The sequence below is a fragment of the Lynx canadensis genome, chromosome E1 (genome assembly GCF_007474595.2).
Source record: "Lynx canadensis isolate LIC74 chromosome E1, mLynCan4.pri.v2, whole genome shotgun sequence".
NCBI classification, from domain to species: Eukaryota; Metazoa; Chordata; class Mammalia; order Carnivora; family Felidae; genus Lynx; species Lynx canadensis.
In genome coordinates this window covers 23,676,219-23,820,397 of record NC_044316.2, presented here as the reverse complement: position 1 = coordinate 23,820,397, position 144,179 = coordinate 23,676,219, and the positions used below count along the sequence as shown (strand labels likewise).

Genomic DNA, 144,179 nt, shown 5'->3' with positions numbered 1-144,179 from the left:
ACGTGGTAGCCCCGAGTAGATCTATAATGAATTTACAAGTGCAGTAATAAAATATATACAAAATGATATGGGAACAGAGAAGGCATGATTCATCCTACCAGGGAAGGAAATTCAGGAAAGCTGCCCAGAGGAGGTAGCATTTGGGCAGGACCTTGAAGGATATGTAAAAGAACAGAGAGCAAAAGGGAATAATTTCTATATTCGTCCCACACACATTTACTGAGCACCTCCAGGTTGCCAGAAGAGATAAGTAATTCACAGCCCAGTAGTGGGGGACAGACAAATCACCAATCAATTGCCATCGAGTATAAGCACAACAATGGAGATATGCTTATGGTACAAAAGTGAAGATAACTTATTCTGGAATAAAGTCGGGGTGTTGCGGCAGGGCGGGGACTGCAGCATCTGGGAAGGCTCCCAGAGACACAAGAACTGAAATTGTGGGAAGGGAAATAGAAAATTTGCAGGCTGATGATAAGAGAGTTGGGAGAGAGGGAAAGGTGTTCCCAGCAAAGGGAAGGGCATGGGCAAAGTTACTGAGTCTTGAAGGATCATCCTGGCTTCAGATACCCAAGGCAGATCTGAAAGGCTTCAGTGTAAAATGCTGGGGTGGTGGGCAGCCAGGCGGGAGGTAGGATTGACACACAGGCTTTTAGGCAGGACCTAGCAGGTTTCCAGATGAATGGGGTGTTGGTGTGCACTAGGATTTAGCAGGCTTAGCGACCTCCTTTCAAAGCCATGCCCCAGATTGAGAGCTGGAAGAGAAAAGTGTGAGCCATAAATCCCCAGCTCCTCCTGCTGTGCCCAGCGCTGCAGAGCGGGGAGTCTCCACGGCTCTCCAGTCCCACTGCTGCGACCCCGGCTAATCCAGCCTCCTGGCCCATCTGACACACACTTCCACTTAACATTTTGTTAGCGACTCTATAAACGAGCTCTCCCTGACCTTCAATCCCTGGCTAATTGCTGGTTTCATGTACAAGACTAGCTTAATTTTACGTGATAATTACCTGAGAGTGGCAATACATATGGCATTGCATGTTCGAAATGTCAGGCCTGGAAAACTACCAAGTGGCCGTAGTCGGGGGCAAAAGAAGGAGGCAGCTGGGTGGCGGGGGACTGGGAGAGGCAGACAGGGAATGAGGCCACGAGGAGAGAGGGAAGATGCCTGGTGCAGACAGAGCTCTGGAGAACCGGGGCCCCGGCCTGCAACGAGGCCCAGAACCCCCTGCTTGCCCAGCGCACCCAGGGGCACAGGCCACAGGAGCAGCACACGCATTGCTAAGTCACACACACACACGCAGTGGAGAAATACAGACCAGATCAGAGGTGCCACTCATACGTGCTCAGTCACCCGTTCACAAAATGCTCCCAGAACACCTACCATGTGCCAGGCAGTGTGTGGGCACTTGTCTTGGTCTCAAACCCCCACTCCATTTGAGAAGGTTGGAAACATGTAAAGGGCACATTTGGGTTATCACAATTACTTGGAGACATGCTCCCGGTACTAAATAAGCAAGCCAGGAATGCTAAAAGGCTTGCAATTCCCAGTAGAGTCCCATCCAATGAAGAATCGCCCACCCCAAACCCAGTAAGAAACCCCCACAGCAAAACCACAGCCACAGCCATGAAGAAGCCAAGTGGCTCCCACCTTCTTGGATTTTACAGTCAGGGAAGCACGACCATGGACCACGGCAAGGGGTTCCAGTGTGTGAGATCCGAGTCAGGAAAGAGGACCCCAGAGGGGCATTTAGCAGGTGAACTCATAAAGTCCAGGGTTCAGAAGAGACCTCCCTTAAAAGGTGCTGTCTATGCCCCCAGTGTGTTTCCAATTCATGCCTAGAAAAGTGCTTGCCACAAAGACGAATACCAAATGGTGTCTGTGTGTGTGTCTATATCACAGGCCATACACCTGGGTGCACACACACTCTATAGACAGATGGCTTGGGTTCACTTTTTTCTCATCATCCCACGGTACGGGACGAAGCAGGTGGAGTCCAGGGCCCTGGGTGGTGGGACAGGGGAGTATAGGCTAAGAAGGAGAAAGGGTGCCCCTGGCCAGCTGGAGGGCCCTTCCACAGGAGGTGCATGTCGTGCACACCCACTCACATGCGCACCCAGTCGCATGCACGCGCGCGCACACACACACACACACAGGCCACGGGACAAAGTAAGACACACAATCCCCAGATGAAGGCGAGTTCTAAAAACCCCTTTAGCCTCTTCACCCGTAGAATTGTGGACTCCTGAGCTATGTTGGAGTAAATTACTTGCTTAATGAGATTTCAATTAACAAAAACAAATCAAAATCACTTTGGTAATTAAGCTGCTGTGAACCTTGCCAGCAGCTCTCCCTCAGACCTCAGATTTTCATGGGGGAGGGGGCCAGGAATGTGGGTGTCCACTTGGCAATGCTGCTGAGGCCTAAGCGGGGCCAGGAGCTCCCGGCCTCGGGGACAGTTACCCCAGGAGCCACAGCTTCCTGGAGCCATTCTGCAGGCACCAAAAAATGTGGGCAGGAGAAAGGGGCAGCACATAGCAGCCAAATTTTGGTTCAAACTGTAGCTCTGCCATTTGGCTGTGTGCAAGGACACATAATTGACCTCTCTGAGCCTCAGTTTCCTTATCTGTGAAATGGGGATAATAATAGTGCCTGCATCATTGGGTTGGGGGAGGATTAAGTGTAAAACAGAAGAGGGCTTGTCTCAAAGCAGAGGCTTTTAATCCACTTTCCCCTCTGTGGGGCCATGCCCCTCACAGGGCAATCTTTCCAACATTGAATCCCAAATCCCTTCAGGGCAGCCCTATTTCCTCGAGTTAGGTGAATAAGGAACTACCACAGAGGTCCCGTTGGAGGAGAGGTTTCTGCCGGGTTCTGCCCCACTCAGGCCCCTACCTCTTTCCATCAGAGCCAGTAACTCGGATCTAGGAGCTAGAAAAGCTTTTCTTCTCAAGTGGCCTGGAAAATACTCCTTTCCTTGGGTTACAAAATCACCCACACTTCCCACATGAGAGACCTGGAGAGTTAGTGTAAGTATCTGTAGCCACATTACACAGATGAGAAAATTGGCTGCAGAATTTACCCAGTGGTTGAAAGAGGGAAGAACAATTCTCAATTCTCAATTTAGTCTTGTGAATTTCTAATAGCAAACTTTTAGTTTTAATGGTTGAGTCACTGTTTGCTACCTTCATTCAGAGGGACTGAAATAGAAATTTGAAATTAAAACATTATTATTCAAAATTCGCAAAATTAAAGAAGTGGACGACAGATCTGAATAATTAAAGTTCTAAATGATTTCTTTGGTTTTTAAAGTTTGGAACACTGATGCTTGTAAAGTTGTTAGAGCAGGGGCACCTGGGTGGCTCAGTCGGTTAAGCGTCTGACTTCAGCTCAGGTCATGATCTCACAGTTCACAAGTTTGAGCTCCACATCAGACTCCGTGCTGCCAGCTGGGAGCCTTGGAGCCTACTTCGGATTCTGTGTCTCTCTCTCTGTCCCTCCCCCACTCACGCTCTGTCTCTCTCTCTCTCTCAAAAATAAATAAAACATTAAAAAAAATTAAAGTTGTTGGAGCAAAAACTGCATTAAGCTTTTTGGGAAAGGTATTCATGTTATGTGTATGGGTTTGATATATAAAACATATTTTATTTATATATAAAATGTAAATATACACACACCACACAAACGTTGTTTTCTCTGCAGTGGTTGAAATTAACAATGGCTTTGTGTTATGTGTTCATTCATTTGTTCAACAAATCTGTTTTCATCCCACATATTATTTTTTAAAATTTTTTAATGTCTATTTTTGAGAGAGACAGAATACAAGTGGGGGAAAGGCAGAGACAGAGGGAGACACAGAATCTGAAGCAGGCTCTGGGCTCTGAGCTGTCAGCACAGAGCCTGATGCGGGGCTCGAACTCACAAACCAGGAGATCATGACCTGAGCCTAAGTTGGACGCTTAACTGACCGAGCCACCCAGGCACCCCCATCCCACATATTATTTAACTCACTAACAGCTTTTTTAGTGCCCATGAAGTGCCACAGTGAACAAGCCAGATTCAAACCCTGCTTTTAGAGAACTTGTAGCTTGTTGATGAAGACGGACATTGGACATGATGCAGTAAAGTCAATGTTGCAGAAAAGGAAAGGCAGGGCCTTGGAAGCCTATTACAGGAAGGGTGATCTTGGACGGGGGGCTGGGGGGATGTCTGCAGTAAATATTTGTTTTTTTGTAATTGGACTAAAAACTATTTATATATATTTTAATGAACCCAAGAGTCTCATAGCTAGTTGGTAACAGAAGTGAAAGTAAACCTAAAAGCTTTCTGGTTCCCAGGCAAGTGATTTTTTTTTTTTTAAATCCGACACCAATACCCTGGATAATTTGATCATCCCAATCTTGAGTGAAAAACATCCTAAAATGGACAAAGGAGATGCCTGACAGAGATGGCCCCACCATCTCTGTGTCTGTCAGACCAAGGAGGTGTCCCCATTCACACATCAGTGTCAGATAGAGGAGGTCAACATCCACACACCTTTGTCGGACAGAGGAGGAGTATGTGTGTGTCCGTTTGTCTGTGTGTCTGTGTGCATGCGCCACACAGGACTTGAGCTGATGGGTGTCTCACCCTCCACCATCTTTGAAGGAGGAGTCTAAACACTGGTCTCAGCAGCCTCACCCTCCCTGCCAGGCTGACCTCTAGCGTGCCCTTTCAACCCACACTGGGAGCCAGGCCCAGGAGAGAACCTCCCAACAGTCAGACTCTCCCACTCCCTGAGAAGTGTTAACCTTGCAGCCCTTACCCCTGCAGACCCCCCTGCCCTGGGGAGGGAGAGGGCAGGGTGCCATCCTCCAAGCATCCAGCTTGGGTGAGCACTGCCCCCGACATGGAGATGTCTCCAGAAGGGTAGTCCGTCCCTGCCCAGACCTCACATATTGTATTTTGTGCTGACTTCAGGCAACCAAGAGAGGAGGACACAGAGTTAGTTGTACTTTCCAAGTAGCTGGAAACCCTTAATCAATGTTAATTGGATCTAATTAGCATATGTTAATTAATGATATTTACTACAAATTAAAGGTATGAGTGTTCCCAGAGGGCTTCCTGTTCATCCAATTAGTGCCAATTAGTTGCAATTAACACGTGTAAATGAGATTCCATTGAACCCAAAACAAACAGCATAGAATCTTTCAGATTCCCTCTTGCACCTTTTCAGCAGGCCTGGGAGCTGGGGGTGGAGGGTGAGAAGTGAGGCTGGCAGTGGGGAGAAAGACCCACCTGCGGCAAGATGCTGACTCTGCCCACCAGGGAGGAGAGAAGGAAGAGTCAAGCAAGCTGCTGGACCAGCCCGGCTGCCCCGAGGGCAGCCTCCTGATGCCTTGACCATGCTCTTGACCATGCCTTGGGCATCTCTGTACCTGCCAGGAGCTAACCCAACGCATAGGCATATAGTAGGTGCTCAGCAAAAATTGGCGGAATGAAAGGTTGGTGCCTTTGCATCAAGGGCCCATATCTTTAGAAATTAAGTTGAAGGATGAATTAATTAGGAAAACATGCAGTGTCGTCTTCTCCATAAGGTCTCCCCAGGGGCTCTACCAAGGAGCAAGATAGTATTTGCCTTGGGGCCCCTGCGTGGCTCAGTTGGTTTCGGCTAAGGTCATGGTCTCATGGGTTCATGAGATTGAGCCCTGCATTGGGCTCTGTGCTAACAGTGCAGAGCCTGCTTGGGATTCTCTATCTCCCTCTCTCTCTGCCCCTTCCTCCCCCCTCTTTCTCTCTCCCTCAAAGTAAATAAAGATTTTTTTTTTAAAGATAGTATTTGCCTCTGTAACATCATTTGAATATAATCTTCATAGATCTGCAAAGATATTATGCTACCGCCAGTGTTGCCGTTTCCTCATTTTATTTCCTTTTTGCTTAACCACTATCTGAGGCCCAAACCTCTGGCACAGTGGTAACTGGAAATAAAAACAGCCAAAAAGGGCTCCCATGGACAATGAAATACTACCCCAAATTCTCTACCACGCAGAACCATCTATGAGACTGTGATGTGAGATAAAGCTCCCAGTAAGTTGTTTATTGCTAACTCACTTTTGCTATACCAAACCTTCCCTTAAAGTTGACCTTTATCATTTAAAAATATTTATTAGTCACTGTGTACCAGGGACAATTCGAGGGGCTGGGAATACAACAGTGAACAAATCATCTGTAAACCCCGGCCCCTGTGGAGCCCATATTCCACTGTGTATGTAATCCCTGCCACTTGGGATTTTGATGGATCCAGAGTCAGAAAGATGGGTTCATATCCCAGTTCTGCCTCTCACCAGCTGGGGTGAGGGGAGGGCCGGAGAGTTAATCTATGTGTGCCTCAGTTTATTTATCTGTATCATGGGTATAATAATACCTGTCTCTTTTACAGTCATGTTATTGGATAATTAAGCTTCCTCTCTTGTCCCATCTTGGTGGGGTGAAGGCAGAATTTGGAATTAAGCCACAAGGAAGGTAAGAGAGGGAAGCAAAATTCAATCTGAGCCCACAAATCAAAGTCTGATTAAATTATCTCTACATCTGGAGATCTGCATCCAGGCTGGCCACAAAAGTCCCTCCCACCTGTGTAGCACATCCTTACAAAGCTATTGCACAGCCAGCCTCTCACTCGGCACTCTGGGCAGGGAGGAAACAGGCTCAGAGAGAAGTACTTCCTCGGTCATATGCAGTTGCTGAGGCTGGAGCCCAGACTCTTGGCTCCTTTTGGCACAATGTCCTTTATCCATGGCCTTTCTGAGTGATGAAAGGCACGAATGGGGTCCAGAAAGGGTCACTGCGGCTGGCCAGGGGCAGGGACTGACCCACCCCTGCTGGGACAAGACTCCAGGACTCCAGCAGGCCTCCCCTGGGCCAGAGACCACAGTACCTGTAGCTTTTGTGTCCCTCCCTCACCATCTCGACTCTGCACTCCCATGGACTCTCAGGCAGGGTGTTTGACCATTTCAAATTGCTTCAGGGTCCCCTCTATAAAGCCAGAGAGTCTGCCTAGATAGTCTCTAAAACCCTTTCAGACCTGCTGTTCTAGGATTCTGGATATCCTCTGAAGAATACAGGTCTCACCTTTGCAGTACAAGCCTCAACTTTCACAGCTGATGGACAACCAAAGCAAGCTGTGATATACCTCTTCCTTCGGGGAGCCCTCTCACCAGTAACAGCCTCGGTCCCCCAATCCCCAGGGCTTTGCCATCACTCTACTTCATCCTCCACCTCCACCCCAACTTTCTTCTGTAGAGTGATGAACCACCAGAGATGGTCCCCCAAGACACCAGGCCTCGGAAAAAGTTCTCCCTCAATCTGATCAAATCCAAAGTCTATTTGGAGGCCCGTGGGAGGAATGGAACTGATTTAGTTTAATAAAAAAAAAAAAAAAGGGCGTGGGGAGCTTGGGTGTCTCAGTTGGTTGAATGTCCAACTTCAGCTCAGGTCATGATCTTGTAGTTCATGAGTTCGAGCCCTGAGTCAGGCTCTGTGCTGACAGCTTAGAGCCTGGAACCTGCTTCAGATTCTGTGTCTCCCTCTCTTCCTGACTGCTTGCTCGCTGTCTCTCACTCTCTCTCTCTCTCCCTCCTTCTCAAAAATAAACATTTTAAAAAAAATTTTAATTAAAAAAAAAAAAAAGAGCTCAGCTGGGTTATCTTCCAGAAGCGATGTGTGATTGTGGAACAGAAGTCTGCACCAAAGCATCTTAGGGCTCAGTATTTCTTTCCTACCACTGTACCCCACCCCAGGGCCAGTAGGATATGTTGCGGGCGGGGGGGGGGGTCTGGAAACAAGTGGAAAAGACTTTTTTCTGATTGCTCTTCCTTCCAGCAAAAAATAAAAGCAGCACTATTGGATGCCCACCATGTGCCAGGCATAGAGCTAGGACTTCACTCACATTATTTCCACTTAGAGAGGAGGGCATTTGCTGAGTTCATCTCCAGGTGCCCTGGCATCTTGGGCTAGGTCTGGAGAGCTTTGGGACCAATAATCAGCCAAAGTTGGCCATGAAAGCAGAGCAGGAAGGTTGCAGTGAAAGGTGAGGGAGGTGGCTGTGTCCCCACGCTGGCTGTGTGGGGACACAGCCAGCGTGTGCAAGCGCACACAGGCGCAAAAGCACACATGCCCTTCCTCTCTCTTGGCCGGATGGATGCGGGCTTCACTAGTCGACAGAGGATATAGATCTAGGGGAAGAGGCTGCCACTAGAAGTTTGAACGTAAGAAGCCCGAGATGCAGTGAGGTGAATTTTTAGCTTTCAAGGACAAGAATGTTGCCTCTAGACCAGGAGTTCTGGGAGCCCTGGAAACTCTGGCATGAGGAAAAGGGACACAGGCAAAGTGTCTGCTTTTTATCCCACTAATGCCTCTTGAGAAATGATATCTCTCGAAAGCCAAAGTTCCTCCGATGAGGCTTAACATGGCCACTTTGGAAAAAAACCCTCTGCTCCAGGAATGTAACAACAGAAAATAATTAAGGTCTAATAAGGTCAGTGTTCCACCTTAACACCTTTTCAGTTCCAGTTAAAACCTCTACTAATTTGCCAAGAAAAACCAGCCTCACTGGGGTCTTATTATTTGAATCACGTCCTGTCTCTTAATTTAAACGAGAGACTCACATAAGGATTTTTTTTATTTTAAATTACAATGCCGACTTTCTTCCAGTTGATTACGGTATATGACTCTCTGTTGGAAGGCCATTATTTTTTGCTATGATTTACAAAGCATTTAAAGAGAAATCAATGTAATAAATATTGAAGTATTGTAATAGATAATTCCATATATTTAACCAGAGACACAGCGCAGCCCTGGTCTGGGCATCCGGGAGAGGAGCAGGGGAAAAAATGGAGAGGGAGAGTGACCTGGTATTAACAGGGAGAGCGACATCTCCGCCTTTCTCCTGGATTCATTTGCTGGGATTCACCGAGTGCTCTTCTGTACACTGGATGTGGGACCATCGGAATTGTGGGGTGCCCAAGTCATGTCCTCTGGGTGCCACACACTCTGGAGAAATTTCCCTGCAATGGAGAGGACGAAGTGGAGGCCGCCAGAGCCTGTGCAGGGAGCTCTGTGATGGGAAGGGGGTTTGGCAGAGGGAAGAGGCCTCTGGGGAAGGGAGCTGGGACAGACAAGTCAGGAAAGGCCTTCCCTAGCTTCTTCCCTTCCTCCGCTCCCCTCCTCAGCATTTCTTCCCTCTCCTTCCTCTTCCTCCTCCCTCTCTGGGCTGAGTGGTCTCTAGACCTCTGGCTGCAGCCAGTGTCTGCCAGCCTCTGAGCTGGCCAAGCTCAGCTCCATGCAAACAACCCGGCATTCACAGCCCAGGAAGCTCACCATGGGGGGAGAGCTGCGAAGGGGAAGATGGCGCCTCAGTCTCCACCGGTCCTCTCGTGCTCACCTCCTGGTACAGACCCTACAGCAAGGAGATGTCCACGCTCCAGGCTCTCTACACGTAGGGAGTCAGGTTTTGCAGCTTATTGCATCTCTCCGGGGCGCCAGGCTGGAGCACCGCATCCACAGTGCAGGCCAAGATGACTTCCCTGTCCGGGGCCTACTCTCCCCAGGGACAGGAGCTTTGGTGTCTCTTAAGGGCAAACTTTTTTTTTAACGCCTATTTATTGAGAAAGAGAGAGACAGAGTGCGAGTAGGGGAGAGGCAGAGAGAGGGAGACACAGAATCCAAAGCAGGCTCCAGGCTCCACACTGGCAGCACAGAGTCTGACCCAGGGCTCGAACTCACCAACTGTGAGATCATGACCTGAGCCAAAGTGGGACGCTTAACCGACTGAGCCACCCAGACACCCCATTAAAGGCAAACTTTAAGCTGTCCTCCTACCTGCCTCCCTAATCTCAAAAAGTACCCAGGAGCAGTTCCTTTCCATCTGCCCCCTGCCCCATGGGGAGCCCCCTGCTTCTTCCCATCCTCCAAGGTTGCATATGGCTCACAGGTCTGTTCCCAAAGGGCTCTGCCCCCAGGTTCCTGGCTTGATTCAGAAATTCACAGCCACCAGTGAGGAAAGCACACATGGGGCACCAGCCTCTGGGGTGGCTCCCATAACACACCTCGAGTGCAGACAATATGCTCTGTCTGCAAAGCCATTAGAGTGCCATGGAGGTCTTAATAAAGATTTTGCGGTGTATACACTGCAGGCTTGCGATGGAGCATGGGTAGTGCTCACACACACACGTACACACACGGTTAGCAGATCTCAGAGGAGGAAGATGTATTGTCCCTTGCCTTCCCACCCCAAGCCTGAACCCAAGCCCTGAGTCCCTAGCTCTGGACATTTTCCACCATAAATCCTAGGAGGGGACATGCAGAGGGAAAGGGAGCAGAGAGAAGAGATTTACAGCAAACTTGCTTCCTGACACCTCTTTGGCCCATCCCATAAAATAACAATATCACCAGATAAATCACACAGTGTCTCAGGGGACGTTACCCTTGTCCTTGTGGGGTCTTTGGTGGAAGTCAGTGGGTCATGGTCAGAGGATTCCACCCACCTGTGTTCTCCCTGACAATATCAGTCCTGTACAGGATGGGGGGGGGGGGTGTCTCAGACCTAACCCCTGGAGTTTGGTGGAGGGGGTGGGGTTGAGAATGGGGTGGAGGGTGGAGAGCACTGGCCATCATCATCCAAGATAGAGCATGGCATGAACAAATCCCATCTCAAATTCCTAGCTGTGTGACTTTGGACAAGTTACTTAATGTCTCTGGCCCTTGGTTTATGTCTCTGTAAATGCAGGACATAGAATATCCCTCTGACAGGATATGTGTAAAGATTTACTGAGAACAATATATGTCAAAGTTCCTGGCATGTGCTCAGAATGTGGTTAACTACTGTAGTCACAAATGTCTTCCCTCACCTAGGATACAAAACGCCATGGCAGTGTTTCTAGCAGAACGGATCGAATGTCGGCCCTCTCCAGAGAGACATCAGGCTGCCCCCATTCCTTTTTGGCTGTTGTTTCCACGTTAGCCCATGACGTTAGAAAGGCAGGGCTCCCCTTTAACTCACAATGTGACTGTAAGCAAGCTCCTTCTCCTCTCTAGGCCTCAGTTTCCCATCTGTAAAGCGAAGGGATAGGAAACACTTGGTCTTTAAGGCCCTGTCCATCATAACATCATAAAACCCAACAATTAGGACCAATTCCCCAAGAGGAGCAGGCAGGATAGAGGTCGCAGGCCGTGAGCCAGCTAAGGTGGGCATGGGCATGAGGACCAGGAAGAAGCAGTCACCATCCTGGGAAGGAAATGAAGGGTCCCACCTGGCTGGTCTTCACAGCCCTGACCGCCACAAGCAAGAGACTGTGGATACAGCCCAGGGCGCTGATCTGTGGCCTCCTGGGGCTTGCCCTTCAGCCAAAGGGAGGGCTATGCTCCCAGAGGTGGAGCTGGGGGGTGGGGCCCCATCCAGCCTCATCCTGCACACCTGGGGAGACCTGGGCTTCTGGCAGCAGGTGCAGCCCCCTAACCCCCCACCCTCCTCCTTCCATGGATCCTCCTCCTTTCCTTTCCTTCCTCTCTCCTTCCTATGTCCCCTCTTTCCCTCTCTCACTGTTGCTTCTTAGTTTCATTTTTCCTTCCTTTTCTCCCCCCACTTCATTTCTTCTGTTCTCATCCTCCTCCTGGTCCTCCTGCCTGCTCCTTCCCTCCTTCATTTTCTTCCTTCTGGGTATGTTCCTACAGCCAAGGTGGCCCTATCCTGAGGGCATGAGTATGTGAGGGGCTGGGGGCCAGGGAGCTGGGAGGGGGCACGCTCTGGCCTGACCACCACCCCCCAGGGTCTCTCCAGACACAGGAGGATCAGGAGTTCACCCGCAGGGCAGCTGTCAGCGGCTCAGGAGACGGATGAGTGAAAGTGTAGGGGGTAGGGAGGCGAAGGTGCTGGGGAGGGAGCCGTCTTCAAATAAAAATGAAAGGAACATGCTGGATGAAATAATGGGGCTGTTTAATAATAAGCCCTGCCCAAGGCACCTCTGCCCCGGGACCCAGCCCTCCTGCCCCTGTCCCCGTCCCTGAAGTTTCCCTTAGCACAGAGGCCCATCAGTGTCCCTGATCCTTTGGGTAGGCCAGAGAGTAGGAGACCCCACACACACAAGTCGCCAGACCCCTGCCCCCTCCCACCCTTTCCCATCTTCCACTGAGGGGCAGCTGGGATTGGGACCCCTGGCAACCTGTTCTCAGAGTGATATCTGGGCAGATTAGCACCCCAAAGCTGGCAGGCCTATTAGGAGGCCTTTGTGGGGGAGGGTGCTGGGGGAAGAGAAGGGGATTTTCCATTCTCCAAGCAACTGGATTACACAGTCAGGGGATCAGGAAAGAACTTGCTGCTTAAGCTGCCTCTTCACAGCCCAGCCTTTGCCCTGGCTCTCCGCCTCCCGCTCTCAGCAGGGATTTGAGCCAGCCTAGCCTTGCCTGCTTTTGACAGGTCTTTTTCGTGACCTGAGTCAGCCTTGAGGGCAAAACCAAGTCTCATCTCATCTCCCCCCCCCCACCCCCGAGAGCTGTGACACCACAGAGGGACTCAAAAGGGGTCAGCTAGCTTGCCACCACCTCCACCAAAGCTCACCTTCCATAAAGACCTCAGGTCTGGAGATGGCTCCAGAGGGTGTGGCTCAGAGAGGTGAGGTAAATTGCTCTGGGTCACACAGCAAATAATGGGCAACCAAGATGGTTTCCTGACTCTGGCAGGATTTATGGGAGCACATTCTCTGCAAACTGAGCCAGGACTATGCCAGGGACCAGAAGGAGCCCTAGACTCTGATGTTCTCTCTTATTAGAAAAGAGGTTTGCTCATGAACTTTCCTGAGTCCCACCATGAGCTTTAGAGAGAAGGGAGCCCTGTTCCCATTTGGTCACAAGGACCAGACCAAACCAGGTGGTGGAGGGGAGAGGAGGGGGGAAGGAGATTAGGTGCAAAGAACCCAAAGTCTTAAGATCTAGTCCCGGCCTTACCACTAACTTGCTGTGTGACCTTAGGCAAACCACCTCCCCTCTCTGAGCTTCAGTTTGTCTTCTCTGCCAAATGGAGATCACATCTCTTTCAAGATTGTTTTGAAGGTGCTGGAAGAGCATTGGGCTTAGCACCTGGTATAAACTAGCTGCTCCAAATAATAGTGGAAGCAGAATTTTATTTCCTTTGCCCAGAGCTGTGCCCACTCCCCCAAACAAGAGGCTCGACTGCACATTCAAGCAACTGGTTCTTCCCACCGGGAGGGCAAATCCATCATGTTCAGCAAACTATCGCCCACCCCGTGTAAGGTTATTGGGGGGTCATGCCCCCACACCCTGTGTCCACTTTCTAGAAAGAGACCCAAAGCTCCCTATCCTAGCTCCATGTGGCACTTAGAGGCCTTTTGCTGACAAAGGGTCATCTCTGACCTTCCTAATGGCCTATGTTCTTTCCAGCCAGAAAATTCTATGATCCTGTGACCCCTAAAAGCCCTGTCCTGCTAATGGTTTTATGATCTTCCCTAGGCATCCTCTCTGTGCCCTCCCTAACCCCCAATCCCCTTTCAGTAGGTCCTAGTCAAAATAAACAACATTTATGACCAGAGCAGGATTCAAGGTCTGCATTGCAAACAAATGTGGAGTCCTTTGAAGGTGCCTGGGGAATCCATCACATCCTGGGGTGTGATGCTCCCCAGGCCCAAGGGGAGATGGGCCCTGGGAAGGGGCACAGGCGTGGGAAGCTGGGCTCTGGCCCTAGATTTAGAATCTGAGGATCTTGTGCTGTGTCTGGGGCTCCCTCCTTAGCACCAGGCCTGCCCTCCGTGCAAGGGAAGTGAGGCAAGAGGAGGAAGGGGAGCACGACCCGAGGTGTCTGCTGTGATCAGCCACCTTTCCCGCCCTACGTGCAGGCCTCTTTCGGGGCCAAGACCCGACCCGGCATGTCATCGGTGGGGGAAAGGGGACAAAACGAAAGAGAGGGGAAAAAATAAAGAGGCAAATGGAGAAATCGTTAGCAAGCATGGAGGAGAGGCTTCGAGCTGAACCCACTCAGGCCCCAACATGAGCTGCAGGGCCCATGTGGATAGTGAGGTAATAGTAGCCACACTGGAACGTCCCTAAAGAAAACTAGTCTAAATGCCTTCAAGAGAAAACCCAGCCTAGCCTTCTTCGTGAGCCAGCCAGCAGAGCTGAAGAGAGAGAGGGGGTGGGAGAGGAGAGAGAAAGAGAGAGAGAGAGAACCAGCCAGTTCTGAGTTTCTCTGGGAGGGGCCCAAACATCAACTTTGGGGAGTGCCAGCACTGAGGGAGAAGTGGAGGCCCCCCATCTAGAATGAACCCTCCCCCTACCCCATCCCCAAGTGAAAGGCAGAGCCCCTGCCCCTACTCTCGTTAGCATCCCCACCTTGAGAAAGGGCCCACGGGTGGCAGCCCACTTGTCCCGGCTGTGCTTTCCACCTGCCATGTGGGTGAGGCGCCCCAGCTGGGCTCAGCCTCCTCTGACAGGTGCGGCTGCGAGCAGATTTGTTTTCAAGGGGGGACTGGCTCTGCCTGGGGAACGGTTGTTGGAGAATATTAAGGTAGGATTCCCAAAGGCCCAAGTCTGAGCGCAGCTTTCTAGGACACGCAGCTCAAGGCTTTCTTCAGCCACCTCACCAGCCTCCAGAACTGGGGCACGGGCCGAGGGGCTGCTGTTCTCTGACTCAGGGCTGGGGGAGGGAGAAAACTTTCCCCCCGGGGGGCCTGTGCCTTGTCATTTACCCTGCTAAAAATACGGTGCTGCTGGACAGGTTGGGTGGGGAGCTAGACATGAAATATGTGCAGGTAGCAAGGTATCTATCACAGTTATCATGCACCCACTTATAGCATCTGCGTATATGGCGTATAATTAATGTTTGATGAGTGAGAGAGTCTGAGAGATGGAAGATTGGAACAAAGATGGAGGGAAACAAAGAGACAACTGGAAACACGGGCATGAGTTTTTACAGGATAAATACAGTTTGTTCAAAAACGATCCTCTTCCGGAACTGAAAGATGAATGACTTTAATGGCTTTGTATGATCTCAAGCAAGTGAATTAGAATTTTCAGCAGAGTACTCTGGTGCCCAGCATGGTGCTTTATATATAAAAGTTCCCTCTATAGTGCAGAGTTTTGGGGCGAGACAGGTCTTAGAGAGTATCTAGGCCAGTGGGTCTCAACATTGGTTGAATATAGAATCACCTGGGGTGCTTTTAAAAAAATAAGATGCTGGGCACCCACCTCCAGAGATTCTGATCTAATTGGTCTGGGATGGAGCCCAGGTGTCTGTATTTTTTTTTTTTAAAGCTCCCCAGATGATTCTATTGTGTAACTGGGGCTGAAAGCCACTGGTCTGGGCCAACACTTCACTTTCCAGAGGCAGAAGATGAGGCCCAGAGAGCAGGTTACCTAGGCTCACACAGATAACTGGCAGCAGAAACAGGCCCCCAGAGGCCACTCAGGTGTCCTGACATTAAATGAGTGAATAAAAGATTGATCCCCTTTTGGAGGCATCTCTGTCTGCAGAGACAAACTACCCGACCCTCTTCTCCTATCCCCCACAGTTTCATACTATTTTCCTCAGAGGCCAGGCACGCTGGCATCTTGACCCTGTTCCTCTGGCCTTCCATTCTGAAGGCCTCAGGGCTCATACAGGGCAAATGACCAATTCAAATAGCGTCCACCCTGTCTGGAACCTCCAAGAATAACAGGGAAGCTGTTACACCATGGCTGTATGGGGTGTCCTCAGTGTATACCCCAGAGCAGGGGCGTGTGTGTGTACAAATGCTCACAGGTGCACAGAGCCACGCTTATGTAGTCTTCTCTTGTGTGTGGGCACTCATTCTTCTCGGTTCATGAGAATCTGCATTGAGAATGCTTACCTGTGTACATATCAATGCCCACATATGGGATGGTCTGCGTGTTCATATCAGCATCTGTCTATGCAGCAGCATGGGAAAACACACGTGTGAATGTACCAAAGATTCTAAAACGCTGGTATAATGTGTGCATTATTGTGTACAAGTGCATACAGCTGGATCTACACTTATAGGATCGACATTGACACTTACCCGTGGAGGCCCGTATATGACAGTATGTGCGTGGCTGGCTGGCCACGTGAATATGTGTTCCTGGCAGTCTGTGTGTGCAGAGAAGAGGTTTCTGCCGCTCCCATCACATTTCTTCTAAGTAATCATTAGGAAATATATGTGTTGGAAAACTCTATCTTTCATGGTTAAATATATCTCAGCATACATAAATGAAACATGATATTGTGCCAGCTGAGATGCTACACATTAACATTGTTTATCACTGATAGAATTAAATAACCCATGCAAGGCCCTGGTAGCATTTCTTACGATTTTATTTAACACTGTTTTGGCCAAGCAGCATTTGGCAAATGCCAACCTATACACTGTAGATTACCGCAGCCAATGCGTAATTTGTAGGAGATCTATCATATACAACACACAAGAAGTACAACAGAGGAGCGTCCTCTAACGTTCTGACTCTCCCTACCTTTCTTTGAGTTCAACTTCCTCTCCTTCTTTCCCCAAACCTGATAAAGACCCATCCCTTCACACTTCCCTAGGAGGTCTCTGCATTTGCAATAAGGACAGATAACATGGAGGGTGAGGATTTGGGGTAAGGGAAGAGATAACATTCTAAGACCAGGTCTTTGGAATGTTTCTGCTCCTCCCTGGGTTTGTCAGAGGCTGACAGCCCCAAGCCCCAGTATGTGTTAAAACAGGGAGACCAAAGGAAGCATTTTTATAGGTTTTGCAGACCCTCGGGTTGACTGGCAAAGTTATTCATGCGGAATGAGTAAAAAGAGCACGGAACTTATCAAATTAGTAGTAAATCCTTCATTAAAAGATTCACAGAAATGGCTCCCTGCTGCTTTTTTAAGGGGAAGCTGTATCGTCCCTTGAGCCCAAATGAGAACAACCTCGCCCGTGGTTACAGGCCTGCCCAGCTCACCTCTCAGAATGTGTGCCGACCCATGGCCTAGGCTGTTGGCTAAATTATGAATGGCCTGGGAGGAAAGAAAACTCAAGAGCTGGGAAGGCTGGGGGTCTTCATCTGCAAGTCCAAACTGGAACGTGAATGAGAAAATGGCAGAACCACAAATGAGGCTCATACAAGCCGGAAATGCACGGTACCAGCCAGTAGGCAGCGAAAAGAGATTGCATTTACTTCCCGAAGATTATGAATAAATGGAACTTCTAGGTCTTTCCACAACTTGCAAAGGACTTCTTAATCTCCCAGCAACCAGGGCCAAGGTCCCACATGGAACCCAAAAACCCTGCTCTGTTGTATCTGTTTACCATCCCTGGGCTTCATTTTAGCATGGCAGTACTAAGACTGAGCCAAGGAACTCCCTCCACCTGTCTTCCTGTGTCCTAAGTTTCTCTAACTTCTCCCCTACTGAGATCCCCAAGGCCTCTGAGATAAAGAGAGCCCAATGTAGTTTGAACAGCAATTCACCCAGCCCCGTTCCCCAAATCCTCTGCCACCCCCAATGAAGCAGTCATCAGAACTATCTTTCCAGATAGCCCCCGGCCCCTCTCCACCAGCAGGGATATCAGCCAACCTCTTTGGGGGACAGCTGAAGGCCAGCACCAAAAAAGTATCGTATCGTCTTCACACCGCTGAAGTCAGGAAGTGGGCTCTCCGGAGGCTGATGCCATGGGCTATCTCCTGAGTAAATACAGAAAAAGAAAAGTTTCCTAACGTTTGGATTTAGAAGTAGGAATGGTGAAAAGCACCCATCAATGTATGCGCCTCTCCCCAACACACACACACACACACTCTCTCTCTCTCTCTCTCTCTCTCTCTCTCTTACACATGCCCTGTCCATGCAGACAAATCATGAATCATCTCCGTGGCTGAACATTTTAGCGTTCAACAATATTCTCGGAGGCCCGAGGTTTTCAGGCAAATCCCAGGTCTGTGCACAAGGACACTGCATAAATCCCTCCCCTTATGAAAGGCCAGTCTGAGCAGATGGGGACCAGTCTTAAGTAAACTGTGGAGCCCTCCCTCCGTCCACCTCAGGAGGAACGGCAGGGGGCTGGCCCTACCAGCCCAGAGAGTGAGAGTGGCAGGAGCTGCTCATTCTGGGATTCTGGGACTAACGTTAGCATCCCCAACTTATCTCTCTGAGGGAGGTGTCCGTTAGACCACACAATCCTCCCTCCCCTCTCACAAGGGGAAATCAGATCGTGGAAGTCAGATTGGAAAAGGCCGCTGCAGACCAAGCGGTGGCCAGAGTTGAGAAAGCAAACATGAGCATTGGCGAGAGAGCCGGGGGGTAGGAGGAGGTAAGAGGCAAAAGGGGCCCCTCATACCCAATCACTCTCCATGCTGAGTGTGGGGAAATAACCTCACAGCAACTCGACTTTCTGAGAACCTGCTTCATTAATATTTATTAAACAAGAGATTTTCTTTTTTTTTAAGAAAAAGGAAAGGCCAAATAATTAAACACTCAGTGGCGGTAGAGGATTCCTCCGCTCTGTTCTGTCTGCCCCCACCCCCCCCACCCTCCAGCCTAGGCCAAATATGTGCACTGCTCCGTCTACCTCCCCAGCCCTACCCATCTCCCCAGGTGTGTCATGAAGACATGAGGCAGGTGGATGGAGAGAGAGACAGACCCGGGCACCCCAGGTGCTCACCAGGAAATGCATGGACTGTGAAATTACACCAGGGCTGGACAACTTACCACCACACCGGAACCCTTGGGATACTGAAATAATTAACTTGCTAATCAGCTACACCTTGCTCTTTCCTTTCTTCCTGGAAAAAACCATCGCAGATCGCCTTCACATCAGGTTCCTATGTCAGTCACTTGGAGACAAATGATGCTTTAGAAGAAATATACTCTCTGCCTCCATGTGGACTGACATGCGTCATACGAAGTCAGGCCTCCTCTTCTTCCCCACCCCTTCCGACCAGGCCTGGGGGGCACACAGAGACAGAATGTTTCTGGAGGTGCCGGGTTTTTTTCTGTCCATGCCACAGAGCTTTTCCATCTCCGCTAAGCTTTCTCGCTTTCAGCCCTCTTTAGCCTGCTTGCTGGCGCTAAACAGCCAAGATCCATGTGGAGAAAAGAGGATTGATTAGAATCGTATAATAATCCCTGGCATTCGTCCAGCTTTAGCGTTTACAAAATGTTTTCACACATTATCTCATTCGGTCGAAGCTGGAAGGAACCTTAGCAATCACTTAGCCCAATACATATGGGGAAACTGAGGCCCAGAAAGGCTAAATGCCTTCCCCAAAGGCCACAGCTCAGGACAGTGTGGCTGGGTCCCCCATGTTCATTGTCTAGAGATCCAAAGCCGCCTCTCATCCCCCTTGCAAAGAGGAAAAGAGCATGATCTCCTTTCTGTGCCACAGTGGTTATAGACCAAGAAATTTTAAAAAAATTGGAAAAGTAGGACCTGAGAATGAATGAAAGCAACTCTTGTAAAAAATGGTTTGGGGGGTTGGAAGTAGGGAGACTAGTCCAAGTCCTGAATGGCACATGTACATTAACACACCTCCCTATCTCTCTTTGTCCCCTCACCTCCCCCTTCTCTCTGGTTCAAAAATATGAACATGAAGAACGTTATGCAGTTTGGGATCTAAGGCTTAATTCAAGCCACAGGTCCCAGGTGGGGGGAGGGCAGGGAGTGGGGCACTTTTCTTGGATTGAAACCTGGCATCCCCACCCTCTGGATTCGCAGCATGACGGGCTCATGTGTGCATATGTGTGTCCACCCAAGACATTGGATTTAGCGGTGAAAAACAGGCATCTTGATCCTTTCACAGATCAGATGATTTGCAAATTAATAGCTCTTTCCCCCTAAGGCTCTGAGGAGGTGGAAAAAAGATTTCTGATGAACAGGGGGAAGAAAAAGGTGGAAAAATATAAAACGGGGAAAGGAAGCACAATGACAGTGGATTCTGGAGGAAGACACTGCCTCGCGAACGGCACATGTGCGTTTGGATGTGGGTCTCTGCTTTTCCACAGGGCCACCTTGCTCCCGTGGCCCCAGCCTGTCGGAAGGGAAGCAGCTCCTTTGTGTGTTCATTTATTTCTAAGCCCAACTCTTTTCCCTCTAAAACTCCTTCTTCTCCCTGTTGAGCTGACCATGCTTCTGGATTTATGAAGAGAGATGTTTTAGCAGAAATCCCCCAGAGTGTCCCATCAGCCCTAAATCCCAGGCCCGCTCACCCCCCCAAGACCCCATGACACACAGCATGCCAACACGGCTTCCTCTTGCCTATGCATTAGCCATCCATTGTGGCAACCTGACATCTCTCACACATAAAACCGTAAGAGAGAAATAAAATATCTGTCTCTTGGCGAAAATAAAGCTTTGCCTCCCTCCTGATGTATAGGATATAAAATAAAGCCGCGGCTCCAATAGTGGCTTTTCCTTATGCCGGAGTTGCCTTAGCACACACGGAGACAATGAAGACGGATGGTTTGGGACGAGGCCCAGCCTCCTGGGGCCGCCTTCACCCTTTTTTATTAGCGTGTCTCCCCCCCACACCCCACCCCCGCCTTTTTCTTTCTTCCTTCACTTTCTTTTCTTCCTGATTTGGATTTGCCTTTTATATGCCCTTCTCTTTCTTTCCTCTGGAACTTTATTCCTCTTGTTCACTTTCTTTCTAAAGCATGACACAGACAGGGAGAGAACAGCCAAGTTTCTCACCTCCTCAGACATGCCCACCATCTCTCCCACCTCCCCCTTCCCAGACCCCCAGCTCTCTCAGGACTGCCAGCCCCTATGACGAATTCTGCTGTTACTGCTTGGGGATTTGCTTTGGTCAAATGTACAAATGTTCCCAAGGGACAATTAAGAATGTGTTTAGTGGGGGAGGGGGAAGTGAATTTTTTTTTTCCTGGGGAGCTGCCCTTCCCTGCTCCTTCTTCTCCCTAGGCTAAGCAGGTTATGGATCTCAGCAATTAATTATTTATTTAGCCCCTGAGGAGGGCTGCCACCTCTATGGGGTGAGAGTTGACATTCACCTCCCAAACCCAAGCCTCAAAGCTGCATCACCAAACAGACTATGGGCCCTGGGCCCCTTCTGGCCAACTCCACTATCAAGGGGTTGATCTAAGTCCAATACTCTCTTCACTGCCTCCTCCCCCAGCCCTGAGAACTGAGGGTGCTCTAGGAGAAATTAAGAGGGGCCCCTCCCCATGCTCACACACTGATGGAACTGTTCCCCTCACAGTCACTGAGACATGGTCATCTGCCTGCCTTCCCACACACTTGACGCTCTCTCCCATGGTGCACGGTGTCTACCTTTTTTTTCTACTCTGTCCCCAGAGGCCTCATTCTTGCCAGGTGCACTGCTCTCCCCTGGGCTTCTGTGTCTCTCCACCTGTGTCTGAATGAGTTTGGTTCTAGAAGCTTCTTCCTATCCTTGCCCCGACCTCAACTCTCCTGCCGGTCTCCCTCCATCTACCCAAGGCTGCTTCCCAGCCCATTCAAAACTTCCACCTGCTCTACTAAGAGCTGCAGGACACAACCCAGGCTCTGGGGAAGACAAAGTCATGACAGAGAGAATGCAGAGCCTGGGCTCCTAGGGGAACAGTGGGGCAGGGAGAGCCTTGGTGTTGCCTAAAGGTAGGAAATGTCCGGCAGAGGTGTAAGTGGGTGGCTTTCAGCCTGAGATTGATGAAGGGCTTCAGCGCATATGTGGACGACTCCTGGCCATCCCTAATAGGAGGAGATTTTCATTAATGCAAACATGGAGAGACTGGTGAGGCAGCAACATCTATTGAACTCTGCCCCTACAGAGGGAGGATTTCGAGCTGCCAAGTCCAGAAAGAATTCAATCCCAGTCCCAAACGTAGTTAGCTTTGGGGGTCCCCCCTCTTTGATATCTCTCCAGATGTCGGCACTGACCACCACCGTTAGGTAAGGGGAGAGAGTCAATTAGTGAGAGGATTAATTACTCTGAGGCGCGAGCCCCGTTTGTCTTCCTTACCGGGTGTGAGTGTGTGTTCAGACACAGGAACACGGGCACGCACCCAAATACACATTGTTGTCACGCCGCTTAGACGTTTTATTTATTTGTTGGATTCCTGCCCAGAGCCGCTCACACGCTTTTCCACGGGCGCTGAGTCGCCCACCAAACACGCTGCCTCCTTTTCTCCCGCCTACGAGCGCGACTGTCACACACCCTCGCACCCTCGAGTCCCGCCAGATGTCCCCCCCAGCACCTGCGGGTGCTCGGCTGCGCACCTCTCCCTGCCCGCTGCTTTTTTATGTCGCCTAGGTGTGGGTGTCTTTTTGGGTCTCTTCTCTTTTCCTCTGCTCCTCCCAGCATTGCCCCCAGCGCCCTTCCCTCCTTTTATCCCTGCATGCGTTTCCGCATTGCTTTTCTTTTCCCTAGTTTTCTGTCCTTATTCCCTCTCCCTGTCCCTCTCCACTCACTTCTGTCCCTCTCTCTCTCTCTCCCCTCGGCGACTATCAACGACCGGTCTTTGCTCCGCGGCGCTGCCTTCCATCTGAGATCGCCACGCTTGACCTTGCCCGCCCCACCCCCCAGCCCCGGCCCAGGGTACCCGCCCCCCTCCCCGGCCCTCGTGGGAAGCCAGCCTTGTTTACCCAGCCAGAGCGCTCACACCGTGAAGCCCCGGCCGGATGCTGCCCTTTCCCGGCCCCGCGGTCCCCCACCCTCTCCCATCCCCAACTTGGAAGCCACCGCTGGGGCAAAGTGCACAGCAATCCAAGGTGACAAGCCCCCAACCCCAAATTTCTCACCTTCAGCAGTGCCCTGGCTCAGGGATCTCGGGCAAACCCCCTGACTTGGCTCTCTTTCCTGGGGAGAAAGAAGCTAAAACCAATCCCCCTCCTACTATGCGGTTCAGGGGAGATAGTGATATAAACTGTAAAGTGGTGCACACACGTAGATCATCACCAGGAGTGAGTGATGGAGTGAGATTAGGACAACCTGAGTCAGGAGCAGAGCAAAGGGAAAGGAGAGAGCTGGAGAAGTAGGATCAGATCCAAGGGCCCTGGGCCAAACTTTCCCGTGCCCATCCGCGACGTCCTACCGGGTCTGTGCGCAGTTTGTGCGGCCTCCCGGACCACTCGAGACGACCCGCTCGCTCTCTCCTCTCTCTGCCTGCACCGGCGAGGCTGGTTGCGCCCCACTCCTACCGCCCCGCAAAGTTAACCGCCTAGAGTCCGCTCAGCCCCAAGCGCCTCCTTTCACGGCCTCGCCGCCCTTTTCTGGGGCTGGTGGGCTGCACAGTGAGTGAGTGGGCGAGGAGGGAAGCGGCCAGGGGCGGGCGCCGCTCTCGATCTACAGCAGCTGACCGTGCCGGGCAGGCTTGGGTTCTTGGGCCGCGCAAGCCACTCGAGAACGTCAGGGAGCCAGGCGATCTAGGGCTTGGAACCACGGAGGTCGCGGGAGGAAAGCGGACTGCAAGAGAGGGCGCCTTCAACCCTCCCAAACTGCAGGGCGGCTGCGGAGGGCTAGCAGAACCCCCTCCAACCCCAGCTCCCCAGCAGGGTCCGGCCTCTCGGACTGATCCTCAAGGCGCTTCTCAGAAGGGAGACTGGAACTGTGAAAGGCGCTTCCTGGCCCCTCTGGGGCCTTTTCCAAGAAAGCCTGGGGATGAAGTGGAGAGGATTATTCCGCTGCCACCGAGCGAAAACTCCGCCTCGAAACTGACCCTCACAGCACCCGCGCAGAGTTTACACGCCCTGGGGCGGTGTGCGTGGTTGTGGTTCTGTGCGACTTGGAGGTCCTGGCGTAGGAAAGCGCTGTGTACTTCAGGACGCTGGCAGGAAGTGTGGCGATGAGAGTAAGGAGGGGAGGTTGGCGCTCTTCACGGAGCAGCCATTGGTTTAAATGCAGAGCTGGGCTGCGAGCCTTCAGAAGCGGCTAATTTGGAAAGCTGGGTCCGTTTTCTGTCCATGTCTATACGACTAAATACGTTTTAAAATAAAAGCTCAATGGAAACGAAAAAAAAAAACCCCGCATTAATAGAGTGCTGTCGCCACGGAGGCATTAAATCGGGACTAGAATCAGGAGCCAAGAGGCGCGCCTAGAGTTGCGCTGCCGGACTCTGTGGTAGCCGCCAGGGCTGGTTCCCGCAGACCTGTTTAGTGAACCATCTGGACACAGGGACAAACAGAGCCTGATGCCCCAGAGCCTGCATCCTGTCCTCGTCCTCTCAGCTCCCCTACCGCGTTGGTCCCCAGCAGGGAGGGGCCCTCTTCCCCCCGCCTATGCCGAGGTCCCTAGATCCCTGCACCCTTAAACGGGTGGAGCAACCCCCTGCTGTCCACTCGAAGGGAGACAGCGGGCCTTGGGTTCAGGAAGGGCCGGCAGCCGGGTCCAGCTGTCTCCCCGTAGGTCCCTGTCGACCGCCCTCCACCCCCGCGGCCCCTCTGCTTTGCATGAGAAGGAGCCCAGCTGGGACGGGGGCGGGGGTTGAGCCACTCGGGACTCCGAGGCTTTAGATTCCAGAAAGGGGCGGTTGGGTCGAGGGCGCTGCGGCGAGAACCAGGACAGCTGGGGGGGGGGGGGGGGCGTGTGGATGGCTCGACTGGACCAGCCCCTCCCCGCGGGCCTCATCCAACCCAGCGGGCTGGGGAGGCAACTCGGGCTCCGAGGGCAGGAGATGGGGACCCCTGAGCCAAGCAGCTCCTTGCGCCTCCGCACGTGCTGGAGCACTGGGTGCGAATCGGCTTGTCCCTCTGGGTCTGCCCCAGGAGCACGAAAACCCAGTCGGATCTCGCGAAGCTGGGCTGCCGGGTTAGAGAACTGCTCTCCCTTCTTACCCCTCCCCTGAGCCAGGCCCTGAGAGAGGCCCACAGGGGGGTCTTGATTAGAGAGAGATAACCAGCCCCAACACCGCCTTCCCTGCATCCGGGAGCCCCAGCCCAGGTGTGTGTGGAGGGGCTGTCGAGAAGCTGTTAGAGGCCCGGCAACCAGAGGTCAGGATGCGCGGAGGCCAAAAAGGCGCACACCGCCTCGGCTTTGGCTCCTGATGAAAAGGTGAAGTAGGAGGCAAGGTGGGAGGCTGACGGCGGCCTCGAGATTGCAGGGTGGTGTGGGCAGAAGCTCGAAGGCAGAGAAGGGGCGTGGGCGGAGCCCTAAAACTCCACCTCCACAGAGCGCAAACCAGATTCGCTGTAGCGGCTACCCGGTTCGTCCGAAGAGGGTATTCGGTTTGCTGAGACCTGGATCCCAGGCCCGCTCAGGTTCGTTGTAATTGCGTTTCAGCGCGCATTTCCCCCAACTTAGTCCCCGGCCGTTGTGTGGAATCTCTGAGTCCCACACCACTAGTGGGATCGAAAGGCCAATTCCAAAATGCTAACTAGACCTGGCTGGCTGCCCGTCCTTATTTTCTTCCACGGTAGGGCTGAATGCGTCTTCTTAGCACCCCCCCCCGAACAAAACAAGACAAAACAAAAATAAAAACAAAAACAAAAACAAAAAACGAGGAGCAAAAACAGGACTGCCCAGCCCTGACACCTTCAGACCTCAGGAGAAATCCCGGTTTGGCACAGAAGTAGTGCTGTCGGAAAGGAATTTGGAATTTGACTGATCTAGGCCAAGGAAATAGAGTGACTCTTGGAGGCTGAGGTTCCCAGGACCCGCACCTTAACCCCACATTTGGAATAACCGGCCCCGGGGCAGTGGTCCCGAGGGTCATATTCGGAATTGGGGAAGGAAGGGCTCCCTGAAGAGTGAACTACAGGGGGTGTGGTCTGCGGTGGTCTCGGGAAGCTGTGGCAAGCCCAGAGCCTGGAACGGGGGAGGAGGGGAGCCGGGCCCACTCTGCCCTCACGCTGCACACCCGAATCCATTGCAGCCTCTCAGTGCAGCTCCAGACGGAGCTTCCCGCTGCCATACCACCACCCACCAGCCGCCACTGATGCCCTGCGGTTTCCCGCCTAGTCGTTTGTTTTTTGTATGTAAAAGGTGTCTCCGGATCACAGTTTTCTCACAACTTCTCGCCTGGGTTGCAACTCCTCACCCGAGGCGCTTCCCCACCCACTCCTTTCCCCCTCCCGGGCGCCGCGCCTCCGGTCTCCCCCGCCCCCACCAGGAAACCGCCGGAATCAACTTTCCAAGACCGCGCTGCGGGCAACAGACACCCAGATCTCCGGGAGACCAAGACCCGTGGACTCTGGATGCACTGGGGGAAGAGGCACTGGAGGGACCGGAGGAGAAGATTCTGCTGCCAAACGCCCTCCCTCCCCCACTCCCCCAAAGACGCACGCTGTGCCCGGGACAAACTTCTAGGCCAAGAAAGCGAGAAGGGGGGAGAGAGAGAGAGAGACAGGGAGAAAAGCCCAACACCCGCTGAACTGCAAAGTCAAACAGTGCACCAGGGCCGCCGGGGCTCCCGGACCCAGCTGCACCCCAACCTTCAACAAGGCTCAACCTTAGATTAATCCCACCTTCCAATTGTAGTCTACCCTCCGCCTGCTCCTACTCCCGCGCTCTCAGTCCTTCCCATCGAAACCGAGGCCTTACCGGAGCAGGAGGGGCTCGGGCACCTCGCTGCCCGCCGCCCGCACCGCGCCCGGCCGCGGATGCGGCCGCCACTGATCCTCTAAACGCGGTCTCCCGGCACTCTCCCCGGCCGGGGGATGCAGAATGGTTTACAGAGGGACCGCGAGCCGCTGATTGGTCGCAGGCCGCGGTGACGTCGGCGGGCGCTGCATTAAGGCGAGGGGGCTTCCAGAGCTCAGCCAACAGCCAGGAGCAGTGACCGAGCCGCCGGAGCTGGGGAGAGACGCGCCAGGGCGGCGGACTGGGCCAGGAGACCAGGGACAGAGGGACGCTTGTCCGGGGACAGCCAGCAACGAACTGCGGCCTGGGCGGCGACAGCAGCGGCCCTTGCTGAGCTGTTCCAGCCTCGCAGAACTGTAGCTGCTGCACCAGGACGTTTTTTTTTTTTAAAGCTCTCCAAGCTACTCCCCCTCCCCCTGACTCCTCCCGCTGCAAAAGAAAAAAAAGGAAGGAAGGAAGGAAGGAAAGGCTAGAAAGGAAACCCAGATTTGCCACCACAACGAAAAAAGGGGGAAAAGGAAAAGAAAGTCGCGCGACTGTGGGGTTGGACGCAGGCAGCCCGAGCGCGGGCCGAGCGATGCGGGGCTGCGCGCCCAGGCGGCCGCGAGTTGTGACTGGAGCCACGATGCACGGCCAGGCGCGGTGAGGAGCCAGACCGTATCACCTCCCCGAAGGAGTCCAGGAGCAGGGAGGGCCGTCCCGAAAACACGGAGGCCGCCAGGCAGGCCACGGGCCGAGGTGACGGGGCTGGGGCGGTGGGGAGTGAGCCAGCGCACCTGGCTGCGTCCGCCTGGAGTTGTCCCTCTGCAATCTCGACTGACACAAACACTTCTCCAAACGGGGGGGAACCTAAGCCGCAACAACCATCAACAACGAGATCTTCCTCCTGCCTTGCCCTCCCTCCCTCCCTCCTCCCTTGGCCTGCCCCCGCCCCCTCCCCCAGGCCCACCGCGGGCGCCCGGCGCGTTCGGACCCGCTGCGCGATGCCGGCAGTTTAGGATCCAAAGCTTCTCTACTCGTTTTGTTCTTTTCTTTTATAAAAAGAGGAGGGGAAATCCCGGTGGCAGGCAGCCCGGCACACACACACCCGCCCTCATACTCCGACAAAAGCAGATGCACTTTGACTTCTGACAGCTCTACCTCAAGCCCAAGAGAACTCCACGGCGCTCTCCCTGCGACCCGAGCTCGCTGCGTCGTCCTCTTCCTTCTCCGTCTCCGTTTTATTTATTTCTGTTCCCGTCGCCGTTCTCGGTGACCTTCACTCCTCCGCGGGCTCTGGGCAGAAGAGTGGCTTTCTCGCCGGCCGGAGACTCTTCCTCGCCCCGGGAGCTTCGGCGGGGCTGCGGTGCCCCGGGGCCCTGGGACTCCCAGGCTGCACACTCCACCGAGGTGCCCTCCGCCCCGCATCAGCCTCATTTTCACCCCCTTCTGATTTCCTGGTGCGGGTTTTGGCCCGCACCCCCAGTGTGTCTCCTCTTTTTTGGAGGGGCTGGGGAGCTCTGGGTATCGTCTTTGGGAGCCATCCCCTAGGCTCTCCCTGCTCTTCTCTCTCCCGGCCTCACCCGACCAAAACCAAAGACCATGGTGCACTGTGCCGGCTGCAAAAGGCCCATCCTGGACCGCTTCCTCTTGAATGTGCTGGACAGGGCCTGGCATGTCAAGTGCGTCCAGTGCTGTGAATGTAAATGCAACCTGACCGAGAAGTGCTTCTCCCGGGAAGGCAAGCTCTACTGCAAGAACGACTTTTTCCGGTGAGTACTTCCCTGGGGCACCTCTGCTGCTCCCTCCCCGAGGGCCCTTGCCGGCCAGATTCGGATGAGAGGTCAGCGTGGCCAAAGCAACCGCGTTAGGAGCAGCCTTTGGAGAGGGCAGCCAAGTCCCACGGGCACCCGCCTCTTCGTCAGCTGGTGCACAGGGCACCCGGGAGGTGGCCCTGCTTGCCTCCTGGAAATTGTGGGTCTGGGCTTAGCTACACGTGCCTGGGAAGAAAGGTTCTGAATCCACTTCCGCCTAGAAGCCCCTCCAAGCCTAGAAGGGGGCAGCACAGCCTCCAGAGTTGTAACCCCACCTCTGGTCTTTCCCCGCTCTGAGCTCTCCAACAACTGCATTCTCCGAGCCTCCCAGGTTGCTTGCCCTCCAGGCTGGGCTTAGAAGCCCGGGCTACATCCAAGCCACTTCTTTTTGCCTCCAAATCGTCTTGGCGGGAACCACAGAGGATTCTGCGTAAAGTGTCTGAGTCCTGTGCCTTGGTGGCGACAGGGAAAAAACCAGCCTTAATGCCTATCCTGCATATCCCAGGGTGTTCTTGAAACCCCGAACAGCCTCCCAGCGCCGGCCTAGGCAAGTTGCTAGGTGCTTGTGAAATGCCCCAAGGCTCCAGCCTCCGGGAAGACCCTTCCCTGGGCTTCCCGGCTGCCTGGGTTGGCGGGAGGTTCGGTCTCCGCCCAACGCGAACCTCGGCTTTGTGGCGTAGGCTCCGCTCGGAGCTCTCCCAGGCACTGCCCGCCTTCCCTTCGCCCCACCACCTCCTTGCCGAAACCGGGAAAAACCGAGGCCGGCTCGTGTGAGCCGGGAGACTTCTCCAGATGCCCCTCCTTCGTTTAGCATTTTAATCTATTCTCTTAAACTCACTATCTTGCCCCGAAATCCACACAAACACCCAAGTTAACCGAGAAGAACAGAAGCAAATGCGAATTTTAATTCCTCTGTACTGGTTTGAAACCTCTCAGTTTACTCGATTGACTTGGTCTCTGCTTTTCTCTGAGTTTCTGGTGACAGATCAAACTGGGAGAAGGGGTGGGGGTGCGAGGCCATCCAGGTCGCTTTGCTCAGAGGCCCAGAACGCGCTGTCCCCAACACTGTCCCCGGGAAGCGTGGCTCTGATTGCGGGGAACCATGGAGAAAAGTGCTGTGCAGGCGGTTTTGCCCGGAGCAAGCGCGGGCTGAGCCTCTGAACCTCGGTTGACCGCACCTGGCGTCCCCAATACTGGCTGGAGCCGAACCGGAGAACAGCGAACGGTGCCAGCTGCCAGTGGGCCCCAAAGGCCTGGCTCCCGCAAAGCGCAGCCCAGCACCTAGAGCCCCGCGGTGACTCTAGCTTGTGCCAACCTGCCGGGCTTTGGGCTTGAACGTGGCGGCGGCCCAGCTGCAGCCGTCTGCGTGCTCCGCGGCTGTTTCTTCACCCGCGGTGGGACTGGACTTTGCCAACCCCCAGCCTATGCGCAGGTCCTTGTGCAGTGAAAGAGAGGCGATGCTAGGAGAGAAAAGCGGCGCTCGGGTCGCGTTTACATGGAGCTCTAATTAAAATTTGACTGTTCTCTGAATCTCATAAGAAAAGAAGTGCCTCCCTCCCCCTTCCCATCGCCGCCTTGCCGCCTTCTTCCGCGGCGCTCTTTTCCTCTGGGACAGCACTGGGCATGAGGCCTGGTGGGGGAGGGGAGCAGCTTGGGCCCCTCGCTCTCTCACCGTAACCATGTGTATCTCCCCCATTGACTTTTCACTGGTGCCCCGTGCTCTCTCCGGCCTTCTTGCCTGCTTGATCGGCATTCTGCCTCTTTTTTTTGGCTGTCTCTCTTCTTTTTCTCCATCCTTTTCTTCACCCTCCACTTTCTATTTCTCTCTTTCTCTAACGCCTTTTTCCCGGCCTCTCTCCGCCCGCCCTGCTCCTCACCAACCCGTCCTCTTCCACTCCGCAGATGTTTCGGTACCAAATGCGCGGGCTGCGCGCAGGGCATCTCCCCTAGCGACCTGGTGCGGAGAGCGCGGAGCAAAGTGTTTCACCTAAACTGCTTCACCTGCATGATGTGTAACAAGCAGCTGTCCACTGGCGAGGAGCTCTATATCATCGACGAGAACAAGTTTGTCTGCAAAGAGGATTACCTAAGCAATAGCAGTGTCGCCAAAGAGAACAGCCTCCACTCGGGTGAGGCCCCAAATTCCCAACTTGCTAGGGGTGGGGTTCCTGGGGGAAGGAGGCCCACTAAGGCTGCTGCTCACCTGTCCCTTCCCTCTCCCCAGCCACCACGGGCAGCGACCCCAGTTTGTCTCCAGACTCCCAAGACCCGTCACAGGATGATGCCAAGGACTCGGAGAGCGCCAACGTATCCGACAAGGAAGGGGGCAGCAATGAGAATGATGACCAGAACCTGGGCGCCAAGCGGCGGGGCCCCGCACCACATCAAGGCGAAGCAGCTGGAAACTCTGAAGGCAGCCTTTGCTGCCACTCCCAAGCCCACGCGCCATATCCGGGAGCAGCTGGCTCAGGAGACTGGCCTCAACATGCGTGTCATCCAGGTCGGGGCCTGGGCATGCTACTCAGTTCCCCTTGAGACCTACAGGCTCCTCTACACTGGCATCCAGGCCTAGCTGGGGAAACCCAGCCTCGAGCAGGGTTGCAGGTTCAGGGAGGCTGGAGGGGGAGGAGTGGAGAGGCCCAGACACACCCCTACCCTGGCGACCTGTGAGGTGTGGCCTGTGGCGTAGAGCATCTGGAAATCCCTAGGCCTGCTCCACTTCCCGATCCAAAGCTGGTGGTGGTAGTGGCAGAGTGGGGGGGACGGTGAGCTCAGCAAGTGTCCGGGGGAGGGGACATTGTTGGACACTGCAAGGGGAGTTGGGACCCTTTCTTCTGCAGGGATGAGGAATGCAGAGTTCTCTGAGCATGCCAGAGTGAGTCAGTTCCAGTGGCTCCTCCACAACACTGATCTCCCTCTGTGTCCCCCTCCTCTGTTTTGTGGGTCTCTTGCCGCGGTTAGACAAGCCCCAGAGCTTCTCCCGAGAGAGGTGGGGGGGAGTCCTGGTTTGAAGAGGAAAAGGTCCGAGCTGGAGTCAGCTCAGTGTCTGGCGGTCTAAAGTGGGATGGGGTAGGGGGAAGGTGGACATCTGGGCAGCTGTGCCAGTGTGTTGTGAGGACTCCAGGCTGCGTATGATTTGGGCCTGAGAGTCAGGCCCAAGGTTAGGTGTCTGGTTCACCCGTGGAGGCTCTGCAAGGGTGTGGGTGGATGTGCCTGGGAGGCTGGGAGGCACACACAGCCAGGCCGCCGCCCTCCTTGCAGCCTCTGAGAGGCTGTGCCAACATGTGCATAGTGAAGGGAAGTTTGCGTGTCTGTGTTTTCAGTGAGAGGCTGCGGATAAGTATATTCGGCACTGGGAGATTTCGCGTGGATTTGAAAAGGAGATTGTGGGTTTTAGTGTCACTATCATTGGCAGACTGGGTGTCAGCAGGAGACTGTTTAGTTCTCTCTCACCGTCATGGGGGAGGGGGCTGCCAGGGACCCTGGACGGGAAACCGCGTGTGTCTGACACTATTTGGGGAGGTTGAGTGTCTATGTGTGTACAGCCCCCAGAAGATGTAACTGTGACAGTGTGATACTGGAAACAACTCCGACTGCCTCACGTCGGGCAGGGCGGCTTGCCCAGGTCCCCAGTCGGGAATCCTGTATACCATTGGCTCAGGGGCCGCCCTTGGCGTTCCTACTCAGACATAACCCCCACGCACAACACACACACAGCCGCGCGCGCGCGGATTCCTGAGTCCAGCTAGCGGTTAGAGGGGTTAGGGGCCGATCGGCCCCCGCACCCGAAGTGTGTGTGTGTGGGGGGGGTGTCTCCCGAGCCTCACCCCGCCGCGTGTGTGCTTCAGGTCTGGTTCCAGAACAGACGCTCCAAGGAACGGAGGATGAAGCAGCTGAGCGCGTTGGGAGCCCGGCGCCACGCCTTCTTCCGCAGTCCGCGCCGGATGCGGCCGCTCGTGGACCGCCTGGAGCCGGGCGAGCTCATCCCCAACGGACCGTTCTCCTTCTACGGAGGTGAGTGTGCGGCCCAGAGGCGGGGAACGGCCAGCCGGGCTTGGCTTCGTTGGAAGCGGGTGGCAGCGCGGGAGGCGCTTCGAGTGGGGGAGATGGGGAAGGCCGGAGGGTAAATCAAGAGGAGGTAGTCCAGAGCGAGGGCCGAATTCCCGACCGCGAACGAGGCGGGCGAGCTGGCCGGGAGCAGCTCCGCTGTTTGCACCAAGCCTCCTCCCCGCGGCCAGCGCCGCAGGGGAGCCCGCGACGGCGAGTTCCCCGAGTTGTCCTTCGCGTCCTTTCTCCGCCGTCCTGACACCCTCCTCCCCGCCGCTCCGCAGATTACCAGAGCGAGTACTACGGGCCCGGGGGCAACTATGACTTCTTCCCGCAAGGCCCCCCGTCCTCGCAGGCTCAGACGCCGGTGGACCTGCCCTTCGTGCCGTCGTCCGGGCCCTCCGGGACGCCCCTGGGCGGCCTGGAGCACCCGCTGCCGGGCCACCACCCGTCGAGCGAGGCGCAGCGGTTCACTGACATCCTGGCGCACCCCCCCGGGGACTCGCCCAGCCCTGAGCCCAGCCTGCCCGGGCCTCTACACTCAATGTCGGCTGAGGTCTTCGGGCCCAGCCCGCCCTTCTCATCACTGTCGGTCAACGGCGGGGCGAGCTACGGGAACCACCTGTCTCACCCGCCCGAAATGAACGAGGCGGCCGTGTGGTAGCGGGGTCTCGCACGGTCCGCGGAGTTCGTGGTTGTACAGAAATGAACCTTTATTTAAGAAAAATAGAAAAAAGAAGAAAAAAAACATAAAAGCAAGTCACCCCCCCCCATACACACACACTTCCTTCAGCCTCGGGGACCATTTTCCGTCTGGCGAGTCCAGACGGGAAAGGGGACAAGAAACAGGATCCAATCCTCTGGAAGTAGAACTGGGATCCGTGCTCTGACTGGCAAGGTGCAGAACTGGGGCTCCGGAAGGGATATTCAGACGTCTCCCCATCTTCCACCTGGACCCGGATCCAGGGGCAGACTCTTCGAGCCTGCGCACCTGGCCAGAGGGCTGCAGAGAAACAGCCACGGAGGCGGTGGGGGCGCACAGCCAGTGGTGACGCCGGGAGCCGCGGGGAGGGAGGCCGAGAGGCGCAGCCGGGTGAGGGAGGTGGAGAAGCCCGGGGCGCTCCCGGGCCAGCCAGGAGGGTTCTGCCTCTGGGAAATTCACTAGTGTTGTCTCAGAGTTCAGCAACAGCGACAACAAACTCTTATAGCTTCAGAAACGCCGACCTGCTGTGCATCAGGTGGGACTATATATATATATATTTTTTGTCTATCTGGGTTTTTGGTTTTTGTTTTTGCCAAAATTGCAAAATTCTAAATGTAAAGCCCTCAGTATCAACTCTTCTACCTTCACAAAGCTCTACACACACACATACACACACACACACACACACACACACACACACCCTCGATAAGGATGGTCTCTAGCCAGACCTCTCAGTAAAATGACTTGAACATCAACTGTACAAGAAAGTATTCTACCTTCACACATACAAAAAAAAAATTAAAAAAAAAGACTATTGAACTAAAAACAGTCAACTGTTTACGTATAACGTTAAATTCAGGAGTTCAGTGTTTTATTAATATATCCTGTTTTGAAACCTCTTGTTCAAAAACAAAATGTTTTGAGCAATCAACCAAAATTGTTCATTTTCTTTTCCTGTAGATGTTCTGACAGATTTGCAGGGCTCGCAGCTCACTGTGCTAGTATGTAAAAAGGTGTTGTTTACACAAGGCAAAGAGAAAACATGATATTCAGACACTTGCCAAATAGAATAATTATAGCACAAATACTGTAAAGGTGCCTGGCACCACAACCTGAGAAAGTGTTAAAAAAAAAAAAAGAAAAAAAGTGTTACAAGGTTTAAAAAAAAAACATCTTTGCTAATTTTTAGTCCTGTTGAACATTCATGGAATTGTTAATATGACTTATATAGACCCACACAGGTTTTATTTTTGTGTCTTTAAAATAAAAGTCCAAAATATTTAAATTTTATGGTCAAATATGCAGTCAACAGCTGCTACTTTTTTCTTTATATATTAAATTTCTCATATGTCTTTTATTGTTCTGATAAACCTAAGCTTGTGTGACCTCCAGTGCATATTAGACCATTCACTGTATGAAAGAAAACATGTTGAATAAATTTGTGAGTTTTTAATAAAAATAGAAAATCTGATGTTTAGATATTTGGTGTGTTATTTGATGTTTTAACAAGTAGAGGTGAGGCCTGATGGGGAGCTGAATGACACCTCAGAAGCCAGAGGGAAGAGAAGCAGGACTGGGCTATGTTTTTACCTTGGCTATGGCTGAATCCCCTTGCTAATGCCAGCCAAGCTTTTCTCCGTGGCTTCCCGCTGTTATTAACTACCGATTTGCATTCTGTGGGTTTAACTGATACAGTTGAAGAGCTGTTTGCTGATAAATTAATATAGAATTTGAAATAGAAATCAAATCCACGGCTAAAAATGAGTGGTCCGGGTATGATTAGGCATGAGAGCCCATGCACTGTCTCTATCCCCCATTCTGCACGTGCAAAACTGGACTTGTGATAGTCAGTTACTTGTAAATGTATAGTTAGAGGTGGTCCTTTTCAGTTTCAATTCACTTCCCATAGATAATCCTGCTCTCTAATTTGGTGGTTTAAAAGATAACATAAAATGAATGTAGGGTACAGCTAGAAATGAAATACTTTAATCCCTTTCAGAGAACTGATATGAAGTAGTTGTTTTATAGTATTTGTTACATTTGAAGTTTTCTAGAAGGAAAACTATTTCATCTGGCACAAGATACATATTACGTTTCTCTGAAAGATGAGCAAAAATAACCAATAAAGAAATCAAATTTTACCTGGGAGTTGCCAATAGGTTCTGAAAAGTACTTCAATCCCTCCCAAGCCTTCATTAAACATGGAGGGAATTTAAATATTTATCTACTATGAAATACGTGTGTGTTTTTAATATTAGGTGCTATTTGAGTTCCAGAATTTCATTTCTATATCACCTAGATTTCAGTCTGGATTATTTATTTCGTTTTAAAAATCAAAGGTTTTACGTTAAATGGCACATAATTTCCGTTGTCATTTTCATATTTTGTTAAAACACAACCAAGTGTATCTTTCCTGCAGAGAAGCCTTTAAAATAAGCAATATTTTACTGCATCCATATGACGGCTTATCTAATGGGAGGACTGTCAGCAAGGAACCTGACAGTATTCTTTCAAAAATCCAAATTTATGAAATACGGGGAGACTTTTGAAACTCCTAGCCTCTGCATGCAACACATTTCTTTATCTGCTTTGTATCCAGTCACTGGATCGGCTGTTTTTGCCCTTTTAGCATTTATATACATTAAATCACAGCCAACTTATTCATTATGGCCACCCCCTTTAAAGACATTCATTTAACTGAACGTACGCTCATGAGAAGCTGCATTCTCCTATCAAGGCTGCTGAATTATTTAGCAGCTTTATTGTGGAATCGGGTACTTGTTAAGAAGCGTTTTGAGTTGGGCGCTCAGTGTGGACTCACTTCCTCTCTCTCACTCGGTGGCAGCAGGGCAGTCTTTCCCTCTTGGCTCTGGATACTGAACCCTAATAAGTACCTGAAAAGGTGGCAAAGCTTAGTAGTCAAATTTGGAGCCACCTGAGAGGAGGAGGTCTAGAGATATCAGGGACTATTCTCCTTCCCATCAGAGCAGCGATGCCCACCTCTAGCCCTAAGCTGCAGAGAAGCGCTGCACCGCTCCCAGGCAGCCCAGCTGGGGGCTCCGGGGAGAGGCTCAAGGGCCACAGAGGAGCAACAAGGTGGTCCCCTCCCTCCTAGGAGGGCAATCTCCTCTCTAGTTGGGCTTGGCAGTTTGCTTTCTCCCTGCAGCCATCTTAAAGCTGCCACCTCTGTGCCTCTGGCCATCTGCCCTCAGGGCTCCAGCCTCAGGAAGCTACCATCTGCCCTGGGCTACGGAGCCGAAGCTTACCCACCAACTTCTCCAGGCTGGAGGAGACTGGGGACTGCTTTAGGGCTGTACAAAGTGAAGGGAAACTATTCCTGGAGACCAGGACAGGCATTGGTAGGGACCTGGGACCTGGGGATTGATGGCATCTGAGAAGAGAGGCAGGTAAGAACCTGGTTTCCCTAAACTCTTGAAACTCCTGGTCATAGGAATTGTTGATTGGGACAGTGGTGGGGGGCAATCCAATGTCACTCCTGCCCATCTTCTGCTATCCCTACATCTCTCTGTCACTTTGCAGCCCTTAGGTAGCAGCACTGTGAATGGGGAGACCCTCTGACTGCCTCTGGAGAAGACTGTTCTTTGGGGAGAGTGCTCCCGGTCATTCCCATCCTTCTGATCTTCACATCAGCTCTCACGCCCAGAGCAGTTAGAGGCTTAAGTTTCTTCTAGGAGGCATAGTCTTTGAAGTATCCTCTCTTGTAGTCCACCCTCCATCTCCAGATCCGTTCCCATCAGGAAAATCCCTCCTCATTTCTCTAGATACTGGAATGCAGGCAGGGAGGGCCCCCTAGAGAGAACGTTCAGGAGGATGCTCTCCAGCCCCAGGTCTCAACGTCTCTCGGCTGCATCTTAAGTCCTAGAATTCTTTCCTCTTTCTTTCCCTCTCTCCCCTCAGTATGGGGTAAGAAAGCAGAAGCATTTGGGGGGCCCTGGGATGTGTGTGACTGGAGTAGTGTAGTCTTGATTCCTTCCTCCAAAGGTTTTCCAAGTCAGAGGAGACCAGGACAGTGAAGGGAGAGTATAGATAAGCAGGACTAGGGCGTTTTCTGCCCAGAGCCAGCCACCAGTGTGTCTTGTTTGCACGACAGCTTAGAGGTGGTCTCTGACCTATCTTGTTTCCCCTTCCCCCTTCTCTCCCTTTTCTTTACCTTGAAGGCAAGGATTCTAAGCACTATTGTTCAAAATAGGAACAGAAGAGGATTGGGGGAAGTAGCTTCCTAAATGTGGAGAGATACATTTTTGTCTTTTGAAGCCCAGGGCAATGGCTCCCTGTTGCAGCCTGAGGGGCATGCTTTCTCTTTGGAGGCTCCAGACAGCAGGCACCAGGCTGCAATTACGGAGAATATGTTAACAAAATAAGGTGGGGGGGGGGGAAGCTATTTTCTAGCCTGAATTTTCTTGCTGCTGGTAAAAAGCAGTTTGCTTTTGCCTGAGTCCCCTACCTAGGTGCTCCTGTCCTAGGTTGGCATTCTTTCCTTTCAAGTCTGAAGGAATCTGCCCTAAGACTGGTTCTCCTTCCCCTCTGCAGCCACCTGGGAAGGGGACATGAAACAAGCCACACTAAAGGGATGGGTCTCTCATTGCTCTTGACCTTGAGGGCATATTAAGACTGTGAAAGTCAGGAACCCTCACTTCCCTTAAATTGCACAGGAAACACTGGTGAGCTGAGGGTTCCCAGGCTGTCAGCTGTGGGATCCAACCGCTCTGGCACCCTTAACATCTCTTTTCTTGACTCTTTTGATGCAGTTTCTGTTTGAGGGGGGGTTGTTCAAGGTTTCTACAGGTGACCTCAAACAGATACTGGAAGGAACAGACCACTTTGTACTCACCCTTATCCCTTATTGCCAGTTCTGTTTACAAGTTTGTCTGCCCCCCCCCCCGCCGCCCCCCTTAGTGGGGGGCTGATCACTGTCAGGAGAGAATTTAACTTGCTCATCTTTGTATCTCATCTAGCAGTGCCTGCCACACAGCGGGCAGTTAGGGAATGCTTCATGAAGAAAGAGAATATAAAGGGATAGTATCTTTCCGTGTGGCTGGGTGTAATTAAATTGATCCTATTAAGTCTCTATATTTTGAGTCTACCTGTGCCTCTCATACAGTAGACATGAATTTTTCTGCATTTGTGCACCAGTTTCAAGTGTCTGAGTATATCCTCACCTTTGAACAGATATCAATAATGAGGGTATGCAATAGAGTAATCGCCACCATCACCCCCCTTTTCCCTAAGACAAGGCTACTTGGAGAAACTACAGAACGATCTTTACTTAGGCACAACCATAGCTATTTCTAATTATTCCTGTGAATAAGGACGCCAACAGTCCGCCGTACACTTACACATGCACATCGCTGACGTAGGATTCTTAAATCCCGACCACCGCAGGGTCAGAGGCGTGTGCCCGGCCCCAGACTCCTCCAGACTGTTAAACTGCTAAATGTCAAACCTATTTTGGTCCCAGTGCCCGAAAGCGCACCTGAGGCTGAAAGTGCTTACCCTTTATTTACTCCCTCCTCTTTTCATAACAGCCACCATAGATAGGCCATGGCTACACCACACTTTATTTCTAAGCGAATCTCGGACAAATCTTGAAGCATATTTTATACAAGGGGACGAGGGTCGCGCGCAAAGCAACGTCGGTTCAGCGCCAACGGCGGCCACGTGCCCTGGCGCGCTCCCGGACCACCTCACACACCCCCTCGGCGCACGCGCACGCGCGCCGGGATGGCGACAATCCCTTCAGCTTTCCGCGCGCTTCCGCCTTCTTCCTAGCAACGCCTGTAGTGACGCGCAGGCCCCGCCCCCTCGCGCGCGCCTCCCGGAAGTGGCCGGCCCCGAGCGAGAGCGGGTTTGTCTGCGCTCCCTGGCTGTTCTGGGGAGTAGTCTCTGGGCAACAGGGCCCGGCGGGGAGAGAGCGTCCGGGCCGGGGCCAGGGCTGGGGCTGCACGTTGACGGGCACGGCGCAGAGCGAGACCTGGTGACGATGGCGGGGCCGCAGCCCCTGGCGCTGCAGCTGGAACAATTGTTGAACCCGCGCCCGCGCGAGGCGGATCCTGAGGCCGACCCGGAGGAGGGTGAGGCCTGACTGGGGAAAAGCCACGTGCGGAGCGGTGGGTCCAGCCTCGGGCAGACCCGGGCGGCGCGAGAGAGGCCGGCAGCCAGGCCTACTCGGCTCATCCTGGCGTAGAGGAAAACGGCCTCCCGGGAGGGTTGGCCGGGCTCAGGAGGAGGACTTCGGCTTCCTTCTGAGCCGCACTCCAGACTTGGTGCTCGGGTGGCTGGAGCATCCCGGGGACTTGGAGGGCTGTAGCAGGGAACAGGGGGTCTGGTAGTTGGTTGGAAGTTATCTTTTCAGGATGCCCTTACCGGTATTAAGTTAGAAATGAGAAGGAAGTCTCAGCGTTTTTTAAGTCGGCCTGCCCCTAGGAACTTACTAGGAGATTGAAGGAAGAAGTGGGATTCCATGGGGCTGTTTAAGCCTCCCTAGGCCTCAAGACATTTGCTCAGGGGCTGACGAATGGGACGGCTGTTCTGTAAGCTGATGTTCAAGGTCTAGTTGGGAGTAATCCTGCTTTAGACTTGAATCAGAGAAGTGTGAGGAAGGAAGAATAAGGAAGGATAAATGTGAGTGTTGGACCGTGTTTTAGGAATATCAGTTGAAGAAGTTGGGGCTGTTGAGCCAGAATAAGCAGACTCCCTTAGGGATGGGATGGAGTGAGGATAGATGGCTGACTTAAATATTGAGCGACTGTCACAAATGGCAGAGGAGTTAGGCTAGTTTTTATAATCCAAGGCATAGAAATAGGTCCAACTAGTAGGCGCAGAGGTCAACTTTCTGTTCAAGAACAGCAGTAAGACTGTGGTCTATCTTGAGAGGTAATGAGTTTCCTGTTCCTGGAAGTTGGTGGGGATTTTGTAGAGTGTGAGTTGAAAGGGTTGAACAGGGTTACTCTTAAAGTTCCTTCTAACCTGGAGATTCTGATTACTCTCCCCCCACCCCCTCCCCACAGCCACTGCTGCCAGAGTGATTGACAGGTTTGATGAAGGGGAAGATGGGGAAGGTGATTTTCTGGCAGTGGGTAGCATTAGAAAATTGGCCTCAGCCTCCCTCTTGGACACGGACAAAAGGTATTCTGGCAAGGCTACCTCTAGAAAAGCTTGGAAGGAAGACCCCTGGGAGCAGACACTGCCAGGTTCATCTGGTGAGTAGACATATTTGCATGTTGCTTTCTCTTTCTTTCCTAATATTTTAGGGTTAAAGTTGGGGTTTTGTCTTTGTTTTTGTTTTGGATGATTAGTCTGTGTGTGTGCCCTACTTACTGTCTTAGGAGAGACCATGGATTTGGCATTAGAAAGGACCTTAAGAGGTAGTTAATTTCAGTTCCTAAGGATTCTAAAGCTCAAAGCTATTAGGTTTATATAATCCTTATGTTTAAGTTAATGGTCACCGTAAAATGGAATAGAAATAATGGATATTGAGCAAGGGCTAACTATGGTTGGAAAAGAATTGCGTACTGATGAGCATGTCTACGCATGGATTTTTGACCCTTTCTTCCTTTGGTTTTTCGAGTTCTTGCATGGGTCACTGTATAATTCAATACTAGTTTGTGAAACTCATTTTTGCCATTGTAAAAATAATATAATCCTTCCCTCTCCCCTGCAAGGGCCTTAGGAGGATGTGAGGACATGAGCGTATAGTTTTTATTTTTATTAATTCTTTTTATGAAATTTTTAAAATGTAATCTCTAAGCATCCAACATGAGACTTGAACTCTCACACCCCAAGATTAAGAGTTGCATGCTCTTCTCGCTGAGCCGCCAGGTGCCCCATCAGCTTATAGTTTTTAAAGCATTGCATTGTAGTTTCTAATGGAAGGAAAGTGGGCTGGATATGGTGGTTCTTAGTGGATGCCATTTTTCCCCCCCTTAGAGAGGTTAGAGGTGCAGGCTGAGAATGCACAGATGATATAAAAGAAACTATCAGGTCATGATATCCATGATTAGTTGGATAATGGATGATTACCCGTTATGGTTCTGGGGGCTCCTGGTAAGCTCATTTCACATTCTTTGCCTAGAGACTGATAGAGGGGCCAATTGTGAGACAAATGTTATAATACTTATTGGGCTTCACCATGTGTCAGGCATTGTGGTAGCTCTTTAAGTTCTAAGAGACTAGAACACAGTTTTCAAAAGATGTTGTTACTGTTACCATTACATGTATCATCTCATTTGATACTCTCAATTTATGAAGTTGCTAGTATTTGTCCCCATTTTATTTTTTTTTTAAGTTTGTTTTTGAGAGAGAGGGGGGCACAAGTTGAGAGGGGCAGAGGGAGTGGGAGACACAGAATGTGATGCAGCCTCCAGGCTCAGAGCTGTCAGCGCAGAGCCCGATGCAAGGCTCGAACTCAACGAATCATGAGATCATGACCTGAGCTGAGGTCGGACGCTTAACCGACTGAGCCACCTAGGCGCCCTGTATTCCCATTTTAAAGGTAAGGAAATTGAGGGACAGATTGGTTGTGTAACTTGCTCAAAGTCATAGAGCTAGTAAGCGGAAGAGCCAGGACTCACATAAGGTAGTCTGACTCCAAGTCTGACTCTTAACTGCTACTCTGTGAATATTCCTTAATCTGAGAAATGGCATACATTTAAAGGATTAATTTCTTTTATTTTATTTTATTTTTTTAAATGTTTAATTTTTGAGAGAGAGACAGAGTATGATTAGGGAAGGGGCAGAGAGAGAGAGAGTGAGACACAGAATCTGAAGCAGGCTCCCAACTCTGAGCTGTCAGCACAGAGCCCAATGTGGGGCTCAAACCCACAGACCGTGAGGTCATGACCTGAGCCGAAGTCAGAGCCACCCAGGTGCCCCTGTATGTAGTTTTTTTTAAAGAAGCATTGAAGACCTATCACATCAGCTGTTAGTTATGCTTAATGAATAAAATTATAGTATCTCCTGTACATGAAGCTATTCTTTATCCTTCCAAGCATGGTAGTGGATCCTCTTCATACACTGCGTACTAATGGCACTAGGATTTTTTTTTTAATTTTTATTTTAAATTCCATTTAGTTAGGTGATGAATGACTAAATTATATTCCTGAAATAATCATTACACTATATATTAAACTAACTTGGATTAAAATGAAATAAATAAAATATGCACTGAAAAAAAGACTTTTTAAATAAAAATAAATTCCATTTAGTTAACAGATAGTGTGATATTAGTTTCAGGTACACAATTTAGTGACTCAAGACATGTAACACCCAGTGCTCATCACAAGTCCACTCCTTAATCCCCATCATCTGTTTTACCCATCCCCTCACTCACCTCCAATACACTGTGTACGGATGATGCTGTAATGATAATAGTGATATGAATATTGTCAAACATATCTACCACTCTTACCAGACTGTGACACCCCACAGGTGTTACGTTGTATTTGTCATTCCTTAGCTTTTATGTACACCTGGCTGATAATAGGTGCTTAAGTAAGTAGTAAATAGGGTGCACTGGTGTGAGAGAGATTGTACATTGGGGTTAGTTAATGATAAATTATATTTCAGATATAGGTTTGGGAAAACTGTTAATTCCCTTATTTGAAATCTTACCATTCTTCAAGGTCCAGACCTTGCCCCACAGTTAAAATTTCTCCCTCCTCTGGGTTATCAAAACTTTGTCAGTTCTTGTCTGTATTTGATGGGTCTGTCTTTCCCACTAGAACCTTTTGTTAGGGTAGGACCTACGTTTTGTTCATCTTTGCTTTACCCTTAGCCTCTTATAGGTAGTAGATGTATAGTATATATTTGAATTGAGTACAACCATACATTTTATTTTTTTGATGGATGTTGCAGCCCTTTACTTGAAATGAAAGGTGTGGCCTAATATTTGTCTCAAAGTAACATCTGTTTTTTTTTTCTTCTTCTTTCTTCTCTTGTTCAGACAAGGAAATAATATCTGATGAGGATGAGTCTGGAGATGGAGGTTCAGAGGGGCTGGGTCTGGAGGGATCTGATGAGGATGCCACAAGTGCTGCTGAGGAAGAGGAGTGTGGTGATGACAAGGACAGTAGTCTGGCCTGGAAGAAGAGGATCAAAAGCTGCTCTGAGAGCACACCGGGTTTTAGTGTCCAGAGCATCAGTGACTTTGAAAAATTCACCAAGGGAATGGATGACCTCGGTAGCAGCGAGGAGGAGGAAGACGAAGAGGAGGAGAGTGGTATGGAAGAAGGGGACGGGGAGGAAGACTCCACAAATGAGAGAGAGAAAGACAGGGCTGAAGGCAGGAATAGTGAAGATGACGGAGTAGTGATGACCTTCTCCAGTGTCAGAGTTTCCGAGGAAGTGGAGAAAGGAAGAGCTGTGAAGAACCAGATAGGTTTGTACATGGTTTGCTGGTGGCTTATTTTTCACAGTGTCTGCATTTGATCTCCTGTTTGTGTTTTTGTTTGTTTTGGCTCTTCCTTTTCTCCTGTGTCCTTCCAATTAATTTGTCCCCCACCTACCTAGGGGCCTAAAGCCCCATTCTTCTGTGCGTAGCCAGCCTTTTCTACATTGAGCTGCTTAGCTGGTTCTGTTCTCGTACTTTGGTGGCTGTGGAATACTGAGGGGAAAACAGTTTTCTCCTCTCTTTGGGCTTCAGCCTACCCCTCTCTCTTGTAGCAAATATTTGCTTCCAAGATACTGAGTTTTTTTCCTGTAACGGAGGGTATTTTCATGGCATGAAGCTGTGATAAAGCCGTGCTTTGCAGAGACTGGTGTGATTTCTTGTCTCTCCCTATCTGTCCCACTGGGAAGATTTTGTAACGAATGATATTCTTTTCTCTTTTCGTCAGCTCTGTGGGACCAGCTCTTGGAAGGAAGGATCAAGCTTCAGAAGCTCTGTTGACTACCAATCAGCTTCCTCAACAGATGTTTTCCCTATTTTCAGGGACAAAGGTGGCCCAGGAATTTGCCAGCGCCCTAAAAAATATGTAGAATACTATGCCATATGGAGATACTTTAGAACCACTGGGATACATTGGGATACACTGGGGACTGTATTGCTAGCACCACAGAATGAAGAAGAGAGTATTTGGTTTTTAGTGATAATATAGTACAGAGTAGTTTTTTAACTTTTTTTTTTTTTTTTTTAAGGTTATGTATTTATTTTGAGAGGGGGGCAGAGAGCGAGATAGCACTTGGGTGCCCTGCGCAAGCAGGGGAGGGGCAGAGGAGAGAATCCCAAGCAGTTTCCATGCTTCAGTGCAGAGCCATCTCCGGGCTCAAGAGATGGCTCTCACGAAACCGGTCCTACCGATTTGTGAAAGCTTTACCTGAACTGAAATCAAGAGCTGGATGCTTAACCACCTTGAGCCACCCAGGCCCCTAGTTTTTACCTTTAAAAAAAAAAAAAAGCAGTATAACTTATTAAACAAAGACAGTTTTGACTGAAATGGTTTGAGTTCTAAGTGATGCCATTCCACTTTTCTCTTACCTGCCTCACCTTCTCTCCACCACTTGCCTTTGGCTTTCTGAGTTACTTCTTTAATACTCGGAGAACACTATGTGCAAAAACACCCCAGGTATAGAACAAGAGATAAGGGATGGCTGATCCCAGTTCATTAAAAGTGGTTGTATCATGCGCTTAAGAGATGCCTTCTTGGGTGCCTGGGTGGTTCAGTTGGTTAACACCTTACTCTTGATTTCAGCTCAGGTCATGATCTCACAGTTCATGAGTTTCAAAGCCCCACATTGGGCTCCATGCTGAGTGTGTGGAGCCCACTTGGGATTCTCTCTGCTCTCTCCCAGTCTCTCTCCCCCCTCCTGTGTAGCTTTCTTTCTCTAAAATAGATAAAATATATTTTAAAAAATAAGATGCCTTTGTTAGGAGGTTTCTAGAAAACATGCTAAGATGGTCTTATTTATGTCTCCCTTTGGGTTACACAGAGTGAGGAAAAGGTGATGCTGCAGAGGGGGAAAAATTTTGGGAGAGAAGTGCTGAGCTATAAAGCCCGAGAAATTATGGAAGAGGAATTTAGAATTACTTGGTTCTCAGGCCCCTGATTTACAAATGAGAAACCCAGGGCCCAGTATAGCACTTGTTCATGCGCACAGCAGACCAAACTCCAGCTTCCTGCCTTATGGTCTAGAAGTCTCCCTTCTGCACCCCAATGCCTCTCTGTGGTCTGTGTGCTATGTGCCCAAGGCCCTAAAGGATGGGGGCAGAGGGCGATTTGGCTGAGTGCACTGTGGTTGGATTGAATTGCTATTCCTTATCTGCATGTTGAGACTTAAGTGTTTTCATTTGCTCTTTCAAACTTCTTTTTTAGAGGCGCCTGGTGGCGCAGTTGGTTTAAGTGCTGACTCCGGCTCAGGTCATGATCTCGTGGTTCATGAGTTCAAGCCACGAACCAGCTATGTGCTGACAGCTCAGAGCCTGGAGCCTGCTTCAGATTCTGTGTCTCCCTCTCGTCTCGGCCCCTCAACCCCATTCTCTCTCTCTCTCTCTCTCGCCTCTCTCTCTCTCGCTCTCTCTTCTCTCTCTCTCTCCGGTCTGTCTCTCTCTCTCAAAAATAAACATTTTTTTAAAAATTTTTAAAAAAAAGCAACATTATTTTTATAGTTATCATGGATTAGAGTTGGAAGGGACCCGAGAAGGACACTGATTCCAGATAGGGATCACCTCAACTTCGAAGTAAATATGTAGGATTTTTAACGTAGGGGGTTCTGCGAAGCTTTCTTGTGAGAGAATACCTGCTTGTTGTTGCTGTATTGTTGTTGTTTATTTATTTATTTTGGGGCAGTCAGGGGAAGAGGAAAGAAGGAGTAAGAGAATCCCAGGAAGGCTTTGTGCTGTTAGTGCAGAGCCCAGTGTGGGGCTCGAGCCATGAACCATGACATTATGACCTGAGCTGAAATCAAGAGTAAGCGCTCAACTGAGTGAGCCACCCCAGCCACCCCTACTGGTTTTTTTTTTTTTGTAAAGTGAACTCTGTGCCACCACATGGAGCTCAAGCTGACGACCCGAAGATTAAGAGTTGCACGTTCTACTGACTGAGCCAGCCAGGCACCCCAAAATACCCGCTTTAATTAGGAATTTTTTCCTAGGGTCTAGCTTTTAGATGTCCTGTCGTACTTGAAGTCAGGAACCCTGCCAAACTCACCTTTTACCTCTACCTCCCTTAAATAAAAGATAGGCTGGCAGTTTTCAAAATTTGTGAGATTTTGGATCACTTATCTGCTATTTTCTTTTAATTTTTTTTTTTTTTTTTTGAAGTAAACTCTCCGCCCACATGGACTCGAACTCATGATCCAAGATCAAGAGTTGTATGTTCTGCTGACTAAGCCAGCCGGGTGCCCCATTTCTCTACATATTTTTAATGCCTCGGTACCCTAATTTCTGGTATGCTTTGGGATGGGACCTAATTGCTCTAGGTTAAATGTTTGAAGTGTTTGGTGAGGAGACCTTTCCCATTTTGTAACTTGTTACTCTTCTTGCTTGAGTCTTTCCCTTTTTTTTTTTTTGATTCATCTTAAAATATTGATATTTTAAGGGTTTAGTTAGTGTCAGGGGACTATTCTTGGGTACCAATTTAGTTCCTTTGACTACTTTAATATTATTAACTTTTATTTTGCAACTATTATGAATTTTTTTTTTTTTAATGCTTATTATTTTGAGACAGAGAGAGACAGAGCATGAACGGGGAAGGAGCAGAGAGAGAGAGGGAGACACAGAATCCGAAGCAGGGTCCAGGTTCTGAGCTGTCAGCACAGAGCCCGACGCGGGGCTCGAACTCACGGACCATGAGATCGTGACCTGAGCCGAAGTCGGACGCTTAACTGACTGAGCCACCCAGGCGCCCCATTATGAATTTTTTTAATGTTTGTTTATTTTTGAGAGAGAGGGTGTGGAGGAAGGTCGGGGCCAGGTGCGGGGAGGGGACAGAGGATCCCAAAGCGGGCTTCGCATGACAGCAGCGAGCCCGATGTGAGGCTGTAACTCATGAACTGTGAGATCATGACCTGAGCTGAAGTTGGACACACTCAACTGACTGAGCCACCCAGGCACCCCTGTAACTATTCTGATCTTAATCTGCCTTTTTTGTACTTAACCAAATTGCCTCTTTGCCTCATTGGTGAATTCCAGTTAATGTGACAGATGTCTATGAATCTGACAGGGTGGGTTGCAGTGGAGGAGGAAGAAGAAAGGAACATTTGTTTGGTGTCACATATATTCTAAGATAGGAGAGTGAAAATACTAGTATTATCTAATACTAGTATTTCTGCACATCTGAAGGGTGGCTGATTTTTGTTCTTAAGATTTTATTTTTTAAGTCATCTCTACACCCAAGGTGGGGCTCGAAACTGATGACCCCAAAATCAAAAGTTGCATGCTCTATGGACTAAGCCAGCCAGGCACCCCAGGGTAGCTTTTTTTTTGTTTGTTTTCAATCTTCTTATGACAGTATGGCATAACGGTGTGTACCTCCCTGGTGTTGAGAAACAGTTTAAGAAAATTTCTGGGCTACATTACTTTGGATGCACCATAAACTGTGCTGTATAGCTGGTGTGGAACATAGGCTGAATTTGTACTGACCCCGGAATAGGCACTGGAACTTACTGTCTTTAATTAAATCGCCTGTCAGTTTGCTTGGCCTTATAGGAGTCGAAGTTAGACTGCCTAGCTTTAGATTCCATCTCGGCAATGGATTAACTGTGACCTTGGCAAGATTCCTTAACTTCGCAGTAAAATGGTGATGGTACGGTTGTGAGAATTAATGGGCATGATCAACGGAAAGCATTAGCACAGTGTCTGGCACATTGCACCCCACAACTGTTAGGTGTGGGTATTTTTCTGCTGAAGGTGGTGTTTGGTAATGATCAGCCATGTGAATGATGGTTATCAGTGTAATATGCATCAGTGTAATAATATCAGTGTAATAACCATCATCCCCACTGTCTTCAGTGTTTTTTGACTTTTTATTAGAATTCAAACCTCCTACATAACTTACGCATTTGCTCTGGAAAGTGTAGTGCTACATTCTTCTTTAATGCTTATAATTCAGCCCTTGTCTCGTGACTACAGAAAGATAACCAGAGATTTCCTTGTCACCAAACCCAGCCACTGCCTCCTTGAAGCATTCAACTTTTCCTTGAAATACTTCCCTTTGGCTTAGTGACACTACGAATGCTGTTTGGGTTCTCCTGCCTTTCTGATTTCTTCTCACCTCAGACTCTTGTTTTATTCTCTCAATGCCCGTTTCATCGTGTGCAGGAACTGTTCTCAGGTTGGGTTTTCTTGATGTATTCTGTCCTTGGCGTTGCTGTTTACTCTTACGTACTAGTGGTAGCCTCTAGCACAGCAGATTTTAGCCACAGTAAACTCCTGAGCTGCATGCCATTCTTACCTCAGCACCCTCAACTCTACTTTTCTGAGACTAAACAAGTTATCTCCTTCCTTCCCAACACACACGCACTTAGTCCCCGATCACCTTGGTGTTACATATTGGTAATTACAGCTCTGGAAGCGTTAGGTAGTTTCAAAGACATTTTTTGGTATTTTAATAGTTGCATAAGTGGTAAGTCATAAAGTAACCTTAGCAAAATTAAGGGATTTTTCAGTGGGCAAGACTGTTTCTCTGAAGAGATTACCTTTTCCTCTCTGTTTTTCTGCAGTTCTGCAGTATTAGGAGGCAGGTCTTTATGTTGCTGGCAAGCAGTGTATAAGGAAGAAGGCAAGTTACTTAAGGAAACCTCAGCATGACTTATTTAAAAATTATTATGAGATATATCAAACTCGTACCAAAGCGTGGAGGATTGCGCAGTGTACCCACATACCATTACGAGCTAAGCAATCATCAATTCCTGACCAATCTTATTTCATCTGTATACTAACTCTCCCCCTATTTCTGGATTAGTTTGAAGCAAATACTAGGTATTCTATCATTTTATCAATAAATCAGCATGTAACTCTAAAAGAGTTTCTTAAAAAATCACAATACTATTATTTCACATACAAACATTAACAGTGATTTCTTAGTAAGCATAACTGATTTTAATGGATGAGAGAATTGAGAGAGCATTTCTGTAACAGGCGCACTCTACGATCTTTTCCAGAGTTTGCTCTATCGCTTTAAATGAAGTGATTAAAAGGAAAGCCAAACTTCAGCCATAATAAGTTGACCTTTTAGTGAAATGCATGTTATTAATGTATTTAATGAGATGCATTACAAACTGCAGTGAGCACCATGTTTCATTACAGGTCTAAAATGCAGTATCATTAAAGACCTTTAATAGAAACAATGGTTGACATTTTGCTATTTCCCATAAGCAAAAAAATCCAAGAACATAGCATAATGTAATATAAATATAGAGGAAGTGTTATAATTCTTTACTTGCCTACAAGTATAAAACCAAATTCCACTATTAATAAATTACATTGTATTTGCTCCCCCCATCTTCACCGTCTCCTCGCTCTGTGGCCCTTCCCCCAGCCCTTCAACTATTTGACCTGAACAGACCTAAAATTTTTAATGTTAATTTGACCTCAGCCCTAGTAGACACCTTAAGAATAACTTTTTAGATTTTGAGTAAGTCATGGGCATTCATGGAGTCTTTATAGATGTTTCTGTTTGTTTTTTAAGTTTTATTTATTTTTAAAGTAGGAAGTAGATTCACAGCACTCAAAATATAAAAGATACCAAATGGCTGTGTAGAGAAAATTTGTTTGCCACCCTGTGCCATTCAGGAACTGCCACCCAGTTCCCCATCCCATAGGCAACTAATATATCAGTGAAACTCCCCCACCTTTGAAAATTACTTAGTTGCTTTAAGTGACAAATGCTGAACACCTATTTCTGCGTCTCAGTTAACACCTTATGGGTCCATGGCAGATTTTTCACAAATGATATGTAGAACCCTGAAACATTCTTTTTTGGGCTAAGTTCAAGTTTTAGCTTGGGACAAAGGTACTTGCAAGTGTCTCTTAATGTAGCCTTGTGTAGGATTAAGGACCCTTGTTACTGTAGACTTCATCTAGCAGAAATGAGATAAGCCTGAACTTTTTGTTTCAGCTGATGGCTCATTTTTAAAAATATCTTTATTTCATTTATAAAATTATGTCATGCTTACTTCAGAAATTTAGAAAATACATAAAAGCATAAAGAAGAAAATAAGGATTACTTGATTCCTACTCACTGCCCAGAGGTAACCATGGTTGTCATTTGATGAATAACCTTTCAGACCTTTTTCTGTGCTTACACAACACATGCTCAACACACACGTGCTCCCTTAAAAAAAAAGAAAAAGGAATCTTATAAATATGTACTATTTTGTAAGCTTATTTTTTTCTATCTAATATATCATTTCATGTCAGTATATTTAGATGTACATCAGCATTTTCAGTGGCTACAGAATATTCCATTTATAGATTTACTGCAATTTATTTAACCAGTCTGTATTGATGGATGCTTAGGTTTATTCTAGTTTTTTCACATTTATAAAGTGTGCTTTGATAAACATCCTGTACATACATATTTGTGCAGTTTGTCTAAAAGTAGCCCTTCCAATAGGAATATAATGTAAGCCACATATATAATTTAAAATTTTCTAGTAACTGCATTAAAAAAAGTCTAAGAAAACAGGTGAAATTAGCTTGTGGTATATTTTATTTAACCCCATATATCAAAAATATTTAACATGTCAATATACAATATTAATGAGGTATTTTATGTATCTTTTTTCATGTTAAATCTTTGAAGTCCTGAGTGTATTCGGCATTTATGGCTCATCTCAATTTGGACTAAGCACATTTCAAGAGCTCAATAGCCACATGTGGCTAATGGGTACTGTACTGGACAGCACAGATCTATATTCCCTGGAAATGCAATTGCTGGGATAAAGGGATTGTGCTTTTTTTTTTTTTTTTCTTTTTAAGGCTTTCGGGATATATTGCCAAATTGGCCCTTAGAAGAAATGTAACAATTGAAATTCTCATCTGTGACTGTTGTTTTCCTATTCTCCTGCCACCACAGCATTATTGATCTCTTATTTTTCCTAAACTGTAGGTGGGAAATGAAGGCAGTCATTTCTTGATAAACTTCTGTCTGATATTTACATAATACCTGTTGATTTAGCATTGAAATATGTGCTATGTTTTGTTTATTAGAGAATGAGTTTTATGTAGGAAGATTTTTAGACCCTATTGACTAGTACTTAATTTGTCCAACCTGGCTAATTAGGCATTTATATTCTATAGAGAGTGAGATTGGATCACGGAGCAAGTGCTTTTCCAAAGCAAGCAAGCGATGGGACCTGGAGGAGAGTGTCAGATTCCTAGGCAGTGACTCCACCTACCCTGGAGAGATGAGCCCTAGATGGATCACTGAGCTATGGAAGCTCGAAAACAGCTGAAACCAGTCTAGTCAGAAAATGTATTTTATTGCTTTGGGTTTCTTAGGAATTAGGGTTGTCTTTAGCCACAGGAGCAGGAAGCAACCCTGACTTGTAGTAGCTGGTGATAGCAGTGGTTCCCTAATAGGATTACTCAACCTGCTGTATTCACGGGGAAGCTGTGCAAATCACTGTATGTTGGAGCCTCATTATATGGACATATAATGAACCCACTATTTTTCAAGTTTTTATTTATTTATTTATTTATTTATTTAGCACCAGCAGGGGAGGGACAGAGATAGAGGGGGACAGAGGAACTGAAGCAGGCTCTGTGCTGACAGCAGAGAGCCCAACGTGGGGCTCCAACTCACAAACCGTGAGATCATGACCTGAGCAGAAGTGAGATGCTTAACCGACTGAGCTACCCAGGTGCCCCAATGAACCCACTTTTAACTATAGATGTCTGGCCAAATAAGAAGAGGGAGAGAGAAACAACTTAAATAGTGACAGAAATTCTGCTGGCCATTGTATCCAGTGAGCCAGTGCCCCCAACTAAGCCTGAACCTCTCCAGGGAGCATCTTGTCAGACAGACTGAATCTGCTTTTTAAACTTACAGAATGCAGTCTTTGTACAGCATGGTCCCTAAATGTACTCATCTGTATTTAATTGCTGAAATAACTGTGTGCCCTAGAGTTTGAGGGGGCAGAACTGCCTGTGTCAAACTTGCTTAGAGACCGTACAGTGCTGAACTTTAGGAGCTGTTTTAGCGATTTTCAAGTAGTTTTATCAGAACTTGATTTTTGCTTTATGCTCAGACTTGAGAACCTAACCACTGCCTAAGATGCTACTGTCCTTTGTTATTGTTATTGTCTTAAAACTATGCTTAAATCATTTCATTAATATCATACAGGCATAAACAAGTAGTACAGAAGCATTCAGGAAGACAACAGTGGCCCTTTGCCTTCCATTTAGTCTCATTCTTTTTCTGTTTTGCTTCTATAATTTTAGGTAGCTTGTTTATATTTCTGTTTCTTGCTTCATTTATTCTCTGGTATGAGATGAGAATGCTACCGACAGGTTAAAAAGGACTGAAAATTGACCATTTCATTTAGCAACACAGTGGTCCGCTGTGACCTTGGTGAGCAGTTTTGGTGGAGTGGGAGGGATACAGGCTTGATGGGAATGGGTTTGCATGAGGATGGGAAAAAGGGATCTGAGAGAGTGTAGACAACTCTTTCTAGGGATATGGCTTTAAAAGGGAGCAGAGAAATGGGATGTTAGGTGGAGGATATGGAGTCAAGAAAGAAGTGTTTTTTGTTTATTTTGAGACGGGGAAGTAACAGCGTGTTTTCATGTTGATAAGAGTGATCCATCTGCTGTAGCAATGCCCTTGAGTAGGTAAGTGGAGATGGGACTAGTGCACAGGAAGGGTGGCCTTCGATAGCAGTATGGACAGTTTAACTGTAGTGACAGGCGGGGAGGTAGTGTATAAATAGACACCGATAGGTAGGAGTCTGAAAATTCTCTTTTGATTGTTCTATTTTCTTCGAAATAGAAACCAAGGTCATAAATTGTGAATGAGGAATAGGGGATGAGATAGCAGAAACTTTGAGGAAGATGTATGAAATAGTCATTCCATCTTCTTTCCACTGCAGTTTTACAGTCTGCCCTGCAGCTGCAACCAGGAGCCCAGTGTTTTATCTGTGTATTGACCCCAGGAGTTGAAAAACCAATAAACTGCGTTTACAGTGTTATTACCATGCAAATAAGGTATAATTGCTGGGCAGGGAAGAACTGGAGACTTACACTTTTTTCCTGTGTGTTCAGAGTCATAGTTCCTGGGCCACTGAAAGGATGGCGTTCTTAGTGTGGTTCAAGTTCCTAGTTCAAGTAGATCTTTTATTAATAACCCTGTATCAGCTGCTTAAAACCATGCTGCATTTTCATTTGCTTCACATTCAGACTATTAATTTATTACATCATTTTCCCCTTAGGTCTCTAATCCTCACTTCCCCTAACCCCCTGGCCCTGTAGCTCAGTTTCAGCTCAGTCTTTTTTCCCCAAACTTTAAATCGGTGCCATCTCTTCTGTTGTGTTTTCTCAGTTTGAACTGGTTATTGTTTCTTGGGACTAGTGCACAGTTGTACACCTGGAATTTTTTTTTCGTTGCTCTTCTTGGATAAAGCTATTTTTGGGCTCTCTTGTCTTCCTTTATCTCAGTTTACTTTGTCAGTTTGTGGCCAAAAAATGTGTGGGGAGTAAATTATTTGAGTTCTTGTAGATTTAAAAACACTCTGCCCTCATTCTTCCTTGCTATATTCTTTTATTTTTTTTTTTAATTTTTTAACATTTATTTATTATTGAGAGAGACAGAGCATGAGCAAGGGAGGGGCAGAGAGAGAGGGGGAGACACAGAATTTGAAGCAGGCTCCAGGCTCTGAGCTGTTAGCACAGTGCCCAATGCGGGGCTCAAACCCATAAACAGCGAGATCATGACCTGAGCCAAAGTCGGATGATTAACCGACTGAGCCACCCAGACGCCCCTTCATTGTGTATATTAGGCATAAATTTCTAGGTTGAAAATGACTTTCCCTCACAATTCTACAGTACTGCTCTGTATTAGTTTGCCATTGCTACCACAGCAAATCACCACAAGCTTGGTGGCTTCAAACAGCATGTAATTATTTATTTTTTATCTTACAGTTCTGGAGGTGAGAAGTCCTAAAACCAGGGCATCAGCAAGGCTGTGCTCCTTCTGCAGGCTTCAGGGGAGAATGTTGATTTGGCATTTCCAGCTTCTAGAAGCTGCCCACATTCCTTGGCTCATGGCTCTATTCCATCTTCAAAACCAGCGGTGTCATTCTTCTAACCTCTCTTTTTGTGACTCTGACCCTACTACTTTTCATTTACAAGGCCTTCGTGACCCCATTGGGCCCACCTGGCTAATTCAGGATAATTTTCCCATCTCAGATCCTTATTCACATCTGCAAAGGCCTTTTGCCATGTCAGGTAACATAGTCATGGGTTCTGGGGATTAGGATGTGAACCTCTTTGGGGGACCATTCAGCCTACCACACAGTCTCTTGTTTTTTGTCATCAGAGTATTGTCGATGAGGAGGTAGATGCTGCTCTGAGTTTCATTCCTTTGTGAGTGGCTTGTTTTGCTCTCTGGAAATGTTTGGGATCTTTCCTTTACTTTTGGTTTTCTCAAATTACCTGAAGAGATGTCTAGGTATAGGTCCTTTTTTATTCATTGTGCTGAGTACTTCCTGGGCCCTCTTAGCCTGAACACTGGGGTCCTTCAGTTTGGGGGAAAATCCTCTTCTAATCTTTCTTTGATAATTTTCTTTCTTTCATTTTCTCTTCTCTGTTTTAGATACTAAACCTGGGTCTTGTCTCTTATGTGTTTCTTTAGCATTTTCCATCTTTTTGTGATTTTCCATGTCCTAAAAGATTTTGAGTTTGATTTCTAGTTCTTTTTTGTGTGTGATCATATTTTAATCTGTAAGAGGCCTTTTGTTTTCTGAATGTTCCTTTTCTATATAATTAGCATACTTAGAGTATATTATATATATTTAAAAGTTTTCGTTTTTGTTTTATATTTACTTTAGTTCCTAGAATTGTTCCTATCTCCACCAGCTTTTCTATTTCCCTTGGACTTTTTCCTCTTTAAAAACTTTTTTAAACAATTTATGTATTATTTTTTAAAGTAATCTCTATACCCAATGTGGAGCTTGAATTCATGACCCCAGTATCAAGAGTCTCATGCTCGGGGCACCTGGGTGGCTTAGTCGGTTGAGCTTGTGGCTTTGGTCAGGTCCTGGTCTTGTAGTTCGTGAGTTCAAACCCCACATCCATTTCACTGCTGTCAGCGTGGAGCCGCTTTGGATCCTCTGTCCCCCTCTCGCTAGTCCTCCCCCGCTTGCAAGCGTGCGCACACATGGTCTCTCTCAAAAATAAACAAACATTAAAAAAAAAAGAGTCTCATATTCTATGACCAACTGAGCCAGCCAGCCATCTCTTTCCTCATTTTTTATTTTTATCTTTTTTATTTTATATATAGAGAGAGCATGTGAGTAGGGGCAAGGGACAGAGGGAGATAGAAAATCTTAAGCAGGCTCCGTGCCCAACATGGGGCTTGATCCTACAACCCTGGGATCATGACTTGAGCTGAAATCCAGAGACAGATGCTCAACCAATCTGGCACTCCCCCCATTTTAAAAAAAATTTTTAAGAATTTTTACCTCTTTCAGATTTTTACACAATTTTTATATGTATATAATTTAGAGAGTCAATTTTATAAAGTGTGATATGAAAACCAATTCCTGCTGCCTGTGGACTACTACTCCCTTGCCAGAACCTACTATCCCAAAGCAGCAATTCCATTTTTAATTATTTTGTTGTATTTTTTTGGAATCCATAGATTTCTGTTCATATCTCTAATTAACATGTTTTGTTTCAGCTTGATTTTTCAGTTTTAGGCATTATCTGTTGGTGCTTCATATGAAAATGAGGACTTAGCTCTCGTTCCTACTACACTCATAGATAACTTCTATCCCTCTGTGGTTGTATATTGTAATTTGGTTAGATCAATAGTCAGTATTTACATGATTATGTCTGTGTAAACACTGTTCACAGCAGATCCATGTAATATATATACTATGGTTATTTGTCTGTTCCCACACATCATTTTGTCTTCTAGAGTTAATAATTGTTACATTTTTGTTTGTATTGACTTCTCTGCAGTTATTCAAGCCCAAACTTTTCTCTAGTTGTCTAAATCTCCCCTCAAGATACTCAGTTGTATCAGAGATTCTGCCAATTTATCTTTCTGAAGAAGTGTCTCCCAGAGCCTTTTGACCTGCTCTAATCTGGACTGTTCACCTTCCCTGATGCCCAGCTATCATGCTGGCATCTCCCTTTATCACCCGGGGGACCACCTTAGCTTCTCATTTAAAAAAAATTTTTTTTCTTTATGTTTGTTTATTTTTGAGAGCGAGAGAGACAGAGCGCGAGCTGGGACGGGGGGTGGGGGGTGGAGGGGCACAGAGAGGGAGACACAGAAACCAAAGCAGGCTCCAAGCTCCAACCTGTCAGTACAGAGCCTGACATGGGGCTCGAACTCCTGGACCGTGAGATCATGACCTCAGCCAAAGTTAGACGCTTAACCGACTGAGCCATCCAGGCGCCCCTAGCTTTTCACTTCTGTGCAGCTCCTCTTTTAGGATTTTTCTTGCTTATTTCCTTATTTTGGTGAAGTGCATCCGCCAGTAGTTTGCTGAGAAATGGTGCAGGAGAGGTAAACTATTTAGATCTTGATTGTCTGAAAATATCTTTATTCTGTCATCACAATTGATTTTCTATAGAATTCTGTAACATATTCCATTTCCTTCCTCTCTTCAAAGTTGGCTTTTGATAAGTCAGAAGCCATTCTGATTCCTGATCTTACTGTTTCTTTCTCCCCTTTTGGAAACTGAGGACTTCTCTATGTCTGCAGAATTCTGAAATTTCATGGTATTGCACCAACAGACCTTGGTGTAGGTCGGTCTTATCCAGTGTGTGGAATACTCACAGTGCCTTTTCTACCTGGATATTCACCTTTCAGTCCTGGAAATTTCCTTGAAATTATTTTATTAGTGATCTTCTGTCCTCTATTTTTCTCTTTTTTTTTTGGAAGACCTATCATTTGATGTTAATCTGTTCTTCTGATTCCCTTCTTTTTCCCTCTTCAATTTTCCATTCTTTCTTTTCTCTCTTTTTTGTGGTTCGTTCTTTCTTTCTTTCTTTCTTTCTTTCTTTCTCTTTTTAAAGATTTTATTTTTAAGTAATCTCTATACCCAACGTGGGGCTCAAGCTCATGACCCCAAGATCAAGAGTCATTTGTTCCACTGACAAACCCAGCCAAGTGCCCCTGGTTCTACTCTCTAAGACACTTCCTCAGCTTTATTATCCAACCCTTCCATCCAGTATTTTAATTTCTTCTGTCATTTCAATGTTACTTCTCTGAGGATATACATGATATATAATCCCTTAGGTGTTCTTTCTACATAGCCTGTGCCCTCTAGGCTTTCTTTTCTTTTGTTTTAACCCCTGTATAACATGATAGATGTTTTTCTTAGATGTTTGGTGATCCTTTGCTCTCTGTTGACTTTTAAGAGTAGGGTACCGGGGCACCTGGCTGGCTCAGTCAGAAGAGCATGTTAACTCTTGATCTCAGGTTATGAGTTCAAGCCACAGGTTGGGTGTAGAGTTTGCTTAAATAAGTAAAACTTAAAGAGTAGGGTACCGAAACATTGATTAGAAGTTTTGTATGTTTGAATAGGTCTCTTCTGTGTTTTCCATTGTAAGGTAATCTATGTGGACCATATTTGGTGAACCCCAGTGTCAGTATCTTTACATCTTTGCTCTTTATGGGATCATAGTAGCTAGAGGACTTTCTGTCTCTTCCCTGGCTGCTGGCATTCTAGCAGGTGGGCAGGTTGGGGATCTCAGCATCCAATCTCTGAACTTCAGTTTACTCCCTCTGTTTTTAATATTAGGCCCTTGCCCCCTACCATGTCTTGTGTCCTCCTGTCTAGAGATGCTATGTTTAACTCTCTTGAGAGGATAAAGCTCTTAGCTTTTGCCTACGGGAAAGGATCTAGTGTACTGACTACTTTTAGCCCTGTCTTGCTCTCCTCTTCTAGAGGTGCCCAGCACTGCCAGTTCCTGAATCTTTTGCAGTTTTTTTCACGGACCGTAAGGGGACTGCTTCTCATTCTTCTTCACTGCTAACACCAGAATCAACCTCAGGTTTGTTATGTCAGTTATTAATTTGACTTTTTAAAAAACCTGGTTTACTGGGGCTCCTGAGTGGCTCAGTCAGTTGAGTGTTCAATTCTTTTTTTAATTTTTTTTTTTTTTTTTATCATTTATTTATTTTTGAGACAGAGAGAGACAGAGCATGAACGGGGGAGGGGCAGAGAGAGAGGGAGACACAGAATCGGAAGCAGGCTCCAGGCTCTGAGCCATCAGCCCAGAGCCCGATGCGGGGCTCGAACTCACGGACCGCGAGATCGTGACCTGAGCCGAAGTCGGACGCTCAACCGACTGAGCCACCCAGGCGCCCCTTGAGTGTTCAATTCTTGATTTCAGCTTGGGTCATGATCTCATGGTTCGTGAGGTTGAGCCTCACATGGGACTCTGCACTGACAGCACGGGGCCTGCTTGGGATTCTCTCTCCCTCTCTCCCCCTCAAAATAAATAAATTTAAAAAAAGAAAAACTTAAAAACAGACAGGCCTGGTTTCTTGAGGTATAATTGGCATATGATAAACTATGGGTCCCGTTTCTCTGCTCCCCTCTAAAGCCACATCCCGAGAAAGAATTGTCTGTATTCATGATCTCAGATCCCTTTTTCCTATTCTCTCATGAACCTATTCCAGTCAAGCCATTCTACCCAAACTGCTCACCAGGGTCACAGATGACCCCCATGTTGCTAAATGAAATGGTCAGTTCTCAGTCCTCAGCTTACTTAACCTGTCAGCATTTGTACAGTTTGACATATGTATACACCCATGAAACCATCACCACAATGAAGATAATGAACATATTCCTCATCCCCAGAAGTTTCCTCAGCTTCTTTACAGTCTTTCTTTCCTGCCTCGCTGTCCCTAAGCAACCACTATTCTGTTTTCTGTCACTGTTTGTGTCTTCTAGAATTTTATATAAATGGAATTATATGGTTGTACTTTTTTTTTTGGTCTTTTGTCGGTCTTTTCACTCAGTGTAATTATTTTGAGATTCATCATATATTTTTGCATATGTCAATGGTTTATTGCCTGTTGCTGAACAGTGTTTCATTAAGGATATACACATTTTGTTTTATTTCCAGTTATTGCTATTACAGATAAAGTTGCTGTGAACATTTGTGTATATGTTTTAATATGTACATGTACTTTCATTTCTCCTGGATAACTAAAAATGGAATGGCTGAGTCAATGGTTAGTGTATGTTCAACTTTTTTTTTTTTTATGTTTATTTTTGAGAGAGAGAGAGAGAGAGAGAGTGCAGGGGAGGGGCAGAGAGAGAAGGAGACCGAGAATGTGAAAGCGGGCTCTGCGCTGACAGCTGAGAACGCGATGTGGGGCTTCAACTCACTAACTGTGAGATCATGACCTCAGCCAAAGTTGGATGCTTAACTGACTGAGCCACCCAGGCGCCCCTAACTTTTTTAAAATTCTTTTTATTATTTAAGTAATCTCTATACCCAGTGTGGGGCTTGCTCACAGTATCAAGATTCAGAGTTGCATGCTCTACCAACAGAGCCAGCCAGGTGCCCCAGTATATGTTTAACTTTTAAAGAAACTGCTAAGCTGTTTTCCAAAGTGGTTGTACCACTTTACAGCCCCCCAGCAGAGTATAAGAGTTCCAGTTGCTCCACATCCTCATAAACAATTGGTATGGTCAGTCTTTTAAAATTTAGACATTCTTTTTTTTTTTAATTTTTTTTTTCAACGTTTATTTATTTTTGGGACAGAGAGAGACAGAGCACGAACGGGGGAGGGGCAGAGAGAGAGGGAGACACAGAATCGGAAACAGGCTCCAGGCTCCGAGCCATCAGCCCAGAGCCCGACGCGGGGCTCGAACTCACGGACCGCGAGATCGTGACCTGGCTGAAGTCGGACGCTTAACCGACTGCGCCACCCAGGCGCCCCTAAAATTTAGACATTCTAATAACTCTGTAATAGTTCTACTGATTTTTTAGCTTAAGGAATCTTCTCTAAGCTAAGCTAAGGAATCTCTTAGCTTAAGCTGTCTTCTCTCTCATACTTTGTCCTTTTTTTTTGTGGATTTATTCCTTTTAATCAGTGGAATAGAATATAGTTGAGAAATAGATTCACACAAATATGGACCATTGACTTTGTACAAAGTTGCAAAGTCAGTTCAGTGAAGAAAGGATAGTCTTTTCAACAAAAGGTATTACAACAATAGTACATTTATTTGCCAAAGAATGAACTTCAACCTGTAGCTCATACTTTATACAAAAATCAACACAAAATAGATCAGTAACTTAAAAGTAAAACCAAACTGTAAAATGTTTCAAAGGAAATGTGGGAGAAAAATCTTGATGACCTTGGGTGAGGCAAAGTGTTTTTAGATAATGGCATCAAAAGTGTAGTCCATAAAAGAACAAATTGATGGGCTCAAAATTAAAATCTCTTGCTCTGTGAAAGATGTGTTAATGGAATGAAAAGACAGGTTACGGACTTGGAGAAAATATTTGCAAAATAGAAACATCTGACAAAGGACTTCCATCCAGAATATATGAAGAACTCCCAAAACTGAACAATAAAAAAATACCTATTAAAAAAGCAGGGGGGGGGGGCAGAAGATTTGAACAGAAACTTAACTGAGGAAAGCATATGATGGCAGAGAGGTGCATGAAAAAATATTTAACATAATCATTAGTGTTGAGGGAAATGCAAGGTAAAACTGCGATGAGATGCCCCTGCCTCTTAGATGCCTCTTAGAATGACTCAAAACAAACCCCTGACCACACCAAGTGACAACACAGATGGAGGGCAACTCACATAATGTTGGTGGAAATGCAAAATAGTCCAGGAACTTTGGATAAGAGTTGAGTGGTTTTGTTTTTAAAGTTAAACATTTTTTACCAGATGTCCAGCAGTCCTGCTTAGATATATACCATAGGGAAATGAAAGCTTGCCTGCACACAAAGACTCGTATGTGCATGTTTATAGCAGCTTTATTCATAATCACCAAAAACTGGAAACAGCCCAGATATCCTTCAGTAGGCAAATAAATAGTGTTACATTACTCAACAATAAAAAGGAACCAACTATTGATAAACGCAAAAGTGTGGATGAATCTCAAAGGTCTTATGGTAAGGTGAAAGATGCCAGTCTCAATACTTTACAATTCCATTTATATGCCATTTTGGAAAAGGTAAAACTGTGTAAGGATGGAGAACACATCAGGGTCTGGCAGAGGTTAGGGGCAGATGAAGGGTCTGACTACAAAGGGGCAGCCCTGCTTTCTTTGTTCCTGTAAGTTTCTATTTTCCTCTTCAGTAGACTCATTTCCTTGGAGTGTTTCCCACCTGATTTTCCACAGTGGCTCACCACTGAACCCTTTAGCTTGGCTTGATTGTGAGCATTTTGCTTGGATTGAGGGAGTGGGGGGAAATGGTTGTGTGCTTATTCCCAGATAAGTCTGGGAATATTTCTTATGGTAATGGATACGTGATACAGTACTCCTAGGGATGGGAGAATGGGCTACATCACCCTATAGTGTCATTCTTGCTTGAAAAATATATCTTTGCTACTAAAACCTTACCCAGAAGAGAATAATAGATTACACAGAGCTTCTAGATTTTGATGTGGGTTAGAACTGAAAAATGAGATGTCCTTAAACTCTTTTTCCTTCTCTCTTTGATAAGTGATATAATGTGGTTTGGACACTCAGAGATTCCTAAGATTCCAGGTTCTGGTTGATGATTTACTGCAAAATTGCTTATAAATTGAAGTAGAAAATGTTTTGCAGACCTGGCAGCTTTCTGGCTTCACACCCATTTGTCACCCAGCATTTCCCTTTGTGTATAGAACAAGAATTAATTAGGCTGCACTGCAGGAAAAGTTTATGGCTATAATTTATATAGGATGAATTTCTTTTTAAAGAGACAGCATTGTTTTGTTATACCTATATACATATAAGTGTGTGTATATATAAAGTGATTTTTTTTTCTCTTAAAACAGTGTCGAGCTTCTGGAGTAAGCATTCATTTTTCTGCTTAACGCAAGACATTGGTGGACTAGATGCTTTTATAGTGATTGCCTTCTGATCAGACTGTTGGTTGGTTTTCTGTTTCTTATTTTTAAATTCACTGTGTGCTAGTGAGCAGCACTCAGTTGTAGGTTTGCATTTTCAACATTGGTCAGACTTGTTTGGTTTCCAGAGCTTTGTATTCTTTTGGTCTCTTCGAAGACTTAGGATTCTGCCTTTTTTTTTAGGGTCTTGCTCATTCAATTAATGTTTTCATAATCAATGCAAGTCAGAACTTGCAATTTGTTCCTGATTTGCACATTAAAGAGCTCCATTAATTAAGGATCCTGGTGTTTGGCATGTTCCCGCAGGATCTGTGCATTATTTACATGGTGAAAGTGTAAGATGCACGCTTCACAGTTGTAGTGGCAATTGCAGTTAATCCTGCTTTTTCTCTTTCTTTCTTCTTCTTTTTTTCTTTTTGCTTGTGAATAACAATTAATTCACAACTCATTGAAACTCCTGAGGGATACATTGGACCAAAATAGGAACAAGTGATCCAAATGAGAGGGCCACAGTGGAAGAGTGGAAAGTAAATCCTTTGTTTAAAAGGGAAAAATCCCCCTGGAAGACATAGAGAATTTATGTGTTTGGTTTTTGTTGGTTGTTGCACTTGGCTGAATGTAGGAGGCATAATAGCGTGGAGTTGTAATTGTTTACTCAGATTTTGCAGACTTTTTTTTTCCCTCTGCGTAATAGTAGTTATATTGATAAATGAGGTTACCTTTCATAACCCACATGACCCCAGAGATTTAGACAAACATACCCCTGTGCTTATGTCAACTAAGCTGTTTCACAATATTCCTCTTTTTAGTTGCTTTTTCATGAAATCACTTTCCGTAGTGTTTGGGTTCTTTTATAACCATTTCTTTTGGAAGCCTAGTCCGGGCAAAGGTGATCTCCATCTTGTTGTGTAGGAGAGTATAAAAAGCAGTTGGAAGCATGGAATCAGATCACTGGTTCAGCAGGTTCCTCCTTTCTGGTCTCAGCCATGGCTAATGCTTGTCTATTCGTAATGCATTTTCCTAATAGTAGTTAGTCTAGTTTTAAAAATACTATGAGAAGCTGCAAAGCATTTTCAGGAGTAGAGACATTTTTTTCTCTGATATTTATGAAACTTGCTAGGGATTTTGTGGGACTTAAATTTGTCCTTATGTTCTTCTGTTACTATAGGTGTGCGTGTGTGTGTGTGTGTGTGTGTAAAATCTTTACATATATTTTTTTAAGTGTGTGTATATGTAATATTCACAGTAATATTCACTGTAAATATGTAATATTCACTGTGTGTGTGTATATATATAGGTATGTAAAGGAAAAAGTGAAAGTTCTCCCACTTTCCCAAATCCTTCTCAGAAAAAACAATGAGGTTTATTATTCCAGACATTTTAATATGTATATATTTTCTTCTATGTATATTTTTTTTCCGTTGAGTTTTAGTGGAAGTTTGATGAGGAGAGGGATTGGGGAGACCAGTCTGAGAAAAAAAAAAAAATACATAGGCTGTAAGGTTACTTAAGAATTACCTCTAACTTGACCCCAGGTAAGTTTGTCCGTATGATTTGCTTTGAAAGTTTCCTATACCTGAACTGCACTTAACTTTAACTTGAGTTCTTTGGTAATTTTTAATTAGCTTTCATATAGTATTGATTGTTTTGCTTGGTGTTTAATTTCAGATCTACCACATTCTGTTTTTTCTTGAGGCAGTTGGATAAATTAGCCTCTGGATAATATCCAGAATGCTACTATTTTGAAAAGAGTTTTACTAGCTATTTATACTATTTCATACAAGCAATATATAAATTTTTTTATTTTTTTAAGTAATTTTTATGCTCAATGTGGGGCTCAAACTCACAACCCCAAGATCAAGAGTTGCATGCTCCACCAACTGAGCCAGCTAGGTGCCCCATACAAGGAAGATTTATATAGGTAGACAAGCTGTTTAGACAGTCTTAAAGAGTCTTACATTCTAAAGATGGTACCTAGGGGCGCCTGGGTGGCTCAGTCGTTGAGTTTCTGACTCTTGATTTCAGCTCGGTCATGATCGCACATTTCATGGGATCAAGCCCCTGACTGGGCTCTGGTTGACAGCAGGGAACCTGGTTGGGATTCTCTCTCTCTTTGCCCCTTGCCCACTCACGTGTTTCCTCTTTCAAAATAAGTAAATAAACATTAAAAAAAATAAAGATGGTACATAAATGTTACGTGGTGAGGGTTGGGGGCAAGGGCAGAGACAAACGTTGTAACTCAAGTTCTAATTAGAAAGCACTTCTCGTGTCCTCAGTAAGGTTCATAAGGTATAAGAACATGAGTGAAAAGAAATCAAATACAACAATTTGAGAACCAGGATGATCAGTTTACTTCTATCTTGGTATTGTTGTGCAAGTACAATGCCAGATGCCTTTATACTTAGAAATAATAAAAACAGCTCCCATTTAGTACTTTTGCACTATTGTTCAGGCACTGTATTAAGTTCTTCACAAATGTCTCCTTTAGTCCCCACAGCAGCCTGTGAAACAGGTGCTAATGACTGTGTTACACATGGAAGAAGTGAAATCTTGGAGAGGGTTAAGTAACTTGCTTAAGGTCACCCAGTTAGTTGGAGGCAGAGGCAGTGTGGAATCCAGGGTCTCCTCTGCTTCACAACCTCTGCTCTTTGGCCACACCACTCAGTCACAGCGCATGCAGTTTAACTCTCTTGTCTGTTGTTGTTGTTGTTGTTGTTGTTGTTGTTGTTTAAGTATGAGGGAATAAAGAAGTGGAATAAATGCCAGAGCTTGAAGGATCATTGAGGCAGGAGCAATATGGAGATGAATTTGTTGTAAAACAGAAGTTTTAGAGTGAGTAGTAATTATATCCTTCAGTTTTTCTCAGATCTTTCCCACACACTGCCTTTCAGTAGGAGAGCCAGAAGGGTCCTGGGGGTCAGCTCATCTAGTCCCTCTCCTGTAGGTGGTAAGCCTTTTTTTTTTTTTTTTTAAATGATAGAGAAATAGATCACTAGGGTTTTCCTTATAACTATGATATACATTCCTTATATAAAATTCAGTAAATGGCCAAAGCAAAAGTAAGTAAATAATCTCCCCTAATCCCAGCATACTTTCAGCCCTTTGTTGTGTGGTATGTATCTTTTCCAGTTTTCCCCCCATTGTTAGAACTAAAGTGGAGCCATATTCTATATTCTGTTTTGTAATATAGATAATAATTTTAAAATAATTTTAAAATTAATTACAGTCATCATGCCAGTTTGCCATTTCTATATTCTGGTTTTTTCTACTTAGCAAAGATTATTAATATTTTTCCGTGTCATTAAATATTGTTCTACAGCATTATTTTTTTTTTCAACGTTTATTTATTTTTGGGACAGAGAGAGACAGAGCATGAACGGGGGAGGGGCAGAGAGAGAGGGAGACACAGAATCGGAAACAGGGTCCAGGCTCTGAGCCATCAGCCCAGAGCCTGACGCGGGGCTCGAACTCCCGGACCGCGAGATCGTGACCTGGCTGAAGTCGGACGCTTAACCGACTGCGCCACCCAGGCGCCCCAGTCTACAGCATTATTTTTAATGGCAGCATAGACTTTGCATCATCTGGATAGTTTAACCAGTTCTTTATTGTTGGACATTTGGATTGTTTCCAGTTTTTCATTTTTATAAATAATGTAATAAACATCATTGTTACTAAATCTTTACTTACATCCATGATCAGTTTGTTGCATGAAATAAATTTTTAGATGTGGAATTAGTAGGTGTTCTAAGGATATGTGAAATTTTAAGGCTTTTGATCTATATTGCTGGGTCACCCCCCAGAAAGGTGGTATCACTTTAACATTCTTACCTTCTTTATATGAATGTCAGTTTCCTATATCCTTGTCAACACTGGATTTTATTGTTTTGTTTCATTTTTGTCACTTTGATAAATAGAAAATGGTTTCTGCTTATTTCAGTTCACCTTTTTTTTTTTTTTTTTTTTTTTTTTTTTAACATTTATTTAGTTTTGAGAGAGAGCACAAAGAGGAGAGGGAGCCACAGAATCTGAAGCAGGCTCCAGGCTCCAGGCTCCAAGCTGTCAGCACAGAGCCTGACGTGGGGCTTGAACTCACAAATTGCGAGATCATGACCTGAGCCAAAGTCAGTCACTCAACCAACTGAGCCACCAAGGTGCCCCTTTAGTTCACATTTTTAAAAATTTACACTTCCCAGTGTTTCATGAGGGTAAACGTTTTTTCCCTTACATTTATTGGTCCTTGGCATTTCTTTTGTGAATTATACAGGGGAAATTTTAAACTAGTACTAGGGATAGCTGATCCCCTTATCAATCAAACTTATGACTACCTCTAATTTCCCTGGCCTTTGTTTTAATCTGTTTCTCCTTATTTGATTTTCTGTGGACAGGAAGAATTACTTTACCTCAGAAGACCTCTTTGTATTATTGAATATATATATTTAATCTTCATTACATTAGTAGTCATAAAAGTAAAATGTGTAGTAAAAATACCTTTTTTTCTTTTTTTTTTTTTTTTAACGTTTATTTATTTTTGAGACAGAGAGAGACAGAGCATGAACGGGGGAGGGTCAGAGAGAAAGAGACACAGAATCTGAAACAGGCTCCAGGCTCTGAGCTGTCAGCACAGAGCCCGACGTGGGGCTTGAACGCACGGACTGCGAGATCATGACCTGAGCCGAAGTCGGCCGCTTAACCAACTGAGCCACCCAGGCGCCCCAAAATACCTTTTTTTCAAACAGTATTGTTCCCCCTCCTCCCGAACAGTACTGAAATATGTAACATGGACTCTGAAAGTCTTCTTTTTTCCCTACTGTCAATAGTACTCTTCAGAGATAACCAGTTTTAGCAATTTGGTGTATATCCTTCCAGACATTTTATGTCCATTTAAACTTAAAAAAAATTTTTTTTCTTATGTTTATTTTTGAGAGAGAGACAGACAGTGCGAGAGGCAGAGGGGCAGAGAGAGAGGGAGACACAGAATCCTAAGCAGGCTCCAGGCTCTGAGCTGTCAGCACAGAGCCCAACATGGGGCTCGAACCTACAAACCGTGAGATCATGCCCTGAGCCGAAGTCGGACACTCAACCAACTAGCCACCCAGGTGCCCCTAAACTGTTTTTAAACCATAAATGACATCACACTTTACATCTTTCCATGTTAATGAATATAAATCTACCTTTTCTTCCTTTAAAAAAAAAAAAAAGCTTGGCTGTCTTTGTTTTCTTTTTCCTGAAGTATTTTAAAATTAATTACAGTCATCATGCCAGTTTGCCTCTAAATACTTCTTTTTTTTTTTAAATGTTTATTTAATTTTGAGAGAGAGAGAGACAGTATGAGTGGGGGAGGGCCAGAGAGAGGGATACACAGAACTGGAAGCATTGCCTCTAAATACTTCTATAAATGGCTCTTAAAAAATGAGAATGTTTCTTACATTGTCATCTCACCTAACCAAATTAATACTTCCTAATAATCCTAATGATATGCCCTCTCCACATTCAGATTATTTCAGTTATTCTCAAAAGTATTTTATAACTTAGTTTATTCAGAACAAGTTCCATTTATAATTATCCTTTTCAACAGCTACGTAGAAAGTTATCTGGCTAAACTAATTTAACCAGTCCCCTATAAATGGACACTTAAGATGTTTGCAGGTTTTTATCTGTTATAAACAATGCTAAAAATAGTGTTTTTGAACTTGCCTCTTTGCTTTCTTATCTGATTACTTCGTTAAGATTAATTTCTAGAAATGGAATAGTAGGGTCAGGTGGTATACGTGTGTAAACCTTTGATACATTTTGCCAGGTTGCTTTCTGGATATGTTGTGCTAATTAAACTCTTATCAGTTGTATATGGAGAGAGCCCTTTTCCTCCCATTCTTGCCAGCCTCAAGTAGTATCAGAAAATATCATGTTGTTTTAAGTCATGGGGTGTGTGTGTGTGTTTGGATGTGTGTGTGTTTTTAATTTAAGTGAGGCCAAGCATCTTTTCTGATTTCTGATATGTTTAGCCACTTGAATTTTGGACACTATTAATCATTTTTTAACATTATCTTTTTCAGATTAAGCAAATATCCCTTTACTTTGCCTTATTGGACTTGCCTTCTGTCCATATGATTTGGCCTTCTTTTGCCCACTTTGTTTTTTCTAATGCAGAAACCAAATTTGGACATAACATTTTAACAGAGCCTCGCTAGTATTTTGGTTTGTGTTTCATTTTTATCATGTAGTGGTATTGGGGAGGGCAGTTTTATCATCTTATAATTGAAAATTGCATTATACTTTGTTTTCCAGATAGTTTTTGACACATAACCATTTAAGGATACATTGATCTAGAAAATGAAAAATATGTAGTTCTTTCTAAAGCTTGTAGTAGTATTTCATCTTCTTCATCAGTGTGATGGCAGTATGATAGTACCCACCTCAAAGGGTTATTGTGAGGGTTGAAGCGAGATATGTAATAACTAGGTAGGAAAGTGCCTAGGCTAGCGCCTGCCACTTTATGGGTTCTGTGTTGTTAACTGTTAACAGTGATAGTACCATCTTTTCTTAGGCTGTAGCATTATGGCCAGGTATTTGTTTCTTTCTTCTTAAAAGGGTTATGTAAGTGAATACCAATATTATACTTACGGTTACTTTTTGAAGGCTTGAAATGCACATAGCATGCCAAGAAAATTATTAGGATGCCATTTTTATTCAGTTATTCATTCAGCAACTTGCAGCCTGCCATTTGCCAACACCAGTTATACCAAGGTGATTTGTTTACAATCCTTGCCTGAAGGAGCTCATAGTAGGGTGTGGAGATAGATAAACCTTTTTTTTTTTTTTAATTTTTTTATTAAAAAATTTTTTTAACATTTATTCATTTTTGAAAGACAGAGAGAGCGCAAACAGGGGAGGGCCAGTGAGAGAGGGAGACACAGAATCTGAAGCCGGATCCAGGCTCCAAGCTTGTCAGCACAGAGCCTGACGCGGGCTTGAATTCACGGACTGCGAGATCGTGACCTGAGCCGAAGTCGGCCGCCCAACCGACTGAGCCACCCAGGCGCCCCCCTTTTTTTTTTTTTTTTTTAAGTTTATTTATTTACTTTTGAGAGAGAGAGCACAAGCAGGGGAAGGGCAGGGAGAGAGAGAGGAAGACACAGAATCCCAAGCAGGCTCCAGGTTCTGAGTCTGACACGGGGCTTGAACCCACCAATCACGAGTTCATGACCTGAGCCGAAGTTGGACACATAACTGACTGAGCCACCCAGGTGCCCCTGGATAAACCATGTTTAAGGCATAAATATTTAAGTGTTTTTACATGAAGGCAACCTCTCAAAGTTTCCATTTCAGGTTGGCAAATGAATAATGCTTAGTCTTCCTAGTATTAAAAGAAACACAAATAAAAGCAATCTTTTATTTTCTGAGCCTCATTTTAACCATCCAAGTGGTGATTACTATGTCTTCATGTGAATGCATTGTAACATTTGTTAAATTCTTAAATCTGATACGATGGTCTTGAGACTCTTGGTAGTAGCCTGTACATCTTCTAGTTACAGGAAAGAAGTTCAGTTTGATTACTGTTGCTTTTGTTAACAAAAGTCAGTTTGTTGAGGAAACATGCTTGTTGACGTTAGCAAATATGTAGTTCACATTTTGTTGGCTTGTCAGCACTTAGATTTGGAAATGATAGTGTAATTGGAAGTACTGCCATGTAACTTTGGCATCATTTCTCTGGAGCAAACATATTTGTTGAATACTTCTTATGGCCCAACACATATACTTCTTATGTGTTGGATGCCAGAGTGACAGGACGAGGTCCGTGCTCTCAAGTAGCTTACGATGTGGCAAAGTCAGACTCTGTACGATATGACATGTGCTGTAGCCGTAGTGTGACTGAGACTGAGAGAGGAGTGATCCATTCAGCCTGGGAATCCCTGTTTTTAGACTCATCCTATAGAGAGAATTTGGACATTTATGTGAGGAGTAGTTTCACTGCCTAAGAGGCTGGTTGTTTAAAGGCTTTTTAATTAGAAAGGATCAGACTATTTTATATGAAAGAGACAGGGTTACGTGGATTGTGATTCTAATTTTATTTTGAATAAGTTTTCTTCAGTTTACTTTAAATTTCAATAATATTTTAAATTATAAGAGTAATATATGCTTATAAAATATTTGAACAGTTCAAAAATGTACCCAATAAAAATGAAAGTATCCCTTCTCTCCCTTGGTAACTCTCGTTAGACAGTGTAAACAATTATTTGTATATAAGCTTGGGTTTTAAGTACCTTGTATTTTCAGCATTTATTCTTTAATTTAACGGGGAAAAATAAATTTCCCTTTTTAGGAAAGCACGGTGGAGCAGTGGAGGTTGTCTGGGGCCTGTTGAGTGGAAGGTAACTGTAGTGGATTTCTGGAAGTACATTGATCAGTTAGATTGCTGTGTCCTATAGGGCTTTTTAAGGATTTATTGACACACTTCATCAAGGTATTTGAGAGAGTATTCAGGGAAACCTAAGAAATTCTGCAGTTCTTTTCCCTTCCTTATAAATTCATGCCTGGTCAGAAATTACAGCTTGAGTGGGATGTCCCTCCACAGAACTCAAATGCACACTATCTATCATGTTACTTAGTGTGGCAGTAATGTAAAATGTTAAGGATTTTTTTTTTTGTTTTGTTTTTTGCTTTTTGCTTCTCTCCATGAGGGGACTCACCCAACATATTTTATCATACGTCTCTTCCTCTCTCCCTTATTTCAACTTCCACTTACTCCCCCAATTCCCCACATCATTCTCTTAAGAGAAAAAAATAAGTTTTGTCCACTGAGTCCTCTTTCTTACTTGATTTAATATGTCTTGGGTTGAATGTTTCTCACAAAAACACTTTGCATTCAGAATTAGCCTATCAAACCGTTTCCTCCATAGACTCCTCCATAGACTGCACGCCTTCCACTATGGTGCCCCCTGAGGTATGAAAACTCAGGGCTGCCTTTGGCTTAGCCATCATGCTTTTAGAATATAAGTCCCCATGCTCTGCTTTGAAAAGTTATCCTGGTGGGTATTTTGGACCATTAAAAAAAAAAATTGTACTTTTGGTCCACAGAACCAACCAACCAGCAGAGACAGAACTCCTTATACTATTCCAGTAAAAACCATATTCCTCATGATGACACATCTATTTACCCAAATCTGGGAGTACATATATGCACACGCCCGCACGTGTGCAGGATACATGGATATATCAGAATTCTAGTTGCACACACATTGGAGATGATAGCAACTCATCCATATGGTTGGTGTGCAGGAATTTGTAACCTGCAGTACTCTTTCTTCCTGGTGATGCCATTCTGCTTGGGGAATATAGAACAAGCCCAAACAGTAATACTGACAGAGTTCGGAATTATGATACAGTGGAGCCTTCACGTAATTCTTTGTTGAAGAAGTTAGGGCCTAAATGTTAAGGCTTATTGTTATTCTGAGTTGATAATCTCTGCCTTGCTTTAATAATTTTTCCTCATGCCTGGGTAGCCCGCGAGTTGCACAATAATCACTCACACAGCTTTGTAATCAATGCCCAAAGTAATAGGATTCCTCTGGCCACCGGCAATTAATAAATTTGTGTCTTTTTTAAAACACTAGCAAGTCGGGCCTGAAATACGACTGACTGGCTCTCCTCATTTGCATATTTATTGCAGTGGAAAAATTCTTACCAGATGATTGATGCCGAGCCTGCCTCTTGAATTCCAAGCAGCACATTATTATGAAATGAAAAATGCCGGCCATACAGTTGATTAAAGTTGAAGACAGTGGAATCGGTGTTTTTTAAGATTGTGGGAGAATTAAAGGCATATTTTAATAGATGTTGACAAGAAGTGAACTAACAAAAGCAAAGCAAAGGATTTGCTTGAAAAGATTTAATCAAACGTCTTTCTTGGGGGATTAATTGCCGGGGATGACTAGTGCAAGTGGCAGGCTTGTGTGGATTTGAATGAAAAGTATTGTTCTCAGACCAATATATCGTGTGTCATTTTGACCTGTAGTTTAGCTCTGGTTCTAGAGTTACTTTTGAAGGAGAAAAAAATGCTCTTGTAATCTATACATCCTAGTTCATAGTATTTATCTGGGGTAATAGGAATGTGGGAGTTATGTATACTTGTACATAAATAATTGTATGTTTTCATGTTTATTTTAAAAATAACTGTATAGATATTTAAAAACTGATAAAGTAAGCTTTATTTTAGTTATAAATTCACTGTCGCCATTCCCTCTCCAATCCCCTTGCCAGAAGTTGTGTTATTGGTTTATAATCTAATTAATGAACTGTGTGCCTGTGTCCAAACTTATTCTCTGCCTACAGTTTTGTTTATGTTGAACAGCCAAGATGAATCAGGGAAAAAAATAAAGCTGTTAGGTGAAAATGGTTTTTAGATTGGTGACATTTTATATATAGAATGCTTGCATATGGGTAGCATGTAAATGAACACTTAATACAGGAATCTGAATACCAGTTCAGTCCTAGCACTGTCGAGCAGCATAAGTGGAACTTAAAGATATTCACCATGTGAAAGCTGATGATTTTTTTTGATAGTCATACATTTTCTATGTCCACAGCATTTAAAAATGTATAAAATGCCTTAACCTGTAAAAGACATGTTTCTTATTTTTCACCTAAATTCTGTGAGATAAACAGGCAAAGGATTATCTACATTTTACAGATGAAAAAATTGAGACTCAGAGATTAAATTGGTCCACTCAGTATAAAATGACTAGTTAGTAATCATTGTCAGTTAGCATACAGGGCTCCCGACCCTTAGTAAAGTACTCTTTCCATTGATTCTCTACTTAGAAAATCATTCCTAAAGCCAGTGCCCAGACGCTGAGGTTGTATCTTGATAATATGGTGAGGCATATGTCCTTCTTAATCTCCTCTTAAGGGAAAGGCCTCTGGAAGTGGACCATGTAGGACAAAATAAACATATATATCCTTGACAGTCTCCATTTGTTTTGTGGCCCTGTGCCAAAAGGGAGAGAGAAGAAAGTATATGCTTCTTTGCTGCTTTTTTAACTGCTAACTCTGACAGTAATTAGGGAAAAATTAGAGGTGAATTAGAAACCATTGGTTCCATTCTCTTTATTTTTCATAGGGTTGAACAAATAGAATTTAGTCCGATATGAATGACAAAAAGAGGGTAGGGTTTGGTTTAGTTTGTTTTTTAGGCTGGGAAGAATCACCGTTGGATTTGAATCTCCGGGAAAGTCTTTCCTCACTCTTGTCAACTGTGACTATGAGGAGGCCTGCCGCATCCAGCAAAGGATTGTCTGTTGTCTCTTCAGATTTTACATAAAATCTTACCAGAAGAAAATGTAACCCTAATATTGCAAAGAAATGAGAATTGGGTTCTTTTCTTTTCTTCAATATCCCTTTACAGGAAGCTGTCCATGTGTTGGCCACTGGTGACTTTACTTTGATAAACATTTTTTTCTTTTTCTTTATTTCTTCTTTTTTTTTCCTTCTTCTTCTTCTTCTTCTTCTTCTTCTTCTTCTTCTTCTTCTTCTCTCCTCCTCCTCCTCCTCCTCCTCCTCCTCCTCCTCCTCCTCCTCCTCCTCTTCCTCTTCCTCTTTGTGTGTGTGTGTGTGTGTGTGTGTGTGTGTGTGTGTGTGTGTGTGTGTGTGTGTGTGTGTGTGGTTAGAAGCACAGAATTGCAGATTTCATCTCTTGTAGGTCTCTTGACACTTTGATGCATTGTGGTGCTATCCCTGAATGGAGCTTAAATACTTCAGGGCTACTTTCTGACTGGGTGAAGGGGTGTATAAAATGAGAACATATGAGAGAGTATTAACAGAAAGGCACACTTTGATTTACTGATATTGGCTCTCTGCTTTCTTGTTGGATTGATATGCTGTCTAATATATCTGCAATGGATTTTTTTAAACTGACTTGAACAAAATAAAAAGGCTTGTATAGCTACTTGAAAGTGGCCCTTAAAAGTAGTAGTCTTTTCGTTGGATGTTTTCACACTTCTTGGTTATGCTACATGTTAGAGTCAAATTATGACTTGCTCTTGGGGGCAAGCAGCTATAAACATTACAAACTCTGCTTTGCAGCTTCTTCCCTGCATGGTTCTTGATTTCATATTTTAGATCATGGACACATGGTACCTCAAGGAAGTCAGGGACAGACACTTGGCTTTTCTTGTTCTTTTAAATTTTTTATTGTAAAAAACACATATCCTAAAATTTACCTAACATAAAATTTATCGTGACCATTTTTTTAATTTTTAAATTTATTTCTAATTTTAATTCTAGTATAATTAACATATAGTGTTATATTAGTTTCAGGTGTACAGCATAGTGATTCAGCAATTTATCCTGACCATTTCTGAGTGTACAATAGTGCTCAGTAGTGTTAAGTACATTCACATTGTTGTGTCACCAATCTCCAGAACTTTTTCCATCTCATAAACCTAAAACTGTATACCCATTAAAGTCTGCATTCCCCTTTCCCCCAACCCCCGGTAACCCCCATTCTACTTTCTGTCTCTATGGATTTGACTACCCTAGGTACCTCATAGAAGTGGAATGATATAGTACTTGTCTTTATATGACTGGTTTATTTCACTCAGCATAATGTTCTCAGGGTGTATCCATGTGTTGTAACAAATGTCAGAATTTCCATCTTTTTAAGGGCTGAATAATATTTCGTTGTTTTTCTTGTTCTTTTTTGACTAAGCTCAAGATTGAAGGATTATAGATGATTTTTTTCTATACAAAGATGAACGGGGATGATAGAATCATTTATTATCCTCTGGTCTTGGGATCACTTGAAAGTGTTTTCTTTTTCAGTTATGGTAAAATGTACATGACATAAATTTCCCAGTTTAACCATTTATAAATGTATTGTTCAGTATCAAAGTCCATTCACACGGTTGTCCAGCATCACCACCATCCATCTCCGGAACTTTCTCATCTCAGTCAGAAACTCTTATCTATTCCCCTCTCCCCTGCACCCCTGGCAACCAGCATTCAGTTTTCTTCAATGAATTTGACTATTCTAGGTCCCTCGTGTAAGTGGCATCACACAGTACTTGTGCTTTTGCAACTGGCTTATTTTACTTAACATAAGATTTTCAAGGTTAGGTCTTGGGAGTTTTAAAAACTACTTTGCAAATGTGAAATAAGTTTGTGGTTTCACTTTGGAAAATATGGGCTCTGTCTCAAGATGTAGCCTTTTCTAGAAAAGACATTAAAAACTGTGATTAACGCTAACTGAAGTTTGTGTGGGCTGAAGTCCCTATCGAATGTAAAATAAAAATGAATGTAGGCGTTGCTAAATGAAAGTAGGGATGCTTGTGAGGTTACGGTTATTTAAGGGAAAGGGGGAAGGAGTGATAGAAGCATGGCCAGAGATGAATGGACAGCTATTAGTAATAATAAGAATGGAAAATCACACGATTTAGCAATGGATTAAATCTATAGAATAAGGGCACCAAAATGTCAGTGATCTATGAAAACACATTATACACAAGAGAAAATCAGACAAGGGAGAAGTATTAGGTAGGAAGAGAAAAGTTCTGTTTCTGATGTGGTATATTTGGAGGACTGATGGAGCATCCATGCAAAGATTTTCTTGCAGTTGCTGGAAGTGTGGAAGCTCGATAATAGGAGAGACGTCTGAGTGCTATCAATGCATAAATAGTGATTATCAGTGTCTAGTTAGCCCCTTTAGTAGGCTTAGGCTGACAAAGAAGGTAAGAGTTCAGTTCTCAGAGGGCCAGTTTTTATTCTGAAAGTTCTTAGCCATAGACTGTGTACTTAATCCTGACCAGCTTTATTACAAACGCATCCTGTCGGCTACGAGAAGAACCAGGTAAGAACATGTTCTAGATGTGAAAAATTTTAATACAGAATTCAGTACTGCAAACAGTAAGTCATTAGCTTGGGTTTTCATATGTGAACAAGAACTTTTCATGTGCGAGAGAGGGGCACCTGGGTGGGTGGCTCAGTTGATTGAGCATCTGACTTCGTCTCAGGTCACGATCTCACAGTTCGTGGGTTCGAGCCCCGCATCGGGCTCTGTGCTGACAGCTCAGAGCCTGGAGCCTGCTTCAGATTCTGTGTCTCCCTCTCCCTCTCTTTGACCTTCCCCTGCTCGCACTCTGTTTCTCTGTCTCTCAAAAATAAATAAACATTAAAGAAATTAAAAAATGAAAGAATATGTATGAGAGATTGAGTGAATAATTTGGCACCTCAGACCATAGGCAAATGAGATCTCCTGTAGGAGGGTGGTGGTGGCGGTGACAGTGGTGGAGGTAGGGATCCCAGGACAAAGTTGTGCTGTTTGGGAGAGAAGGAATTGCTTAAGGAATTGATTGATAGAGGGATAATCCAGGAGGTTGGTGGCTTGTAGAAACTAACACCATAGGGGAAAATGACTGGTTATGATGACAGGGAAGGAATTTGTCAATCTGACTAAATTTAAGAACCCACAATTTATTGCAGACCCTTCCCTACACACCTTATGTATGTTACCTCGCTTGTTCCTCACAACAAGCCTGTGAGTTAGGCACTGTTATTATCTCCTTTCAGGAATTTGGTATTTCAGAGAATTCTTAGTCTGTGGGTACCCTGTGCCTGCCCCCCATCCTGGCCAGAACTGCTCAGGAGTCATGAGTTCTAGTCGTTGCCTATTTTGGAGAATTGTAGATAATAAATTGTTCCTTCTCTGTGCTCTATTTCCCAGGTCACAAGGCCCTTAAAGCATTGTTGAGGTCATTGGTAGATCTTCAGGAAGAGTTACTTTTCCAGTACCCAGACACTAGATATCTAGTAGATGGGACAAAAGCCAAAGCAGAAAGGTAAGGAAAGAATGGAGCTATGGAGTTGCTTATTTTAATCTGAATAGTTTCCCATCATTTATGAAAAAGCCAAATCCTCTGCAGACAGCTGTTAGACTTACTGTTAGTAAAACAGAAAGAGCCTCTTATATTTAACTGGTGGCCAGGATAGCACATAAATTGGGAATAGGGTTTTTCATTTTTATATTTACTTGGACTTGCTCCCCTTTGTGGGCATCTGCAAAACGCTTGCCTTCTCTTTAGATCTGTTTAAATTGGGAGATGAAAGCACATTGTTAATATTCTTTTTTTTTTTTTTAATGTTTATTTATTTTTGAGAGACAGAGCACAAGTGGGAGAGGGGCAGAGAGAGAGGGAGATACAGAATCCGAAGCAGGCTCCAGGCTCCGAGCTGTGAGCACAGAGCCCAACGCCGGGCTCAAACCCACAAACCATGAGATCATAACCTGAGCTGAAGTCGGACGCTCAGGCAGCTGAGCCACCCAGGCACCCCAATATTCTTAATTAATGTTTATGAAGCCCTTTGTGCCAATACCATGGAATTGCTGGTCAAAACCATTTCCTTTTCAGTGAGGGAAGAAGTAGTTATTTTGAAGGGTAGAAATTTTTCAGAAAAGAGCAGAGTAAACCTGTTTTCTGAAATTGTCACATTTGATGAAGGATTTCCCCACACCCCCCTGTACCACCCATTGTTTGAACTTGCTGTGTATGGTACCTGCTTGCTTTTTTTTCCCCTGGGCTTATCTTTTGCTCCATTCTTTTCCACTGAGTTAGTTGCAGGGATAATAAGTAAACTCACATTTATTGAGCACTTACTATGTGTTGGGGTCAGTAGTCCATTGAGGGCAATTGGCTTGATAGGTGGAGGTTGTATTACTTTCTCATGGAAGTTGCATTTATTGCAACATACTTTCCGTTCTGCTGCCTACCCCTTTGAGTTTTCTTCACATTTGGCTCTCTTCCTGTGATTAGACTACTATTATTCAGCTTTCCTGAACAATTCGTTACAGGGAGACACATTGCCCTTATTGATTTGGGGATTAAGGTCATAAAAGTATGATTATGTGTTTAATTTTTAAAGACCCATCTTGTAACAGTAGAGGTCTGGTTCATATGCATTTCTAATAATGTTTTTACAACCTCATTTATTTTTACGGTTTGCTTACCTTTAAAAAAAAATATTTCTAAGCCAGTAGTTTTTATATTTATTTGAAAAGTTACATGAGTTTTTGATTGACCTCATGAACATTCTTTTCAAACAGAAAAAGCCATCCTCACATCTATGATGTTATTGAAAATGTGGACAGAATAGGGAAGGCCTAAATACTCGACATCATGTGAGCTTAGCTTTTTATTTGGGTAATGTTTGTTTTCATTGGACTTAGTGTTCTTATTATTGGTTTTCTAGTGAGGAAGAGATTTCCAGTGAAGATGAAGAGCTAGTAGAAGAGAAGAAGAAGCAGAGAAAGGCCCCACCAAAGAGGAAGCTAGAAATGGAGGACTATCCCAGCTTCATGGCTAAGCGTTTTGCCGACTTCACAGTCTATAGGAACCGCACACTTCAGAAATGGCATGATAAAACCAAGCTGGCTTCTGGAAAGCTGGGGAAGGTGTGTGTGTGTGTGTGTGTGTGTGTGTGTGTGTGTGTGTGTGCGCGCGCATGTAAGTACATGTGTGTAACAGAGGTTGTGGCCACCTGAAGCAGTTTTAAGAAATTGGAACTACAGCTCATGCATCTTATATTTATGTAGCTCACTATAATGTCATGATGTAATAGTAATCGGTCATTACTGTAGAAAATTTACTGAACTCCCACCATTGGGGTTTATACTATTCAGACCTGGGATTTTAACTTTATTAGAAAGAATATTTTATTCTAGAAATTATGGCCTCATAAGTGTTCAGATGTTTGGGAACACAAACTACTTAAAGAAGTAGATTTTTAAACAGTTATGAAAGATGCAGAAGTTACTGTCTGGGTATAGGAAAGTAATACAACCTGCTTAAGACTAATTTTTTTTTTTTTTTTTCCTGAGAACAGTTACAGCCATTCAGAAACTCGGTCTGTTATACAAAGTCCCTCCTGAGAGGAGGATCGTCTGTTTCTCTGCTGACACAGAAAGAGAACCAATGTAGCTGCCTTCAGCACACACTTTCTGCATTATCTGATACTGGTTAATGTTGCAGGGTTTTGGTGCCTTTGAACGCTCAATCTTGACTCAGATCGATCATATTCTGATGGACAAGGAAAGATTACTTCGAAGGACACAGACCAAGCGCTCCATCTACCGAGTTCTTGGCAAACCTGAACCATCAGCGCAGCCTGTCCCGGAGAGTTTGCCAGGACAACCGGTAAGAGCTCTGTGATGCTGGGTGATTACTGTGAGTAGTTTCTATGAGGCTAATTAGCTGAAAAATCTGATCATCTGCTTGTAGATGTCATTCTTGGTATAAGAAGTTAGTGAAAGAAAGGGAAAAAGCACTACTTTACTAGATTGTTGACAAAGTAAGAGTATATGGAAGGACAAAATTCTTTTAAAATGGAGCTATTGTTAACTTCTGTGTAGTCTTCTCTTATTTTTGAGTTTGATAGGAGTCTGGTAATGGAAGCATTCATAATCCAGTTTTTATAATTCAGTTTTAAAGCTACTTCTTTGGAAATGTCAGTATTGAAGTGAGTGTGTACTTTAGGCTTTATATTGGACATGTAGATACTACAGAAAAGGATCCAAAATTAGAACAAATTCTTTTGTTTAAAGGAAACTTTTATTTATAGAAACATATACTTAATAATTTTTTTCAAAATTCAAAAGAATTTAAAATGAAAAGTAAAATTCCACTTCTTAGATTGAACCAGTGTTCACAGTTATAACAAGCTTTTTCTATTCATATAACTATATACACATATAACACATATATCTGTATAGAAATATGGTTACATATTTTTAATTAAATGGAATGGATATGTGTGTTTATAAATATATAAAATATTATAAACTATATGTAAAATCTTACAATTTTTAAATTTAAATTTTCCTAGAGATCGATTATATAGAGATCAATTTCATTTTTCCTAATGGCTACTGAACATTCCCTCTTATGGGTGTGTACTATAATTTATTTAAACAGTGGATATTTTTGTTGTCTCCAGCTTTAGAAACAGTGCTATTGGAAACATTCATGAGCATTTATAATATGTGTATTTGTGTGGACATATGGATAGATTTCTCAAAGTGGAAATAGCAAATCAAAGAGAGTACACGTTTTTTTAAAAGTTTATTTATTTAGGGAGAGAAAGCATGAGTGGGGGAGGGCCAGAGAGAGAGAGAGAGAGAGAGAGAGAGAATCCCAAGCAGGCTCCACACTGTCAGCACAGACCCCAACGTGGGGTTCAAACCCACAAACTGCGAGATCATGACCTGAACCGAAGTTGTACGCTTAGCTTAACCCAGGCGCCCCCACATTTTAAATCCTGACACGTGTTACTGATTCCCTCCAGAAAGGTTGTATTAGTTCCCATTTCCACGAGCTGGGTTTTCTGGCACTGATTGTTGCCAGTTTTAGAAGTGAAAAATGGTGTCTTCTTATTTTAATTTTCATGTATTTAATTAGAATGAGGTTAAACATTTTTATATGATTATTGATCGTTTATGGTTCTTTTTCTGTCAAGTGCCTATTAATGTTTTTGTCTGCTTTTTTATTGGAATGTTTTTGTTCTTTAAGAGTTCTTTATATCTTAAGGAAAAGTGCTTTGACTGTCATACACATTATATGTAGTAGCTACATTACTTCAATAACCTTTTTGGATTCACTCCTTCCTCTTTTCTCCTTGATTCAGGAGATCCTTCCTCAAGCCCCTGCCAATGCCCACCTGAAGGACTTGGATGGAGAAATCTTTGATGACGATGACTTTTACCACCAGGTATAATTTTCATACTTTTTTCTTTTGTTACAGATCAGGTGTTAGCATTTTAAAACAGCTCATAGAATTCTCTGGTCTACTTTGGAAGGAGGATAGATAGAGTCAGGGAGTTAGAAGTGCTGTCTTCAGAATTGACTTACTGTGTAGTTCTGAATCTGTTTTTCCTTTCCTGTCTTGTATTTTTCCTTTTGAAATGAAAACAACTACAACTACTTTGTTAGTTGCTGCAGAGTATAAATTATGTGTAAAACAGCTGAACTTCTTCGAGTCAGGTGGTTCATTCTTTCTCAGACATTTTTGAGAATATTAATGTAATAGAGGACTTTTTGCTAGTTATTTGGTTTCTTGTACTATTACTGTTAGATTGGGATATGGAGCTAAAGGGCTGGGATCCCAGAGTTCTTGAATTGAATTTCTGGTTCTATTACCTATTAAGTCTCTTGTGTTTTGTGTGTGTGTGTGGGGGGGGGGGTGCCTCTTCAAATCAGTTAAATATGTATTGAGATTGTCTGCTACCATTGATTATAATTACAGTGTAATGTTTTGAAGACAGAAAGAATTGGTAGAAGTCGAAATATGGCCCAGCTGTTGATCCCTCTTTGCAAATGTCCCTCAGTTGTTTCCCTTGATATTATTGTCTGCTGGCATGCTGCTCTTTTTAATGATGCTGGTGACTCTGAATGTAGTTTGGGCTATTCTAAAGAACTAAAATATTTTCCTGTAATCCTGGGTCTCCGGGTAAGTTATACTTAATGAAATCTGCTTTAGGATGTACCCTTTCTAGCTCTGGGAATCAAGGAGGCTATTCAGCAGTGATGCACCAGCTTTTGTTGAGCCATTATTTATCGAGATACCCTTTTTTTCTCTGCTGAATTTTTAGTGTATTAACTTTGCCAAGGAATTTCAACTGCTTGTTGAAGGTTTAGCCATGATGTATTATGTATTGGGAATATGAAGGAAAAAATTTGGGAAAATTACACTACAGGGCCAATAGAACAGGTGATTCTATATAGGGGATACCTCTGAGTCTTTGCCATTAGAAGAGAAAGAGACTCTCTAATAATCTTTCTATTCACTCTGGAGTGTTCAATGAAATTATTGCCGTAAGTGAGCCTTAAAAGTAATGATGAGAGGGTGTAAGAAAGAGGATTGGTGTGGCCTCAGGTGTTCCTAGTCAGAGGTCCTGATTCTTTTTTCCTTTTCTTCTCTTATTATATCCATTTGTCAGAAGAGTAGGGAACTCTATTTTGTTCTGGATTGTCTATAAGGAATTACCTGATATGGGATATTAATGCTGTATAACTGTGTGAGATCATGGGAGACAATCAAAAATGCTCCAGTCTTCATTAATTGAAGTGTACATTGCTCGATGGAAAGTGCATCATAAATTAAATAGGCTTAATAAAATAAACTGAAATTACTGGGGAGAAAGAAGTTGCTTCCACTGGCAATCCTTGGTCTGATTTTTTTTTTTTTTCCTAGAGGTCTGTTTAAAAAGAAATAGCATTACTTGATTGGCCCTTCATCCCAATTAATAATTTTACCTTCGATAAATTCTGATTTCAGAGTTATGACTAGTCACATCTTAGCTTTTCCCCTTGCTGGTTAATTGGGGTGCTGGGGTTAATCTAAATTAAAACTTAAACTAATAGAGGTCAGCAAGGCAGCTGAAACACCTGAGTGAAACAAATGGGGCTGCCAGGCGCAACTTTATCTTGGCCGTTTCCCAAGAGGGAAGTGGCAGCAAATTGGAGTTGTTTCAGCCTTCTGTAAAGGTGAATGATGGGTGACACTTGTTAATGTACAGCATCTCCGGAAGCATTCCAGATTGCTTTGCTGCTGCACCAACTGCTGCCATCCATGCACAGTCAGTAGGAACTGGACCAGTTGCCAACATCTGGCAGCACAGCAAGGAATGGGTGCAAGTCCTGAAACCCCGCAGATTCTAAATATGGTGCTTAGAACTGTGCAGGCTTTAATCACTTACCACTCTTTGGCAGCGGGCTCCGACAGCTTATCCTAGCCTCGTACATCACATCCCGACATCTGCTGAGCCGCAAGGCAGCTGCACATTCATTTTCTCTTCTTGCCTTTTCTCTTTGCCTCCTATTCCTCTTATTCTTCCCACTTTCCCCCCGCCTCCCTTCAGTTTTCCTCTCCCTCCCCAATATACTTCTTGGGAGAGATGATCTGTGAAGATTACTGCTTCATTGTGTGCAAGTAATTGTGGTGATGCCAGGCCCTTGACAGACACAGCACAGCACCTGTTCTGCTGACCTGGTTAATTTCTTCTGTTGAGTGGGATTTGCCCGAGATTGGAGCTGAAGCCAATTCAATGATAAGGCTGAAGAAAATGGCTGTATGTTTTCTGTCACCTCCCAATTAAATTGGCTTCATAAAGTGCTTTCCTTTATTTGTCAGGGTAGTAAGCCTGAGCTAAGTGTTGCATTCAGAAGTGGCACAATGTATTACAATGGGCCTGTGAGTTTTCATTTGTGTTTTTTTTTAATGTGGTCATATGGAAGAGCTGGGTGGTGAATATAATACACTTCGCCTTTTTTTTTTTTTTCTTTTAACCATACTTGAAGCCAGACTCTTTGGGTCCGTGTTTTGTAAGGAAGAGATTATAGCCACATTGAATTTTAATGTTTCATTGTAAGGGTTTAAAGGCTTACTTGGTTAATTCAGGCTGTGTAAATGCCCTAACTACTGAGAATGATATTCAGGGTCAGAATACCCAACATACACACACACACACACACACACACATTCATTCATTCATTCTCTCTCTCCCTTTGTTTCATAATGGGCCTTTAATTACTACAACTTTGAAAATATATCTGTATTATTTAATAAAGCGACATGTGTATGTGTATACGTACTCAGACACTGAAGAGTATCAGATATTATAAGTAATCATATCATTTTTGAGCTGAAAGAACTTTAAAAGAAACTGCATCCCTGAGAAGTTAAGTAACTTCCCTGAAGCTGTATAGTAAATGGTGACATGAATGCTTGATCTCAAGATTTTTGAGACCGAGTCATGTTCTTTCTGTACCTTTATTTCTTAAATATTTCATTCTTTTTTTTTTTTTTAATTTTTTTTTCAACGTTTATTTATTTTTGGGACAGAGAGAGACAGAGCATGAACGGGGGAGGGGCAGAGAGAGAGGGAGACACAGAATCGGAAACAGGCTCCAGGCTCCGAGCCATCAGCCCAGATCCTGACGCGGGGCTCGAACTCACGGACCGCGAGATCGTGACCTGGCTGAAGTCGGACGCTTAACCGACTGTGCCACCCAGGCGCCCCTTAAATATTTCATTCTTGAGCCATAAAAAGACTTCACTATAGTATTATACCTTTTGGTTTGTAAATAAACATCATTTTCTTATAACCAGAAGAAATATTATTTGTGTTGGAAAGTCATTTTTTTTCTTCTTAGAAGGCAAATGATTTATTGAACTCCTGTTACTTAACAATTCTGATGAAAAAATTAGCTTTATAGTTGTGTTACTGGTTTGTCTGGAAACTGGAATTGCTAAAAGCTTGAAGTATACCCAGTGGAAAGATTTCATGAGAGAAACTGTTCACCTGCTGTAGGCATTGCAGTTTCCCTCTCAAGTGGAATTAGTTTGCACTTGGCCTATTTCTTATCAAAGCTCATCCCTAAAGACAATTTCACAAAACAGGATGGTTGTAAATGACCACAGAGGATGAGCCATTGAGAAATGTTTTCAGTGTCTGTTTTTCATTTTCATTATCCTGTGTGCTGAGTTCTAGAAGATACGTTGTCTATATCACCATGTAAGGTTTTCCTTTGCTTTCATTTGCTTTTTTAAACCATCAGTTGATCTTTGACTTGATAAGTCTGCATCCTTTAACGATTTGAGGAAGGGCTAACATTTACTGAACATTGGTTATGTGCCATCTCCTTGGCTTAGTAGATAGGTACTTGACATACATCTTTATTTAATCCCCACAATATCTCCAGGTTGAGATATGACTGCACTTAACAATAAGCTATATAAAGTGACTGCTTTTATTCTTTTCATATCCCAGACCTCAAACTAGTTTCTTGTCACTTCATGAGGTATTTTGTTCTGAAAGGGCTAATTGAGCTTAGATATTGACAAATCGATTCCTGGATTTCTAAGGGTACATTAGGATTTTGTATGTTGCTTCTGACTCTGTTTGGTTTTGATCTGGTTTGTCCTGTCACTTTGAATTTAACCAGGAGTGTCTAGAGAAAGGCATAATAGGTTTTGCTCTTTCGACGACCACTTTAATGGGTTAAATTTCTCCTTTCACATGCCATCAGGACATGTCTATAACTGACCTTGCCACATGCTGGACTTCTGTATCCAACACATTTGATAGTGGCATAAGCAAGTAATTACTAATTCGTTGAACTATAAAAGTCGATAATGTTAAGAAAGAGTGAAGAGGCAAGCTTTCTGGCAAGATGGTTTACCTTAATTAAATTGGTGAGTGATTAATATGGACAGTTGATATGGTGGCTTTAATTGCATACATTTAGATCTTAGTGTGAGTAAGATGTCTCAAGCCATTCCTATGGTTAATGGCAATACAATATTCTTACTGTTGGCATGTATCTTTCCAGTGGTTCAGTTGATGGTTAATAATATACTTCAAAGTTTAATTTGAACCTGTTCCTTTTAATTAGTTGTCAAAAAACAGATACCTTTGTTCAGAGCAGTATTTCATTTTTAATTTTACTTTTAGATGTTACTCTTACTTGAAACATGAGTTATGTTTCTTGAAAATTTGATAAAATTTGGGGCACCTGGGGCTAAGCATCCAAATTTGGCTCAAGTCATGATCTCATGGTTTGCCTGGAGCCTGCTTCGGGTTCTGTGTCTCCCTCTCTCTCTGCCCCTGCCCCGCTTGTGCTCCATCTCTCTCTCTCTCTCTCTCTCTCTCTCTCTCTCTCTCTCTCTCACTCTCACACACACACACAAAAAAATAAATAAAACATTTTTAAAAAATTTAGGGGCCCCTGGGTGGTTTAGTCGGTTAAGTGTCTGACTTCGGCTCAGGTCATGATCTCATAGTTCATAAGTTCCAGCCCCAGGTCAGGCTCTGCACTGACAGCTCAGAGCCTGCTTGGGATTCTCTCTCTCTCTCTCTCTCTCTCTCTCTCTCTCTCTCTCTCTGTCTCTCTCTGCCCTTCCTCCACTTGCTCTCTATCTCTCTCTCAAAATAAATAAAAATAGGGGCGCATGGGTGGCTCAGTCAGTTGAGCCTCTGACTTTGGCTCAGGTCATGATCTTGTGGTTTGTGAGTTCGAGCCCTGTGTAGGGGGCAGAGTCTGGAGCCTGCCTCAGATTCAGTGCCTCCCTCTCTCTCTGCCCCTCCCCTACTCGCACTCTGTGTCTCTCTCTCTCAAAAATAAATAAACATTAAAAAATTTTGGGGGGGCAGCTGGGTGGCTCAGTCAGTTAAGCGTCCGACTTCGGCTCAGGTCATGATCTTGCGGTTCGTGAGTCTGAGCCCCGCGTCGGGCTCTGTGCTGACAGCTCGGAGCCTGGAGCCTACTTCAGATTCTGTGTCTCCCTCTCTCTCTGGACCTTCCCCTCTTGAGCTCTGTCCCTGTCTCTCTCTCTCTCTCTCAAAAATAAAAAAACATTAAAAAACATTTTTAAACATTTTTTTCTTAAATAGATAGATAAAAATAAGCTTAAAAAATTTGATAAGACTTACTACACATAGACCTTTATGATTATTTTAGAGCGGACTTATATATGAAATACATAAACTTGAAAATTGATATCATGGCTAAACATATAGCAGATAATTAATCAGCTAGGTTTCTTGAGGCATAGTATAGATGTTTAAAAAAAAAAAAAAAAAAAAAACCAAATACCAGTGTCCAATTCAACTCTAGTTTTACTAATTACAAGATTATTTTGTGTACCATGTATAAGAATTTTATTTGAGATACATTCTAACATCTCTGCTGCCATTGTTGATCTGTCCGTGTTTAGACCCAAAGTCAGCATCAATATTGGCATTTGACTGCTAGCCTGGGCTTGTTATTGTGGAAGCTGCACGAAATAGGAGGCCAAAAGCCGCATTTTATTTTATTTTATTTTATTTTATTTTATTTTATTTTTAAGTTTATTTATTTATTTTGAGAGAGCGTGCATGGGAGGGGCAGTGGGAGAGGGAGAGAGAGAGAATCCCAAGCAGGCTCTGCACTGTTAGCACAGAGCCTGATGTGGGGTTCGAATCCACAAACTGCAAGATCATGACCTAAGCCAACACCAAGAGTCAGACGCTCAACCGACTAAGCCACCCAGGCACCCCTCAAAGCCACATTTTAAATGCAAGGTCCAGAAATTTCATCCAACAGTAATGTCAAGGGAAGGTTTACATGGCTGGCCCTCATTTCTTTCTGTTTCCTTGCTTTGAAAAACATCAGAGCACGACTTTAGTAATACTACCTCGTTTAACAAAGGCAAAACCTCAGAACAAAACCTGAAACAGTACATTTTATGGAGCCAGCTAGGAAAGAGATAAGAATTGGCTTAGAACTGTTGAAGAAACTTTTTCAAACACAGGTGGTATCTTGGGAATTTACTAGGCAAATATGTGGCCAAAATTGCCTTTTCTGTACTAATAAGCACAAAGTCAGCCAGCTGAGTGTAAATCAAACATAGGACTCCAGCAGTATTTTAGTGGCCCCAAGTGAAGAATTTGGTACTTCTCAAGAAACAGGGAACACTACTTCCCTAAAGTAGGTTATGATGTCTTCATATTAAATCACCTGCAATGTAAAGCTCCTTTAAGGTAAATTTTAGGGGAAACGATCTAGCATAGAAAGAAGTTAATAAGCATCTTTTAAAATTTTTGTGTATTGGGGATCTAGGATAGAACATAATTGGTTTAAAGTTAGATAGCATCTTTGAAGAACATCAAGGCCAAACTGTCTTTTTACAAACTGGAGCCTAAAGCAAGTATATGACTAGTATAAGGATCACCCCACCTAGTGAGTTAGGACATTGAAATCCAAGAATTTGTACTCCGGGTTTGATTTTTGTTTTCAGCATATTAAACTGCGTTTTGATGTTGAAAATCCATTTGAAAATTTCCTTTTCAGAATATATCTGTTTAGGAAAGGTCCGGTGTATCTGTTTGCACTCTGACAGTTCATATGTATCACTTTTATGCAATTATGAACTTCATTCAATTAACATTTATTATACCAGGTGATAGGTTTTTAAAGACTAAGAAGACAAAATCCCTGCCCAAGGAATTTGTGTCATCTTACAAGAGTGAAGTTCTCTCTTAATTTGTATGGTCACATAGCTCCTCCTTTAAGAGTGTGACTTCATTAAAATTTATGTGGAGAAAGTAAATGGTGGAAGAGAGTAATCAGGTCCTTGATATAAAAACATACATGTATGTGTCTGCCTCAAGCAATGATTTGCATACCAGTTTTTCCCCCAACATATATCTGATCTGATTGCTAAAGTCATTTCTCTATAATCTCTAAAAGACCATGAGAGATGCTGTTTGATATAAACTCTGGATAATATAAATTCTCTATTTTCCAAGAATATGGTAATTGTTAGAAGCTGGATTGAGATGTCAGTATCCACTGAAACTTATTTCAGGTTAGAAGAGCCTTCAAGTTGGTGATTGGTATTGGAGGGTTCATTATGCTATGTCCTACTTTTGTGTATTTCTGCAGTTTTCTATAATAAAAAGCTAAGGAGAAAAAAAACCTTCAGATTTGTTTCTTCCTTCCATCATTCATTCAATAAATATTTGCATACCTACTATGTATTTTTGACTAACTGCTATTTTAGGCTGTGCTGTGCTAGCCAATGCGGTAGCTACTAGCCACATGTAGTATTTAAATTTAAATTAATTAAAATAGAATAAAGCTAAAAATTCAGTTCCTCATTCATACTGGCCACATTTCAAGTGGCCACATGTGCTAGTGGCTATGGTATTGGACAATGCAAATACAGAATATTTCCTCATCATAGAAAGTTCTCTTGGAGCTCTGTTAGAGGCTACAACAAAGCAAAGTTCTGTCCATGTGAGCATCCATTCTAGCTCAGAGATAGGATGAAAGGGGAAATATATTGTGACTGTACAGTAGAAGATTCTAAAACCTGGCATGGGTGAAAGGAATACCAGGGTAGAGATAGGACAGTCACTGTTTTTTTGTAGGATGTTCAGGGGATAAGGTTGTGTTTGTGCAGAGACTTGAAGGAAACAAATAACAGTCATGCAAGTATCTGGAGGAAGAGTGTTGGGAACAAAGGGAATGGCAAGTACAAAGGCTCTGAGGCACGGTGGAGGCTAGCATGTTCTAGGAAATTCATGGAGGCCAGTGTCGTTGGGGTAGACTAGGCAAGAAAGAGTGATAGAGGAGGAAAGAGAGGTAATGGAGGGCCAGGTACTATATAGGACCTGTAAGCCACTGTAACATTTTGGCTTTTATTGCAACTAAGATGGGAAATCACTAAAGGGTTTTGAACAGAGGAGTCACATGATTGGACTAATATTTTAAAAGAATCACTCTGCTGTCTGTGTTGAGAATAAACTGTAGGGGCATAAGGTGGTAAACAAGAAGCCAGTTAAGAGACTCTAGTGATAATCCAGGCAAGAGATGGTGGTAGTTGGGACTAGGGTGGTTTTGGAAGGAGTGCAAAGTAGTTGGATTCTGAACTTATGTTAAAGTTGAACTGACAGAATTTGCCATTGAATTTCATATGGGGTGTGGAAAGCAAGGAGTCCAAATGACTTTAAGGTTTTTGGGCTGAGCAGTGGGAAGGATGAAATTGCTATTTACTGCGATGGGGAAAACAATGAGAGAAGCTAATCTGGAGGAGAAAGCTGGAACTCAGTTTTGGTTTTATTAAGCTCTCCCCCCCCCCCATAGACTTGTTTTGGCTTTAATTATTTTGATTATCAATTATATTAAGTTTAGATTACTTCGGAAACATTCATGTGGAGTTGTTGAAGAGGTAGTTATATGTATAATTTTGGAGTCCGTAGGAAGATCTGGGCTTGAAGGTATAAATTTGAGAGCCATCAGCATATAGATTGTATTTAATGCAATGAGACTGAACAAGATCACCTAGAAAATGAAGCGAGAGAGAAAAAAAGAATTGATTCAAACTTTGATCCTGGGACATTCAAACATTTAGAGGTTGGGGAGATACAGGGCAGCCAGCAAAGGTGATTGAGAAAGAGCAACCAGTAAGAGAGTGAAGGAAGAGTGATTTCCCAGGTTCCATGTAAAAGTGTTTCAAGAAGGAGGAAATGTGGTATCATCTTGAAACCAAAACCAGACAAAAGCAGCACAAGAAAATTCCAGACCAGTATCTCTTATGAATATAAATGCAAAGGTCCATAAAGTAAGTACTAGCAGACTCAATCCAGCAGCACATAAAAAAGATTATGTACCATAACCAAATGGAATTTAGTCCACGAATACAAGGTTGGTTTAACATCAAAAATCAATCAATGTAATACACCATATCTATAGAAAAAGGACAAAACCATGTGGTCACCTCAATAGATGAAGAAAAAACATTTGGCCCTTTTATGATAAAAACACATGCAAACCAGGGAGAGAAGGGAACTTTTTACTTGATAAAGAACATCTGTGAAAACCCACTTTCACCTACTCATTGGTGAAAGAAGGAATGCTTTTTCTCTAGGATTAGGAATGTGACAAGGATGTCTTCTCTTGCCACTAGCATTCAACATTGTACCGGAGGCTCTAGACAGGGCAGTTAGACAAGAAAAAGAAATAAAGTCATCGACTTTAAGGAAAGGATGAAGTAAAACTGTCTCTTATTTGCAGGTGGCATGATCCTATATATAGAGAATCCCAGAGAAGCCACCAAAAAACTACCAGAGCTAATAAATGAATTTAGCAAAATTGGACCCAAGATGAGCATGCAAAACTCCATTGTGTTTCTGTACACCAGCTGTGAGCAATCTGAAAAGGGAAACTGTTACATTTACAATAGTATCCAAAAGAATAAATTACCTGGGGATAAACTTAACCAAGGAGGTGAAAGATTTGTACGCTGAAAACTATAAACATTGCTGAGAGAAATTTGAAAAGACCTGAATACACTGAGTACAAAGTCATCTCATGTTCATGGACTAGAGGAGTTAATATTGTTGAGATGGTGGTACTCCCCAAACTGATCTTCAGACTCAACACAGTCCCTATCAGAATTACAACTGCCTCTGTAGAAATTGATAAGCTGATCCTAAAATTCACATGGAAATGCAAAGGACCCAGAATAGCCAAAACCATCTTGAAAAAGAACAGAACTGGAAGACTCCTACTTCGTAATTTCAAAACTTACTACCAAGCTACAATAATCAAGATGTTGTAGTACTGACACAAAGTTAGGTATATAGAGAGACACCTGAGTGGCTCAGTCAGTTAAGCATCCAACTTTGGCTCAGGTCATGATCTCCCAGTTCGTGGGCTCAAGCCCCACGTCGGGCTCTCTGCTGTCAGAGTGGAGCCTGCTTCAGATCCTCTGTCTCCCTCTCTCTGCCCCTGCCCTGTGCATGCGTGCTCTCTCAAAAATAAATAAACATTAAAAAAAAAAAAAAGAAAAGAAAAAAAAGGTATATAGGTCAGTGGAATAAATTGAGAATCCAGAAATAAACCCTTACATTTATGGTCATCCAACAAGGGTGCCAAGGCAGTGCAATGGGAAGTGAACTGTCTTTTCAACAAATAAGACTGGGACAAATGGATATCCACATGCAAAAGAATGGTGTTGGTGCCTTCCCTCACACCTACACAAAAAATTTAAAATGGATCACGTACCTAAATGTAAAAGTATAAAACTTAGTATAAAACTTGTAGAAGAACACATAGGAGTAAATCTTCATGAGCTTTAGTTAGGAAATGGTTTCTTAGATATGACTTCAAAAGTGCAAGTGACAAAAGAAAATAGATAAATTGGACTTGATTGAAATAAAAAACTTTGGTCCTACAAAACGTACCCTCTGGCAAGTGAAAAGACCCACAAAAACGTTTGTGGGAGAAAATATTTATAAATCATATATCTGATAAAAGACTGTTTAGAATTTATAAAGAACTCTTACAACATAATAATTAAAGATAAATAACTCAATAAAAAATGGCAAAGGATATGAGTAAACATTTCTCCAAAGAAGATACTTAAATGACCAGTAACCACAGGAAAAGGTGCTCAACATCATTAGTCTTGAGGGAAATACAAATCAAAAGCAGACTACATGCCACCTTACACTACTAAGATGGCTATAATCAAAAAGATGATAGCAAGTGTTGGCAAAGATATGGAAAATTTGGAACCTTCACACATTGCTGGTGGGCATATAAATTGGTGCAGCCTCTGGAAAAGTTTGGCTGTTCCTCAAAACATTAAGCTTAGAGTTACCCTATGACGTGGCAGTTTCACTGTTAAGTGTATACTCAAGAGAAATGAAAGCATTTGCCCACACTAAGACTTGTACATGAATATTCACAGCATTATTCATAATAGCCACAAAGGAAGCAGCCCAAATGTCCCTCAACTGATAAATGGTTGGACAAAGTGTATACCCATGCAGTAGAGTGGTATTCAGCTATAAAAAGGCACGCAGTGCCGATGACTTGCTGCAACATGGATAAGCCTTGGAAACAGTATGCCAAGTGAAAGAAGTCAGTGACAAAAGACTACTATTGTATGATCTGTATATATGAGATACCCAGAGTAGGCACATCTGCATTGAGAGAAAGTGGATTAATGGTTGCCTAGGGTTGGGGGTCATAGGAAGAAAATGTAAGTGAAAAGTAATGGGTAATGGGTTTCTTTTGAAAGTGATGAAAATATTCTGAAATTGATTGTGGTGATGGTTGCACAAGTCTGTGACTATACAAAACCATTGAATCATACAGTTTAAATTGGTGAATTGTATGGTCTGTGAATTATATCTGAATAAACCTTTTTTTTTTTTTTTAAGAAGAGAATGACCTATGTCAAGTGTGCACAAGTGACATAAGGACTGAAAAATTGACCATTGGTGTCAGCAAGGTGGAAATCATGGTGACCTTGACAAGAACTGTTTTGGTAGAATGACAAAGTGGGTTCAAAAAGGAATGGTAGGAGAAAAATTGGAGATGCTGAGTCTAGGCAGCTCTTGAGTAGGCTTGCTGTTAAGAGAATAGAGAAATGGAGCAGCTGAAAGGGAAAGTTTGGGAGAGTGTTTTGTTTTGTCTTGTTTTGTTTTAAGAGAGGAAATGTACTTTGCTGGTGGAAATGATTCAATGGAGGTGAGAATTGGTGAGTATTCAAGTCCAGAGAAGTTGTTCTGACAAACATTTCATCCATACATAGAGGAGGGAAGGCAGAGTATACGGGTACACTTGCAAGGAGATACTGTGGAAGCATGTGGAAATGCTCATCAGGGTGCTTTTGTCTCCTTTTGTCTTACTTTATGAGTCAAGAAGCTGAGAGAAGATGTGGCAGAGGCTGGAGGTTTGAGAAAAGAGGAGGCATGGCAGAGTCTCCCAACAGAGTGGGAGAGTGAGTAGAAGGGAAACCCACAGGGGAGTTGTCAGGTAGCACAGAAGATCCACATGAGGTCAGGGTTAATGACTTTCAAATGGGGGACCCCCATTCACATGGTCTTGTCTTTTTCTCCAGGCAGTTCAGCTGCATGGATGCACGTTTAACATGGTTGGGGCGGGGCGGTCGGGGGGGGGGGGGTGCCAAGGGAGTACAGGTACTTAATCCTTTACCTGCAATTCTGAAATGTAAAAAGTTCTGAAAACTCAGTTTGTTGTTTTTGTTTGTTTGTTGGTTTGTTTGGTTTGTTTGTTTTTAGTAAGTTTGGCAAACTTTTGTGGTGGCAACATCTGACCTGAAGCTATTATAAACTTGTTAGGCTTTCATTTATCCCGCTTAGTGGGGATGATTCCTGTATTTTGCTGCAGAAATATTCATGTGCTTGATTTTAGGGTGCTATCCCAGACTCTGCTGGGGCATTTGTATTTTATTTAACACTGTATTATCTTCCTCATATCCTAAAAGTTCTGAATTCCAAGACCCATCGGTTCCCAAGGGATCGTGAATCTGTTTGACAAAGGGACAGCATGCAAGGGAGTTGAGAATGTATACCAGGAGTGATTTTCCTGATGGCCTGTGGAATCACTTCCACCTGAGGAAGGAGGGAAGTGAGCATGTGAGAAGAGGCAGGCTGCTGAAAAGGTGGCAGAATCAATGGGTTATTGATCCTGGTGGGGCTGAAGAATTATTGGAGTATGAATGCTAGAGGCAGAATGCCGGAAAGACAGGGAAAGCTTTGTTTCAGCTGGGCTTCACATCCTAAAGGACATCATTACAGAACACAAGTTAGTACTACCCTTCCGGTTTCTTACTTGTGAATCCCTGTAGTAAAATCTTCTCTAGTTCTGAATGACTTCCTCTTTATTCTTCCAAGACAAATGATATATTGTTTGGTGCCATTAAAAGAAACTTGCCCGAGAGTGCTCCAGAATAGTCAGTGACTGAACTGAGCTCCCAAAGGATATTTAACTCTTCTGTTCACCTTTATTAAATATGGAAGGGAAAAAAAGATACACACCAGAAGGATGTTCTGACCAAGGGACAGAATACTGGAAATGGGAACTGTTGGAAATTTCAAACAGTAGAACTTTCTGTACATTGTTACTTTTGTTATGGATTAGGAAGAGTGGCTTGATGCTTGTAAAATTCTTTTTATTTTTAAGAAAAAGAAAGGAAAAGCAAATTGGCAAAAAAGAAATTCTTTAGCATCCGAATTGCTTAATTCTTACCCTGTCTGCACACATCAGGACCTAATACTGATTGTGATTTACTTATAGTCCTCGTTAATAATTAGACATTGGGAGACATTATATATCATGCCTAATGGAATACATGGGATCTGATGAGAAAGTTTTCTGTTTTGACTAATAAATTTTAACCCCAATGGCCAAGGCTAGTGAAATACCACAGCCTTTGAAATATTTTAGAACTTGTGCTGAGAAAACAGTGTTACTTTATTTAGTCGATGAATTTATCATCCCTTCCAAATCACAGGCCTTACTTAGCTCTAGCTCTGGAGTGGAGGCATGATGCAGCACTGAATCAGAAAGTGGAAAAACTAATCAAATCTTTAAAGACCAAGGGCAGCGAGGCAGAGTCAGGCTGACTTTTTCAGTGGTAGCCTGTAGCTATACATTTTCTTATTTTAGTAACCAAAGGCAGGCTATTTGTAACGTCAGTATTAAGATGCTTCTTGAATTCTATTCACACATCATGATTTCTCTCCATTCTTCTCTGTACCACTCTTCCTGTAAATATTGTACTTGTCATTACAGAAGCTGGATACTGTTCATCCTTGATTACAGGATCGACAAGAATGCTTGCTACTTAACTTTGTCATTTTAGAAATGTTATTGAATAATTGCTGTGTGCAAGGCAGTGCGCAGAGTTCTGTGGGAGGTGAGAATTTGAGTCCGACTATAACCTGCCTTCAGGATGCTTACAGCCAGGCAAAGGAAATGACGAAAACATAACCAACCAGCATGCTTGGTGAGGGGGTCTGAAAGAATTTAGAAGAGGGAGAAATTAAAAATGGTTTGAGGGAGTTGAAGAAGGCTGCAGGGAGGAGGAGATGGCATATGATCCAGGTCTTCAGAGACGGAACTTTAATGGCTGGGGGAAGTGCTAAGTGTAGGGGATCATGTGGCCAGAATTGCAGGTCACAGGGAATAGCAGTTAGTTGTTAAAATGGAACAAATGATGAAGGAGAGGATCACTTTTGCTCCAATTTATCATGGTCCGGTTTGGAAAAGTTCTACCACCAGTAGCATACTTTTCAAATAGTGACTTACCATTTTTGTGAATTTTCAGTGCGTTTTACATTTTCTTCATTCTGCTTTTTCTTCATTTCATATCTAATCAGTAGAAATGAAAACGGAATTATTGTACTTGTTCGTTATTAGCATCTATGGTGGTGGTGATTTAGCTAGGGGGTGGGGGGTTGAGTTTTTTGTCCCAAGTGAGATTTGGTGGATTATCGGTGAGTATTGTTATCTGATGCTGACAATATTATTATTTATTTGTTTATAGTTTATTTATTTATTTTTTAACCTTTATTTATTTTTGAGACAGAGAGCATGAACGGGGGAGGGTCAGAGAGAGAGAGACACAGAATCTGAAACAGGCTCCAGGCTCTGAGCTGTCAGCACAGAGCCCGATGCGGGGCTCAAACTCATGGACCACGAGATCACAACCTGAGCTGAAGTTGGACGCTTAACCGACTGAGCCACCCAGGCGCCCCTATAGTTTATTTTTTGAGAGAGAGAGCATGAATGGAGGAGGGACAGAGAGTGGGGGGAGACGGGATCCCAAGCAGGCCCCGCACTGTCAGCACAGGGCTCGAACTCACAAGCCATGAGATCATGACCTGAGCTGAAATCAAGAGTTGGGCACTTAATCAGTTGTGCCACCCAGGCACCCCAGTATTTCTGTTTATTGAATACTTATATTTTGCTTAAGTGTATTACTTTCATCATCTTCTAAAATACCAAATGAAATTTATGAGATAAAATTATTACTATTTTATGAAAGGAAACTGAGTCTCTGGAGAGGTCAGATAACTTGTCCCAGATTAAACAGCTAGTAAGGGGCATAGTTTGGATTCGGAACCCAGATCTGTCAGACACCAAAGCCATGGTATTATACTGACTCGTGGGCAGATATTTACAGTTACACTGAACCATGCAGCACACTATCTAGAATCATTAGATCTTAGAAAATGGGAGATGGGAACCTGAAATTTGGAATTTGAAAAACGTATTTTGTAAATAAAAAAGTTTATTTATTTTTTAATAAAAAAATGTTTAAATAAAAAACACTATCTTGAGGGGTGCCTGGGGTGGCGCCTGGGTGGTTCAGTCAGTTGAGCGTCTGACTTCGGTTCAGGTCAGGATCTCGCAGTTCGTGAGTTCAATCCCCGCGTCAGGCTCTGTGCTGACAGCTCAGAGCCTGGAGCCTGTTTCAGAATCTGTGTCTCCCTCTCTCTGCCCCTTCCCTGCTCATGCTCTGTCTTTCTCTGTCTCTCAAAAATGAATAAACATTGAGGGGTGCGTGGGTGGCTCAGGTGATTAAGCGTCCAACTCTTGGTTTTGGCTCAGGTCATGATCTCACAGTTCATGAGTTCAAGTCCTGCATCAGGCTCTGCACTGTCAGGGTGGCATTCTGTCTCCCTCTCTCTCTGCCTCTCCCCCGCTCACTCTCTATTTCTCTCTCAAAAATAAATAAACATTTAAAAACACACTATATTGAAATTAATTCAAGTTTTTATTATGAAGATGTCAAGACACCTTTCTTATAATAAAAGGACCAACTCAAAGAGATTGCAGAAAGAGGGTCTGGATGGTTTAGAGGAAGCACAAAAGGTCTGTTCCTTCTCTTTTCCAGAGAAGAACCAACACTTCCTTTAGGAAATGAGATCCAAGAGGGAGGATAGGTCTACATGATTTTAACATGAATAGAATGAGAAGTGATTTAAAATCTTTTAATTCATTTGGATTAATTTTTTGTTTTTGTACTTTTAATTCAAGTACTCTTAGGATGGTTTAAAAAAAGGGTGATTCTTGGGGTACCTGAGTGGCTCAGTTGGTTAAACATCCGACTTGTCTCAGGTCATGATCCTTTGGTTTATGAGTTCGAGCCCCGTGTCAGGCTCTGTGCTGACAGCTCAGAGCCTGGAGCCTGCTTCCGATTCTGTGTTTGCCTCTCTATCTGCCCTTCCCCCTCATGCTCTGTCTCCCTCTGTCTCTCAAAAATGAATAAAAATGTTAAAAAAATGTTTTAAAAAGGTGATTCTTGAGATGATGCAAGGAAATGGATTAATTTATATTTGCAGTGCTGGGGGTGCAAAGTTCTGTAGCTTGTACAAAGTAAATTTTCATGGACATATTCAAATCTTCAAGGATCTTGGTTTTATTTTCCTAATTCATGCACATTGACTATATTATTAATGAATCAATGAATAGGTCAAGAACAGTATATTAAATGAAGGGGAAAAAACACCCACTTAAAACAAACCACCCACTTCTCTGGGCCCTCTGTAAGACATGTGAGAAAAATATTGTTCGGGGAGGAGGATTTGCTGATAATGGTAATGACAAAAACAAAACAGTTGCTTAGGTAGATAGTGGTACTCTCGATAAGAGGAGGAGATAGGCATTAATCAAGTAATCCACTAACAAGTGCAGATTAAGTACGAGAGTAGTGTGTATGTGTGTGGAGGGTGGGGTTAAGAAAGACTTCCCTAAGAGAGTGCCTGGGTGGCTCAGTCAGTTAAGCATCCGACTTCCGCTCCGGTCATGATCTCGACGTTCATGAATTGAGCTCTGCAGCACAGAACCTGCTTCAGATTCTCTGCTTCCCTCTTTTTCTTCACCCCCATAAAAAAATAAACATTAAAAAAAGAAAGGTTCCCTTAAGGAAGAGATGATTAAACTGACATTAATGAATGGAGAAGGAGGTGGGGTGTAAGCAGGTAAATGGTTAGGGAAGCACACCTGTGGCAGGGCTCCTGCATAAAGGGCTCTGTGGCGGGAGTGCACCTGGGAGCATTTCAGGTACGGAAAGAAGACTGGTGGGACAGGAGCACGGAGGTGGAAGGTTAGGCTGGAGAGGTAGATAAGGGACCAGACCATATTGGGCCTTTAGGCTGCAATAAGAATTTTATCCTCTGGCATATTTGCATTTAAAAAATATTACTCTGGCTCTAATTAGGAGACCAGAATGGAGGAGGGGCAAGAGTAAATGTGCGGAAATCATATACTAACTCAGGTGAGTCCATGTGTGTTTTATTTTACATTGTCTTCCCAGGGTACTCAATACATATTTATGGAATGTATGAAGACGATGATAGCCTATAGTAGGATATAGACAGTGGAGATAGATAAAAATGGACAGACTGGGGCGCCTGGGTGGCGCAGTCGGTTAAGCGTCCGACTTCAGCCAGGTCACGATCTCGCGGTCCGGGAGTTCGAGCCCCGCGTCGGGCTCTGGGCTGATGGCTCAGAGCCTGGAGCCTGTTTCTGATTCTGTGTCTCCCTCTCTCTCTGCCCCTCCCCCGTTCATGCTCTGTCTCTCTCTGTCCCAAAAATAAATAAAACGTTGAAAAAAAAAATTAAAAAAAAAAATGGACAGATTCATGAATGAGTGGATCACATACAAAGGACTTGGAGACAGATTAGATATTGAATGTAAAGGAAAAGGAATTCCAGGGGTAGCTCTTGTATCATTGAAATCTTGAGAATAGAATGAAACTCTTGGGGAAAGTGTATAGAGTGAGAGGAAAAGGCAGCTTGGAACTGAGTCTTAAAGAATGCTAGCATGCAATGTTTGGGCAGAGGAGATGGCTGAATATGGAGTAAAAACAGGGAGGTGCCTCAAAGATGGCAAGAAAGAGTGTTTCAGGAAGGTAAAAATGTACAGTATCACTTGCTGCTTCAAGAAATCTAGTAGGAGGGGTAGGGGTGCCTGGGTGGTTCAGTTGGTTAAGCATCTGACTCTTGGTTTTGGCTCAGGTTGTGATCTCATGGTTTGTGGGTTCGAGCCCCACCTTGGGCTCTGCACTGGTAGTGTGGAGCCTGCTTGGGATTCTGTCTCTCTCCTCTCTCTGTCTCTCTCCCCCTCTCAAAATAAATAAATAAATTTAAAAAAAGTCTAGTAGGATGAGTCATGACAGATGTCCATTAGACATGGAGATCTGGAGACCTTGGCATGAGTTGTTTCATTAGAACAATGGAGACAGAAATTTAGGTGTTATGGAGTTGGTTGAGGAGTGAGTGGGCAATGTGGAAAGAAAACAGAGAAAATAGTTACCTGTGGGGAGTGGGTCACCTTCTGGCAGTTTTATACTATAGGCATGTACAGTAATTCCTACCCAGCTATTTGAAATTTTAGTGTATGTGGATTTATTTTTTGTATACTTTAAATATAGCATATAAAAATTGAAAGGGGGGGGTTAATTTGAAAGACTGGAGAGCTCAGAACAGAAACATTTGGTAAAGCAAGAGGCAGAGCAGAAACATACATTTTCACTAAGATTTCTTGTGGAGCTGAAGAGGAAACGGAAGGAAGAGTAAAGCCAAGCATTATGAGTCTGCTTTTTGTATCTCAGGGAGAGAGGGACTGAAATACATGTAAGAGAAGTTGACTGTACTTGTTTCCTATGCAGTCTATGTATTGGGGACAGAGTTTGAAAAATCCTGACTCAGCTAGGCTGAGTAAGTTGGAGAGAGTTGTCCCAAGGTTTTTCCATCTTAAGAATCTGGCTCTGAACCATAGAAGCCTGAGCGGTATAAGAATCAATAACTGTAGGTCACAAATTTGGAAAGCCAGTGAATATATGGCCATAAAACCAAATGTTACAAATTACTTGTTTTGGGGTGCCTGGGTGGCTCAGTCAGCTAAGCATCCAGCTCCTAATCTCAGCTCAGGTCTCAATCTCAGGGCCATGATTTCAAGCTCTGCACTGGGCATGAAGCCTATTTAAAAACTAAATAAAACAAAAATTTAAAAATTACTTGTTTTTTGGCAAGAGCGCCAAAACAGTTCAATGGAGAAAAGAATAATCTCTTGGCAAATGGTGCAGTTGGATATACACACACAAAAGAATGAAGTTGGACCCCTACATCACACCATATACAAAAATTAGCTCAAAATGGATCTAGATCTAAATACAAGAGCTGAAGTTATAAAACTCTTAGAAGAGAACACAGAAATAGATATTCATGACCTTGGATTATGAATTAATTTCTTAGATACAACACCAAAAGTACAAATGACAAAAGAAAAAACTGGACTTACATCAAAATTAAAAACTTTTCTATTGCAAATGATACCATCAAGAAAGTGAAAAGACAGCCTAAAGAAAGGGAGTTGATAAGGGACTGGTGTCTAGAATATATAAAGAACTCTTACAGCTTAATAATAAAAAGACAACCTACTAAAAGAATGGGAAAAGCATCTGAATAGACATTTCTCCAAAGAAGATACACAAATGACCAGTAATCACAAGAGGATGCCAACCTCATTAGCTAGCCATCAGGGAAATGCAAATCAGAACCACAATGAAATAATACTTTACACCCACTAGGATGGCTATAATCAAAAAGTCAGGTAATAACAAGTGCTGATGAGGATGTCAAAAAGTTGGACCTGTCAGACATGGCTGGTGAGAATGTAAAGTGGTGCACCTGCTTTGGAAAACAGCCTAGCAGTTCCTCAAAAATGTTAACCATAGCAGTTTCACTTGTAGGTATATACCCAAGAGAAATGAAAGCAAATGTCCACACAAAAACTTGTAGTGAATGTCCATAGGAACATTATTCACAATAACCATGAAGTGAAAACAACCAAATGTCCTTCAACTAATGAATAGATAAAATATGGTATATAATGGAATATCATTCAGCCATAAAAAAGAAGGAAGTACTGACATATATTACAATGTGGATAAACCTTGGAACACATATGGGGCGCCTGGGTGGCGCAGTCGGTTAAGCGTCCGACTTCAGCCAGGTCACGATCTCGCGGTCCGTGAGTTCGAGCCCCACGTCAGGCTCTGGGCTGATGGCTCAGAGCCTGGAGCCTGTTTCCGATTCTGTGTCTCCCTCTCTCTCTGCCCCTCCCCCGTTCATGCTCTGTCTCTCTCTGTCCCAAAAATAAATAAACGTTGAAAAAAATTTTTTTTTAAAAAAAAAACACCTTGGAACACATGTTAGCTAAGTGAAACAAGCTAGTCATAAAAAAAACATAAATTAAATTACATTTATATGAAATGTCTGGAATGGGCACATCATAAAGACATAAAGGTTAGTGATTGCTTAGGGATATGGGAGTATGGGGGCGGGGGGACAGAGAGGTATACTGGGGATGATAGCTAATAGGTTTGGGGTTTCTTTTAGGTGGGATGAAATTGTTCTAAGATTAAATATGGTGGTGACTGCACCACTCTGTGAATTTACTAAAATACACTGAATTATATATATTGTGCATAGGTGAATTGTATAGTAAGTGAATTGTATCTCAATAAAATTATTAACAATTACTTGGCATCAGCAGCAAGTCAAAATAAATGTTATTGGTATTTCTAGTGTGTTGCCATGTTTTAATTTAGGGAGCAGAAAAATATTCAGAAGAGCTTTCATCAGTAGATCCTTGATCATCCCGTCCTTTTTCCCCCTGTAGGAATTATGAAATTTTTCAGTGTGAATTTGCAAACTTTCAAGATTTTTCAGAATACCTACACTGGTCCCCCCCCTTATCCACAGGGGATATGATCCAAAACTCCCAGTGGATGCCTGAAACCGTGGATAGTACTGCACCCTAAATATACTGTGCTTGTTTCTGCACATACATACCTGTGATAAAGTTTAATTTATAAGTTAGGCACAGTAAGAGAATAACAATAATAATAAAATAGAACAATTATAACAATACACTGTAATAAAAATAATGTGAATGTGGTCTCTCTCTAAACACCTTAGTGTACTGTACTCATCCTTCTTATGATGATGTGAAATGATAAGATGCCTATGTGATGAGAGGAAGTGAGGTGAATGACGTACGCATGTGATGTAGCGTTAGACTACATCTGATGATCCGTCAGAAGGAGGCTCATCTGCTTCCAGACCATAGTTGGCAGCAGGTAACTAAAACCAAGGATAAGGCAGGGGACTACTGTATCCTCTTTCCTCCAGACATTGCTAAATAAATAACTGATGAATTCTTCTTGGGTCATTTGTTGTTTAAAAAATGGTAAAATACGGTGCTGAGAAGTTTTGGAAGGCAAAAACTTCCACTGCTTTAGGTTTTTTATTACTTGCATATTTTAAATAGTATATTTATACTATTGTTGATTTATCAACAGTCATTTATCAAATCATCAGTCATTTATCAAATCATCTCTTGACTTCCCGTTATGGTAGTGAGGTCCTAGCCCTTCTGTACTTTCTACCTCCACACTTCTGTCCTCCATTTTCTTAAAGTACTTATTGTCACAGTTTTGTGAAGATTTATTGTTTACAATATGATGACTAAATAAATGTTCACATGTACTATGATTATATTTCCTTACATGCTTGTTTTTTCCTAGAATAATAAGGCCTGTTTTTAAAAATAGACTTTGTGTTCTGTATATCTGTTTCCACCCCACATACACCAAATAAATGCCTTGAATACATAAACTAACCTATTATTCCCCCACCCACCCACCCACCCTTTTCCCTGGAGACCTTATTTCTAGAGCTCTCTGGACTCTGTTCTTTTTGGAATGGTTGCTCTCTGGGCCCCTGCCATCAGTAGTCTTGGGACCTGCCTTTGCTGCTTTCCTGAGTTAGACCTATTTTCTGACGTCTCATGTCTTTCCCTTTCTTGCTGTTACATGCTCATTTTACTCAAGCACATCTTCCTGTGAAAGAGTGTGTGGAAAGAAAATTGTTGAGTTCTTGCATGTGTGAAAATGTCTCCATGTAACTTTTCATACTTGGTAATACTTTGTGGATGGAATTTTGAAGTTGAAAGTGATTTTCCTCAGAATTTTGAAGGCATTGCTCTGCAATCCTCCCGTATCTGCTATTGCTGTTGAAATGTCTAATCCCATTTAGTTTTCATTCCTTAATATGTAGGGTGACTGTATAATTTATTGTCAAAACTGGGACATTTGAGGTGCCAGCCTGAAAGAATACTAGGACAACAGGCATAAACCCAGGACTCTGGGGTAAACTGGGACATGTGGTCACCCTCTTTATATGTGACCTATTTTTTCTGTAAGCATTTAGGATCTTCTCTTTACTTCCAGTGTTCCACATTTCATGATGATGTGTCTTGGGAAAGGTCTTTTTTCCTTCATTGTACTAGATTTTTGCAGGCTCATTCCTGTCCTTCAATTTGGGAAATTGTCATTACCGTTTCTTTAATTATGTTCTCCTATAGCCTTAACAAAGTCAGATGTTTGACATTCTGGATTGTCCTCTAAATTTTTTTCTTCTCTTACATACAAGCAAGGGGAAAAAAAAACACGCCAAAAACACAAATAAGCAGGAGGATGTTATCTTTTTGCCTTTTTGTTTCAGATCTGAAAGATTTTTGCACATTTATCTTCCAGTTCTTTGCAATTTAAATTTTTTTTGTTTCGTGTTGAATTTCTTATTTTACTCTTTTCTCATAGCCTCCTGTTCTTAGGGAAGTGTATCTTCTTTCACTTCTCCGACAGTGTCTATTCTTCTTCCTTTCCTTAGGTTTCTTTTGTTTTCCGCATTGCTTTGTTGTGTCCCCTTTTTTCCTTCCTATTTTGGTCTCTGTCTGAGCCTTTCCTCAGATGCCGGTGATCCTTAACTCTCTTCATATTTAGTAAGACATTCCAAGTGTCTCTGAAACCTGAGCTATACTGTGAACAAACCTCCTGTTTGGAATTGTCTTCAAATGGCAGAACTTGGAGATGTGATTTTCTGGGGAGAGGAGGGATCAGCGATGGAGTTTCTCCCAGAGAGGACCCGCCCCTTCCCCCCACTCTCCTGCCTGGGAGGTTTTGTATCTGGGTGCCAGCATTCTGTGTGTAGGGTCAGGGAATGAGGCAGAAGATGGGCATCACCTTTCCCTTCTGCATCCCAGCCTTTGCCACCTCATAGCCTTACATCTGGAGCTTCTGGGGCTCATTTTTTCCAGAGAAGAAAACTTTTCTCCGCGTGAGAGGGGTTGGTAGAGGGGTTAGTCACTTGTGGGATAGTCAGGGCCCAGTGGCACCATCCCTCCCACTTCTGCCACTGTGCCTCCTCCTGGGGATTCTATGGGCCTAATTAGTTCCACCCTCACCTCTTATTCCCTCTGGGCACTTTGGTGATAACTACCTTCTACTCTTCCATCTCCTGACTGTCTCTGAAAAATTTATGAAAATCTGCTCTCATTAACTCTCCCTTCCTCTTCTTTCTCATGGGTTAATACATTTGTTTTATTCCTCTCCTGTCTTTTAGAGGGGTTGAGAAGGGAGAAGAGATAAACTAATGTGTTCAGTCTGCCATTTTTAACTGATTCTGGCATGCATTTTTCTAGACAAAGTATTATAAATGCTGATTAGATGCTGAACAGCACTATCAGGGCTATTTCTCATGTATGTTGTTACAGGTTAAATAGGTTTTTGTGGGCTGACCTGGAAACCTAACTACATCTATGATTTTCCCCTAGAACTAGAGAAACAATCAAGCTTTTGTGAGCTGACTCTGGAATTAAAACAGACTGGGACAAAAATATTTCACACATGTCCCCATTTTCCTCGTCACAAAGAAAATTACAAATATTGTGTCATTGTTGAAATAAAAAGCTCCAATAACTGTAATAGAAACCTGTATTTTAATGGGGAAGTTTATTCATAAAGTTAAGCTACAAAAATTAAACTGAGAGGCAAAATTAAATTCTTCAGCAATATTCCTAAAGCTTAATTTTTCAGCAACTTCTTCGAAAGCAGTTTTCCTAATTAAATTAAAACCCAGTGATTGCGTCAGCTGTGGGAAATAGCAAGCACCATGGGAATGGTTTGTTCACTTGTATTTTCTTGCTACTTTCTTATTCCTACCTTGCACACAACAGGATCTTCTGAAACACCAGACTGAATAAACTAGACTTGGCCAGATTGACCAGTAAAATCATCTTCCTTGTCATGAATGGCTAAGAACAGCTGTGCAGGGCACTTGGGTAGTGAAAATGCAGCCCAGAATATGGAAAGTACACAGAGTGCTTGAAAGAAATGCTGCACCAACGTGGTGTTTGAATTGCAGAGACCACTGCAAATGTAATAGATCCACTGTGGTTGTGCAGCTTCAATTTCCAGCCTTCGGGAAGGGCATATGGGGCTTTCTTCCAGAGGATCACCCCTGTTGTGCTGGGGCAGCCTTCCATGAGCACTTGCTCCCAGTGGCCATGACAGCCCCAGTCTCAAGGGATCAGAGACGATTAGGAAAACCAGGAACAGTTGTTATAATCTCTTCTGTGGCCGGAACAAGGTAAGGGCAATGAGATGCAGTCATTCCGTTATTTCCCTTCCTTTCTTAGTGTTTTCTTTCTATTCTTTTTCTTCTCCTTCTTCTGGTTTTATTATTAACCTCTCCCCCTCTACCCCCACCACCTTGCTTCTGACAGAATATTGACTAGGAACCAGAAGCCCATTTTGGCTTAGCCTTCAGGGCAGCCGTTTACAGAGTAGCAGTGCTACATAGGTTTACTGTGTCGTATGTCTGTGTAACACTGGATTTGGATCTTGTATTTAGCTGCCAGAAGTGACTGTGATGAAGTAGGAGAGATAAACTGATAGATTGGCTGCCAGAAAGATGTTGGGAATCAATCAGATAAACAGGGTAGAGAAATAGCTTGCTGTTTTCTAGTGATAATAAACCAGTGGCCTCTGGTCCCCACATTTTTAAACGTAATTGCTGTAGTAATAATGTCCAAAATAAGCAAATGAAAAAGCATCACAGGAGGTTTTTTAATTGCGATTGAGATATCCTTTTCCCTTTTGCAATAAAGATTCATCTTATATGGAGATGAACATTTCTATAAATTTGTTTTACTTCTTCCAGTGCCTACTTACATAAACAAATGAAAATTAGAGAGTGAACTACTTTCATAGGAATTTATTCCTCCTTCTTTACCCTCCCACAGACTTCAGCTGTTTAACTTGGTGAAATATCTGTATTGCTACCATGCCTCACCTACAAAATAATGACCTTTTTTGGTGAAGAAACACATTGTAAAGTCAAACCTATATTATTGACAGATGATTAGCAGGATTATATTAGTGTCTTCCCTTAGATTTCTCTCAGACTTTTGGGATTTTAATCTCTGTTGCTATTTCCCTGCACATAGCACTTGTATAGGAGAGATGATATCTAGGTGTTTTTTTTAATAGTAATTTAAAACTGTCCTCCCTTAATGTTTAACCTTTCTTCATTTTTGAGCAGGCTACACGCCCAACCTGGGGCTTGAACTCATGCCCCTGAGATCAAGAGTCACATGCTCTAGCGACTGAGCCTGCCGGGCACCCCTAATGTTTAACTTTTAAACATTACTCCTCTTCACCTAGTAGGACTTTAAGATCCAATGCAGATTCTTAAGTCTGTGTGAAAGTTACAGGTTTACACTCGGGTCAGATGCAGTAGACTGCCCAGGACTAAGCGGAGAGTAGGAGAGTAATGTAGAGTTCTCATGGAGCTCACTGTATGGGACGAGAGACTGGTTCTCCCATATTTGCAGTACACACGTATGAGTTTCATTAGGTTCCCTCTTATAATTGTCATGGCCGTGAATGCGTGAGTGTCATATGTGGTTGAATCGCTTCATGGTAAGCATGGTGGAGTACCAGCCGTGGAAAGCAAGAGAATGAAGTTCACGCTTTTAATTACATGTAATAAAGGCTTTTGCCTGAGGATGACCTTCCTGGCTGCTGGAGGTTATAGGTCAGAAGTTAACCATGTACCATTATCCTATTGGTGAGAAGCTGATGCATTTTCTTTTTTGCCATACAGCCTTTTCCACCTGACCTTTTAAAGATTCTCCATCGGTATCGATGAGATGGACAAAACTAATCATAAAAACAATGAAGGGAATGTTGCACACTCATTGATCCTTTTGAAATGAACTGCAGTACAATAAGTCTTCCAAATGGACTTCTGTTCTCAACTATTGCTATAGCCACCTTTTTAAAGATATATAAATATGAAAGGGTTAATGGGAATTCAGTCATGCTCTTGCCACTGGGTTGTCCCTTATTGATTGTAGTTTTAGAGCTGTCACTATGCCATTCAGAATTCCTACTATGCCCTTTTAAAGTCAGTTGGTGCTGGGAGATGATGAATAAATCAGTTGCTTTCCTTTTTCCACAAGCTCCTTCGAGAACTCATAGAACGAAAGACCAGCTCCTTGGATCCCAATGATCAAGTGGCCATGGGAAGGTAATTTAGATACGGCTTTCTGTTCATGCAAGCAGCCCTATATAATAGTTTCTCTCTTTCAGTCCCCTTAATTCTGCCTCAAAGGCAGTGATCGGCCCTGTAACTATAAAAGTTAAGCAAGATAATAAGAGCTAGAGAGACAAAGCGATGGAAATCCTGTTTACCCTACCCTGCCTTAAGTGCAGTTTGAATGAGAGATTATAAAACACCTATATGCATTTGTTTTAGAGTGTGTTTTTCAGATTCCTCCTTATGCCCTTTGCTCTCTGATTTGGGCGGTGATTGTATCTGTATCAACCTCTGACCAGTGGATAAAAAGCAACCACCCAAATGTGTGCTCTCGGCCGTCAGAACGTGACACTGTGCACAACAGGTTCCTTGCTCATAGTTGAATCTGCTTTGTTTGAGTCTGCCCTAATTTAGACCTCCACCCCTCAGTAAAAGCTTCGGCACAATTAGAAATGGAACGTGGCAGCATTACCCAGATGTCAGGGTAGAATGTAAAGTAGTGAAGGAAGGCTCTTGTGTGTATGCTTCATCCTGTGGTTGGAAAATAAAAAGGGCATTTAGAGTGCTACCTAATGAATAGTGTACATTTAAATAGCCATGAGCTATAATTTGCAAAAGCATGAAAGGAAACAAAAGCTGCAAGTGCCAGGATGGGATTCTGGGCAGAGCAGCATTTTGAGAATGCAATGAAAAATTTGTGTTGATGAAATAATTTTATTTGAGTAAAACATTCTTTGAGTTTTAGGGGTAGGATATTGTTGATATTTTGTGTATCTCTGGAAGGCTATAGAGAGCTGCTCACTATAAATTTAATGTGATACAGCAAATTGCATTTAAGTGGTGATTATATTGTACATTTATCTGACTTTACAATAAAATAGATTATGGTAATTAAGATTATATTAAGATTACAGTAATTGGATTTCCCTAGATTATTTTTTTCTGATGTTGAGTTTCCGTTGTATAAATCAGGTAAGATGACTTAGCTGCTGCTGCTTCTCCTTTTTTTCACATTTGTTCATGTGAGGAATTTGTTCATGTGAGGAATCTATGAAGATTTTCTTAGTCCAGTATCCTTTTTTTGAAAGATTAATTCCTTTTAATCTAAAAGGACTATAGAATATGTGAATATTGGGCCATGATTTGAACAGACTAACTGTAAAATTGAGATGATCTGGGAAATTTGAAGACTGACTCCATATTTGATAGTAAAGGATTACTGTTCACTTTTTTGTAAGTGTGACAAGTCATATTGAGATTATATGGGGGGGGGGGGGGAAGAACCCTTACCTCTCAGAAGCACATTCTTAAATACCACAGGTGAAATTAAAGTTAAATAAACAAAATGGTTGTAAAACTAGTGTCAGTAGTGGATAATTATAAAAAATTAGCAAAAATTGGAAAGTGCAAGAAAAAGCACACGGGCATTAACAAAGGGAAAATTGAAGAATTCGTGTATTCAGGCTGAATAGCAGTTGCAGTAATAGTAATAGAACATGCTGTACAGCTAAAACACTGAAAGCAAACCCAAGCAGCTATACCCAGTTTGATGGGTTTTCCTGCAGACTGCTGGATTTAGTGCTTGTCACAGCAACTCTAGACACTAAGGAGCATTGTTAACCAAATTCGCTGTAGAATTTCCCAGCTGCCATTTGTTTTTTTACCATTGCACAAATCCTCTTCAATTGATTAGTCACTTTGGCCCCAGACTATCTTGAGGAACTTGATGTAGGTTGATGATTTCTTTCTGCAAGGTTGTTAGTGAGAAAAATTCCAATTTGTCAATAGGTATAACTATTTCTGTTCGTGATGATGCATAACATTGCTTGTGAATTTCCCAGGCAGTGGCTTGCGATCCAGAAATTGCGAAGCAAAATCCACAAGAAAGTAGATAGGAAAGCCAGCAAAGGAAGGAAACTTCGGTGAGTTACTTTGTAGAACAAATTTTCACATGTTACATTACATCTTTTGTATTTTAAAGGCTGTTATGTCATTTCTCTATTTCTTCTGATGATTCTGTTTTTAAGGATCAGAAAAATAACTAAAACAATACTGGTGGCTTTTCATGAGGCTCAATTTTTCTCACTCTAATACCATACTCTAAGACTATAGTTTCTGTTCCTTTTTGCTGTTGTGAAGGGATGGGTTAAATAATGCCTGCCTTTTCCTGAAAGAGAAATAAGAAAACAAGATAGGATAGTTGAAATTGTCTTATATTTAAAAAGCGATTTCTATAGAACAATTTAACAATTTTACTTTGGATGCTTATTTAGAATAGAATTGGTCCATTTTCATGATGTCATACATGTATACACTATGTGAAGAATATATAAACGAAGATTCCAGAGAATGTTAACAATGTGCTTAAATGAGATGAGAAATATAATTTTTTTTAAGATTTTATTTTTCAACAATCACTACACCCGGAGTGAGGCTCAAACTCATGACCCTGAGATCAAGAGTCACATGCCTAGCTGACTGAGCCAGCCAGGCGCCCTGAGAAATACAATTTTTATGAGAAAACATATTTCTGACTATAGGAAACCCCTCAATCCTGTGTGTGTGTGTGTGTGTGTGTGTGTGTGTGTACACAGATACATGATATTATATGCCTGCTATGTAATATTCTTACAAAGCCTGCATGTCAAAGAAACTTCTTGTAATTGGGGTGCACATGGAAGAAAAATCTTAAACTCATTGTGTTAGGACAATTTAGGCAGACAGCTAATCCCATATCCTTATTAGAGCCTGCCTGTCATTGGATTGCCTTTAGACAAATGTGGATCTATCTCATTTTTAAATAACTTCAGAGAAGCAGATTTCACAACTACTTTATTTTTTTTCACAACTACTTTAATTAACCTGTTAATTTAAGTTAAACTCACCAGGAAATATGTAGTTCTCTTTAACTTTGCAGAAGTGCAAAGAAGCTTTTCATCATCTTTTTATTCAAAGTCACTTTCTTAAATTTCAGGTTCTATTTTACAGTTTGTTTAACTTTTTTAATATGTCAGAATTTCCAAGTCTTCGTACTTCTCCAGGTTTGTTTTTAGTGGGATGATTCCAAGAACATGGACTAGAGAGCCAGACTTACTCTTTAACGTTGAGATCAGATTTTTCTCCAGTACTGTGCTTTTATTTCTTTGTTTTTTGAGAGAAGCAAGAATGTGAGTGAAGGGGGGAACGGGCAGGGCAGAAAGGAGGGAGAAAGAGAATCCCAAGCAGGCTCCACACTCAGTGTGGAGCCCGACGTGGGGCTCAATCTCAAGAATGTGAGATTATGACCTGAGCTGAAATCCAGAGTCAGACGCTCACCTGACTGAGCCATCCAGGCATTCTTCCAGTACCGTGCTTTTATTTATTTTTTTTTTAATTTTTTTTTTCAACGTTTATTTATTTTTGGGACAGAGAGAGACAGAGCATGAACGGGGGAGGGGCAGAGAGAGAGGGAGACACAGAATCGGAAACAGGCTCCAGGCTCTGAGCCATCAGCCCAGAGCCCGACGCGGGGCTCGAACTCACGGACCGCGAGATCGTGACCTGGCTGAAGTCGGACGCTTAACCGACTGCGCCACCCAGGCGCCCCAGTACCGTGCTTTTAAAACTGTAGCTTTATGAGGCTATAAATGTTCTCTAGTGGGAGGAACCCAGAATCCTGGGAGTTGGGTTCAAATTCTGGCTTTGTCTGGCCACTAAATTTTGGTTGTTCTTTATTCTCTGGACCTCACTTATCTTATTTACTAAGAAGAGATAATAATCCCTACTTTATAGGGACGCCTGGGTGGCTCAGTTGGTTAAGCATCCGACTTAAGCTCAGGTCATGATCTCGCAGTCCGTGAGTTCAAGACCCATGTTGGGCTCTGTGCTAACAGCTCATAGCTTGGAGCCTGCTTTGGATTCTGTGTCTCCCTCTCTCTCTCCCCCTCCCCCACTCATGCCTGCTCTTGCTCTCTGTCTCTGTCTCTCTCTGTCTCTCTCTCTCTCTCTCTCTCTCTCAAAAATAAACATTAAAAAAAATTTTTTTTTAAATCATGTGTAAATGTCTGGTACGTAGAAAGCTTTCGAAAGTATTAATTTCTTTGGTTTCTGTTGTACTTACCTATTGGTATTGCTGTTGCAAATATACAGTCATTAGAAGAATTGAGAGAGGAGAAAATCTCTTTTCTACATTACTGTTACGAATTTTATATTGGGGCAAGTACCTATATGTATGCGCCCCTTGAGAGCAAGAATTGTGCTCCCTTATTCTTTAAGACAATTCCAACCGTATCTATCTATTGTAATTCCTTGTAGACATTAGTCAGCCAGAAATGTTTTTTGGATGATTATGTCATTAAAATTAACATGCTCACTAGGTAAGAAGGAATGGCTATAACGTAAATATAGCACAGAGTAAGAAGTCCGGGTGAGTGTTAGAGAACCGAGTACTTTTCTAGCATGGCAAATAACTTAGAAGAACATGAGTCTTTTGTTTCCCAAATCAAAATATACTTATCACAGTTATTATTTATTAAGTTGAAAGAAAAAAACGAAGATTTTATTTTAATAGCAACCGTTTTTTGTATGTTAATAGACTCATCTCATTAAACTGTTCATTAGAGTTGCAAGTATGTAGATCTGGTTTCATAGCATTTTGATAGTGATTTAGATTTACACATCCCCATAAATCCAGAGACATTGACAATCTTATTCTGGCAACAGACAAGTGGGAGACAGATATTCTATTTAATAAACCAGGCTAAACATTAAAATGTAAGAAGTGGTTAATTAAAATATAAAAAGGATTCCTTCTGAAGTTCTAGGAACCATATGAGGTGCCAGGTAAAACCCATTCTGCCCTGAAGGAGTATGTCCTCAGGAGAGGATGGCAAGCAATAAGTGGACAGTGATGCTGTTGGTGGATCCCTGGTGTAGTGGTCACCCCATTGCCCATGGGGAGATGTAGGCTGCTCAGGAAGACTTCCTGTAAGATACCATCCACATTTCACACTGAGCACGCTAGGAGAGTTAGCCTAGTGAAAGGCCAAAGAGAATACCATTTGCAAAAACATAGACTTGAGAGTGTACATACCATTTTAGGAGCTGTAATTTAATTTATTTTGACAGGAACTTAAAGTGAATATGGGGGAATGGCAGGAGATGAAGGAGGCTGTATGAGTAGCTGAGTGCTAGGTCATGACCATGCTAAGAATTCGGACTTTATTCTGTAGACTGTAGTGAGTCACTGAAAAACAAAGGAAGACTGAAGAACTCTTATAGAGTGAAGGAGACTAAGGAGACGTTGCAAGTATGTGCAATTTGGGGTCTTAAATTAGATCCTGGGAAAGAAAAAAGACTCTCAGATAAAAAATAGAAATTTTAATAAGCTGTGTAATTTGGGTAGTAGTATTGTATCAATGCTAATTTCCTGATTTTGATAATCCACTATGTTTATGTAAATTGTTAACATTAGAGAAAGGTGGGTGAGGGAATGTGTAAACTCTCTACTATTTTTGCAATCTTTCTTTTTGTTTTTTTTAATGTTTTTAAATTTATTTTTGAGAAAGAGAAAGAGAGGGAGAGTGCACGTGGGAGGGGCAGAGAGAGGGGGGAACAGAGGAGCCAAAGCAGGCTCTGTGCTGACAGATATAGGGCTCGAACTCACAAACCACAAGATCATGACCCGAGCCGAAGTTAGATGCTTAACCAACTGTGCCACTCAGGCACTCCTGCAATCTTTCTATAAGTCTAAAATTAATACAAATTAATTATTGAATTAAAACATTTTTAAAAAGGTCATATGTTTTGCATTGTCTTGTAGTTTTAGCATCCATATTCATCTGGCTTTCCTGTGACCAGGAATGTGAAGGATGTGGTCAGAATCAGAGAGTGTTCTTTATTAATAGCAATAGTGATAACCAGCATTTGTAAAACTCACTGTCAGGTACTGCTATGCAGTTTATGTGCAGAGAGAACAAAAAACACAGACTGTAGAGCTAGACTGTCAGATTGAACTGAGTCTTCTACTTACCAACCTGGAGACCTTGGGCAAGTCAGTTCACATCTCTGTGCTTCCGTTTCCTCATCTGTGAAATGAGTATATTAATAAAAATCGCATCTTGGAGGGTGTTATCAGATTAGATGAGCTAATTTCTGTAAAGTGTTTAGAGAAGGTAACTCACATGGCCCATACAGAGCTGGTAAGTAGCAAATTGGGGTTTGAGTTAATTGGTCTGATTGCAGAGCCCATGCTTCTGTCTTTTGTTTTGAGAGAGTGTGTACACACATGCAAGCGAGGAAGAGGCAGAGAGAGAGAGAGAATCCCAAGCAGACTCCATGCTGTCAGTGCAGAGCCTGATGTGGGGCTCCATCTCACAAACCATGAGATCATGACCTGAGCCGAAGTCAAGAGTTGGACACTTAATCCGACTAAGCCACCCAGGCGCTCCACAGAGCCCATGCTTCTAACCTGTGGCCTGTTTTCTTTCTCTAGGCAGGACACACTGGCCTATACGGGCACTAAAATGACACAATGGCTACATTAGCATTCTGGCCCAAAGGATTAAACATGTGGCCCAGGCTGCATGGGAATATTATAAATAACTTCCTTAAATTAGACCTCAAGAAGAGCTGGTAGGTGTCCCAGCTGTCATCACCGATACTAGGTCCATTAGTGAGCAAGTTTTCTCTTTTGTTTGTGATAGAGTTGGAGAGAGAAGATTTCCAGAAATGTTATAACAAAGATGAACATTGACTTGTGAAAACATCAGTTTAAATGATAGCAGGTCAGTGGCATCAGCCTTGTCAGACTGGATGTGGCAACTTGTTAGTTGGGTGCTAGAAAGTAACTTATTTTTAAAAAAGGAATATTTTGGCTTGGGAAAATAATTGTAATTATCGATTATCAGTACTTTTACTGAGCATTATATGTAAGTAGATCTGATCATGATTTAATCAGAATTCATAGTGTAAATAAATTAAACTCAGGCCTTTAATAACAGGATGTCTTACTGTGTTTGTCTGTTCTTCTGCAGTAAAATTACATTTGTCTTTTCTTGGTATGGTTGTTAAAAGGTGTTTTTAATACTAAAACATGCATCCATCCTCAGCAGCACTGAGATTAGATGAAATCTATTGCATTAAGTACACATTACTAAATCGTCTTTAATGTGATTACTTCTTAAAGTCTGTCTTTCATCATGCTGTTAATAGTTATTGAATATACTGTATTAAAATGTAAAAGTATTCCACAGAGCAGTATCATCCAATAAGAATATGTATTACATATGTAATGTTAAATGTTCTAGTGGCCACATTTAAAAAGTAAAAAGAATGAGATGGACTTAAGCTTAATAATATATTTCATTTAACCCAATATCAAAAATATTATTACTCAGTATTTCAACAATTTATTAATTTATTATTTTAAAATTATTAATGGTATATTTTATATTCTTTTTTCCATCTCAAGTCTTCAAAATCTGGTGCACTTTTCTCATTTAGGCACATTTGCAGCAGTCAGACTAGCCATGTTTCGAGTGCTTAAGTAACTGCATGTGGCCAGTGACTACTGGATTGGACAATACAACTGCGGAGTAGAGTTCATCATAGTCTTTGTCCAGAGAGTGAATTAAACCTCTCTTTGGATACAGCCAAGAACAGTATTCATGTTTTCAGATGGACACCAAAGTTTGGTGAAGCCTAAAGACATTAAAATGAATTTATTAATAGTACTTATGCTTTATTACTTAAAAGGTTATGTGAGTGTTTATGGTCTCATATATTAACATAACCTTTTGGAGGGTATTTTGGCTCCGTGTTTCAGCTTTCACTATGTATATACCTTTTGATTCACCAGCAATTTCACATCTCAAAATCTGCCCGAAGGAAATTTATGTGAACAAACATACAATAATTAATGTATAAGAATTTTCATTTTAACACTATTTAGTATGGTTTTTAAAGGGGGGCAGTGTATGTAAATGCCCATCAATAGGAGATTAAATAAATTATATTAACAATGGAATGTTTTACAACTATGGAAAAGAATAGAATATGGCAAGGTTCAGTGGGAAAAAGCATAATGCAGAATATCAAGTATATTACAACCTCCCTTTTATGTGAAAACCGTGTTAAGTTTATTTTTGTCTTATATATAGAAAATTCTACAGCCATACTTAACAGTTTTAATTAATAGTGATTATTTCTGGGGTGTAAGGCTGCAGGAGGCTTGTCAATTTTCTATACATTTCTGTATTTGGATTCTTTTTGTAAGAATTATGTATTACTTTTTATAATTAGGAGGTGGCAGACATTTAAAAAAACAGATATGCATAGAGATTTTGTTTTTGCATCTTATGAAACATGAAGAATTGGGAGCATATACGTGTTCAAAAATGTATTATAGTATTTCCACTCCTGGAATTGTATTCAGCTATTCTGATATTGTTATGGGACAATGTTTACAATGCTAAGTTAAAAAAAGAAGTTACAAAATTTATGTGTGTGTATGTGTGTGGGTAAATAACAGCGTCACTATGAAAAACAAACATAACTAATCAAAATGTTAACAACTGTCTGTAGGTGGAGGAACTATACATTTTGTGTGTGCTTCATTGGTTTTTTTCCATATTTTCTATAACGAATTTATACTTTTTCTACTACTCTTGTAATGAAGGAAATCTCGTTACTATTCTTGTAAAATTCATTTGTTAAAAAAATGAAATTTGGGAGGCTCAGCTGTGGGTGGTACGGTAGAGAATCAAATTATTTGATACGTGTAAAAATATTTTTAACACTGTAAAGCTAATATTATGTACACGAAAATATCATATTTTTGTTTGTGGATAGTGTTCTGTTCAAGTAAAATTTTGTGGGTTTTTTAAAAGATTTTTTTTAAGTGATCCCTACACCCGATGTGGGGCTCGAACTTACAACCCCGAGATCAAGAATCACATCTAGCGGGGCGCCTGGGTGGCGCAGTCGGTTAAGCGTCCGACTTCAGCCAGGTCACGATCTCGCGGTCCGTGAGTTCGAGCCCCGCGTCGGGCTCTGGGCTGATGGCTCAGAGCCTGGAGCCTGTTTCTGATTCTGTGTCTCCCTCTCTCTCTGCCCCTCCCCCGTTCATGCTCTGTCTCTCTCTGTCCCAAAAATAAATAAACGTTGAAAAAAAAAATTAAAAAAAAAAAAAAAAAAAAAGAATCACATCTACCGACTGAGCCAGCCAAATGCCCCCCAAGTAGAGTTTTTTGGTTAGAATTTTATAATATGCATATTGTCGTACATCCTCTTCTATTATAATGAACAGAAAGGGCTAGCTCCTTTTAATTCTCTTCTGTATAATTTGGTCTGTATAAGGTCATGTAGTTGTTTGGCTCCTTTCGCTGGAGGATCTCGAAGCACTCCATACAAAAATACCGTTTTTTTTCCTGTTGGTGGGAAGTGGAAGTGATGTTATTTAAATTTCCGTAACACCATGACTTGGAAGATCTAGGGATCAAACTTGTTATGTACTCAGATATAATCCTTCATTTAAGGATGGGGGAAATGAAAGACTGGGTCTAGTAAGTAGAGATGGTGTGGAATTCTAGAAGCCTTCTCTGACTCAGAGAACTAGTGCTAGTGAGTGATGGTGGTGGGGAGGCATTGTAACTTGGGTATTGTACTACACTAGTAACTACTAGTAATGACACCGAAAATGATGAGGATATACTTAGAGGAGGAAAATGGGATACTCAAGTCCTTATTGTCTTCTGTCTGGAGTAATGTTTGAGGATTAGTATATTGCTCAAGAGCATAAGTGTGTCTACTCTTTCTGGGGACTGTGATGTAAATGAATCTGTGTTGAACTACTGTCATTTACAATGTGCTTTTATCAGACTTCTCCTGTAATATAAAAGAACTAGAGGGAAATACAGTTGTGATTAGTATGTGCCAATGAATTGTTCCCTATTTTCATTCTGGAGCCAAATGCTTCTGTGGTCAGTTCTGGAGTTTGTTAGCTCATAGAATGTGTTTCCTTTTCTAGGTTAATAGTTACTAATGTTGCTGCCTGTTTGTTTCCTGCTTTATTTAGGTTTCACGTCCTTAGCAAGCTACTAAGCTTCATGGCACCTATTGACCAAACTACAATGAATGATGATGCCAGGTGAGTAATAGATTAATTATGTGTCTCAAATGGCTCCATGACAGCCTGATATTGACCTGTTCTACAGCCTGTCACCCTCTCCATTTCTTCTTATCAGTTAACCATTTGTCATTGGCATCATAGCAAGGGTCCTTGTCACATCTCTTTACCCCATAATTACTGTAAAACCAAAACAAAATTTCTGTAAATATCAGTGCTGCCTCTGGTGGGTTTTTGTTTTTGCTATGTTGTTTTTAACTTTAGCCACCTGCCTAGGACATCTGGGCTTTTCTCTAGGACAGACAGACGGGTCAGGACAACACTTGTACTTGCTCTGTGTGTTTGTGGGTTTTGTGCATATGCTCTCCTTTAAAAAAAAATTTTTTTTAATTTTTTTTTAATGTTTTATTTGTTTTTGAGACAGAGAGAAACAGAGCATGAACGGGGGAGGGTCAGAGAGAGAGGGAGACACAGAATCTGAAGCAGGCTCCAGGCTCTGAGCTGTCAGCACAGAGCTCAACACGGGGCTCGAACTCACGGACCGTGAGATCATGACCTGAGCCGAAGTCGGACGCTTAACCGACTGAGCCACCCAGGCGCCCCTAAAAAATTTTTTTTTAATGTTTATTTATTTTTGAGAGACAGAAGGAGGGAGACACAGAATCTGAAGCAGGCTCCAGGCTCTGAGCTGTCAGCACAGAGCCTGACACAGGACTCAAACCCATAAGCCGTAAGATCATGACCTGAGCCTAAGTCAGACGCTTAACCGACTGAGCCACCCAGGCGCTCCTGCTCTCCTTTTTTAAAATGGCTTGATACTGCTCTAGAGATGTGTATTAAGTTGTGTTTATTCAGACTGCCATTGTGGATTTTCTTAGTATTTTTACAAAAGAAGTACATGCTCATTTTATAAAACTGAAACAAAATAGAAATATATCCAAGAAATGTATCCTCATAACAATTAGTAATTAGCCATTTTTTAGAGAATAATTCCTTCTACATTTATTAGTTGGCATTCTACATTGTAATATGTTTATAATATTGCTTATTTAGCCATATCCCTCTCTTTCATTTATTTGTCATTCATTATATTAGTATGAACTCCTGCTTTTTTTTTATTCAGTGAATTATAATCTATTACTACCATTTATTTTGTTTTAAAATTGTCCAGCATTAATGAAGCCCTCACAAGCTGGCTTTTGTCCTTTTGAAATATCCCCATTCCTTGAGTACATTCTTACTTTCTAACAGGATATTCTAGGCTCATCTTATACTTTCCCTGTTCCAACCCTGGAGTCTGTCTTTCTCCAAGGAACCCTGATTCTTTTTTGTGGATTGTGGTATTTAGAAACTAAGATCTGTGTGCTAAGGGTGTTCATTGTCACTGGGTTTCACTGTTGCTAGGTTCTTTCAGCATAGGCAGCTAGGAAATGTGTGTATGTAAGTATGTACACATGCAGGAGGGAGCCACTGTAGCATCTTTGAATATTTCCTTTCAGTCTTTTTTTTTTTTTTTAATTTTCTTACACATTTCATTTTATTTATTTATTTATTTTAAAGTAATCTCTCTACCCAAATTGGGGCTTGAACTCATGACCCCAAAATCAAGAGTAATATGTTCCACTGACTGAGCTGGCCAGCTTTCAGTCTTTATGAGTTCCCTTCGAGTATATTCTTATTTTTCTTTAGAATATAACTAAAATTATATTCTGTTGTGAATTTTTCATTTAAATATTTTGTATACTGTGAGCATATTCATGTCACTAAAATGACTATAATATTTTTATGTTCCTTATTTAACCATTCACTAGTTGTTGGACAATTATTTTTAATTATTGCTGTAAATAATGCTGTGGTAGACATTTGTAAACATAAATCTTTACCAAGTGAAATTATTAGTCCTAGGGTAAATACATAATAGTCTGCCAGTTTTATTTTTCAAGGTACATTTGACCTTTTTATTTGAGAGTGTTGTTTGCTACTAAACCACATCAGATTTTCCCTCCTGGCCTGAAAAGTAGTAGATCTGCAAGTTTACGTGAACACAGTGATTACTTATTTTTTTGTTTGCCCTTGTTCAGTATCCTGAAGTACAAAAGAGCTTATGGAAGGTTCTAAATTCATTTCCGGTCAGAACTTTGTGACTTCGCATGCTCACCTGTGCTTTTTGCAAGTGAATGCTTTTGTCTGGCTGGCTGGGGTTTTTTGTTTGTTTGTTTATTTCCGCTTATTTCTGGATCCAGTCTGTTTTTTAAAATTACAGAGTAAATTGAGTGCAACTTAAAATCCCTGTCAAGACAACATGAAAAGTTACAACAAAGGAAAAGAAAACTAGATGTTTAAAACTAAAACAAACCCATTTAAGGAAACATTATTCCCCCAGGCATAAAGTGAAACCCATTTTAAATATTAGTGCCATCTTTTGAATATAGTACTACTACTAGATCATTTAGAAATCAACTTTTTGTCCTTCTTAGTTGGGATTTTTCTTACATCACCTAATATCCCAGGGGCACTTCGTTTTCTTAAATCTTACTTATTCACTTAAAATATCTGAGGGTTGCAACCACATGTTAGCCAAAGATTACTTGAAAATGGCTCTTTTATTTAGGATCATGTTGGACTTTGTCTGTAAGAAACTTAAAACCTGCCTGCAGAGGCATAAGCAAGTGAGAGGTTGTTTTTTGGGTTTTTTGTTTTTTGTTTTTTGGGTTTTTTTTGACAGAAAAATTGTAGGTGTAGCATGCAATTACTGCCAGTGGTTTTCCCTTCTCAATGATATAAGGGCCAGCATCTCTTGGTCTTTCTGTTGTGGTCCCAAGATGGCGGCTACAGTTTCAGCCATCAGACATGTTCAGGGCAGGAAGAAGAGAGGAAAGAAGTGATGTCAGGAAAGAAGAGAGGAAAGAAGAGGAAGAAGAGAGGAAAGAAGAGAGGAAAGAACTCTAATAAAAGTTTCTTTTATTAGAAAAGTAAACAACAACAACAACAACAAAAAACAAAAGAAAAGAAAAGAAAAGAAAAGAAAAGAAAGGGAAAAGCTTCCCCAGAATCCCCTCTAAACTTATTCTTATATCTCATTGGATAGAACTGTGCTAAGTTGCTCCTTCAGGTAGAGCAGGCAAGGGAGAAGGGGTTGGGAACATTTGTTGGGTGATAGTCCTTCCGGCGTTCAGTATTGGTGGGGGGAAAATGTTGTCTCTTGTGGACTGATTGCTTATTATCAGCATTGTTCTCCAGCTTGTTGAGCCCACTTAATAAGGAATTTAATAAAAGTCTTGTAGCTGGACAACTGAGCATGTGTTTTTACTGCAGCACACTCCATTCCCTGTGTGCTTCCCAGGGATAGGAGGCATTTATCCACATAACTGCTCATGCTCCATAGTCTGAATAAGCCAGGTTGACTATGGGTAGAGTAACTGCGTATTAGCTCTCTCTGCTTCTAGTATGCAAACTCTCAGGGCCAATAGGTGTTGTACTTTATCTTAAGAAAGAGGTAGTCATGGTTTGGCCCATTTTGTTTTTCTTCGAGTAATTCCATAACTGGAGACTATCTGCTACTGTACTGTTTTGTCTCTTACTTTGTACATAACAAAATATACTGAAGGATGGGAAACTTTTATAATTGTTAAAATATCAGTATCAGTGTATACCACTTTTTCTCAAATGAATATTTTGGTTTTGCTAAGTTACAGATACGTCATTCTTGGTGTGCATATATGAATAGAGAATTATTTATGATTTTGAGGTAGAAAAGGGCTTTGTAAGCATGACACCAAGGCCAGAAATTGTAAGGAAAAATATTTATAGATCTGACTGCCTTAAGTCACATCGAAAAAGACTTTGAAACAGAGTGGTAAGTAAATGACAAACTGGCAAGGAAAAGTTCAAAATATGATATTTTTCTTTACTATGTAAAGAGTTTTTAGAAGTGTCTAAGACTATCCCAGTAAAAATAATGGGCAAAGCATGTCAAAAAGCAAACTTAGAAATCATTTTTTAAAAATCTCAAAAACGTAAAGACTGTCAATCTCATTAATCAAAGAAATGCAAATTAGGGGCACCTGGGTGGCTTAGTTGGTTAAGTATCCCACTGTTGATCTTGGCTCAGGTCATGATCTCATGGGATCATGAGATCAAGCCCTGGATCGTACTCTGTGCTAACAGTGCAGAGCCTGCTTGGGATTCTCTCTCCCTCTCTCTCTGCCCCTCCCCTGCTTACACTGCCTGCCTGCCTGCCCATCTCTCTCTCTCTCTCTCACATAGGATAAATTAAAAAAAAAAAAAAATGCAAGTTAAAATGATATTTCATTGTTTTCCTTATAAAATTACAAAACATTAAAAGCTTGGTAACCCTCAGTGTGGATGGTTTGGGGAAACACTTTCATATACCGTTGTCGGGAATGTAATTGGCAAAAATCATTTTGGAGGGCCATTTGGCAATGTGTTTCAGAATTTTAAATGTATACTTACCTGTTGACCCAGAAAAATCTACTTCTAGGAATTGACCTAAGGAAATAGCAAGTCGGCAAATATATTTGCATCAAGAATCTTTACATTGTGTGTCAGCTATACTTCAGTAAAAGAATAAATAGGAAATACAAAACAAAATAAAAATGTTTGTTGCAACATGGTTTATAATGGAGGAAAATAAGAAACTAAATGACCAATAAGCAACTAGTTAAATAAATCACAGTGAAATTATAAAGAGCTTTTAAAGGACAAAGTAGTGCTGTAGGTATTAACATAATGTTCAATGGAAAAGTAGGCTATAAAATACTATACTAGAATCCGCCTTTTTGACTAAATAGATACATGTGATAGAAAAAAAGTGATACTTTATTTTTTTTTTTTTTAATTTTTTTTTTTTTCAACGTTTATTTATTTTTGGGACAGAGAGAGACAGAGCATGAACGGGGGAGGGACAGAGAGAGAGGGAGACACAGAATCGGAAACAGGCTCCAGGCTCTGAGCCATCAGCCCAGAGCCCGACGCAGGGCTCGAACTCACGGACCGCGAGATCGTGACCTGGCTGAAGTCGGACGCTTAACCGACTGCGCCACCCAGGCGCCCCAAAAAAAGTGATACTTTAAAAAACCAATTGTGCTGTCATAGATTTCCAGGTTATTTTGTTGACTGGAAAAAGAAACAGTGCTTGTAACACCATCCACTTGTTTTAAAAATAAAGATAAAAACAGGCATATATGTACATATATGTATATAAATGTTACAGTGCTTAGGGAAATGTTTGGCAAGACCATACATCATAATATCTACAGTGTTTACCTCCGGGAAAGGAATGGCATGAGGGAAGGGGTGAGGGAGACTCCCAATGTTTTGTTTTCTGTACTTGTGTTTTGGTCCAGTCCTTTGCCATGAGGATGGACTCATAGAAGTTCCATTACAAAGTAAGAAGCTCTGACGCAGTGTACAGCAGCCGCACCACGTGTTTGTTGCTGGGTGGCAGGGAGGAAAAAACACATTGACTTTTTGGTCTGTGTATTTCCACGGTGTTCGGAATTTGTCTACAATAAGCTTACACTGCTTTTTATCACCAGGAAAAAAGGACATTTTCCGTCAGAAAATTATATCGATAATATGGAGAAGAAATGGGAAGGTCTTGATTGTTTCTGTATTAAAGTCTGTGAATGGAAGATCTCTCCCTTATGGTTTCTGCCATAAGACCATGTGGATAAAACTGGCTTTTTCATCCCTGACTAGTACCCTCCACCCCCTTTTTTAATCATGGTAAAATACACATACATCTTCTAGCCCTTTGATTTCTCATTCCCAGAGGCAGCTCCACCTGTGGTTCCCACCTTAGCCAAGTCTGGGGAGAGAACCCCTTCTCTTTTCTTTGTTTCTTGGTTCCAGTTTATTGTTCCACACATATGCCTGAATTTCCCAATGCTTGGGGGGTTTTTTGGAGGAGAAGCGAGGCAGAATCTGAGTGTTGTTTACCCGTCCTTGGATCCCCAATTTGAGCTAAAATCATCCAGTTTGAGCTAAAAAATAATTTGCACTCGGTCAAATTTGAATTGAAACTGGAATGTAGTTCTCATTAAGGGAGAGAATAGAAGAGATCTTTAACCCCGGCTATTAAAATATCCTTAGTGGAGAAAGAAGTGCTATCTTTAAAAGGATCTTTAAAAAGGCAGTGGCATCTTCATTTTGTGTCTCCTGTGATGTGGTCTATGTAGTGTTGTCTATTTAGTTAATTTCTGCTGATACATATTCTTTTCTCATGCTAACAGTTTTTACCTTCAAGCAATATGTTTTTTAAAAAAACACCTTTTAAATGCAAAGTAGCCCAGTTTGTGCCCCTGTGTTACCAAATTTTCCTTTGGGGGCATTTTTTCTGGATAAACTTTGGATACTAATTTAATGCCTTTATGTGCTTTTAGGTCTCCTATGTTAGAAAGTCGCGCGTAACTCGAGATACTTCATTTGTGCTGGTCCAGTAGATCTTTACAACATTAGGAGGTAGGCAGGTGGTTTCTGTTGCAGGCCTGATGAACATCCCCAGTACTGAGAGAAAACAAAAGAAATCCCACTTTGCCGATGCATTCCATGTTTGCATGCAAGGAAGGAGGTTACTATGAGCCTAACAATGATCACTGACTTTGGCAAGCCCTTGATACGGGGCAGCTCAGCTCTCAGAGCAGCTACTGTTTGCTCTTTGAGTCATCTTTGCTAAGAGGGCAAAGTATCATATGATATTGTAGAGACGACAGGGTTATCCATGGGCTAAGGAGGAGAAAAGGTTTGGTGTCTCTTTGGGAGAGAATCCCTCTAAGTATATTGTTACCACTGAGAACAGGTCAGGGTGCTACTTGCATGATTTACAGGATTGCTGTTCGGCCTCGCTGACGACTAAAGTTATTCTGAGCTTATCAACATTTTGGAAACAGCTTACTTTACATGGTGTGAATCCCCTGGAGTGATGTTAGACCAGAGAGAGTCTGAAGTAAAAATTCAGATGATCTCTTATTATAGTTGCAACAAAATGAAGAATTTGGAGGTTGTGGAAATAATCATCTGGGGTTATTTTGCCTGTGTTTTTGAAAGACCCTCTCAGGCAGACTTTTAAAGAAGTTTATTCTTGTTTTTCTGTTGTGTTGGTGTGGGTCAGATAGTAAAATGCTGGTGTAACAGGGAGAAGCAAATTCTGAGGGAGACCTCAGAGACAGGTCCAGAGATGTTCCTCATACTGGCTGCCACTCAGATTTGGGAAGGGAGTCCACGTGTGCCACGTTCTCTGTTGCCATGGTGTGCCCCTCCACAGAGCATTCTGGCTGTCAGCATGGCGGGGGGGGGGGGGGGCTCAGCATCAACTAGCAGCTGGAATGCGCCAAGGAAACTTGGTGTTTGCAGCATTAACTGCTGCTTCAGACAACTGTTCTTATATAAACCCAATTCTAGTACCCTCTGTTACAAGGCTAGGTTATTGCATTTTCTTGAGAAACTTGTTGTTGTTCTTGTTGTTGTTTGAAGCTTTGTTTCTTATTACAAAAATGGTAACACTATTAACACTTTATAGGTTCCCCATTCCTTTGCAAAGAACTTAAGGAAATTCTCAATAGAAACTAAGATTTTCCATGTTAGCCCCCGTTTTCTCCCCTACAATAAAAAAACACTTTTCCCTACTCCTGTTATGAAGCTTGCTGGCATTACAAAAGAACAAAGAGGGGTGCCTGGGTATCTCAGTCAGTTAAGTGTCCAACTTCAGCTCAGGTCATGATCTCACAGCTGGTGAGTTCAAGCCCCACGTCATGCTCTGTGATGACAGCTCAGAGCCTAGAGTCAGCTTTGGATTCTGTCTCTGCCTCTCTCTCTGCCCCTCCACAACTCATGCTGTAAGTATGTGTGTGTGTGTGTGTGTGTGTGTGTGTGTGTGTGTATACACACACACACATATACACACACACACACATGCAGATGTATATATATATATATATATATATAATAAACATTAAAACAAAATTTAAAAAAAAAATGAGAGGATCCTTTAATGAAAACTAGGCACCAAATACATTATTGTTTTACATTTGGAGTTCTAGAAAAGAAACATACAAAGGTAATCCAGCATTGTAAAGTGCTTTGTCAACATCACTGCCACGTTGTTCTTGAGGTGTCTTGGTATAATAGAATTTGTACAGGCAATTTATCTTCCCCTTGCCATTTTTGTGTGTGTGGGTCTGCACCCTAAATATGGGCACATTCTACCACTCTACTGATGATATTCTTCTCCCCCTAATTGGTAACCCAGAGGTCACTTAGACCATTTTTTACTACCCTTTGCCTACTTTACCCCTTTATTTAAGAGAATTTGGCATTGAATCATGGTGATATATTCTGGTGTAGTTTGCTCTGCATTTGAGAGCACATCAGCTAATAACCCCAGAAGTACCCTCCACAGAGCATTTTTCGCTGGTTAAAAACTTGCCAGCAAGAATGGTTAAGATACAGATGCTTTCTCTGAGGCTTCTTATCTCCTAAAAAGACACAGGTTATTCTGACAGGTGAAACAAGTCCGGGCAAATATGCAACATTGATCTAATCAGCAGGAACGAGAGCAATATTTTCACTGGTGCTGCCTTTTACCAGCGTCATTAAAGGCTCCCATTACTCTTTTATTAGAGGCTCCCTCTCTTTCTTATCAGATTACAGAATGAACATAACTCACAGCAGTGATTTGATCTCTTGTTAAAGAGGATTACAGCTTTGCATTAACTCGGATTGACACAGTTTATAATTCGCTTGTTGATACTCAGGCGGGCAGCATCACATGTTTGACCCCCCAGCAGTGCTGAGGGGAAAGGACCCCCATACATCATCATTAAAGATGGCGTCCAGCACAGAGATAGGAGGCCTGGGGCCTTCCTCCTCCAGTAATGTCAGAAAGGACAAAGGAAATATTCTCAAGTTCAAACCTGAGACGTGGGCCACAGAGTTTTAAAACTGGATTGAAAACTGCCATTGTTTTTTTCTGTTTTTCCTGATTTGCTACTGTTCAGTCTTACACAATTCTAGTGAATTTGCATTCTCAAATTGAAGCCTTGGTTCCAAGCAGGATACAGAGTGATAAAAGCACATCTTCTAGAAAGAGATTGTAGATGCTGAACAGATAAATCTCTCCTCAAAATGGGGTTTCTTGACTATAGTTCTCATGTCGGTTAAATTCCTATCATTTCTTCAGAGGATTGTGAGTCCGTTTTTTCCCCCAAAGGGATCTTTCACATTCTTTAAAGTGAATGTAAATGTTTCTCTTAAGGACTTCCTGTTTTTAAGTTCTGGTGTTTTCTTATTACTATCTTTTAAAATATAATATCTTATAATATTGTACTAATCACATCTAAGTATCCTGCAGGGGCTAAATGTTTTCACGTTACTTTTGTATTTCCCTCAATGATCACTGAGCCAGCGTTAGGTTGCTAAGATATCTAGACCATTTCTGTTTCTAAGTGCATTCATCCTTTGCTCTGAGTTATCCACCCTAAGTCTGCAGTGAAATGACACAGAGTAATAACATCATATTCCATTTATTGAGTATTTACTATATACCAGAAATGGTGCTAAGCTGTTCATGTACCTTTTCATTCAGTTCTTAAAAGAAACCACTGAAGTGGTTGACATTATCTGCATTTTATGATAAGAATACTGAGGCATAGAGCAATTAAGTAACTTGCCCAAGTTAAATAGCAAATAAGTAGTGGAGCTGGTATATGCATTTAGGAATGTGAATTCAAACCTGCTGCTGTCTCCAAGACATGAGCAAGCTTTTAGAGATATGTGGGATAATGTGCCAAAGTGAAGCTGCTTCTCCCCATTCTCAATGTGTATACGAGAACCTTTCTGTCAATTAAAAACTTGTTTGGGGGGGGGGCTTATTTGGATTAAAATAATGTTTTGTTTTCCTTTTTTAAATTTTATAATAGAGATGCTTTTTATATAGGGGAGGTTTGTGTAATAACTCATTCACATTTTAGTATGAATCACAGCATAACATGCCATTATGGTTACACTTTCTTCTGATTACAAAGACCCTAAATCTTGGGGCACCTGGGTGGCTCAGTCATTTGAGCGTCCAACTTTGGCTCAGGTCATGATCTCATAACTTGTGGGTTCGGGCCCCGTGTTGGGCTCTGTGCTGACGGCTCAGATTGGAGCCTGCTTTGGATTCTGTGCCTCCCTCTCTCTCTGTCTCTCCCCTGCTCGTGCTCTGTCTCTCAAGAATAAATAAACATTAAAAAAAAATTTTTTTTAAACAAAGACCCTAAACCTTATAATCAGCTTTGAAATCTGATATATTCTATCAGCTTGCTTTTATAGTTCTACACCTGCCGTATTCAGGTCACCTACTTTCTTTATAGACAGAGTCTTTTTTTCCCCCTGTAATAAAAATAATACATGCATATGGGAGAAAATTTGGAAAATACAGTAAGGACAAAGAAAAATTCATGTTATATGCTATTGAGAGTTGAACATTAATGCTTTTATATGTTTTGTTTGTTTTGTTTTGAAAGAGAGTGTGTGAGAGGTAGAGGAAGGGAGGGAGAGAATGTTAAGGCTCCACACCTAGCACAGAGCCTTATGCGGGGCTCAATCTAACGACCCTGAGATCATGACCTGAGTCGAAATCAAGATTCACACGTTTAACCTCCTGAGCCACCCAGAATCCCCTTTTATATGTTTTCTTGGAGAATTTTTTTGTGTGTGTATTTTATAAAGATATATGCATATATGTTTGAATCCCTTTTTCTGGTTAACTTTATATTTAAGCATTTTAACACCATTTTTTAAAGGTATTTGAATAGCTTTATAATATTAAATTATGGAATATTGGACATTTAGATTGTTTCTAATTATTTTTATTTCTTTTTAAGTAATACTGCAGTGAACATATTTGTACAGAATTCTGTGTTCTGGGGTGTCCCACATCAGGCTCCACACTGAGCGTGGAGCCTGCCTACAGTTCTCTCTCTCTGTTTCTCTCTGCCCACTCCCACGCTTGTATGCTCTGTCTCTCTCACTCTCTCTCTAAAAAACAAAAAATTTTTTTTTTTAAATCTGTGTTCTAAGTTTTGCTAGAGTCTTTAGAATACATTCTTGGAAGGGTGATTCCTGGATCAAAGGCATAAACCTCCTAATGATCTTGATTAGTTGTACTAATTTGCATGCCCCTGCTCCCTCACGGGTTAAGGTTTGTCATTATACCTTTGCTAATATGGAGGGTTATGTTTCAAAAGTGTTATCTATTATGATGTGCTAAAAGTTATTTACTGCTTTATAAGCTAGTAACAAGTGACACTTGACTGACCTACACTGTGCTAGCCGCTGAACTAAGTATCTAATGTTTATTTTCTCATTTAATAGTGAACTTGAAGTGTATGTATATTTATTAATCATTCACATTTCTGTTTTATACTGTGCTTATTTGCCTTTTAGTTTTTCTTTGCAGTTTGTATGAGTAATATCTATTATGGTTCTATACTGTATTTCATACAGATTTTTTTTTCTTATCTTGTTTGCCTGTTGATGTTAATGATTTTTATTGGTCACAGATAATTTTTCCTTTTTTTAAAAAAAATTTTTTAACGTTTATTCATATTTTGAGAGACAGAGCATGAGTGGGGGAGGGGCAGAGAGAGAGGAAGACAGAATCCAAAGAAGACTCCAGGCTCTGGACTGACAGCACAGAGCCCAACACGGGGCTCAGACTCACAGACCTGATCATGACCTGAGCTGAAGTCAGAGGCTTAACCGACTGAGCCACCCAGATGCCCCAATATAATTTTTCCTTTTTTATGTAATCAAATATATAAAACCTTTTTTCTTTAGAATATTTCCATTGCTTTTATGATTAGCCAGTCAAGCCCTGCTGTATCCAAGGATCAGATATTCACCTGTGTTCTCCTTGGTTTCATCTGATTTTTTTTTTCTTACTTTTAATCTGCTTGGAACTTTAATAATCTGTTCAATGGTCCCTATTTACTGTTTCTGCTTCTTTTTGAGTCCGACCGTTTTTGCTCCTTCCCATGTGGACTGTTGCACCAGCAGGCTCTTAACAGCTCGGTGTCATGTGGTCAGGCCTGTGGATTGTTGCCAGAGTGAACCTTCCCAGAACAGAGGAGCTGCTCTGTTGTTTGTCGTCTACAGAACTCAAGCCGTACTGTTCGGCCCTGCCCCTCATGGTCCTCACCAGTGTCAGCCTGCCCTCCGTGTGCTGCCCCCACAGCCCCTCCTCCACCCACTCCTGCTTGCGTCTCTTGACTCTGCTCTCTTAACCGGGGCATCTCCTCACCCCTTCCCACCCTCAGTCCTTTCCTGTTGGAATGAATGTTCATAGTCCTTGACCGACCCCACCAGGGAGGCCTAGGTTCACCTCTCCATCCCACACTGGGCTGGGGGGCTCGCTCTTCCTGGAGTCTCTACTTGTTGCTCTGGAACAGTATTTGTCACAGCTCACAAAAGCGCTTGATAGGGGTTTTCTTCTCACTAAGAATGCTTACCTGTCGGGTGCCTGGCTGGCTCAGTCGGAGAAGCATAGGACTCTTGATCTCAGGGATGTGGGTTTGAGCCCCATGTTGGGTGTAGAGACTACTTAAATAAACAAACTATTTAAAAAGGGAAAAAAAATGAATGTTTAACTTGTAAGTCAAAGTAGTACACGTATATTTACTGTAATCTTGTACTTGGTTTTGTGTCAAGGTTTTATGCTCGTACATTTGGAATAATTTGATTCCAGTTTTATCTTGCCTTAATTATATAACATTTTTGTAGCACAAGTATTATTTGCAAAACCGTTTATTTAAGGTCTCTTCCCAGTTGATGCCAGCCTCTCTCAGCTAGAGGGTTGATGCAGGAAAGTGCTTGTGTGTGTGTTTTGCGCTAACACTCATCCAGTGCCACCCCAAAGAAGGCTTCCCTATGTGGCTCAGTCTCCTTTACAAAGCAAAAATAGTCCTTCTTGTTTATGAGAGTCTTTTTTTTTTTTTTAACGTTTGTGTATTTTTGAGAGAGAGAGAGTATGTGAGCAGGGGAGGGGCAGAGAGAGAGGGAGACACAGAATCTGAATGAAGCAGGCTCCAGGCTCTGAGCTGTCAGCGCAGAGCCCGACATGGGGCTCAAACTCATGAACCTTGAGATCATGACCTGAGCTGAAGTCAGACGTTCAACCGACTAAGCCACTTGGGCACTTGCTCATGAGAGTCTTGAGAATGAAACGTTCTTTTTAAATTTTTGTTTCTAAGAAGGACTGTTTTAAATGTAATCCATACAGTTATTTAAATAAACAAAATGTGGGGCTCCTGGGTGGGTCAGTTGGTTAAGGATCCAACTCTTGATCTCGGCTCAGGTCATGATCTCGCATTTTGTGAGGTTGAGCCCCGCGTTGGGCTCTGCACTTGCCGGTATGGAGCCTGCTTGGGAAGCTCTCTCTCCCTCTCTCTGCCTCTTCCCCACTTGCTCTCTCGCTCTCAAAATAAATAAACTTTTTAAAAAATTAAATAATAAACAAAATGCATGTTTTCACATGGGTAAATATTAGGTCATTGTCCCTTTGCCTGCAGCAGAAGCATATCCATTTCTGTGCAAACCTGAAAAGAGTTGGCTGTAGATCTCCTGTCTGAAATGCCTTTAAAGGCTTTCACCTTATAAGTCTATTTACAATTTGCTGGTAAGACTATTTTTGCAAACAGTCCTATAAGACAGATGAGGAAAAGCTTTTGCCTCTTTTACTGAAATCTCTCCAAATCATCTAACTCCTTTAATATACTCTCCCCTGCTCCCTTAGCACTTTGTACTTGTCCATATTACATGTCGCATTTACCACCAGGCCATGCCCTAATTAGCTGTGGGTTACATCTCCATGCTAAAACACGGCACTGCTTGAGGGCCAGCTCTATATTTTCTTCTTAGCTCTTGGCCATGTTGGGAGATCCTCAGAAATGAAGAGTCCAGCTCTAGGACCTCTCATTCCCAACCCTTTACTTAGAGAGGTTTTGAGGTCATTTTTACAGAGAATGAGCCTCGGGAAAAGATCTTTCAGGAATACTCGTGTATTTCCATCACTTCCAGGAGCACACACATAAATAAACTTTGTATTCTACTATAGGTTTCCTCCTGCCTATCTTGGCTGTGATATCTACACTAGGTTTGGTTTCTGTGGCCCTCCTATAAATTGTTAGTTACTATGGAAATGTGAAGACTATAGACCAGGATCTGTCATGACCAGCTATAGCTTTAGGTCAGTTTTTTGGACTGCTTTCAGGATTTATTTGGTTTCAGAAGAAACAGTTGTGGAATGGATTCTTTTTTTTTTTTTTATGTTTATTTATTTTTGAGAGAGAGACAAAGTGCGAACAGGGGAGGGGCAGAGAGAGAGAAGGAGACACAGAATCCAAATCAGGCTCCAGGCTCTGAGCCGTCAGCACAGAGCCCGACGTGGGGCTCGAACCCATGAACCATGAGATCACGACCTGAGTCAAAAGTCTGACCAACCCACTGAGCCACCCAGGCACCCCTGGAATGGATTCTGTGTGTGCATTAACAAGGCATAATAGTCCCTGGTTACCTATTGTTATTTTTAGTGTTGGTAGTAAGTGTCAAACTAAAAAAGGATATTTAAATAAAGGGCATTGCCTCATCCTACTTTGAGTTCAAGGTGCTGGGAAGCTCTGCATTTGTAATGGGAAGCTATTACTAACTACCCTGGAAATGAGGTCTTGAATGAGCCATAACCACACCTTGTGTTTTATCCATTGTCTCCCTCTGGGGAGCTGAACACTTTATAAACATTAACTCTTTTACCCTCTGGGCACCTCCACTTAAAAGGTAAATAAGACTGAAGGCTCTTTCTTCTCCAATATAGATGAGGCGGCATCAGCCCAGTGAGGGAAATGACTTGATCAGAGGCAGGGGAGGCGTTCATGGCCTGAGGTGTTTGGAGTCCCAGCAGTGGACCCTGACGGCATGGTGGCCGCTGACACACCCCCAGGAGACGCAGCGCCGTGTGGTTCCCCTCTCTGCTTCTCAGGCGGGTGGGGGTTGGGCCTTTGTCTCACGTGGAATGTGAAATGCTGCAGGGACACGCAATTGTTCTTCAGCGCTTTGTGCTCCTTTATAAGAAAGAAGAAATCGATACACATTTTCTCCTGCACGCACTTGGCAGCACACTGCCTCCTCGCCTACCTCTCCGTCCTGCAGGGGAGGCGCAGCCGTGCCTCACAACAGACTCTGCCAGCTTCCAGGCACAGAGGGGCACACTACTCCGTTTGCACTTAGCAAGTAGGCTTTTTAAAACCAGGCTTCTAACTGGGATCGGTTGTCAGACTGCTGGCTTCAGTGACTGGTTGATGAACGAAGCAGGGTGTGATGGTCCTGTTGCAGACATCTGGAGGCCACGGGGTCCTGGTCACTACTCCTGGGGAAAGTTAGGTGGCAGGTGTCTTGGACAAACCTTTTTTTCCGAGGTGCCTGGGTGACTCGGTTGGTTAAGCGTCTGATTTCAGCCGAGGTCATGATCTCACAGTTTGGTTTGTGAGTTCGAGCCCCGCATCAGGCTCCGTGCTGACAGCTCAGAGCCTGGAGCCTCCTTTGGATTCTGTGTCTCCCATTCTCTCTCTCTCTCTGCCCCTACCTGCTTGCGCACACTCTCTCTCTCACTCATAAATAAATAAACAATAAAAACGCCTTTTTCCAAATTTCTGATTTACAGAAAAGAGGAAGAAGTACTTTGAAGGATACTATTAAGAGCCAAAATAGACTGATAGATGGAGGGCATCAATTTGTATTCTATCAATTAATATAAGTAAACTGCCCAAGCCAGAGCTCTGTCTCAGGGCATATTTTATTTTTGAATCAGAAAATGTGGTATTGGGGTGCCTGGGTGGTCCAGTCGGTTAAGCTCCCAACTCTTGATTTCATCTCAGGTCGTGATGGAGCCCCACATCGAGCTCTGTGCTGACAGCACAGAGCCTGCTTGGGATTCTCATTTTCTCTCTCTCTCTCTCTCTCTCTCTCTGTCTCTCTCTCTCTCTCCCCCCTCCCCCTCTCCCTCTCCCTCTCCCTCTCTCCCCCTTCCCTCCCCCTCTCCCCCCCACTTGTGTGCTGTCTCTCAAAATAAGCATTTTTTTAAAAAATAAAATATTTATTAAAAAAAAGAAAGAAAATGTGGTATCGATACCTGTAATTTTGTAGCTTCCTGCCATTAAGCAGTTAAGTGTGGGCCTTGAATGATAGAGAATTTGCTGCCTTTATTAACAAATGGCAGTTTAGGTGACAGCAAGCCTAGCCTGCGCGCCAGGGCATGCAATGCCTGTCTAGGTGAGGGTGCCAGAGCCACAGCCGTGGGTGTCCTGCCCACCGGAGATTGTTAGTGCTGAGAGCGTGGATGAGATTGCCAGGGGAGAGTGGGAGAGGGAAGAGAGGAGAGCCAAGAATAGAAATGAGGAAAAGGTCTACACCCCTGGCCAGGAGGAAGATGAAAAGACAAAGAGGGAGGAGGAGCAGGGGAGAGCACAAGATCCTTGCACCCCAGGGAGGAGAGTGTCAGGACTTGGCCCCAGGGCCCAGAGTACCTCACACCACCAGGTGCCTGGTGTTTGTGTGCTCGGTGCTCACTGCTTTTGTTTGGAATGGTGCTGGTTTTTTTAGTCAAATACGTCCTCCAGCTGATTACCAGAAGCAATAGAATGCCTTGCTGAAACTCTGTGGGTTGCCAGTAAATACCTTCACTAATTTCCATGTGTTTTGACCCCCAAAAGTAGGAGTTAAACTGGAGCTGAGAGATGCGGCACACGCTGCCCCCCAGGCCCCGGGTCGCTGGGCAGCAGCCTTGATAGGGACACAAATGTAACTCGCGTGTCAGTCTCCTCTTCAGTGCAGTTGGAGGAAGTGATTCACGTCTAAGCAGTGAAGCATCCCCTGGCTTTTAACAGGAGCTGTTAGAGGGGCTGCTGTTTGAACAAGGAGCTTCATCTTCCTGAAGCCAGCAGTCACAAAACCGTAAACACAACACCGGCCAACTCTATTGCCGGGATCGTGGTGGCTTGACGTTAATATTAAACATCTCCAGCAAGGCAGAGAGCTCTGAGGCCCAGCTACAGAATAAAAATAAATAAAAATAAAGAGAAAACCCTGCTAAAAGCGGTGAGATGATTTGTCGTCTTTCCTTAGCGAGGCCATTTGTCTTCTCTCGCATCAAATCTGTTATAAAACAGTCAAACTGTGAAAGTGGAAATCATCCCAGGAATATGGAATATTAATGCACAGGAAAGGAGGCAACATCCCTTTTGTCTAGAGTGCCACTGTCCCCACCCCCCCCATCTCCACCACCCTTATTTTTTGCCAGTCCACCAAGGTAAATTATTTTTCTTTAAAAGAATTTGAAAGACTCAAAGCTAGCGGTAGGAATGACAGAAGTTTCAAGTATTTTTCTTCCTTTGTTCGAGTGGAGTGAGTGTAGCCGACTTGGGAACCAGAACAGAGCACAAGTGAGGAACCCGGGACAGATTCCACCCCTCATTCGTCTCGCCTCCCTGGCCCTCTGCCCTCGCCTTCCTTTCCCCAGCCTTTCAGTTCCTTTGTTTGGGCCCTCAACCTGCTTCCTTGAACATTTATAAATCTCGAGTCTGTCTGATCTTTAGGAGACAGGCCAGAGGCCACATGTCACCATCTGTAATTTAAAGCTGCAGGGCTAAAAGCATTTGCAGAGGTTTGAAGGACCTAGTTCTGACCTGACCAAAAGAGCGAATTGGAACAGACCTTCTAGAGTCTCCTTCAAGCCCAGGGAGGATGGTGATGAGAGCAGACACACTAGGTAATTTATGGGCGCAGTTTGCCGCGAGCCACACCACTGGCCGAGTCCTTAGAACCACGTCGTGTACTGCCACCTCGTGGCGGATTCGGGCGGCTGCGGTTCAGCCCGCGGCTGCTTAGAGACTTGTCTGGTCTCCAGATTTAGGTAATTAGTGATGGATGTGGGTCTCCTCGGAGTCCTCTCTGGTACTTTGCTAACTTGATCCTCTTAAGAAATAAGTCCTAGGTAAGAGAAGGCTGCTTTCTTTTCTTTTAACCTCATTTCGTGTGCGTGTGTGTGTGTGTGTGTGTGTGTGTGTGTGTGTGTTGGGTTTTGGTATGGAATTGTGATGAGATTTCAGGAAAGGAGCCTGTGAACCACTTTTTGTTGCTGGGGGATGTTGGGAGGAGAGTAGGGGAGAGAGTTAAGGGCTGACCTTTGGGCTATATTCAGGATCCAAATTTTCTGTCGTGATTTCTGTCTGTTGTCCTGACTGACACTGCCTCCTTATAAGGGCTGCGTGTGTGTCTTCACTTGGATTGCGTCCCTAACAGTCCAGTCTCAGAGACCAGTTCCAGCATGTGTCTGCCTCGGATGCCATTCCTGTGACATGCTGAGGTTCACCCTCTGCCCCAGCCCCCAAGGAGCACAGGGCAATTGCTTGCCGTTTGGATCAATATATTTCCCCTGTTAGGCCACAGAAACATTTCTCAAGCGACTTTCTCTCACTCGTAAAGTCACTGACATGGATGAAATGGATTTGGGTCAGAAGAAGCAGAAGGAAAAAGATTAAAGGAAGGTACTATTTTGTGTCTTACGTTTTGGGGAGCAGATGACAAAGCATTCAGAGGGGCAGGAGGACTGCTTTGTTTGGTGTCATTGGTCTGGGTCAAGGAATAATTGCCAAGATATCTTGTTCAGTCGATATTTGGAAGAGAGTGGAAGCTCCATGAAGGCAGGGGAGGTGTGAGAACAGAGGAGGGAATAGAGTCGCCTGTTCTGCCCACTTTGGATTAACTAGGCTGCACCAGGCGCGTCAGGATTAGCTCAGAGGATCTGAGGACCTTACTGTCGAGAGAACTCCAGGTTTCATCACAGCAGGAATAAACTGTTTCTTTTCACCCAGCAAAGAACAGATTTAGTTAGGAGAAGCCATCAAATAATTGAAATGCTGCCGCAGGGAAGGGCAGTCAGCTTTGTTTTCTCTCTTGGCTCCGGAGGGCCGGGGGCCCATGGGTGGCAGTCACAGAATGGCAGAGTTGGGTTCAGTGTGAGGAAGAATGTTCACACATCTCTCCCAGTGGAGCAGGTCCGTCTAACTAGACACATTTACTGGGTCCATTCGCCTTCCCAACTCAGCTTCCGCTGTCGTCATTCACAGCCTCGTCATTCCCTACAAAGTCTAATGAAGCTCACATAGGCATCCAGATAGGTGTGAGGTGCATATCATACGTTTGTGTTGTGTTTTGAGGCAGGGACCTCCTCTAACCATGTTCATGAGCTTCCACAGCACGAGTAAGTACATTGTTTTCAGAACACAAACGTGAAAAAAGGCAGGCTTCAGTAACATCGCCAATGATTTTCCCTGCTGGCCAGTGTGAATTTCTGTTCTGGCTGTTCCTACACTGACCCCTAAGGATTTCGATTTGATCAGGATTCTGCTGGTTGGAACCCTTAGTCTCTCTTTCTCTTTGTGTGTTTCATCATGTTTTTATTCTTAAATGGCTACCTAAGGGCTTGAGTGAAGTGGCAGCAAATGCTAGACCACTTTTGTGTGCAGCACAAGGTCCTCAGGGTGCAGAGAGAGGGAGAGGCTAGAAAGGAGGAGGGGCCAGGACGCATTCTGGGTTGCGTCTTGTGTATTTAGGAAGACACTACTGCCCCCCCCCCCCAGCCACAAAGCAACAAATGAACAATTTCAAATTAATCAAGGGCAAATTATGTGTATAATGTTAATCAGGAAAGCAGCGATACTGTCTCCACTGGCACATTTGGAAGCCTGGCTTCCAGCTCCTGCCTGTAATACTTGCTCGGGGAACACGATGTACTTTGGGGACTGTGCAGGCTCCTTCAGGGAGCAGTGGCATTGCTGCTTTCTCAGTGCCTGCCTCTGGCCACGGGGACAGAGGGGGTTCTTGACAGCTTTGGGGTTTCCGGGCCACAGGAGGAGGAGTGCGGTGTTCTGGAGCACAGCCAGTACAATTGTTTCCGTATCCCAGTGCTGCAAGCTACTGACCTAGCAAATTGAAAGCCCCACACAGATCGTGTGCAGGTTTAACGTGTCTCTTCGTGCCGACTGCCCGAACAACAGCATGAAAGGCTCCGGTTTGTGTTGCGGTGGGAGGTGCACACAAGGAACCAAGGGGAGCACACTGAGGTGCACACACTTGGGGCTGCAGTCTTCTGTACGCACGCTGCCCCCCACTTCACCTCGGGCCGCCGCAAGGCTTGCCCACCACCCGAGTGACCGTGCTGCACGGATCGCTCAGCTGTGGTACTTTGAGTGTCTTCAGGAGAATCCTGTAATAAATAAACCGAATCCTAATACATACACACACACACACATTCTGTCTTTATGGAAAATGGCTGCTAATCCATGATCATTTTTTTTCCAGAAACAGGTTTTATGATAATATAGTAAAAATATTAAATTAGAAAATGCCTCACTAAGGGTTATAAAACCTTACTACACTAGAGATAGGTAATTATCCCCTCTACAGCCTAAATGACAGTTTAAAAGAAATAAAAATGTTAGTGCTCATTACTTGCTTTTGTAGGTTGCAATAAAGGGTAAGTTAAATTTTAATTCAAGGAAGAGCCCCTGCTATCGACCTTCTACCTTAGGTCCAAGTCTTGTTAATTACTCCGTGGGTTATTCTCCTGCATGACACGAACATTAATACATTTTCCACAGTGGACGTTCCCACTGGCCACTGAGGCTGGGAGTGTGGGGGGAAGGGAACAAAGAGGGGAAGGCGGTGCAGCTCAGTGATTCAAATCTTGATTCTTGAAGTGATAGGGAGCAGGAATTACGTGGGTTTTTTTTTTTAAACCAAGTTCATTATGCATAGCCTTAAGGGGACCTCAAGTATTAAACTATACACTTACCCTAGAGAATCAGATGGAGACAAGGTTAACCTGAAGGATTGATAGTTTAGCTTCTCTGCATGGCTAAATCCTGGTTAGGAAAGATGCTGCAGGGAAAAATGTTCCATGCAGCAGAAGGCAGTCTGACCCTCTGTCCCATGGTGCCTTTTTATTACCTAGTTTTATTTTTAGTTTTGTTTTCCTTGGGATGGGGAAAGGGGATGTGGACATATTCCTTTTCCGATGCTTTTATCTTCCCCCCAGCACTGGCACCACATCACACGCCTGTCTGGGTTTGGGGGAAGTACGCATCGCTCCCCTGCCCCTGAGTCTTCACACTGGGGTGCACAGAGACTCCCCAAGGGGAAAGTAGACGCGCATTTTTTGGGAATCGATTTCCAGATGTGTGCTCTTTCCCGAAGTGGGGCTGCTTGGGAATGCACCTGAGCAGGGGCTGTGGGTCTCCCTCACCTGACACACAGCCTGCCCGAGCCCCTCCTCTCTGAGGAGGAGGCTTTCTGCCCACTCCAGGCCCCCAGCAAGAGCACGGCTCCGTACTGGTGTGGGATGGAGAACGGAGGGCACTAGGCCTGGGTAACCAGTCCCTGTGGGTCAGATGGTCCCAGATCTTTATTTTCAACAAAATTGCAAGAGAACCTAATTGAGCTGTCAGCTCGCAGATCATTAAAACCAGTTTTTGGTGGTAGATCACTATGTGATTGGGGGGGGGGCATGTAATTCAGAAGAAATTGAAAGAATTGGGTGACCTTGCTGTAACGAAACTCTCTGATGCCCATCTACTTGTTCACGTGACTTTTCTCCTTACTTGTGTCTGCAAAAACCAACAAGCAGGGATAGACTGGATGCTGAGCACTCTTTCATTCTGGCACTAAATGCTGTTCACCACGGGTACATGAAAAGCCTCATCCATATCATGAAGGCATGCAGTTCCAGTAACATTTTACATATTTACGTGTATTAAATGTTCACCAAAATTATGTTTTATTATACCATGGTATATGTCGATTTTATCATAATAATTATGTAATAATAACACAATCCAGAAGTACTTTTTAATTACCTAGAGCCTTATGGTGTCAAGAAATTAAAACATTTTCATTTCAGGGGCCACCCGGGTGGCTCAGTCGGACTTCGGCTCAGGTCATGATCTCACGGTTCGTGCTTTCAAGACCCGTGTCAGGTTCTGTGCTGACAGCTCGGAGCCTGGAGCCTGCTTCGGGTTCTGTGTCTCCCTCTCTCTCTCTCTCTGCCCCTCCCCTGCTTGTGCTCTGTCTCTCGCTGTCTCTCAAAAAATGAATAAACATTAAAAAAAAATTTTTTAATACTTTCATTTCAACTTCTGAAATTTCAAAATGTGTTTCAATTTACATACTTGTTTTTTGTGGCCAAGAAGTATTAATAGGGTGATCAATAAAAGACTTTCAAGCATAAAACAATTAGGACAAAAATCTGTAGGGAAGAATCAAATGGAAATACGAGTTTAAAAAGGAGAGGATGCTGTAAAATTTCCAAGTTGAAGAGTATGTTTATGTGTTATTTAAATGAATGATGATGAGTATCGAGTCAGTATGGCATATAGATTCCATTGGGTGCATTACAAAAAAAAATGTAAGAGTTTTATTTCAAAAGTTAGTATTCACAATGTTCTGGTAATTATATCCTCTGTAACTATTAAATTTATTGAGAAAAATTTTGTGTCAGCTTACAAAATGTGTGAGGGGGCTGCGTGGTTTTGTGAAACTCTGGGGCTCAGAGCGGCCACAGTGTCCAGCCTGGCATGTCCTGCCGCACAGAGCCTCTGCGGGAAAGACGCACTGGGGCCACGCTGAGCAGAGCAGTTGGAGCCTGGGGGCTTCTTCCCGGTGGTGCCACGGTGCTGGGGCTGAGAAACAGAGGGCCGGGCAGAGAAGGGAACAGGAAAGTCCGTTCGAGGCCGTCACCGTATTCTTGGTAAGCGACTGGAATGGCTAGTGGAGGCCTCGAGGGGCGGGGGAGTCTGAGATGCTTTGAGGGTAGAGACGATCCCTGATTGGTGGCAGGTGATGAGGAAGGCGCGGAGCTGCAATTACTAGGAGGTTTTAGATTGGAATAATCCCTTACTCCTAGTCTCTCTCAAACTATTTTGAGATCCCAGACCCCTCAGCTTTCCAAGTTGCTTTGCCACTAACAGCTGCATATGTTTGTCAGCTTTGTCCACTTGAGTGTGAAATGATGTTCTATCAAAACATGGGTTTCTGCATTTCACTCTCTGCTCCCGACATGTGAACCCTGCTGCGGCCAGTAACTGCTGCCTTGGCCCAGGCACTTCCCTGCGATTGCAGCGCCGAGTGAAAGCATTTGCTGGGCGGTAATGATGGGGTCTGGGGCAGGCGAGCAGGGAGCAGGGAGAGGTGGGAAAGGGTGTGATTGCCAAGGCCTGAATAGCAATCCCTCTCGCCAGCCAGTGCAGCCTTAAAGCCATACTAATCCTTTCTGTCGTGGCCGCTCCCCCCCCCCCACCTTAATGCCGTTGAATTTTTTGCGTTGAAATGGCGAGAGAGGCTTGTGCTTATTGGCAAATAGGCCATGGTGCGATACGGGGAAGCATCTTTCATGTGATGGAGCTGGTGATTCAGAAGCCACTGCCTTTGGAAGCGAGGCTGCCTGCCTCTTGTTTGCATCTGGTCAGAAGCGCCCTCCAGCCTTGTGCTCTCCGGCTGGCCAGGCCGAGCAGGCAGGTGTACAAAGCACAGGAACAAAGGAAACAACGGAGCCCCTGGTCAATCTGAGGCCTTTGTAGGCCTCAGAGCTGGCTGGTGGTTCAGGGTGAGGGGGAGATTCCTGTGATAATACTAAAGACCCATGGTTTCCTAAGCCACACACCTCTGCCCACACTATGGTCCCCAGTATGATGGGGTTTGGCTACATTCTGGGCCACTGGACTTTCTTTAGGATCTTTCCTTTTTTAAAAAAAAAGTTTTAATATGCTATTTTTATTGCTGGGTTTTCTAACGATCGTACCTCTGTTCCCGCCCACAACCACAGCCACAGCAAGAGGACTTCAAAAACAGACTCCTAAGTTTTTGTGTTGAAGTCTTACTGAACCCGCACAGCTGTTTGAGGGGTGGTGGTTTGGTGTTTCGTTTTGTTTTGAAAAGCAGATTTGCTGAAGATGGCTCTCCGATTATGAGGCCACTTGTAAAAGCCTGTTTTCTTAGCCACGACAGCTGGCTGTCTTTTTATGGTTCGATCTCGAGAGTGTGAAACAGCAGGCACAGCTTTCTTCTGGGGTCGTTCCCTCACTGGTACAGGACCTCAGCCCTGTGTGCCTGCTGTCCCTCCGTGAGCATTAGTGGCCGGGCCGTCACACAGAGTGCAGCCATGGGTCACCTGCCTTAGGCGTGCTGCGTTTCCTCCCTCCGTGGCTCTCCACCCTCCTCAGATCCCGCAGGGAGAACCTGCTCTCTGTCCACAGGGGAAGTGTCCTGGAGCTCCTGTGACAATGGCAGGAGGGACCCCACCCCAAACCCACCCCTTTTTAGATTGCCAGGCCTTGACACGTAGCTTTGGCCAGGTGGCTGGATGTGTGTTGCATTTGATAACAGAAACAGAGGTTGGAAGTGATACTTTGTTTTCAAGGACCCAAGACCCTGGCATACTATCATTTTCTAAATTTCGAAACCCAGCTCTAGAAATAAATTAGCCAATCGAATTATTTATTAGATTGAAAATAGATAAAAGGGGCCAGGGGAGTGGGGAAGAGCCTTGCTTCTATCACCAAACAGCTGCACATGTGATAGTAATTGGAATCTTGTTGCTGGGTCATTTTCATTGTTTTTCAAGTACTTCCAAGTCCAAGAAAATGTATGAAAACTAAATCATATCCCCCTACATCCCATGTCTGATTGAATCCTCCTCGTCGTGCGGCGGTCTCATACATCCTATTAAAATATTCAATCTTGTTTTCTTACTTGAAGAGCCTGTCTGTAAAGGGCAAACTTATAGAAAACTCATTCCCTGGAGACAGGTATCTAGCCACACCGGACTATTTACATATTTTACTATTTGATCGGAGCTTCTAGGTTCTTCCTTCCTTTGTATTTGTGAGTAAGGGCTGTGGGATGCATTTTTAATTACAAGGCTGTGTTTGCAATTGAAGAAACCGATTGGGGCATTTCCCAGCTTCTTAGTTCTTGTTTAACCTTGCAAAGTTAACCAGTTTGTTTTGTTTGTCTTCCAGGACAGAGTTGTATCGATCTCTTTTTGGGCAGCTCCGCCCTCCTGACGAAGGCCAGAGGGACTGACAGCGCCCATCTCTGTCGCTGCGGACCTGAGGCGGGGCCTCTGAACACCACGGCGCCTTAGCCAGGTCAGCTCCTCGTCGAGCCCCGAGTGGAGGAAGCCATCGGCCAGCAGGGTCGAGCACATTGGGAAGTCCCAGGAAGGGGTGCGTGCAGAGCACATGCCTGCTAAGTCCCGGGAAGCCTGGAACCAAATGTCCCATGTCTTTCCTGCCCCAGTCTGCCAAGGACCGGTGCCCCACGCCCTTTCACCATCACAAATAAAGAGTATTGTCACTGCCGCGCTGCCACATGTGATTTCTTAAGCAGCAGAGTAAGTCTGACTGAGGGCTCTAGAGGGTTGATGGTGTTTGTTGGGAGGGTTTTCACTTTTTTTTCTAGTCAGCCTCCTCTCACAATACAAAACCTCACAGGAGCAATAATTCTGGGCTGAAATGCTGTTTTCGGGGTGGATAACATTTGGTGATTGATCATGGCTCTGAGGAGCAAGGAATCCCCAAAAACCTATGAACTATGCCCACGAGACTTTGTAACATGGAGGTATTTGCTTCTTTGTTGCAAATACAAATCCCTGCCTTCTTTTTTAGTTTTACCCATAAAGATTCTTCCAGAGCCCTTTTCCATTCTCTCCATTCCTAAGTCACTTTATTGAGATCAGCTCTGGTGTAAATCTAGCAGGAGGAAATGATTCACTTGTTTTTCATCCAGAGGTCAAAAGCTGGAAATTAAATCCCCATAAGGGGGATTTATTGGCATGCTGTGGTCAATATGCAATGAAGATTATCTTGCATAAGTAATGC

At 43.5% G+C, this 144,179-nt stretch overlaps 2 protein-coding genes across 2 annotated transcripts; both read left to right on the top strand.

The window, feature by feature from the left end:
- Nucleotides 1-27,491: 27,491 nt before the first annotated feature.
- On the top strand, nt 27,492-34,503 carry LHX1 (LIM homeobox 1). Its single transcript, XM_030296902.1, is given in 6 exon segments — nt 27,492-28,278; nt 30,223-30,449; nt 30,545-30,701; nt 30,703-30,820; nt 32,169-32,334; nt 32,652-34,503. Coding segments are annotated over 6 exon segments (1,218 nt in total). The 5' UTR covers nt 27,492-28,108; the 3' UTR covers nt 33,032-34,503.
- Nucleotides 34,504-38,924: 4,421 nt separating this feature from the next.
- AATF (apoptosis antagonizing transcription factor) lies at nt 38,925-143,660 on the top strand. The gene is given in 15 exon segments (XM_030295369.1): nt 38,925-39,162; nt 40,099-40,290; nt 43,032-43,466; nt 43,924-43,965; nt 43,968-43,994; nt 43,997-44,034; nt 44,036-44,060; nt 77,003-77,117; nt 78,526-78,727; nt 79,305-79,469; nt 80,956-81,039; nt 108,010-108,077; nt 109,928-110,008; nt 118,141-118,212; nt 143,319-143,660. Coding segments are annotated over 15 exon segments (1,701 nt in total). The 5' UTR covers nt 38,925-39,071; the 3' UTR covers nt 143,383-143,660.
- Nucleotides 143,661-144,179: the final 519 nt, after the last annotated feature.